This window comes from Girardinichthys multiradiatus, chromosome 8 (genome assembly GCF_021462225.1).
Source record: "Girardinichthys multiradiatus isolate DD_20200921_A chromosome 8, DD_fGirMul_XY1, whole genome shotgun sequence".
Classification (NCBI taxonomy): domain Eukaryota; kingdom Metazoa; phylum Chordata; class Actinopteri; order Cyprinodontiformes; family Goodeidae; genus Girardinichthys; species Girardinichthys multiradiatus.
In genome coordinates, this window is record NC_061801.1 from 4342465 (window position 1) to 4486643 (window position 144179).

Sequence of the window (144179 nt, forward strand, 5' to 3'; positions counted from 1 at the left end):
GGTGAAGAACATCAAACATTGACTCTGTAAAGGAAAACATGATACTTCCTGTTCTCAGGGGGCGGGGCTTCGATTATGTCAGAATGTGATGAGTGAATATTGTTCAGGCGTAGAGGCAGATTAATCCCAGAAAGTTTCATGTGTCTGTGACTTTCCTTGTAGGAGCTATATCAATTTAGTGTTTTATGGCGAGAAGTCATATTTTGAGGCGTGGCCACGCCCACACGCTTTCATGTATCAAAAAGCTTTTGATAACTTTTGATCCCCAATGCCTTAAGAGTATTCTGAGTGATTTTCAAGTCTCAAAGTCAAAAGCTGTAGGAGGAGTTCGCTCAGATATGCGGGCTAGAAACGCCCAAAACAGGGTCAAAAAGGCAACTTCAATCCAAAATGGCCGACTTCCTGTTGGGTTTGGACCAATGCTCCGAGATAGTTTTTTATAGGTCCTGAGAAGTTACAGATGTGTACCAAATTTCAGATTCCTTGGTCAAAGCATGGCTTGGGGCTGATTTTTTGAAATCTTCTAGGGGGCGCTTTGGACGAATTAGGCCACGCCCACCAAATATGTCATCAGATTTCTGTTGGGGACTGGACAAGGTCAAATCACATTGAATGTGGTGCAGATGAGATGATGTATGTGGAAATTAGAGGCAAACGTATGGCTATGGCGTGACGTCTGAGTTTGCTGCACCGCCATGGCCACGCCCTTTTATGAAAACTCACTGTGCTTCAATCGAAGTTAGACCCACTAGTTATCTGTCTTGTGACACAGTTTGAAGTTTATTGGGTCAATAGGGTCAGAGAGGCACCTTTCCAAGTGAAAAAAGTGACTTCCTGTTCTGAGGGGGCGTGGCTTTGATGAAGTCAGCATATGACCCAGTATGATCGTCGGGAACCAGAAGGTCCTCCTTTATGCCAACTTTGGTGTGATTTTGCATTTCTTTGGGAAAGTTATTGCATTTTTTGACTTTGAGCGCAAACGCCAAGTTCGTGTCCCGGCCACGCCCCCTAAACATGGCCAAAAACTCACGATTTTGATAACTTTTAATCCCCCATGCCTTAACTGCATGTTGACAAAATATGAAGCTGATAGCTCAAAATCCCTAGGACAAGTTGGTTAAAGTTCGAGGTGAGTAAAAGTGAAAAACGGCCAAAAATAGGCCTTTGACCCAAAATGGCCGCCTTCCTGTGCGTTTTAGGGCATACCCCCAAGAGACTTTTTTTCTTGGTTTGAGGAGCTCTAGCAGTGTGCCAAATTTCAGATCTCTACAACTTACGGTTTGGGCTATCGCACGTTTGGGAGCGTGGTTAAGTGGTTTGGCAACGCCCACTGACAACGACATTAAGGAAGAAGAATTTTACCCGGGGGACAATTTTGGGTAACATTTGTTGAGTTTTGGTGCATGGCAAAGTCCCCATATTGCCCCGTAAAGACGCAACATAAAAAAGAATAAGAATTCCTACAATTACAATAGGCCCTTGCAGTTTTCCTGCTCGGGCCTCATTATTATCATTATTATAAATAAATCAAACATTAATACTAGATTTCAATTCAATTCAGTTTTATTTATATAGCGCCAATTCACAACACATGTTGTCTCAAGGCACTTCACAACAGTCAGGTACATACATTCCAATTAATCCTAACAATTGAACAGTGCAGTCGGAGTTAGCTTTTTATTCAAATTGGATAAAAAGTTTTTCTATCTAAGGAAACCAGCAGATTGCATCCAGTCAGTGACTTGCAGCATTCCCTCCTCCCAGATGAGCATGTAGAAACAGTGAACAGTCACTGGCGTTGACGTTGCAGCAATCCCTCATACTGAGCATGCATGTAGCGACAGCGGAGAGGAAAAACTCCCTTTTAACAGGAAGAAACCTCCAGCAGAACCAGAACCAGGCTCAGTGTGAGCGGCCATCTGCCACAACCGACTGGGGGTTTGAGAGAACAGAGCAGAGACACAAAAAGAACACAGAAGCACTGACCCAGAAGTACTTTCTATGGGAAGGAAAAGTAAATGTTAATGGATGTAGCTCCTTTAGTCATTTCATCTAGAAAGAAAGAACAGATAAACTCTGAGCCAGTTTTCAAGGTTAGAGTCTGAAAGAGAGCATATAGAGTTAGTTACAGTAAAAGCTCAGTCAATTTCCATGTCTAGGAGAGAGAAAGGGTTAAACACTAAAAGACAGGGCCATGTGGATCATCGGTAGAGGGTGAGCATTAAGTTGTTGCCAGCAGAAGCTAGGACGATTCCCCTCTCCAGAAAGGTGTCACAGGCAGACACAGAGCCAGGGCAGGTGTAGCTTCTAGTAAAAGAAAAGAGAGAACAAGGTTAAAAGCTGAAATAACAGCAAACAATGCAAAATTGGAGAGTAGTGTGAGAATGTAGCGAAGAGGGTGAACGTGGTCGTTAGGTCCTCCAGCAGCCTAAGCCTATAGCAGCATAACTGCACAGATAGTTTCAGTTCAGATTATTTAGTTAAACGACGCTTATTTACAACAATGTTGTCTCAAGGCACCTCACAAAGGGTCCCACTGATGGTCATTGTTATACTAAAAACCACAATGATTGGGATACCTCCCTCTGTCAGACTGATTACAACCATTGGAAAAGAGAAGGGGTCATACAGGTAGCAGAAATGGAGGGTGTGTTTGCACCTCAACCATAACTGAGCCGGTTTAGGCTAAACCTGACTCCCCCTTACTCCAACCAACAGGGAGGGAAGAAGACGGAGGTAAAAAAAATAAGGAAGATAGCTCAGGATAAACTAAGCCACTCTAACTATAAGCTTTATCAAAAAGGAACGTTTTAAGCCTAGCCTTAAAAGTAGACAGGGTGTCTGCCTCACGGACTAAAGCTGGGAGCTGGTTCCACAGGAGAGGAGCCTGATAACTAAAGGATCTGCCTCCCATTCTACTTCTAGAGACTCTAGGAACCACCAGTAAACCTGCAGTCTGAGAACGAAGTGCTCTGTTAGGAACATATGGAACAATCAGATCTCTGATGTATGATGGAGCTAGATCATTAAGGGCTTTATATGTGAGGAGGAGAATTTTAAATTCTATTCTGGATTTAACTGGGAGTCAATGAAGGGAAGCGAAAGTAGGAGAAATTTGATCTCTCTTTTTAATTTTCATCAGCACTCTTGCTGCAGCATTTTGAATCAGGCTTTTAACTGCATTTTGTGGACATCCTGATAGTAACGAATTACTATTAATAGTCCAGCCTTGAAGTAACAAATGCATGGACTAGTTTTTCAGCGTCACTCCTAGATAGGATATTTCTAATTTTGTCAATGTTCCGGTGATGAAAGAAGGAAATCCTAGAAACCTGTTTAATATGGGATTTAAATGACATGTCCTGGTCAAAAATAACACCAAGGTTTTTTACTTTATTATCAGAGGTCAATTTAATGCCATCCAGGTTAAGTGATTGACTAAGCAGTTTCTTTTTTAAAGACTCCGGTCCAAAGACGACAACTTCTGTCTTGTCTGAATTTAGAAGCAGAAAATGTAAAGTCATCCAAGTTTTTATGTCTACAAGACATGCTTGTAGTCTATCTAACTAGTTGGGCTCATCAGGATTTATGGATAAGTAAAGCTGAGTTTCATCAGCGTAACAGTGAAAATTTATCCCATGCTGCCTAATAATTTGACCTATTGGAAGCATATATATATAGTAAAGAGAATTGGCCCAGGTACTGAGCCCTGTGGTACTCCACAATTAACCCTGGAGTTTAAAGATGATTTATCATTTACATGAACAAACTTGAATCTGTCAGACAGATAAGATTTAAACCAGCCAAGCGCTGTTCCCCTGATCCCTACAGCATATTCCAGCCTTTCTAAGAGAATTTTGTGATCGACTGTATCAAATGCAGCACTGAGATCTAACAGAACCAGAACAGACACAAGTTCATTATCTGAGGCCATAAGAATATCATTAGTGACTTTCAGCAGAGCTGTTTCAGTGCTATGATGAGCTCTGAAACCTGACTGAAACTCTTCAAACAGGTCATTGCTGTATAAATGCTCACACATTTGATTAGCAACAATTTTCTCAAGAATTTTAGATAAGAATGGAAGATTGGATATAGGTCTGTAATATTTCAAGTCATCTCGATCAAGCGAAGGTTTCTTAAGTAAAGGTTTAATTACAGCTAACTTAAAAGCCTGTGGTACATATCCATTTACTAAAGATAGATTAATCATATCGAAAATGGGATCGGTAATCAGAAGGAACACTTCCTTAAATAATTTGGTTGGGATTGGGTCTAACATACAAGTTGAAGGTTTAGATGAAGCTAATATTTCTGACCGAATTATATATCTGTTTAACTTCCACAAAATTGGGGAAACCCAGTGGGATTTTGAAAACAATACTGTGCCGGGAGTCAGATGTTCTCTCTGGGTTTAGCGCACCTCAACCACCCAGTCAGCTGATAGCTGGCAAGGCGAGCCGGCTGCTTGGGCAGCTGACGAACACATGGGCGCATTTGTGTAATTGAGCGATATCTTGATAAACTGCTCAGATATTTTAGGTTTACACAACTACATTCTTGTCTAAAAACATTGTAAAAGCTCAGTTGTTTCACGGAAATCGCAATATATCCAATTTTATTCACAGCTTTTTCCTGTCCTCCGTCCTTTGCTACTTCCGTTTGAACAATCTACTTCAACCCGCAATAAATCATGGAATAGGGTGGGACGCGGAGGATACACCGGACCCATCCTTCAAATCTGTGGATAAGAAGGATGCATTTGTTGGAACCTTGGAGATTGGACAGCATTCGTCGCCTCATCCAAGATGTTATCGGTCTAAAAATGCAACCTTCAAAGGATGCAGTCCTGAACTTGGACACAGCAATAGTGAATGGTATCCGTGAATCAGTAAATCTGTGTTTGATTAATCTGTGGCTTCAAGGACCTGGATGTGTGACACAAAAAACTTAATTTTGGAACAGAAATTGAATTTTGAAGTAATCAAAGATAAAGTAATTAAAGTAATCAAACTGAATTTTCAATACAAAGCAAAACAATTTTCAAAGCAAACAAATTCAGTGTAAAAATTATATTCATTTTCATTTAAGTGAAATTCATTTTCAAACCAAAGCATTTAATTTCAAATTACACAAATACTGATTCAGTCAGAGCAATTCAAATTCAGTTTCTGATGGCACAAATTTCTTCCCATAGATAAAGCGTAGATTAATGAAATAGTTTGAGCCTGATCCAAGTATTCGTTCCACCCACAAGAATATTATTGAAGTTGATGCTTTCTCTGGTGTTTTTAAAATCTAACGTGCAACACTTTCCTCCATTTCAGAAACGTTCTTCAGTTAAACATTCAGTTAAACCCCATACAGATGCAGGGTGACTTTAAGAGTCACCCTGCATCAGACAGTTAACATTTAAGCTACGACTAGAATAGAAACAAAATTAGATAAAACCTGGATTCTCACTTCAATTATGAACATTCAATCAATTTTCTTGCCCATTTTTAAAGGTAATTTAGACTCCAAGGTAACTGCAGACCACTCCGTGCTCACTTGCATTTAAACTTCTCAGTTATTCAATCATAAGTCCAGAATTTGTGAGCACTAAGAGGCCCGCACCCAAGGAGTTCCTAAAAATCTGTCATTCTTTTGTGAAGAAATTGTCAAAAATAAAGAAAAAAGGATAAAACATTTGGATAAAATAATGTTAGTGACAAATAAACCCACATGTATGACAGACGGATTCAACATTTAAACAAACACTTAGATGAACACATGGACAGACATTTAGGCGAACATTTAGACAGACATATGCCGATATTTGACATTCATACTTTTCTTTTTACATCATATGTATTTTGCTCCACACATTTGTGTGTTTATTTGTTTCTGTGTGTCTGCTCGTGTATATATGTTGTATGTTTGTGTGCTACGCATGTGTACGTGAGCGTGCATGGGTGCTGTGTGTCACACAGGCACACTTTTTTTGTCATACGCTGGTGGAAAGCAAGAAACGGCGGGTGTGCAGGCATGCACACACACACACACACACACGCACACACACACACACACACACACTTGCAACCAGAAATTCAATACCTTAAGCCTGCAGAGAGCCTTTTTCCTTTTTTTTCTAGCTTTCAGTCAGTTTCTACCAGACACTCCTTCCCTATGTAAAGTATGCTTTCATTCTAATCAAAGTGCATAAGGAGTTTTACGTCTATCCCTTCAAGAGTGCAAAAAAAATGTACGCAGTAATTTTAACTAGTAACACAGCTATATTTGACTCGGGCATAACTCAACATTTAACCCATACCTGTAGGAACCATAAAACAAATCAAAGCAAAACTTCTGGTGCGCACCACAAAAGCTCATTTGTTGTTTTAACACAGCAAATGAAACTTAGAAAGCATTTAAGGTTATCAAAATCAGAACATGCAGTTTTAGTCTCATCAACGTTCATACATCATTCAGAGATTCACCTATTCATCTATCTGCTATATGCTGCAGATCTAGGCCTTTTCATTCATACATCTCATCCACACTTTTTCATCCTTTTCCATGTCCCCCGGGGGTCCACTGACCTGATTAATATTTTGTTGATGGTCTAGCGAGTCAATTTTAAAATTTTTATGTGTGCACACATTTTTAATTATCAGATTATAGACTCCAATCCCTTTAACAGGATCAATTTAATCCTTTAACAGAATCTGCAGAACATCAAACTCCACTCACCACAGAGATCTCAAAAACACTGCAGTTATCTCAGTTTCAGGCTTCAACTCTCCAAGGGGTCATCCTTAAATGCCCCTAGGAAAAAACCTGGGCAAGTTTATTTAACTGAAGTTTCCATTTGCCTTTCAGGCAAATATTACCTCTCAGGCATTTCAACAAGGTTTCAACTCACCTCTACTCAGTCCACCGGCTACTTAATTTCAAGGCCACTACGTGCCTTTTAAAATGTTTTTTTATTTTATTTATCAAAATAGCTATTTTCCTGCAGGGGTGGCTAATTCCACTTGAATTAATAACCAGAGATTAGGGCCTATGGACAGGCATATTTCTAAAGTGTAACAGAAGAGAACCCTTTTGGTTCAATGGGCCCGTTTCAGCAGTTCATGTCCCTCCGCCTGGACCGGCCACTTTTCTCTTCTCCCTCAGCAAAAAGATTTCCCCGTACAGGCCACCAATTATGTGGGAGAAGAAAGTTTAAAAGTGATGAAGAGACAACTGGTTTCCTCTCAAAGCCGACGCGGGGGACCTTTTATTCAGCACATCTCTGAATACATCTTCATACAAAATCCCAAAGAATCCCTAAATCCCTGACATACATACAAAAGTCATATTGTTGTGCATGGGAAACTTTTTGACCAATCAGATGTACACCTTCCATGTAGGTAAATTTTCTGGCACACTGAACTCTAATGTCAAAGCAACCTGGCAGGATTCAAGATTATTAATTCTTCCAAGCTGGACTGTTTCTATCTAGCCTACAAGTTCACTTCTACAATAACAATCCTCACACCAAAAACACGTCCTTATCTAACTTGTTCCCAGACAGGCCTTGCATGCTGCTCATGTTGACTTTTTCCTAATGCCCAAAACAATCTACACAGAATTCATTTTCACATATGGTAAAAACAATAGTAACACTTTTTAATATACCAAAGGAAGCTTTAAGCTTCCACAATACCAAGCAATTTGGGGCTCCACGAAGGGCTTGACCTGAGAAACGTGGAACGTGGGTGAATCCTCATGGAGTTGGGTAATCTCAGTCGTACAGCGACAGGGTTGATGATCTTGGAGATTGGGAAAGGTCCAACAAATCGGGGTGCCAATTTCCGGGATTCTACCCTTAATGGAAAGTCCTTGGCGGAGAGCCAAACTTTCTGCCCCACCTGGTACTTAGGGGCAGGGATCCGTCTGCGGTTGGCCGTTCTTGACTGAACCAGTGACATTCTGATCATCGACCTCCTGGCTTTTCTCCATATTCTTTGGCACCTTAGGGCAGCCGCTTGGTCGGACGGAACATTAGCTTCTCTCTCCTGAACTGAAAACAAGGGTGGCTGGAAACCAAACACAACATGAAAAGGAGACAAACCAGTGGCACTTGATTGCATAGAGTTCATGGCGTATTCAACCCAGGGCAAATTTTGTGATCACTTGGTCGGGTCAGACTCACATAATATACGAAGTTTGGTTTCAGCTTCTTGGTTGGCCCTCTCGGTTTGGCCATCAGACTGAGGATGAAACCCTGAGGAAAGACTAACAGAAATTCCCAACAACGAACAAAACTCCTTCCAGAAACGTGACACAAATTGGGGTCCTCTATCGGAAACAATGTCATTTGGAATTCCATGGAGCCTAAAAACTTCTCGGGTCAATATCTCACCCATCTCCTTAGCAGATGGAAGCTTCTCCAAGGGCACCAGATGAACCATTTTTGAAAATCTGTCAATTATGGTTAGTAGTACAGAGTGATCATTAGAAACCGGTAGACCTGTCACAAAATCCATCGCAATATGTGACCATGGGCGAGGGGGAATTGGCAAAGGGTGCAAGGGTTTGCCATTTTTACTCCCTGGCCTGTAAGATAGGGAGAAATTAAAACGACCAAAAAACAAAGCCCACCTAGCCTGTCTGGGGTTTAGCCGTTTTGCTGATTTCAGGTACTCCAAGTTCTTATGGTCAGTTCACACCATAAACGGCTCCTTAGTCCCCTCCAGCCAATGTCTCCACTCTGTCAACGCCAACTTGACAGCCAATAACTCTCTGTCTCCCACGTCGTAATTCCGCTCAGCCTGTGACAGAGTCCATGAAAAGAAGGCACATGGGTGAACACGATCATCCTCACCTCTTTGGCTTAATACAGCTCCGACCCCAGTGCTTGAGGCATCCACCTCCACAATAAACTGTCTCTCAGGGTCAGGAGACCGTAACACTGGAGCTGACGTGAAGAGTTCCTTTAACCTATTGAAGGTCATCTCTGCATCCTTATTCCACACAAATTTCACCTTAGAAGAGGTAAGAGCATTTAGGGGAGTAGCAACCAGGCTGTAATTTCTAATAAACCTCCTATAGAAGTTTGCGAAGCCCAGAAATCTTTGAAGCTGCTTGCGATCAGTTGGAACAGGCCATTCCAATACGGCCTTAACCTTGGAGGGGTCGACAAGCACTTGATCTGGGGAAATGATGAAGCCCAAAAAGGAAGTGGTAGTTATGTGGAACTCACATTTCTCTGCCTTGACGAACAACTGGTTTTGGAGAAGACGCAGGAGAACAGCTCTGACGTGTTTTCTGTGGGTTTCCAGATCTTGAGAATAAATCAGTATGTCATCAAGATAAACAAATACGAATTGACCCACCATGTCTCTTAGAACGTCATTGACCAATGACTGAAAAACTGCAGGAGCGTTAGTAAGTCCAAATGGCATGACCTTGTATTCATAATGGCCCGTAGGCGTGTTGAAAGCCGTTTTCCACTCATCTCCTTCTCTGATTCGGACCAGATGATATGCATTCCTTAGATCCAGCTGAGAAAATATCTTGGCTCCCTGGATCTGATCAAAAGCTGTGTTCATGAGTGGTAAGGGATATCTATTTTTAACTGTTATCTCATTAAGGCCTCTATAATCAATGCATGGTCTCAATGAACCATCCTTCTTCCCAACAAAAAAGAAACCAGCACCTGCAGGAGAGGAAGAGGGTTGAATGTGCCCTGCCTTTAATGCCTCATCAACATAACTCTGTGCTCTGGACCAGACAATGAATAGGTTCTGCCTTTAGGGGGTGATGTGCCAGGAAGCAAATCAATAGCACAATCATAAGGTCTATGGGGTGGCAGAGCTGTGGCCTTAATTTTATTAAAAACCTCCTTTAAATCATGGTATACTTGCGCTACCTTGGATAAATCCGGATAGGTCTCCTCAACCTCATTCTCCACACTGACCTCCGTAGCAGCAGACAAAAGACAGTCAGCGGAACATGACTCAGACCAACCCAAAACTTCTTTTTTCTTCCAGTCGATGTGAGGGTTGTGTTTCTGCAACCAGGAGGCCCCTAGGACTAATCTTGGTTCTGCCCAATTGCATGGGCTCACAATTATAATTTTCCTCAGTGAGAGGTGACCGACTCCTTCTCTCATACCGGTGTGCAGAAACCTGAGTTAATGATGAGCGACCCCTCTCATGGCGCTGTCTCTGCCAGCCGAATATCAATGCGAGCAGCCAAATCCTCGAGTTGTTTCAGGGAAGAAGGATAATCACGGGTCGCTAGCTCATCCTTGATGTCTTCGCTTAATCCTTTCATGAATGCATCCATTTGTGCTGCCTCATTCCAACGGCTCTCTGCAGCCAACAAATGAAAGTCAATTATATAGATCGAGACAGGTTGATCACCCTGTTTGAGGGACAATAATCCTCTTGCGGCCTCATGACTTGGAATGACCGGGTCAAAAACTCGAATGAGTTCCTTGGAAAAAATTTCATAAAGATCACAAGATGCAGGCCTGTTATGCCATTCAGCAGTTTCCCACTGTTTTGCCTTTCCTGCCAGCAGAGATATAACAAACGCCACCTTGGAACGTTCAGTTGGAAAGGATGACGGCTGAAGCTCAAAATGAATTTCACACTGAGTTAGAAAACCTCGACATTGGTCTGAGTCTCCCCTGAACATCTCAGGCGGAGAGAGGCGTGGCTCCCTTACCTCTGCTGTTGTCCGTGTTACTTGGGCGTGGTTTCTTTGTGACGGTGGCGGCTCAGAGACAAGAACGTAATATGGAAATTATTTCCTCCATGCCGGAACCCAACCAGGAAAGGGTCTCATCAACGTGGGTACGCCACTGTTGTGCTGGCGATGGGTCCATTTTTGGCCAGATTATTCTGCTATGAATCAGAAAAAGGCGGACCCAAGATTCAGCCAGACACAGTACTGAAAGTTTAAAGGGTTTATTCAGCCACAGGAAAACGTCACACAGGTAACACTCCTCACAGCTTCCACGAATCACTGAGGCAGAAAGAGGGATTAGTGACTTGTAGTCTCTCCAGATTTTGCAGGGATCAGAAAAGCCACTAACCTGCTTTTGTCTTGAGTGAAACTTGAAACCCAGCGGGGAAACCTCAGTGGGCGGCAGGCGGTGATCTCCACAGCACAGGTAAGAAGTGACTCCAGGCTGAATAATCTGAGGGCTAGGCTGCCTCAATAATCCAAGGACAGAAACAGGGTCAACGATCGGAACAAGAGGCGTCAGGCAAGGGGCAGGCAGAGGCATAAACCAGATGCAGGAAACAAGGTCGACAACCAAAATCCAAATAGTCCGACAGGGAGCAGGCAGAGGCATAAATCCAAAAGGCAAAGCAAGGTCAAGAACAATGATCAGACAGGAAGGAACGCTGGATATCTACTCACACAATGGCTTTCAAAAATCTGGCACCGTCTGCTTGTCAGAGTCGGTATATATCAAGGAAGACGTAGGTGTATGGCATGCCACAGATTGCACTGCACAGCAGCAGCCACCAGGTGCATCTAATTTGCTGATTGCAGCCAGGGAGACAGGGTAGAGCAGATGTGCCAGAATCATAACAAAACCATATTGCCCCTATTGCGATAACAGAGAACATTTTCTGAATTCCTGTGACAGCTTTAAGAAACTCAGCACTCGTCAGATCATCACTTGGATGAAGGGGGGGAAAGATGTCAGAGATGTGGTCGGAATCACAGAGTGGAGAGTTGTAACCTTAAGTGTCCATATAAAACCTGTAAGGAGCTTCACCTCACTTCACCATGATGCAGTAAGTGAAAATCCAATATAGTCATGATGGTGAGCTCAGCAACCACAAGAGTTTACCTTGATCGCCCAAACCGCTCGCAGTGTGTCATGTTGAAAGTGGTGAAGATGCTCATCCATAATGGGGAGCAATTAATGGAGGCTCATGCAATCCTAGATGATCGATCAGAGCGAACAATCGTTCTATCAGCTGTCATTCTACACCTTGTGATTTTAGGAACACATGAGACCCTCATGCTGCAGATGGTTCATCAGGATATCCAACAGCTGGAAGGACTGACTGTCTCCTTTTGAGGTGTCCTCCCTCTCCAAACCCTTTGAAAGATATCAGATTTCCAATGCTTTCTCTGCTGACAGACTGAGTCTGGCTGAGCACAACTACCCTGTGGCTGCCCTTTAAAGGACTTACAAGCATCTAAAAAGGTTACCACTGCAGCTTATTTAACAGCTACAACCGTTACTCTTGATTGAATCAGACACACCTAATAATTCCTATCCAGGCTATCCGTCAAGGACCAACTGGAGGGTGTAGAATATAAACTATCTATGTGTGTAACTGGAATGTGCAGATAGAGGAGAGAGGAATGAAGCATAGGGAATGAAGATAGAGGGCATAAATTGGTGAAGGACAGGGGGGTGAAGAAGATTTTTTCTTCTTGCTAGAAGAAAATAACCAGAAGCACTCCTTATTTGGACCTAAGGAACTGTTATGCTATACATGAGTGACATGATATATGTATATGTTGAACACACCCTTGAGACTGAATAAAATGAGCTGGAAGCGGAGAGAGGGATCAGAGTTGTTGCTCGCAGGTGTTTGGCTGGGGCATCTTTCTCTCACTCTGCGCAGAGGCAAACATAAGCTGATTGTACTTTGTGTTTATTTCACTCTTTTGAAACCTGTGCCCAAATCAACGGACCCAGGGAAGCAGAGACGGCTTCGACAAGGGCCAGTTGCTGTATGTACCAGACTTGGCTGGTCACTCCAAGGTCCCATGACCCCTCTAAAGACAGCACGTGGGAAGCAGCAGTGCTTGCACCTTACTACGGCTTCGCCTGAGGCAGAGCTCCTTCAAAATGTGCAACGTCTATGGCAGTTTGATACTTTGCCATACTGCTAAAAGGCAGTAACCAGATCAAAACTAGATCAGCAGGCTATCAGTCTATTGTGGTGGAAAATGTGCAAATCAACAACCAGATGGAAAGCAAAAACCGTGTAAGGATGCTGACTGAACCTAGTAAGAATTTCATTATCCACAGCAAAACAAGTGCTTTACAGTCCTCCTCTTAGGTGTTCTACTTTTGGTACTTTGAAAAGAAAATTACATGGGAAAATAAATTTAAATGATGGCTTTGTTAAAAAATACCTTAAGTTGAAATGTTGCAAATACCTGGGTTGTCACATGACCAAGCTTCAAGATGGCTGCATAGTGAATAGCTCTGGAGACAGTGTTCTAACTTTTCTTTTAAAACCCTTGTAAAAGCTGTAAGTAAGAACTCGAAATATAAGGCTCGGATATGTCTAAAGACTCATCTGTGAAACAGTGTGAAATTTTTTCGAGAAGAAGTAAGATAAGTCCCAGGACTACAACATCGACTCCAGTGTGCAGAACTGAAGCTAACATGGCTACAATAGCCGAAGTGCTAGAGGAGCTAAAGCTGCTGCGGTCGGATTTTGGAGCCAAACTGGACAGTATAGATGGAAGACTGACAGGAATCGCGAACGCTGTGGCCGCACTGGAGAGTAAAGTGTCTGAAGTAAAGCAAGACCAGTTAAACCAAGCGGCTCATATGGAAGAGGCCGAGGCCTGCATCGCCGAAGTAGATAGTTCACTCGAAAAAGCAGAAACATCACTAGCTTCGGCTATGAAACGGATCCAGCTACTCAAGGCTAAAGCTAAACCTAGAAAACCGGGGAAGATGAAAGAATCTACATGTGTTTGGCATTCGAGAGAGAGCAGAGGGAAGTCAACCATTGTTCGACTTTATCAATAAAATGTTACCAAAGTGGCTGGAATTAGCACTGGACAAGTCATTCACACTCGAGCGGGTACACCGTGTGTTTTGATTTGCTTCCTAAAGTTCCAAGAGAAAGAAATTGTATACCGAGAGGCGAGGAAAAGAGAAATTACACATGATGGAACCAAGATTACCTTTGCACACGATTTATCAGCGGAGACAGTTCATATGCGACGCGAATTTCATCCAGTAGTGAAACCGTTCATCAATATCAGTGCATTCCGTCGCTTCCAACACAATCCCTGTAGACTTCGGATTCTCCGTGGTGGAAAAATTAATCTCTTCTCATCACCTCAAGAGGCCGAAAAATTCTACAAGTCTTCCAAAGAAAATCATAACAGAAGTCCATGATCAGTGAGTCACAATGAAGGAGAAAATAAATGTACCAATAAACAGGTAAAACTGATAAGACACTCCGTGATTGTTCCTGCTCCAAAAATGCTGAACAGAGAGAAAACATTTACAAGATAAATCTCGAGCTAATACGGAACCGATGTAAACATAACTGATTGTTGTAGTTTACTTTACTTTAATATCTAACAAATTGAATGACTTGATAACATGGAAAGGACAATTCAATTCAATTCAATTCAAAGATACTTTATTGATCCCCGAGGGGAAATTAGAATTCCAGTACAACCCATCCAAACATACATCATGACACAAGACAAGGGGGGGACGGGTCACCGAGTCTTTGCTGCCCACAACACAAGTATCTTGAATATTAGAATTACAAGCTGGAATGTCAGGGGCATAAGGAAATTAACCAAACTGAAGCAAGTACTTAGTCGATGAAAACATTTGAAATCTAAAATTATTTTCCTACAAGAAACTCATTTAACTATGTCAGAAATACATTTCATAACTAAAAGATGGCAAGGTCAGGTGTATCCCTCTTCTTTCACTAGATACGCTAGAGGAGTTATTGTTCTTGTCATAGTTTTTGTTGCTGACTTAACCCACATGCAGAGACTCTCGCAAACAGAGAAAAGTTTTAGTTAATTTTTATTGAAAAACTCAAACAGAGGAACTGGCACCAGAACAAACCAGACCCCGACGTACATGAGGAGGATTGGAATCATGCTTGTTTAAAGGCACAAAAACAAACAATAAACACACGATTTAAACTTCTGCAATATACATGGCTGATGACAACATATATTACACCTGTTAGGCTTCATTACATGTCCAGTAACACTCAAGATACCTGTAAAATATGTTTGTTTGAAAAAGGAACTCTACTCCATTGTCTGCGGGAATGTTCAAAAATTCAGGAATTTTGGAAGATTGTTATCAGACATTTGACTGAACTGTTAAAGATTAAAATCCCCTTAAATGTTAAGAAATTGCAAACTCACTGGGACTGGTAAAACTAACATATCTTGCCAAAGGGAAACAGCAAGATTTTGAGAACTTATGGGAGCCATATAAAAATATAAGGACTGAAGGTGGAACTCAGTGATAGAGGAATTAGTGAACGGACTCTACAATCCAAATCAATGATTCTTCCAATCCTGATTTGGACTGGAAGAAATGTGTATATTTGTATTTTAAATAAGATGCATGCAGGTTTTAAGGTGTGAGTGTGAATAGAAGTGTATTTGTTTAAAATGTACTTTATAAAAGAAAATTAAATTTAAAAACAAATTTTGCAAATACCTTACGCGCTTCACCTGCACTCCAACAAAAAATGCCAGATTATCGAAAGCCATTGAGTGAGTACATGTCCAGCGTTCCTTCCTTATCTGCCTGCCAGATCTTGATCTTATCTTTGCCTCCCGGAGTTTTCTGCTCTGCCTTGCCCCCGTTGGCTTTCTTAATGGATTCAGCTCTCTGGACAACGGCCTTGTTTCTGCCTCCTGAGCACCTCTTCCTGCCTAACCCCCGGGTCTGTTTGACTGAATCTGCCTTCCTGTGCATGACTTAGTTTCTGTACCCTGCACCACGATTCGAGCCTATTCCTCGGATCTTGATGCCTGATCCTGCTCTCCTGGCTTAGACCCAGTTTATGTTCCCTGACCACCGCAGCCTGCCTGTTCACTGGGTGTGTAAATCGGAAAATCTATCTGACGTACTCCGGGTGTTGCCCCACTAACGAACTGAGAAACCGAAATTCAGTTTCCTTCTCCCCTTATGGATTCTGAAGAGGTTAGTGGCTTTATCTCTGAGTTTAGTATTATTCTCAGTTCTCTGCTCAGCCACTAACCTGTCTGTCTGCTCTCGAAGGTTCCTGAGTCTGCCGTTGGAGGTTTCCTGCTTGCCGTCATCCAGAGCTTTTAATAAACCTTTTGAACGAGATCTGTTGTGTCCAGCTGAGATTTCAGGTCTTCAGTACTTTTCATTACAAAACAATAGAAAGGACACCAAAACCAGTCATTTAACCAGGTGTGGTGAACCAAGATGAGTATTATCATTTAGTGGTCTTCCATTTTAAAGCCAATAATCACTTAATTTTAAAGTTCAATAATAGATACATTTAAAAACTAGCAAATATGTTACAAATGCAGTTGTGTTAGGACATGATACTGAAAGCAAGATGCTATGAAACTGAATAGAAATTGAATCTCAATTGGCATAAAAAGATTCAAGATCACAATCTAGATCAGGGATCGGCAACCCTGGGCACTCGTGCCACAGGTGGCACCCGAGGGCTTAACTGATGACACGCAGTTCATCAATGTAAGAAAATGCATTGAGGCAGAGTTAAAAATAATTGAAAGTGTTGTTTCCTGTTGCATTGTTTGAAAGGTCCAAAACGGGTCAAGTCAATTCAACCGAATCACCCAGACCCCAAGTCAGGCACAAACACTCCAACCAATCCCAACCATCAAACAGTGCAGTCAGATCCAGTTATTTATTCACATTGGACAAAAACTTTCTATCTAAGGAAACCCAGGAGATTGCATCGAGTCAGTGACCCGCAACAGTCAGTCCTCGTGGATGAGCATGTAGAGACAGTGGACAGTCACTGGCGTTGACTTTGACTTTGCAGCAATCCCTCATACTGCCTCATACTGAGCATGCATGTAGTGACAGTGGAGAGGAAAAACTCCCTTTTATCAGGAAGAAACTTCCAGAAGAACCAGGCTCGGTGTCAGCGATCATCTGCCACGACCGACTGGGGGTTTGAGAGAACAGAGCAGAGAAGGAAAAAGAACACAGAAGCACTGATCCAGCAGTACTTTCTATGGGAAAGAAAAGTAAATGTTAATGGATGTAGCTCCTTTAGTGGTTTCATCTAGAAAGAAAAAATAGATAAACTCTGAGCCAGTTTTCAAGTTTAGAGTATGAGAGAAAGCATATACAGTGAGTCACAGTTAAAGCTCAGTCAGTAGCTATGTCTAGGAGAAAAATAGGGTTAAACTCTGAAAGACAGGACCAAGTGTATCATCGGTAGAAAGTGAACATTAAGTTGTTGGCAGCACAAGCTTGGAGGATGACCCCTCCAAGAAGGTGTCACAGGTAGATACAGATGTAGCGTCTAGAAAGAGAAAAAAACAGAGAGAGAACAAGGATAAAAGTTTAAAAAACAGCAAATAAGGCAAAATTGGAGAGTAGTACAAGAATGTAGCAGAGAGAGGGAAAGTGGTCATTATGTCCTCCAGCACTCTAAGCCTACAGCAGCATAACTACAGAGCTAGCTCAGGATAACCTAAGCCACTCTAACTATAAGCTTTATCAAAAAGGAAAGTTTTAAGTCTAGCCCTAAAAGTAGACAGGGTGTATACCTCACAGACCAAAACTGGGAGCTGGTTCCACAAGAGAGGAGCCTGATAACTAAAGGATTTGCCTCCCATTGTACTTCTAGAGACTCTAGGAACCACCAGTAAACCTGCGGTCTCAGAACGAAGTGCTCTGTTAGGAACATATGGACCAATCAGATCTCTGATGTATGATGGAGCTAGATCATTAAGGGCTTTATATGTGAGAAGGAGAATTTTAAATTATATTCTGGATTTAACAGGGAGCCAGAATAGAAGCTAAAATAGGAGAAATATTATCTCTTTTTAATTTTCATCAGAACTCTTGGTGCAGAATTTTGAATCAGCTGAAGGCTTTTAACTGCATTTTGAGGACATCCTGATAGTAAGGAATTACAATAGTCCAGCCTTGAAGTAACAAATGCATACACTAGTTTTTCAGCATCACTCCAGGATAGGATATTTCTACTTTTTACTGGAGGTTAATTTAATGCCATCCAGGTTAAGTGAATGACTAAGCAGTTTCTGTTTCAAAGACTCAGGTCCAAAGATGACAGCTTTTGTCTTGTCTGAATTTAGAAGCAGAAAATTTAAAGTTATCCAAGTTTTAATGTTTTCAAGACATGCTTGTAGTCTATCCAACTGGTTGGGCTCATCAGGATTTATGGATAAGCAAAGCTGAGTATCATCAGCGTAACAGTGAAAATGTATCCTGTGCTCCCTGATAATTTCATCTATTGGAAGCATATATATAGTGAAGAGAATTGGCCCAAGCGCTGAACCCTGTGGTACTCCACAATTAACCCTGAAGTTTGAAGATGATTTATCAATTACATGAACAAACTGTAATCTGTCAGACAAATAAGATTTAAACCAGTTTAGTGCTGTCCCCCTAATCCCTACAGCATATTCCAGCCTTTCTAAGAGAATATTGTAATTGACTCTATCAAATGCAGCACTGAGATCTAACAGGACAAGTACAGACATTATCCATTATCTGAGGCTAGAAGAATATCATTAGTGACTTTCAGCAGAGCTGTTTCAGTGCTATGATGAGCTCTGAAACCTGACTGAAACTCTTCAAACAGGTCATTGCTGTATAAATGCTCACACATTTGATTAGCAACTATTTTCTCAATAATTTTAGATAAGAATGGAATACTGGATATAGGTCTGTAATTTTTCAAGTCATCTCGATCAAGCGAAGGTTTCTTAAGTAAAGGTTTAATTACAGCTACCTTAAAAGCCTGTGGTACATATCCATTTACTAAGGATAGGTTAATCATACCTGTACGGTGGTGCAGTTGGTAGCACTGTTGCCTTGCAGCAAGAAGGTCCTGGGTTCAATTCCCAGCCTGGGGTCTTTCTGCATGGAGTTTATATGTTCTCCCCGTGCATGCGTGGGTTCTCACCGGGTACTCCGGCTTCCTCCCACAGTCCAAAGACTTGCCTGTTGGGTTAATTGGTCACTCTAAATTTCCCTTAGGTGTATGAATGAGTGTGTGCATGGTTGTTTGTGTGTTGCCCTGCGATGGACTGGCGACCTGTCCAGGGTGTACCCTGCCTCTTGCCCATTGACTGCTGGAGATAGGCACCAGCTCCCTGTGACCCACTATGGAATAAGCGGTAGAAAATGACTGACTGACTGAGGTTAATCATACCTAAAATGGGGCTGGTAATCAGAGGGACACTTCCTGAAATAATTTGGTTGGGATTGGGTGTAACATACAAGATGAAGCTAATATTTTTGATAACTCTGGAAGCTCCACAGGATCAAAACCAAGTATGTAAATGATTTTATTTTTAATATAATCAATTTTATTTAAAAAGAATCCCATAAAGTCATGACTGCTGAGAGCTAAGGGAATGGATGACTCAACAGAGCTCTGACTCTGTGTAAGTTTAGCAACTGTACTAAAGAGAAACCTAGGATTATTCTTGTTCTCTTCTATTAATGATGAGAAATAAGCTGTTCTATTCTTGGCGAAGTGTCCTTTTTTACAACAGTAGGCTATTTTTCCAGATTAAGTAGGAATTCTCTAGGTGTGTAGAGCGGCATTTTCTCTCCAGTTTTCTAACATTGTGCTTTAAAGTACACAGCTCTGAATTAAACCAGGGAGCCAGCCTCCTTTGAATAATTACCTCCTTTTTCAAGGGGGCTGCATTTCCTAATGCACCACGCAATGATGAAGTAACACTGAACAAGAGTATCAATTTGTGAACGGGAAGAAACAAAATTATTGCTCTCCACTGTGTTTTTCTGTGATAATGAGGAAATTAAAAATGGAACAGATTCTTTAAAGGTTGTTACAGCATTGTCTGATAATGACCTACTATAATGAAATTTTCTTTCAGGTGTGGAGTACTCGGTTAAATTAAAATCAAAGGTTATTAAAAAATGGTCAGACAGGACAGGGTTATGAGGAAATATTATTTATTTACACTCAATGCCATATCTCAGCACAATGTCCAGAGAATGAAGACAAAAGTGGGTAGATTTGTTAATGTTTTGAGCAAAGCCAATTGAGTCTAAGATAGCATTAAAAGCTATATTTAGGCTATCACTTTCAGTGTCAACGTGAATGTTAAAATCCCCCACTATAATAACCTTATCTGATTTAGTGTTAAATACAGATAAAAGGTCTGAAAACTGATCTAAAAATTGAGAATAAGGTCCTGGTGGACAGTACAAAACAACAAACAGAAGTGGTTTTAGAGCTTTGCAATTTGGATGAGGAAAACTAAGGATTAAATATTCAAAAGAGTTGTAGATATTAATTGGTCTGGGACTAATCAATAAATCGGACTGAATGATGGTTGCTACTCCTCCTCCTCGTCCAGTATTTTGAGGCATGTGAAAATTTAAATAATTAGTAGGAGTTGACTCATTTATAGTAACATAATCCTTGTTTCTGTGAGGCAAGATAAATAATTGGATTGTCACAAATCAAGTCATTAACTAGCAAAGTATTTGAAGATAGAGATCTTATGTTCAATAAGCCACATTTAATTGTTTTAACGTTCTTTTTAGCATGAGTTGTGTTAATTTTTATGAGATTTTCGTGATTTCCTCCTTTTAGATTATTTTTAATCTATTCAATTTTGGTCGTGGACAAGACACTGTCTTAATAGGGTAATGGGTGGGTGGGAGTACAAAAGCTGCAGAGTGGAGTGTAAAACTACGACCCTGCTTCCTGGTCTGAACCCTGGGTTGTCAGAGTTTTGGAGAACTAATAAATCTGACCAGATTCCTTGAAAGAAGAGCTGCTCCATCCAAAGTCGGGGGGATGCCGTCTCTCCGGCATCAGACCAGGTTTTCCCCAAAATGTTCGGCAATTATCAATGTAGCCCACATCGTTTTCTGGACCTCACCTAGACAGCCAGCGGTTGAATGACAGCATGCGGCTAAACATGTCGTCACTGGTCAGATCAGGGAGGGGACCAGAGAAAATTATGGTGTCCGACATTGTTTTGGCAAACTTACACACCGAAGCAACAGACATCCAATTGGCATAAACGAATGTGAGTACCGCCAGCGTGAATAATAATCTTACTGTATTTACATTTATCCTTAGCCAGCAGTTTCCGGTAGGATTTGATGTCACCTGTTCTGGCCCCTGGAAAACATTTGACTATGGTCGCTGGTGTCTCTGGTGCCACGTTTCTGACTATGGAGCTGTCAATTACCAGAGTTGGCTTCTCAGCAGGTGTGTTGCTGAGCGGGGAAAATCTGTTAGAAACGCAGATGGGTTGGTGGTGACCTGTAGGCTGGGATTTAAGACTATGCTTTCTACATACCGTCACCCAGCTGGCCTGAGGATGAGGCAAAGAAGCCTAAATCAATTACACGTGCCGTCTCAAGATATGAGAAGAAAATACTCTCAAAGCTTTTACCGAAGTTAATACATCATGGAACTGAAGAGTTATTGTGTTGCACATTATATTGATAAACATGGAAAGCCTTTTACAGATGGATAAATTATTAAGGAGGCTTTTCTCTGTAGCTCAGAGATTTTATTTGATGGACTCCCAAACAAAGCTACACTTAAAGCAAGGATACAAGACATACCTGTATCAGCCAGAACTGTGGAACGACACATCCAGGAAATAGTTGACAATGTCAGAGCCCAACAAACAGCTGGTTAGATAGAAGCCAGGCTGTTCAGTGTAGCTTTGGATAAGAACGTTGATATCAATGATGTGCCACGTTTGGCTCTTATGGTAAAATACTGTGATGTGGCGGTACAAGAGGAACTGTTCTGTGTAATCCTGATGCCTGAAACGAGGTGAGGATATTGCCAAAGTATTTAAGGAGGGTTTTGAAGAGCGGGGAGTTGACATAAAGATTTTTGCTGTGACAACTGACGGTAGGGAAACACAGAGGTGCTGTTACCCTAATTGAGGAACAAGTTGGGCATCCCATCATGAAACTGCACTGTATTTTTATTTATTTTGCGGCCCTAGTGGCCTTTATTTCTTCCAGTATTTTTTTGACAGTAGTCTGACAGGAAATGTGGGCAAAGAGAGGGGAAGACATGCAGCAACTGTTGCCGGGGCCAGGACTCAAACCCGGGACAGCCATTTCAGGGACTAAAGCCTGCGTATAGGGGTCGCGGGCTGAACACCCTACACCAGCGCTGCACCTAAAACCGCACTACCTAATACACCAAGAAAACCTATGTGCCAAGATGGCAAATTCAGAATTTGATGATGTAATGACCGATGACCACAGTGGCAAGCTTAATTAACTTTATAGTTAAGCAATCTGCTTTGAAGCACCGCCAATTCCAATCTCTGCTTGAGTAGATGAACAGCTCATCGAAAGACATACCGCTCCACTGCGCTGTTAGATGGCTTAGCTGTGGAAAGGTTCTGGAACGATTTGCAGATTGTTTTGATGCCGTAAAAACATTCCTGGCAGAAAAGGAGCAAAACCGTCCTAAACTTGAAGTGGGTTTTGAAACTTTTGTCACAGATATGACTGGACATTTCAACAAGCTTATTGTCAAACTTCATGGACCAGGACAAACTGTTTTCGACATGCCGACACGTGGAAAGCTTTCATTCAAAAAGCTCAAGGAGTTCAGGGAGCGGTCCGCTCAGCGCAGTTTCAGAACCATGGAAATACACGGATACACCAAATACAGGAGACAGAATTCACAACAGATTTTCAGGGCTTTTAGGTGTATGGACCAATGTTTTATTTTATGATCAAACCAGAAAGCTTTGGTGACCAGTTTGATTTGTCTCTCTTTAACAGACTGGATACAGAGGAAGTGGAAATGCAGCTGATTGAACTGACTGAAGAGCTAGTTTGCAGAACTACAACATAGCTGGAATACATAGCTGTGCATGATCATGGAGCTTGCATTTTCACCTGAATGACACAACTACCAGACAAGTTGAACTGTCTCAAGAACATTGCACAGGCTTTTTTGACAGTATTTGGCTCTACAAATGTGTGAGCAGATTTTCTCTCACATGCAGTGTGCCCAGCGCCTCCCGTAGTCGTCTGACTGCTGGACCTGTGTCCTCCTTAAAGTTACTAAATGTGATCCCCATATCTGGTGAAAAAAATCTGGTGGAAATTTATGGCTTGAGACAGTTATAGTTGGGCAGAGAAAAGCAGTAATTAATACACTACTGATCAAAATCTTAACACCAGTTAACAAAATGCAAGAATTTGCATTTTGCACAGTTATATCTTAAGAAGGTTCTAAGTAGTGCTTCACAATGCTAAAACAAATGGCAGCAAGACAAAACTTTGAGCAGACAATTTATTGACAACTGCATATAAACTCAAACATGCTTTTTTTCAGCTGATCAAATGTTAAAGCCTTTAAAATCCAATATCAAAACAAAGGTTTGGATTAGTTGGACCGTCATTTATTTTTCAACAGGACAATGACCCCAAACACACCTCCAGGCTGTGTAAGGGCAATTTGACCAAGAAGGAGAGTGATGGGGTGCTGCGCCAGATGACTTGGCCTCCACAGTCACCGGACCTGAACCCAATCGAGATGCTTTGGGGTGAGCTGGACCGCAGAGTAAAGGCAAAAAGGCCAACAAGTGCTAAGCATCTCTGGGAACTCCTTAAAGACTGTTGGAAAACCATTTCAGGTGACTACCTCTTGAAGCTCATCAACAGCAAACTCCCGTTTTTCAAAAGGTTTTTGTGCTAGGATGAGGTGGTTTTTTTGGCCGTATTGAAATGATATATTATACAGGTCCTTCTCAAAAAATTAGCATATTGTGATAAAGTTCATTATTTTCTATAATGTAATGATGAAAATTTAATATTCATATATTTTAGATTCATTGCACACTAACTGAAATATTTCAGGTCTTTTATTGTCTTAATACAGATGATTTCGGCATACAGCTCATGAAAACCCAAAATTCCTATCTCACAAAATTAGCATATTTCATCCAACCAATAAAAGAAAAGTGTTTTTAATACAAAAAACGTCAACCTTCAAATAATCATGTACAGTTATGCACTCAATACTTGGTCGGGAATCCTTTTGCAGAAATGACTGCTTCAATGCGGCGTGGCATGGAGGCAATCAGCCTGTGGCACTGCTGAGGTCTTATGGAGGCCCAGGATGCTTCGATAGCGGCCTTTAGCTCATCCAGAGTGTTGGGTCTTGAGTCTCTCAACGTTCTCTTCACAATATCCCACAGATTCTCTATGGGGTTCAGGTCAGAAGAGTTGGCAGGCCAATTGAGCACAGTGATACCATGGTCAGTAAACCATTTACCAGTGGTTTTGGCACTGTGAGCAGGTACCAGGTCGTGCTGAAAAATTAAATCTTCATCTCCATAAAGCTTTTCAGCAGATGGAAGCATGAAGTGCTCCAAAATCTCCTGATAGCTAGCTGCATTGACCCTGCCCTTGATAAAACACAGTGGACCAACACCAGCAGCTGACACGGCACCCCAGACCATCACTGACTGTGGGTACTTGACACTGGACTTCTGGCATTTTGGCATTTCCTTCTCCCCAGTCTTCCTCCAGACTCTGGGACCTTGATTTCCGAATGACATGCAGAATTTGCTTTCATCCGAAAAAAGTACTTTGGACCACTGAGCAACAGTCCAGTGCTGCTTCTCTGTAGCCCAGGTCAGACGCTTCTGCCGCTGTTTTTGGTTCAAAAGTGGCTTGACCTGGGGAATGCGGCACCTGTAACCCATTTCCTGCACACGCCTGTGCACGGTGGCTCTGGATGTTTCTTCTCCAGACTCAGTCCACTGCTTCCGCAGGTCCCCCAAGGTCTGGAATCGGCCCTTCTCCAAAATCTTCCTCAGGGTCCGGTCACCTCTTCTCGTTGTGCAGCGTTTTCTGCCACACTTTTTCCTTCCCCGACTTCCCACTGAGGTGCCTTGATACAGCACTCTGGGAACAGCCTATTCGTTCAGATATTTCTTTCTGTGTCTTACCCTCTTGCTTGAGGGTGTCAATAGTGGCCTTCTGGACAGCAGTCAGGTCGGCAGTCTTACCCATGATTGGGGTTTTGAGTGATGAACCAGGCTGGGAGTTTTAAAGGCCTCAGGAATCTTTTGCAGGTGTTTAGAGTTAACTCGTTGATTCAGATGATTAGGTTCATAGCTCGTTTAGAGACCCTTTTAATGATATGCTAATTTTGTGAGATAGGAATTTTGGGTTTTCATGAGCTGTACGCCAAAATCATCCGTATTAAGACAATAAAAGACCTGAAATATTTCAGTTAGTGTGCAATGAATCTAAAATATATGAATGTTAAATTTTCATCATGACATTATGGAAAATAATGAACTTTATCACAATATGCTAATTATTTGAGAAGGACCTGTATTTTGCAAGACTGCAATGGAAACACTTTTTTTGCATCACACCAGTCAAAAAAGACAAAGAAGACAATAGGAAATACTTGGAGGATGATGTTATCGCATGAAAAAACATATTCACTTATGATTTTAATTGCATTTCTTATATAATGGAAACACTGCAATTGCAAAATCATGTTTTTTCCACATTGGCAAAATATCAAGAGTTTGGTGCACATTTGTAATGGAAACACAGCTAGTGTCTCTTCCTATGCTACTAAAACACAAAGTTTGAAAATTTCAGTTAAAAGTCTCAGTTATAAACTTTGCAGAAAAATCAATGAAGGCAGCAGAAAGTATCAAGTACTTTTATTAGATCAGTTGCAGTTGTTTGGCATGGCCTCGCTTCACATGACATGTGACTCATTAATGTTTAAGAAAACCTTTTTGAGACAAGCTAAAAATACAAAAACATAATAGAAAAGAAAAATGCAAATCATAAATTACTTGGGTTGTTTCATGACAAACGTCACAACCTCTAACATTACTGAGGGTGTTTTTCAACAGGAGGTATTTAAAATTTTGGGTCATGGTATTTTATTTTTGTAAATAGGTCTGAAAATTAAATAATATTCAATTAATTTCCATGAAACTGAAGCAATAGTGTTGCCTGAAACACCCAGCATGTATTACATGTATGGTATATACAAACTGTAAATGAAGAAACTAAATTAGGAAAACAAAAAAAATAAAACACACAAACACACAAAGTTTTACATTCCAAGTTTATGCTTTATATGACGTTTTGAAAGCCTGGTTATTTCTAGATGTCAGTGCAGAAGCAGTTAGCCGGCACTCCCAGAGATTGGTTTGCACCTTAAAGACTTTATCAATACCACGTGTCCTACCATGCAACAAAAACCTCTGGACACTGTGCAGAGCAATGTGTAGTAATACACTGAATTAACACATTTACTGCACAAACATCTTTACCTGAAAGTACAATAGCTCAAGTGTGTTAACAAGGTTTAATAAAGCTGTCTAGTTCACCTGTATTACTTACTCTTACTTACTCTTTCAAGTAAAAAATGACTGCAGTGGAATACATTTCATTTTGGCACAGAATTTCTTGAAGAAGGACAACTGTGGCCTCATTCCCCCTTATAATGAGGACGCCTCTTCTCCTTAAAAGCTGCCAAACCTTCCAATCGGTCTTTAGTTGGTACCACCTTTAAAACAACACAATCAAATTAGCACTAGAAACTATTCACACTTTTATCTGCGGTTTATCTCAAACCTGTTTTTGCAGTCTTATCTAATTTGTTGTAGATAACTAAGCTGTTAAATACCTGTAAAATGCCTGTATTTGGTTTCATTTGTTTTAAAATCTATATTAGTAATGCTCGTGTCAAATTAAAATCTATTGCCAGTTCTTGTGCCAATAGCTTCATCTACATTAAGTAAAACAGTCCACAGATAGTATCCACAATCCACACAAGTAGCAGGTTAATTTCCCAATGGGATTCTACGGACACACAATGACACATGAAAATGAGACTCCAAGATAAAAATTATTTAGATCATAATTGCACACACAAGAAACAACACATTGACACGTAAACTGACAGCCAGTAACATTTATGTTCCAAACACTAAGAATGTGGGAAAAACATTCTTATTTTGGCATTTTTTTAATATTTTGATTCAAGGGTTAATTTGGATTTGTGAGGGGGTCTGTGAAATTCAGTAGTAAAAAAAGATCATATCATTCCAAACTTGTTGAAAATGTAAATAAAGTGGTGGATGCTAATAGCTAGTCATATGTATTGCATGCTGACTTTTCTAAAGTAAAACAATCTAAAATGAAAACGTTCATTAGGATACGTATCATTAGGATATACACTTCCAGTCAAAGGTTTTAGAACCACTTTTTTGTTTAATGGTTTTGTTTATGTTAATGACTATTTACACTAAGTAGATTTTCACAAAAGGCATCAAAACTGAATGAACACATATGGAATTATGTCACAAACAATAAATTGTAAAAGAAATTTAATTACGTTATACTGGTCCTTCTCAAAATATTAGCATATTGTGATAAAGTTCATTATTTTCCATAATGTGATGATGAAATTTTAACATTCATCTATTTTAGATTCATTGCACACTAACTGAAATATTTCAGGTCTTTTATTGTCTTAATACGGATGATTGTGGCATACAGCTCATGAAAACCCAAAATTCCTATCTCACAAAATTAGCATATCATTAAAAGGGTCTCTAAACGAGCTATGAACCTAATCATCTGAATCAACGAGTTAACTCTAAACACCTGCAAAAGATTCCTGGGACCTTTAAAACTCCCAGCCTGGTTCATCACTCAAAACCCCAATCATGGGTAAGACTGCCGACCTGACTGCTGTCCAGAAGGCCACTATTGACACCCTCAAGCAAGAGGGTAAGACACAGAAAGAAATTTCTGTACGAATAGGCTGTTCCCAGAGTGCTGTATCAAGGCACCTCAGTGGGAAGTCTGTGGGAAGGAAAAAGTGTGGCAGAAAACGGTGCACAACGAGAAGAGGTGACCAGACCCTGAGGAAGATTGTGGATAAGGGCCGATTCCAGACCTTGGGGGACCTGCGGAAGCAATGGACTGAATGTGGAGTAGAAACATCCAGAGCCACCGTGCACAGGCGTGTGCAGGAAATGGGCTACAGGTGCCGCATTCCCCAGACCTGGGCTACAGAGAAGCAGCACTGGACTGTTGCTCAGGGGTCCAAAGTACTTTTTTCGGATGAAAGCAAATTCTGCATGTCATTCGGAAATCAAGGTCCCAGAGTCTGGAGGAAGACTGGGGAGAAGGAAATGCCAAAATGCCAGAAGTCCAGTGTCAAGTACCCACAGTCAGTGATGGTCTGGGGTGCCGTGTCAGCTGCTGGTGTTGGTCCACTGTGTTTTATCAAGGGCAGGGTCAATGCAGGTAGCTATCAGGAGATTTTGGAGCACTTCATGCTTCCATCTGCTGAAAAGCTTTATGGAGATGAAGATTTCATTTTTCAGCACGACCTGGCACCTGCTCACAGTGCCAAAACCACTGGTAAATGGTTTACTGACCATGGTATCACTGTGCTCAATTGGCCTGCCAACTCTCCTGACCTGAACCCCATAGAGAATCTGTGGGATATTGTGAAGAGAACGTTGAGAGACTCAAGACCCAACACTCTGGATGAGCTAAAGGCCGCTATCAAAGCATCCTGGGCCTCCATAAGACCTCAGCAGTACCACAGGCTGATTGCCTCCATGCCACGCCGCATTGAAGCAGTAATTTCTGCCAAAGGATTCCCGACCAAGTATTGAGTGCATAACTGTACATGATTATTTGAAGGTTGACGTTTTTTGTATTAAAAACACTTTTCTTTTATTGGTCAGATGAAATATGCTAATTTTGTGAGATAGGAATTTTGGGTTTTCATGAGCTGTATGCCACAATCATCCGTATTAAGACAATAAAAGACCTGAAATATTTCAGTTAGTGTGCAATGAATCTAAAATATATGAATGTTAAATTTTCATCATGACATTATGGAAAATAATGAACTTCATCACAATATGCTAATATTTTGAGAAGGACCTGTATATTTTAGATTACTTAAAGTAGCCGCCCTTTGCTGTGATGACTGAAATATTAACCTTTGGCCGTCTCTTAATGCACCTCTGGGAAGTTCTTTAAAAACTCTTTGGAAAACCATTTCAGGTGACCACTTCATAAAGCTCATGGAGTTTTGATGCCTTCGGTGAAAATCTACAATGTAAATAGTCATGAAAATAAGGGGACCCATTAAGTGAGAAAGTGTATCTAAAACTTTTGACCTGTAGTGTAGCTCTAAGTCAGCGGATATTAATCTAAAATTTGACAAGAGACGGTCATGCTTCGTGCCGTTTTGTTTGGAGTCTATATAACCATGGCATTTTGCCATGGTTATATGGACACATAAAATCCCCCATCACATTGAGAAAAAAAAGAAAAAAAAAAGTCTGTTTCCAACATTACCGTTCGCCAGTAATAAGGTATCATGAGTTGAAGCAGTCAAACGTGCCAATACATTAGTGGGACAGATTTAATTTCAGTCGGTCATTTTCTACCGCTTCTTCCATAGTGGGTTGCGGGGAAGCTGGTGCCTATCCCCAGCAGTCTATGGACGGGAGGCGGGGTTCACCCTGGACTGGTCGCCAGTCCATCGCAGGGCAACACACAAATAACCATGCACACACTCATTCACACACCTAAGGGCAATGTAGAGAGACCAATTACCAATTAACCTAACAGGCATGTCTTTGGACCGTGGGAGGAAGCTGGAGTCCCCAGTGAGAACCCACGCACACACGGGGAGAACATGCAAACTCCATGCAGAAAGACCCCCAGCCAGGAGCATTTGTATGACAGATTTGTGCTTCACAAATGAATAGCACATTTTTCAAATGAAAATGGTTTCTATTTACAAAAGCAAATTAATTTACAGATGGTTATATACATTATTACAATATGAGTGCAGTCGATAGCTGCGATAAAACATTCAAATCGGCTCCTCGCTGCAAATTGCAATTTGATAGTTGCCTATTCAGCCACAATGTAGGGTAATTTCATCTATCATGGCAACATACAGATAAGGCCATCCAATGACTGGCATGGCACAGCTCAGAGATAACCAGAGATACCCGACCTACCAGCGAGCTTCCTTTCTCAAGTGCGGCTGCAAGGAATCCCAGGGTAGTGAGAACTTAAACTGGCACCGGCAAGGCACGGTTCCCCAAGGTTCCCTATACGCTGGAGCCTGTTCCGTGCAGAGATTCAAAATAATTGCCCTGGGCAATATAAACTGGCTAATAAGCATGCGCCAGCAGGTCAGTATGATCTCTGAAAACCATTCCCTCCGAAACTTTCCGTCGGCGATGTCCTTCAGCAGTGCCAAAGCACTGCCTTTGTTCCACAATGTTGAGCCCCAGCCATGGAATGAAATATGCACTGCACTATACACAATCAAAGAGGCTGGTAGGAAACTATGCATCGTGGATTGCACACACCAACATACTCTTCGCACTTTTAGCACAGCCAGGAAGGAGTCACAGCTGGAATCCCCATGATGTCAAGGAATAAAACTGTTCTACCAGCACCGGCTCAATCTCTACCCAGGCAACTCTCCTAGAGATGCAGATGGAAGAAAACACATGTGAATGTCCAACTTGATGGCAAGCTGGACTAAATCCTCAAACTTGGAACTGGTGTTTGAGTACCAACCGATCAAGGACAACAAAAGTTAAGTAATGATTTGCTGTTCGTGAATTGATTGTTCATAAAAAAAGGGGGTAATTAAGATAATCTTGTCTAATCTTTCTTTCTCAGCTTCTGCAGAAAAGGAATCTAAGTCAATGGTGCCTCAAAAGAGACTCTAATCTGTGTCTCTAATCATGTTGAGTAAAGATTTATCCTTCCTCCCTGCCTGAGAGGAGACGGCCTATGAATCACAGTAGCACATCAATGCCTGGCCAGACTGGGCCGCTTTGGTTACACACCCCAATGCCCCTTTGAATTTCCTGTCCTCCTGTTCTTCAGAACGGTTCCCAATGGAGGTGGTGTTTGGGTAGAGAAAATTAGGATGAAACAATTGTTTTGTTTGTGGTGGTAATATGGCTACCTGGTGAAGGTAAAACTAACCAGTCTCTAATGGTGCGTTCAGACCGAACAAGATTTGAGCGGCAAAAAGGCATCAAACGCCTCAAGTTGGACGCTTGTGCACTTTGAAGTCAGACACTGATATCTAGCATCAAAAACCCTGTAGACAGGCGTCAGAGCAAAGTGTGGATAGACACCTGTTTGGAGGAGCTACCCTGTATACAATGGCAGATGCAATTGAAAGAGTGGCTTGGCTTTATTTGCTGAATAAAGGAAAAGAATGTCATCATCAGGAGCCTCTGTTGTGTCTGGATTCTCCAGATAATTCAGAGGTGTTGAGTTTGGTAAATTTCTCCATTTGCACCAGGAGCTGCGTGCTCTGAAAATATGACACTATGTCACAAAGCTAAGCTTCTCTAATTGGTTGACATGACGCGTCAACCTCCAAAAGTTTGGATTTTGGATTAACCCTAACCCTAGCATGTGCTTCTTTGATGCGCTGTATGCGCATCAGGTGCTTAAAATCTCAAAACGCACACCACCCGACGCGCGAAATCCATTACAATGTGCTGCGCCAGACGCATGAAGCGCGCCACAGGACATCTCGACGTCCCGACACGCACGTCCACAGACTTTGCATGAAAACCAGACACCTCTGACGCTCAAATCACGTTCGGCCTGAATGCACCATAAGCCTTAGGGCTAGTCTATTGTTCTGTGTTGTGTTTTGAAGTTGATACAAACTTTATGTTCAACAAAATGTTTTAAACACTGATGTTCCAGTATTGTGATCTTGCTCCATTTTATCTGAGTCGACCTTAATCTCCTTGAACTAAACTGCTACAAATAGGTTTGAATATTGTTTAAAAAAGTGCTCTTCTACCTTAACATTTTTATTAATGGTTTTCAAAGTAAAATTTATAGGGTTATCATAGGTGGGGGAAGTCCACTTCATGCAGCGGTAGCTTAGCTTGTTGTCAACAAACAGGTCTACAATCCTTCTTTCCACCATAGATCCACAGGGCTGAGTGAACTCTGCCTCACTCACAGCCGTTACAGACTCCAAACACGGCATTCATCTTTAAGCCAAACATAAACTTTTTCACCTTCCATAACGTGAAGAACATAACTGCAATTCATAACTACATTCAGCACGCATGTGTGATGCCATCTTCTAGGAACTGATCGCCCCAGAAGGCAGCAAAGATTTAGGCCAAGCTAAAGTTCACTTTTTGTTTTGTTTGGGGAATAACTGGCATTACACTATTCAGACTATTACACCGAGAAACCACTGCGGAACTGACGCTTAAGGTAGGCTTCCAACTCAATGTGACTGATTTTCTTTCACACACACTTATTGTTACTGCCTTGCTCCATGACCCGGTCAAAAAAAAAAAAAAAGGAAGCAAGCCGAGGGAGTAGCAGTTACGTAACAAAAGTCTATAGCATGCTTAATGAATTTTTTGAGACATGCCAATGACAGAAAAGAACAAACTATCAGTCTTAAGTTTGCGAAACCACTAATTTAGTGGAAGCTTACCGGTCCGCTAACACTTTTCAAAAGGTAGCGAAGATTATATTTCGCACAAAAAACAAAACAAAAACTTAGTTCCACTACTAGCCTTTAGTGGAAATGTGCCCACCACTGAGTTTGAAAATACCATCCAAATCTACAATAAAACAAATATCCCAAACATAACATCCCAAAATATAGTTTGTTACATAATTTTTTATGTGCATTACGTTATGTTGTATGAGGCTGAATGTGGTTCAGTTTCATCCTTCTGGTTTAAACCATAAAAGCTCAAACACATGAAAAAACATCGGGTTCAATGCTGCTTGAGTTGAAAAACATTAGTAAAGTCATATTTCAATGTATTTAGGTGAGTTTTTGTACAACCCCAATTCCAATGAAGTTAGGACGTAGCGTAAAACATAAATAAAAACAGAATACAGTGCTTTACAAATCCAGTCGAACCTGTATTCAATTGAACACACTACATAATGTTCAAACTGATAAACTTAATTGTATGTTTGCAAATATTCACTCACTTTGAATCTAAAGCTTGCAATACGTCCCAAAAAGGATGAGACAAGGGCACATTTACGACTGTGTTACCTCACCTTTTCTTTTAATATCACTCAATAAGTATTTGGGAATTGAGGACACCAATTGTTGAAGCTTTGTAGGTGGAATTCTTACCCATTTTTACTTGATGTACAACTTCAGTTGCTCAACAGTCCGGGGCCTCCGTTTTGTATTTTGTGCTTCAACATGCAGCATTGTGTTTTGTTTGTTTTTTTACGTTTTACACAACATCCCAACTTCATTGAAATTGGGGTTGTACTTTGCAGTGTGATACTGTTTACTGCCAAGGTTTACGTAGATGTTCGCACATTTTCAAAGCAGGTCAAAGGTTTGCGTGTATTTACGCACACTTGCATGCCATGTTCATATCTCTCCTATGTTAGCTTCCGTTCACTGGCTCCCTGTTAAATCCAGAATAGAACTTAAAATTCTCCTCACATAAAAAGCTTAATGATCTAGCTCCATCATATACCAGACATCTGACTTTCGTATATTTCTAACAGAGGACTTCATTCTCAGACTGCTGATTTACTGGTGGATCCTAGAGTACCTAAAAGTAGAATGGGACGCAGATCTTTTAGTTATTAGGCTCCTCTCCTTCGGTACCAACTCCCAGTTTTAGTCGGTGAGGCCTGTCTACTTTTAAGACTAGGCTTAAAATTTTATTTTTTGATAAAGGCTGCTGGAGGACATAATGACCACTTTCATTCTCTCTGCTACATTCTCATACTACTCTCCAATTTTGCATTATTTGCTGTTATTTCAGGTTTTAACCAGTTCTCTTTCTGTTTTTTCTCATCCCAGAAGCTACATCCGGCCTGGCTCTGTGTTTAGCTAAGATACCTTTCTGGAGGGGGACATCGGCCAAGCTGCTCATGCCAACAACTTAATGCTCTTCTTCTACAGATAATACACTTGGCCCTGTCTTTCAGTGTTCAATTCAGTCTCCTAGGCATAGCTACTGGTTGAGCTTTTACTGTGATTAACTGTGTGTGCTCTCTTTCATGTTTTAGACTTGATAACTAGGTTCAGAGTTCATCAGCTTAGCTGTCTTTCTCTACTAGATGAAGCCACTTTTCTTTCCCATAAACAGTCCTACTGGATCATTGCTTCTGTGTTTGTTTTGTGTCTTTGCTGTTCTTTCAAACCCCCAGTCGGTTGTGGCAGATGGCCGCTCACACTGAGCCTGGTTCTGCTGGAGGTTTCTTCCTGTTAAAAGGGAGTTTTCTTCTCCACTGTCGCTACATGCATGCTCAGTATGAGGGATTGCTTCAATGTTAATACAAGCGACTGCCCACTGTCGCTACATGCTCATTTAGAAGGAGTGAATGCTGCAAGTCACTGACTTGATGTAATCTGCTGGGTTTCTGGAAAAACATTTTAACCAGTTTGAATAACAAAGCTGAATCTGACTGCACTGTTTGATAATTAGGATAAAGATATTATTGAGTTATTCCACACCTTTTGTATACTACATAATTCCATGTGTGTTCTTTCAGTTGTGATGCCTTTGGTGAGAATCTACAATATAAATAGTCATAAAAGTGTCTTGAAATATGTATAATTTGATTGAACTGACTTTGTAAAGTGCCTTGAATCGACATGTGATGTGAATTGGCTAAATAAATAAAACTGAATTCAATTCAATGTTCATTCAGATACATCCCAACTTGAGTGTGAAAGATGGCGCCACAATGTTTTTTGTGACTATGCACCATTTATACAAGAGGCCCCAGGTCTTTAACCCCCTACATCCACTATGGGAGGCGGTACATTTGTGCCAGAAACTTTTGGTTATGTGCATTTTATGTTCCAGTGCTCTCCCCTTGTTGTAGTTGCTTGAAAATAATCTCAGCAGACTCCTCATTGGTTGATCCGCCAAACAAGCTGAAGAGAGGATTTATAAGGAGTTCACCTGACTACCTTGTTAGCTTCCACCACTTAGCAGATTTATTTACTATTCCAACAAGCTTAGAGTGATATGACATCTTTACATTATAAGTAAGGAAACTACCAATTGTCCACCCACAGAAACAATACTCACCTGAGCATAGCATGCCTCTTCAATTGCCAAACCTGTAGATAAATCCACCTGAATGAGAATAAAGCATTTGTCAGTGAAATACACAAGAAACCATAAAGTGTTTTGATTTAAATTTTCTCTTGCGTTAGTGATTATATCTGTCATCAAGACATATCATGTAATAATGTATGACACTAACAGTCTGGCAATCCAACAGCACATAGGCCGAGCATACAATCAATCCAGACACACAATGACCTTATGTGACTCCCTTCAAGGAGCAGACTACTAGCCGATAGTCCCCTGGATTTAAATGATCATTATAAAGACATTGTATTCTAGTCTATACTAATTTTAGTGATGGGAGTTCTGGCTCTTTTTAGAGAGCTAGAGATACAAAAATAAGCCAGCTCTTTTGGCTCCTAAGTGGCTCGTCAGATTTTGTTTAATAAACTACTAAAGTACGTGTAAAATAAATTATTAATGACAAATCCTAAATTATATCAAATGTTTATTTATTTATATGGCACACTGTGCCAGGCAACTAAGCTAAAAATTAAGAACGATCTGAAATAAACAAAAGGGATCCGGCTTTGAGAAAACTTAGCTGGAGTCTCGCCTTCCCCCCCTCTCGTGTTTGTGTGCTGTGCTGTTCTTGGAGCCCAAACATTCACAACTGACCCATCACTAACTAATTTATTGTTTCGATTTGCCACCGTTACTAGTAATTTCAAACTATAAAACGCCTAGCGGAGGGTATATCAAAAGATTTTTAATCAAATTTAACTCCTTGTTAAAATTCTTCTCAATAAAAAATTATTACAAGACGTGTTGAATGTGCATTTCCTCTATAGTATGAAGTTTGAAAGGAATGGTTTGCATTGTGTTCAACGTGTCGGAAATGGCCCATCTATGCTACTGGAATTTTCATTCTATAGCAGTGTGAGGCATGTTTGCTCAGTTTCCCTTGATGCTATGTGCACAATAAAGGAATGTACCACATAGATGTTTTACTGCTGAGCTGTTTCATGAGTTAAAATATTCCTATTTTGACAACAATACAAAACATTGTTTAGTCACATTCTTTTATACTTTACTTCTCTTATATTGTGCCCGTTAAGCTACAGACGTTTCGAAGCCCAAAAAACTTACCCTTCACAGATAGATTCAAAAGAAACAAAGCATAAAACTAAAAACAAAATTTAAAAGTCAAAAACGTTAGATGATGAAATCCAAAAAATGATAAAAGTACTTGAGGAAAAGCATATGTCAATAAAAATGTCTTCAGTGAGTCTGCATACTCTAAAAACAAAGGAAGCTCATTCCACAGAGTTGCAACATTCTGGAAAGAGCGATTCCCGTGTATTTTAAACCTGATCCTTTGCTAGTACTAGGAGGGTTAAGGTCTGAGGACATAAGGGCTCAACTTAGGAGTATGCAACTTTAACAATACAGTAAGGTAGGAAGGAGCTTGACCATCTCAAACCATAAACGTTGAAGTCAGGATTTTAAAATGCATTATAAAATGAACAGGTGACCAGTTCTAAGACAATAAAACTGGAGTGGTGCAAGCTCTGCTGATTCCAGTTAAGAGTTTTGGACCAACTGAAGGTAATCATGATTAAAATACTTCTGTGTGATGACAGACTTCTGCTTGGTTGTATCATGGAGGAAAAAAGAGAGAGTTGGAGGGAGAGAAGGAGAGGAAACAAGATAGAGCAGGGCATCCAGCAGGGCGTAGACGCGCAGCTTCTTTCAGTAAATTTAATCAGGTGGGTAAAGGTAAGGTCCAGGAGAGAATAGACATTGAAGAGTTATTAGTTGGGGTTGCAGGCTTCAGCTAAGTGATATCAATGTCTCCTGTTCTAACCTACAACAAGGCACAGCCCCTCAGAGCTATGCTTTGTTGTAGTAGGTTTTGTGTGGATCACTTTTTCCACTGGTAGGTGAAAAACAATGGTCAATGGCCTGTACTTGTATAGCGCTTTATCAAGTCGGTGGACCCTAAACGCATTACACTACAATCAGTCATCCACCCAATCATACTGCCCTGGGTCAGACTGTCAGAAGTGAGGCTGCCACTGAGATCTCTGACCACCATCAGCAGGCAAGGCAGTGAAGTGTCTTGCCCAAAGACATGACAACTGAGGCAGTCGTTGTGTCCCTTGAACAGTGCTTTGATATGTTAAAAGGTTGGGGTATTGTTTTCTGACCTAATCCTGCTTTAAACGTCCCCACAACGTTCTCCCTGACATGCCTGCTGTCTTTCTTGGTCCTTATGATGCGCTTCTGTAATGTTTTCTAACAAACCTCTGAGGCCTTTACAGAACAGCTGCATTTATACTGAGAATAGATTACACACAAATCTCTTAACTAATTAGATGATTTTGTAGGAAATTAGTTGCAATGGATTTTATTTAGGGTAATCAGAGGAAAGAATAGACTGAATAGTTTAAAAAAATCCAATCGAATAGCTTGAGATTTGTGGTTGTAGCTCGCCAAAATGTAAGAACAATTTAAAAGCTGTAATGCTTTTGTAATACACTATTATATGTTATGTAGTCAGAGTACCAGTACCAAAACAAGGCATATGTTGCCTTAAGGCTGGTAAGATTATTTTCTAGAATTCAGAGCACTTATGTTTCAGCTAACTGAATAAATTATTTTTAAATGGAGGACAGTCTATTAGGCCCAGGTCTTGTAATGAATCGTCCTTTTACAGACTATAGGTGGATGAATAACTGAAGATGTTTTTTGGTGTTAATAACACATTGTTAATTTGACCTACATCAGCAAAACACTGATTGAGGCGGTCCTTAACCAATTACTAGAACTCACCTCTATTCCTTGGTTGATTGCTAGTTTTGCCATCCTTACTGCAATTGGACCCTGTAATGCCAGAACTTAGAGACTTACAAAGGTCACAAGTTTTAAAATGACAACTCTTTTATTTAGTCATGCCTGTCATTTTTTTGCACTGAAATGTACTTGGATACAAGGATTAGCTTGTTGCTACCTGAGGGTTGATCTCTCGAGCAAGTTCAAGAGCATGAAGATAGGCAGCATCTCCACTGTCATTCTGCTCTACAGAATGATTGACTAGCCCCAGGCGATATGCCTCTTTTCCATCCACTATCCTAGCAGTAAATATGAGTTCCTTGGCTAGAGACACACCAATAACCCTTGGGAGACGCTGTGTTCCACCTACAAAAGGACAGAAGTAAAATGGAGCCTGAATAAAATTCAACCACAATTGCAAATATCAATTTCTCTTTTCAGATTGACATCTTCAACAACCAAAACAGAGAAGATGGGAATTTAACTAAAAGAAAATAATAATAATACTAAAATAGAGCTGCAACCATAACCTATTTAATTTATGCAAAATACAAAGAAAATCAAGCCTTACCTGCTCCAGGAATAATAGCAAGCTTTGTCTCAACTAGTCCCATTTTTGCACTGCTGGCTAAGGAGATCAAGGAGCAGAAACAAACATGTATTTAGATTTTTGATTTTAATAAAAAATATTTGACACCACAAATGAAATAGTAAAATCATAAAAAATAAAAAAAACAGAAACATGTAGATATATTCTCATAACAATAACACCTTTAATGTGTAATCATTAAAGGTGTTATTCTCCACTTCTTATAAAATTATACAGTACAATCATCAGCACCACTGTCCATCCACCTACCTGTAGCTAAAACGCATGCATGTATACAACCTAGAGGTTCATGTCAAAAATTCAGAAAATCTTGAAAAAGTTCAATAGTTTTTGTCATTTATTTCACAAAGTAAAACTAATTATATAGATTCATCACACACATAGCGAAATAATTCAGCTGTTTGTCTTGCAATTTTAAAGATTGCAGATACAGGTAATGAAAGCCCAATCTTTAGTGTCTCAGAACATTGGAATAGTATTCATGTTTTAACAATAATTCTTATGTAATGGCCATATGGATGGCCTACACAATCATGGGCAAGCCTACTGACTTGATAGATGTCCAGAAGACATCCACAAGGAGGGTGAGCCACAACAAGTCACTGCTAAAGAAGCTGGTTGTTCACAGAGTGGTGTGTGTCTAAGCTTATTCAAAGAGAGATGAGTGGAAGGAAAAGTGTGATAGAAAAACGTCCACCACCAACAGGGATAATCACAGGCTTTAGAGGATTGTCTAATCAAATCCTTCAAGAATATGAGCTTCACAAAGAGTAGACTGAGGCTAGAGTCAGCACACCAAGACAGATCCGACATATGGGCTACAAATGGCACATTCCTCGTGTCAAGCCGCTCCTGAACCTGAAATATTAGAAGCATCTTTCCCTGGCCTAATAAGGAAAATAACGGGACAGTTGTTTAGTGGTCCAAATACCCATTTTCAGATGAAAGTAAAGTTTGGGTCATTTGGAAATCAAGAATGCAGAGTCTGGAGGAAGAATGGAGAGGCACAGAACATGTTGCTTGAAGTCTTGACGTTTTCCACAGTGAGTGATTTGGGGATGTCATGTCATCTGCTGGTGTTGGTCCACTGTGTTTTCTGAAGTCCAGAGTAAACACAGCCATCCACCAGGATATTTTAGAGCACTACATGCTTCGATTTGCTGACAAGCTTTATGGAGATGTTGATTTCATTTTCTAGCAGAACATGGTACAGGCCCACACTGCCAAAAGGTATCAAACTGGTTTAATGACCATGATGTTACTATGCTTGACTGGCCACCAATCTCTGCTGACCTGAACCCCTTAAAGAATCTTTAGACTACTGTCAAGGGGAAGCTGAGAGACACAGACTCAACAATGCAGATGACCTGTAGGTCGCTACTAAAGCAACATGGGCTTCCATTACACTTCAGCAGAACCACAGGCTGATCGCCTCCATGTCAAGCTGCATTGATGCAGTAATTCATGCAAAAGGAGGCCCAACCAAGTATTGAGTGCACACAAATGAATATACTTTTCAGAATACTGACATTTCTCTTTAAAATATCCCTTTTTATTTATCTTAATATTGTAATTTTCCAAGACACTGAATTTTGGGTTTTCATTTATTTCAATCATCATCACTGCAAGAAATAAAGCCTTGAAATATTTCAATATTTTTTTTGTGTAATGAATCTAAATGAGTTTTCCTTTTTGAAATGAGTAACAAAAAATATTTGTTTGGATGGACATATTACTTTTACATGATATTTAAATTTTTTTAGATGTACCTGTATATTTGTAAAACGAAATCATTTTCATCAATGCTGCATTTCATTAATAGTAATGACAAACAGAAAATGTATTTCCTGATAAAACAAACAAACCATGAAAAAAACACATTCTTAAGATGTTATTTGCAGGTTTAAATATGAAATATTGACAGTAAAAAAGCCAAATGAATTATTAAGATTTGTGGTTCAAAAAAGTCGTCAAACATGCTTGTAACAGAGTTTCATGAAAATTATCCTAACATTTCATGAATAACATTTAACTTCATACTGTTTATTAAATTTGGTGATGATCCTTTTTATGGTATTCTTAACATTTTCCTTCAGGTGATATTACACCACAATTGCAATGGCAAAAGCCAAGTGCATTCTTAACCAATTGTTATTTACAAGACACTGACAGAATGTCAAGTAAAATAAGTCTGGAATAAAAATAGAGTTTTCTCCAAAAACATAGGACAAGATGAAGGTGTGTCAATAAGTCTGCTCCTAGTAATAACTGGAAGTCTTACAGGCAATTCTGATGTCACAAGCAAGGGCCATTTCCAAACCTCCTCCTAAAGCAGCCCCATCAATCGCAGCAATAGTTGGAACTGAAAGATTATCTGTAAAAACAAGAAAAAATTATTAAAAAAGAAAGATTTTTTGTACACCCTGCTCAAATTCCATTAGTTTATTTACCACAATACCTCAATATTATTCTTCACTACACCATAAATTGTTCAGTCATGGAAAACTACACCACAGAAACTATACAAGGATGTGTGATGCATCCAAGATGCATTATGATGTAACTGGTTTTAATGCTTACCATAACATTTCTGTCAAGTATAGTTTAAAAATAAAATGATCATTTAACCACATTTAATTACACGTTTTTTTAATTGCTTCTGCATCAGACTTCTGACAGATACTGATCGATTTATGCATATTTGCACTATTGTTAAATGTTCCCATAAAATATATATTGTGGACCATTTTAGGGATATTTCATCCTTACACTTTTCCTTCATCATTAGCCTGTTCCATGTGAAGTCATCTCTGCTGGAGAATATGAATGAATTGTCCTGCAGGTTGTGTACCTCTCCTGTGGTTTTGATCTCCAAGAAAATTGGAAAACTGAGCTTTAAGGACAACCTTAGATAGCCGTAACCCGGGTAAAAGAATCATTCCCTCCCTCTCTAATGCACTATCCATGTACTCCCTCTTGCGTTATCCCCCATTCTTGCAATTGCAGCTTCACACGGTCACGTGACCGCCGCTAACCATAAGAGCAGCAATACTAGCCAATAGCTCAACACAATCGGAGACGCACAAGGAAGCATGGGGAGAGTTGCTGCAGGCGCCCCCTACTGAGAACTTCAAGAATGTCGAGAGGAGTTTTGTGGTTGAATACGTAACGGAATTGGCCAGGTTTCATTCTGATGGCGATTTATGGAAAGACCTACAGCCTGAACGGAAAAATATATGCACACAAGAGTACCAAAAATTGGTACTGTTAAGAACCAATACGGTTTCAGAGGTACAGGGCATCGGTACCGTATCGGTTAAAATGTGAAAAGTACCCATCCCTACTCTGTTATCCCTTTGTGGCTACATCAATGATGGAAGCCTTGGTGCAGCATTAGTGCAAAAGTCTGATCATAAACAAGATGTGGTTCTTGCTTTAGCCTGGCACAAGCTGAACTGTGCACTCCCCCCTATGCCTGCACTGACTAGTGGTCTTCCTTTTAAGTAGCTTATTGTAGCTTTTTTTTTTTAACCATGTCCTGTCTGGCAGAGTAGCTCTCAGAATTGTTTTCTGAGTGCCAAGAAAAAGCCCAACAGATTTACAAGTGGAGCATTAAAGCTAACGCTTTAAAGCTCTGCTTGATATTTATAAAAGAAACTATATTAGAAACAGTTTTTGGATTATTTCAATTGCTACGGACACTGAGACAGAAATGAAAAAAAATAAAATAAGAAGCACGAAAGAGAGAGAGGTTGGGCAAAAAGGAAAACGGGGAGAGGAGAAAAGAATGGAGGAGAGAAAGGATGAAGAGATTACAAGATAACACCCTGCTTGCTTCTACACCTGCAGAAACATACATAACAGCTTTTTTACCGAAAGGTGCATGAATGCAAGATGTATTTACTGGTAGATGGGGCTCAATATAGAACATTTGTGTATCTGTTAACACCTGAATCTAAACACCTGTAGGTCTGAGTGTGAGCGAGTTTGTGTATACAAAATTTCTCCATAGAAATATGCAATAGTAAGTGTGTGGAGCCATAGACCTGCCCCCCCAACCCGGAACAGATACGGAGGAGATCCGAGCCACATGTAAAGGCCCCCCAGAGCACAGGAGAACCATCGCTGGGACTACCGCAACCCCCCCAGAGAAGAGCAGGGGAGAGTCCCAGGGGAACCACCCAGCAGCCACAAGGCAGAAGCACCAGGGAGTTGCTGCGACGGGCAAACAGGCCTCGCCGGCAACCGTCTACGCCCGAGCAGATCCAGCCATGGACCCAGAGACCCGAGGCCCCGGGAAACATTACACCCCAAGCAGAGGCCCCCCCGACATAGCCCAGGGGTCTAGGCCCCGGCAAGCAGTCACCAGGAGTGAGCTGGCACACACCAAAGCACACAGCCCCGAGAACCACAAGTACACCAGCGGGCAGAGACACCAACCACCAGCAGGTAGTGTGGCAGGGAGGAATTAGGCCCCCCATTTGATGGAGGGCCTAAACTGATCCAGGAGAGGGAGCAGTCCAAGACCCAACCGGACACAAAAATCAGGTACACAGTCACAACTGTAGCTACCATATTGTAGCTTTAATTTTAACTGCATTGATAGAGCCTCCTTTGTAAGTTGCTTTGGAAAAAAACATCTGTTAAATGCATAAACATAACAAATTCAGTGGAGAAAACTAAAATCCAGCAATAGAACTGGAGCATCATGCTTTAGTGTGGGCTCTAAAAAAATAGAATATCTGCAAGGATGCACTTTCACATTGTTAATGGACAAATCTTCTGTGATGTTTAAGACCACAAAAAAACAGTAACTGCCTGGGGACGGCTGTGTGTATAATGGGTCGTTTTCCAAAGAGCTCTAGCATAAAATCACCATTTGCTAGTTTTGTATACTACTATTCAAGGTAAGGGGAGAAGTTCCCTTCAAAGGAGGGAACTGCAGAAGCAGCCTTGCAGGTGTGACTGATTAATGTATGGAGCTAAATTGGGGCCATAAAGTTTGTCCGAAAACATTTCTTTTGAAACTGAACAAAAAAAGGTTTTAAAATTGAAAAGTAATTTTGAACCTGAAAAAACAAAGGATTTGAAACTGAGAAATATTTTTGCAAATAGAAAAAATATTTGCAATGAATCTGGAATTTTTTTTTTTATCTGAAAAATATTTTTGAAACTGAAAAGAAATGTTTAAAACTACTTTTCATATTCAAGTTTTTTTTTTCAGTTTCAAGATTTATTTTTCAGTTTTACACTGCTGCTCCCTCAGTGTAGGGGCACATAAACATAGAATATCTATTATGTTTTAAAGCCATTTCTAGTTCCAGCAGTTCCTGAAATATCACCTGAGAATATTTCCTTTAGGCGCCTAAGCTGTCAGTCATCATTCCACACCCCATGTCATCTATGTCCTGCCCCCAAACAGAGGGAGCAGCAGGTTGAAACTGAAAAATAAATCTGAAACTGAGAAAAAAACTTGAATCTGACTAGTTTTAAACATTTCTTTTCAGTTTCAAAAATATTTTTCAGATTTAAAAAAAATGTTCTGATTCGTTTCAAATCTTTTTTTTTTTCATTGTCAAAAATATTTTTCAGTTTCAAATCCTTTGTTTTTTCAGGTTCAAAATTACTTTTCAGTTTTAAAACCTTTGTTTTTTCAAGTACAAAATTACTTTTCAGTTTTAAAACCTTGTTTTGTTCAATAAAAAAAAAAAAATCTTTTCGGACAAACAATTTAGCTCCATACAGAAGCCCTTCCAAGTTTCAAATATATTTTTCAGTTTCAAATCCCTTTTTTTCAGTTTCAGAAATATTTTTCAGTTTCAAATCCTTTTTTTTTCAGTTTCAAAAAAATGTTTTTGGACAAACTTTATGGCCCTCTTTTAGTGTAAACATCAGCATTGTCTAATTTCCCGAGGACAACTACATCTTCTATTGATACCTACCAATTCCCAAGCTGAAAAGAATGTTGTGAGTAAAAGACAGATCGGTTATCAGTTCGGAGTTATTAAATCACACTAAAGACACTAAGTTGTTTGGAAGAATCTGCTGTACCCCAAGTGGGGTTTGAGTTGCCATTTGTTTCTTCTGCTTACATGACAGAATTTTGATGAAGGTGGCGGGAAAAACTGAAGCTTATTCAAAACTAAAATCACTGATCACTGTAAATATTATTAAATATAATTATTATTAGCACACTGAAACTGACTTACTTTAATTTTTGTTTCTGAAAACTTCCAGTTCATCTAGGTTTTTACCACAATTACAGAAAGTCCTTACCCAGCTCTGTGATGAGGGCTCTTGCTTTTGAAACAAATGGTCCCACCTCATTCTGAGCCATCTTTGCCCTCTCTTTCAGATCTGCACCTGTACACAGAAACAAAACGCAGCATCAAGTTTGTGTTCTGGTCTCTTGTTGCAAGATAGACCATAGAACAAATCTCAGCATTTGGCCTGTGTCTCCTGATTATAATGACACAAAATCCATTCAACACTTTAAATCTAAAAATAAGAAGCTGAATGACAGGAATTGTATAAATTATACACTTAAATTTCCCAACTGAGGGGCAATAAAGGATATTTCTGTTCTATTCCATCTAAGTTTTAAACAGCATAGTCCCCAGGAGCATACCTGCACAGAAGATACCAGGAACCAAACTGCATAAAATAACACTGCGCACTTTGTTATTCTTCTTAATATCTTCTACAGCCTCAAACATCTAGAAGAAAAATAAACACCGAATTTATATATTTTTACAATTCACAGCACCTTAAATAAAGAACCTCTTTTTATGAACTAAAAAAAGTGGACAGGAAGGAAAGGAAACCTGTATTCTAAGCAGTAGGTAAGAAGTCTGACAGCCATTCAGGAAATCAGTGTTAAGAGAACTTTTGTCATTTTAAATCCTACTTGCTTCTGTGCTGTGTTTTACTGTGTTTCCCAAGCCTTTTTGATTACTTTTAGTACAAGAATTTGACTAAATTAAAGGAAGCATGTGAGGAATTCATTATCAAGGAAAGACCAAGTAACACAACTTAAAACATTTTCTAAAAACTCCAACAATGATTACCCTCAAATTTCTAAAGTAGCCTTCCAGGACAAACACATTACCTAACCAAAGCAAGAGTGGTACTGCATAAATGATTAACCAGTCAAAATCTGATAAAAATAATTAGAAAATAGAAAGTAATTATTGAATTAGAAGATAATTCTATAATTATTATTATTTTGTTAAAAACAAAGAAAAGGTACAAAAAAAAATACATACCATTTTGACAAGAGTTTTGCTAATGGAATTTTTGGCTTTTGGTCGATTAATCCCAACAACAACAATACCTGAAAGACAGATGTTATATATTTACTCATGGAACACAGTAATATCATTAAGATGAAATATGTGAGACACTTAACAATATGATGTTATAGTAGAAGTAGTGATCATTTAGCAGGCTGATAAACAAAATTACCAGCATTTTACAGAGTTTCATAAAGGATCAAGTTTGTGCTTTGTGTGAGGCCGGCTGGTTGTGTTGTACCACTCCCTGATCTGCGTGGCTTACAGACATCATTAATGGCATCAGTGGGGACCTGAAGGTATCTACGCAAGTTGTGTCTATTCAGCAATGTCTTGTAAAGACTATGTCCAGTTTGGTGAGCATAATACCCCCATCTGCCTCTCAAGCAAACTCAAACAACAACCCCTTTCAAAGTCCTAGTGATAATACTGAGATAAAGGCCAAAGTCATTGAACTGTACTCGTACTTGTCGTCTTCCACTTATCCGGGACTGAGTCGCGGTGGCAGCAGACTTAGCAGAGACACCCAGACGTCCCTCTCCCCAGACACCTCCTCCAGCTCCTCCGGGGGGAGCCTAATGCGTTCCCAGGCCATCCGAGAGACATAGTCCCTCCAGCGTGTCCTGGGCCGTCCCCTGGGCCTCCTCCCAGTGGGACGCGCCTGGAACACCTCTCGAGGAAGGCGTCCAGGAGGCATCCGGTATAGATGCCCGAGCCACCTCAACTGGCTCCTCTCGATGTGGAGGAGCAGCGGCTCTACTCCGAGCCCCTCCCGGATGGCCGAGCTCCTCACCCTATCTCTAAGGGAGTGCCCGGCCACCCTACGGAGGAAGCTCATTTCCGCCGCTTGTATCCGGGATCTCGTTCTTTTGGTCATGACCCAAAGTTCATGGCAATAGGTGAGGGTAGGAACGTAGACCGACCGGTAAAACGCGAGCTTCGCTTTTCGGCTTAGCTCTCTCTTCACCACAACGGACCGCCACAGCACTCCCACTACTGCGGCAGCCGCACCGATCAGTCTGTCAATCTCCCGCTCCATTCTTCTCTCACTCATGAACAAGACCCCGAGATACTTGAACTCCTCCACTTGAGGCAGGAACTCCCCTCCAACCTGAAGAGGACAAGCCACCCTTTTCCAGTCGAGTACCATGGCCTCGGACTTGGAGAAGTTGATCTTCATCCCAGCCGCTTCACACTCGGCTGCGAGCCGCCCCAGCGCATGCTGTAGGTCTTAGCTAGAGGGGGCCAGCAGGACCACGTCATCTGCAAAAAAAAGATACGAAATCCACTGGTCCCCAAACCAGACCCCCTCCGGCCCTTGGCTACGTCTAGAAATCCTGTCCATAAAAGTTATGAACAGGACCGGTGACTAAGGGCAGCCCTGCCCTGTCCGCTTGTACAGGGACCAGATGGCCCCAAATAAAGGGTCCCCGATTCCATACTCCTGGAGCACCCCCCACAGGGCATCACGAGGGACACAGTTGAATGCTTTCTCCAGGTCCACAAAACACATGTTGGACAAACTTCCATGAACCCTCGAGTACCCTGTAGAGGGTATAGAGCTGGTCCAGTGTTCCACGGCCGGGACGAAAACCACACTGCTCCTCCTGAAGCCGAGGTTCGCCTATCGGCCGGACTCTCCTCTCCAATACCCTGGCGTAGGCCTTACCAGGGAGGCTGAGGAGTGTGATCACACCCTCCGATCACCTTTCTTATGGAGGGGGACCACCACCCCAGTCTGCCAGTCCAGAGCCACTGTCCCCGACCGCCACGCAACGTTGAAGAGGCGTGTCAACCATGACAGCCCCACAACATCCAGAGATTTGAGGTCCTCAGAGCGGATCTCATCCACCCCTGAAGCCCTGCTACCGCGGAGCTTTTTAACTACCTTGGTGACTTCAGCCTGGGTGATGAAAGAGTCCAACCCTGAGTCCCCAGCCTGTTTCCACCAGGGAATGTGTGATGGCAGGATTGAGGAAATCCTCGAAGTACTCCTTCTACCGCCCGATAATGTCAAGGTCAGGAGCCTCCCACCCCCACTATAAACAGTGTTGGCGAAGCACTGCTTCCCCCTCCTGAGGCGCCAGACGGTTTGCTAGAATCGCTTTGAGGCCAATCGGTAGTCCTTCTCCATGGCCTCACCGAACTCCTCCCAGGCCCGTGTCCCCAGCCTCTCCCACAGCCCGGGCCGCAGCACGCTTGGCCTCACGGTATCAGTCAGCCGCCTCAGGAGTCCCACAAGCCAGCCACAGCCAATAGACTCCTTCTTCAGCATGACAGCATCCCTTACTGCCGGTGTCCACCACCGGGTTCTGGGATTGCCGCCGCGACAGGCACCGCAAACATTACGGCCACAGCTACGGGCAGCAGCATCGACAATAGATGCGGAGAACATGGTCCACTCGGACTCTATGTCTCCAACATTCCCCGGGATCTGGTCGAAGCTCTCCCGGAGGTGGGAGTTGAATACATCCCTGGCCGAGGGCTCCGCCAGACGTTCCCAGCAGACCCTCACTATGCGCTTGGGCCTGCCAAGTCTGACTGGCTTTCTCCTCCTCCAGCGGATCCAACTCACCACCAGGTGATGATCAGTGGACAGCTCAGCCCCTCTCTTCACCCGAGTGTCCAAAACATGCGGCCGAAGATCTGATGACACGACAACAAAGTCGATCATCGACCTCCTGCCTAGGGTGTCCTGGTGCCAAGTCCACTGACGGACACCCTTATGTTTGAACATGGTGTTCGTTATGGATAATCTGTGACTAGCACAGAAGTCCAATAACAAAACACCACTCGGATTCAGATCGGGGAGGCCATTCCTCCTGATCACGCCTCTCCAGGTGTCACTGTCGTTCCCCACGTGGGCGTTGAAGTCCCCCAGCAGGATAATGGAGTCCCCGGGAGGGGCACTATCCAGCACCCCTGACAGGGACACCAAGAAGGCCGGGTACTCTGCACTGTCACTCGGCCCGTAGGCTGAAATTATAGTCAGAGACCTCTCCCCAACCCGAAGGCGCAGGGATACGACCCTCTCATCCACTGGGGTAAACCCCAACACGAGACGGCTGAGCTGGGGGGCAACAAGCAAACCCACACCAGCCCGCCGCCTCTCCCCATGGGCCACTCCAGAGTAGAACAGAGTCCAACCCCTCTCAAGGAGATGGGTTCCAGAACCCACGCTGTGCGTGGAGGCAAGCCCAACTATTTCTAGTCGATATCTCTCGACCTCCCGCACAAGCTCAGGCTCCTTCCCCCCCAGCGAGGTGACATTCCACGTCCCTAGAGCCAGCCTAAGCATCCGGGGATCGGGCCACTGAGGTCTCCACCTTCGTCCGCCACCCAATCCTCTTTGCACCTATCACTGTTGTTGGCTTTTAAATTGAGGTAAGAAAATCACCATTGCATGCTTCTACTTAAATGCCCTACTTTAATGATACAATATCAATATAGGTTAACTTTTTACGATTTCCATGAATTTCACCCAAAAGCCAAATATCCCTAACTTTTTGTGAGTAGCGTATGTAGCATGTGATTTCCTGATACTTGAAATATTGAATCCTTTCAAATATTGCATCCAAGTATTCCTTTATGATAGTGATATTGCACACACCAAAATTGCGATGGCGATTACAATTCAATATTATATTATTGTCGGTCATGGCAGATGGCTGCTCACACTGAGCCTGGTTCTGCTGGAGGTTTTTTCCTGTTAAAAGGGAGTTTTTCGTCTCCACTGTCACTACATGCATGCTCAGTATGAGGGATTGCTTCAAGGTCAATGCCAGTAAATGTCCACTGTCACTACATGCTCATCCAGGAGGAGTGACTGCTACAAGTCACTGATTCAATGCAATCTCCTGGGTTTCCTTAGATAGAAAACGTTTTTATCCAATTTGAATAAATAACTGAATCTGACTGCACTGTTCAATGGTTAGGATTAATTGGAATGTATGTACCGGACTTGAAATCTATATGATTCGATTTAATTGACTTAGCAACTTTTAAAGTTACCCACCTTTCACAAAATGCAACAGGAAACAACACTCTCCAATTATTTTGACCTCTGCCTTCCTCCCCCCGTTGGATGGAGTAAGGGGGAGTCAGGTTTAGCTTAAACCAGCTCAGTTATGGTTGAGGTGAAAACACACCCTCCATTCCTGCTACCTGTGCGACCCCTTCTCTTTTCCAGTGGTTATAATCAGTCTGACAGAGTGAGGTACCCCAATCCTTGTGGTATTTAGTATAACAATGGCCACCAGTGGGCTCTACATGGACAAACTTTACCAGTTTATTCTTTTACTTAGTAACCCTACACATAGCCCATTCTAAAATGGCCAAACTCTAATACTCAGTAGTTTAATCTAACCTCCCCAACAACTCTACACCATTCCCAACCCTTTGTGAAGTGCCCTGAGACGTGTTGTTAATTGGCAATATATACCGTATTTTCCGCACTATAAGGCGCACCGGATTATAAGGCCTATTTTAGAACTTTTTTAATATATAGGGCGCACCGGATTATAAGGCGCATAGAATAGAAGCTACTGCAAACGTTTGACTGGGGTTGCGTTATGCATCCACTAGATGGAGCTGTGCTAAAGAGAATGTCAACAAAACAGTCAGATAAGTCAGTCAGTCAAACTTTATTAATACACTACAAACCAGCGTTCTGATAACTCCATTCACTCCCATGGTAAGGTCTCCTCTACATAGATTTCTATTGAATAGAGCCAACCGCACGTTAGGAATGCATTGGAGTCTATGAAGTTGAAATCAAACGTTAGTTAAAACGTGAAAGGGAACTTTTCCCTGATTCAGTAAACACGTAAAAGAAACAGTTTGATGCACTAAATCAAACGTTAGTACATTCACAATATAGTAGCGTTAACTGTTGAATTCTCTCGCTGCTGCTCTATTCCCATGTTCGACTGCGTAGCTGACAGCCTTGAGTTTGAACTCAGCATCGTAAGCGTGTCTCTTGAAAGGTGCAATTTTGGGGTCGTTATACACACACAAGTGGTGTTGGACTAGGAGTAAGCACAGTACAGGTGTTTACCGCTATTACTTCGGCAACACAACTGACTACGGTAGCCGTAATGCTGCAAGCGGTGCGGCTTTGTAGTTTACCAGTTGTACTGAAACACTTTGACAGAGCGCCGTGTACAACCAGTATGGATCAACCAATTAACCAATTGATCCATATATAAGGCGCTCCGGATTACAAGGCGCACTGTCATTTTTTGAGAAAATTAATGGTTTTTAAGTGTGCCTTATAGTGCGGAAAATACGGTAAATAAAACTGAATTGAATTGAATATTATGCAGTTCTACAAGAAAGCAAATACAACAAAACATTTCCAAAACAAAAAAATTATTTTCTTTTATTACTGGTCATAATGTTCTGCAATAATCTATTGACAGTTGCCATGGAAGTCTGGTGGTATCAAGTGGAATCTAAATACAGCTCCTGGCCACCACACATAGCTTAGAATGATGTCACCCAGTATCTAATGGCAGCTTGCAGAACCACCCAACCTGAATGCCAAATGAAGGGTAACTAACAAAACCTGGTCAGAAGCTATGAAAGTCATATCTGACCTTAAGAATGTTTTTAGAAGTAAAATCTGTTTGCTTTTCTCTTTTTTGTACTCATCTGTACTATATCTTATGTTTCGGTGCTCAGATAATCAATGAATGACATTATTTGTTTAAATGATGAATTCATATTTGGCCAAACATAATTATTCAATCACAGTCACTTTCAAAGCAAAAGGTTGATATTCTGTCCTGTATTAAAATAAGAACAACCTGAAGTAGCACAACACATGTTCATGGAAGTTGAAGACATTTTCATGTCTAATATTTTCATTCAGAAAATGGTGACAGCTGAGACCAGCTGTCTTTCCTGGCCCTGGGAACCAAAAACAGTTGTCTCTTGTTGGTTTCTTTACCTGCCTAATTTTCAGTTTCAGAACTTTCGCATTTATTTGGGTGTGGGCAATTACAGGTAAGCAAAAGCATAACTGAAAGCTCTGTAACTGCTTTGTAAATAAACTCTGTCTTGACAACATCAGTAGAAGCTGCATGGTCAATGTAAACTTAGCTGTTTTTCAGCTGAACCGCCTTATTTGCTTACTAACAATCAAGGCTGTAAGGTACCCTAATCAGTCTTGGGTTTCCTTGTTTCTTTCCCGCATTTCACTTACCGCTTGTGCTGGCACATATTTGCACAACACCACCCTGAGATGTGCAGAAAAAACAAAAAAACGGGTCTGGTCAATGTTAGTCCAATGATGTGGTCTGAAAATAACCACCTTCTCAAAGTATAAAAAAACCAAGGTGATTATTTTGGACACAAGGTATAAGACACAACACAGTGCTATCCGACGATTTGAGGGTGCAGAGGACAAACAGATCTAGGGTAAGGTAAGGTAAGTTTAATTATATAGCGCTTTTCAGTAAGGTGCATTTACAGTGCTGGTCCAGTCCAGAGATTGACAAAAGTGAGAAAATTAAAACCTTTTAGTTGGTCTGATTGGCTGATTGATTTTGGACCAAACAAAATCAACTGTTGCAGCTGATTGTTAACTTAAATTGTTACACATGTAAAATCCACTTTTTTTTTGCCTTTAAATACATTTTGTTGTGTATTTGGAATCTATGGGAGTGCAGAAAAGTTGAATTTAGTTTAAATTTAGACGTTGCAGAGATACCTCGGTTTGGTTCATATTTTTCAGTCCATTCAGTTATCTCTATCATCTGTTACTTTTTTTTAACTGTAGCGTCACAGCATTTGCTGGGCAACTGCTAAATAAGGTCATGGACTTCCGAATGACTAATTTTGCATACCCGCCATTTTTATTTCAAGCTGTAATTTTGTAGTCCAAGCTCAAGTATGCATACACTGAAAAAGATTACGCTCGGTTTGGTTGTTGGGTGTAATAACCCACACAATTCATTACACCGTCCCTCAGCATCAGAACCTCTTGAAGTGCCTGATTAACACTGACACAGCAAAGCGGTAAGCTGCAAAAAACACTAAAATGACAACAAACTTTATTTTAGACATGAATTTATTCTGTGTTGATATAATGTACTGGCCATTGTTTGATAGCAATAGCATAGTGCCTTCTGCTTATGTTGGTGCTGTGTGCTGCTATTAGCTCATTGAGGATAGAACCACACTGCTTGTTTTGAATAGTATTATTATAATAATAGAATAGAATAGTATTATTCTATTATGTTTCGTTCTCTATTATGTCACAGTATTTTCTGTGGAACTACTAAAGATGGTCATGGACTTCCGGCTAACCAATTCAGCGAATCTGCCATTTTTTTGTTGTTGAGGTATTGATATAACTTGCTGTTGTTCTGATAGCACAGTTTCGTGCTTCCTGCTAATGTTAGCTCTGTGCGCTCGCTTTTAGCTCCTTATTGTGTGTTTTGAATAACAATATTAAACAGTTTTGCAATCAGTTTGGTTGACCTTTTAGCCTTGGAAAACACATGATCCAAATGCATTCAGTAATGTTCTTGATGCTAACTCGTTTCCTTTGTTAGTGTCTTGTTTAAAAGTTGTGTTCAATCAATTTGTAGTAGCATTAACATTTTAAAAAGGTATCTTACATGTATTTTGTGTAAAAATATTGTCAGTAACATTAGTAATGAGATTACAGCCTTTGTTACTACAGTGAATTCCTTAATTCTTTTCTGCTATTGTTTAAGAATTTACATTTTTCATGTAGCCTACTGGGCAGGGTTGTACCAAGTCAGTCCTTGCGAGGTCCTGACGTTTCCCGGCTTTAAACACACCTGATTTAGATGCTTCCAGCTCAGCAAAAACCTGTTAGTCAACCATCGTTGTTGTTTGCTGGATTTGATAGCTTACAGCTACAATAATTGTTTTAGTGTTGTTGTTCTCATATATTAGTGAGCGTAGCATATTGTTGGTGCAATGATTTTGTATATACTTTTTTTTTTAGACATTTGTTGATATTTATCGAGGGCAAGTGAAGTGGAAATAGAATCTTGTATGGCTTGTATGGCTCCGCAGCCTGAAGGGGGGCGGGGTGTGAAGTGCATTTGCATTTAAAGAGGCCGCAGCAAAAATGAGACGGGCAAAAAGAAAGCTTAAAAAATTAGTAAAATGAATGCCTAAGGAGCTACAATAACAACAAATTCAAACCCAAGCATTGCAGTTTCTCTTTGTATATCTTTCCAATAATTTGATAATGTTGGACAATCCAAAAATGTGAGTATAATCTTCAAGTCGACAGCCTCTCCAGCACTTATCTGAGGCGCTACCATGTCTAGATATGACAAGAGGGGTCTAAAATAACCTTACTTTGATTTTCCACAGGAATTCTTCTAGTTTTGGGCAGCTTGATATTTTATGGCCCTCCCGAAACCTCGGTACCCAGTCCTCGTCCTCAATTATCCCATTCATTTCTAGTTTTCATTTCCCCTTGATATCTTTTGTTCCTTCTGAAGCTTCCTCTTGTAATATTTTGTTAATATGAGACGATTTTCTAGTACTTATAGTGACATGAAGAATTACTCCATGTTAGAAGGTGGCTTTTGTAAAATGTTCCAGTCCTTATGTATATCTAAACAGTGCCTCAGTTGTAAATATTTAAATAAATCATGGGATGGGGGATTATATTTTTGTTGGCCTTTTTCAGCCCAGTTGTGTAATCTGGACGCAAGAAGGAACTCAGTGTTATTATTAATTTGCATCAATCTACAAACAGAAGTCAAGTCAAGTTTATTTATATAGCACTTTTCAGCAACAAGGCACTCAAGGTGCTGTACATAAGGAAATACATTACAATGATACAAAAACTCAAACAATAGAGGTTATAAAAAAAAAAAAGAGAATAGAATGATGGATAAGAAAACGAAAGGAGAATTAGACTGAAGCTTCCCTACTGGTTGGCTTCGTTAATCTGCTGCTCAAATTTTGTGGTTTGTTCAAGTTATCAATGATTCAAAGTGGTGGCAACAAAGTTGAGCACCACATTAAACTTGGCCAAACATCTCAAGGACCGACACCCTGGCCTTCATCAGGATTTCCGGCAGGTTAGTAAATTGAAGTTCCCGTTCATAATTGAACTTAATATATTAAACGGTTTTACAGACGTTAGGTGGTCCACATTAATGTTGTTTGTTTTGTGATTAGCTGTGGCTAGCATGCTACTAGGCCATGCTAGCCGCGTTTAGCTTGCTGCATTAATTAATGTTGGTTGTTTTAATCTTCGCCATAAGCCGAGGCTAGCACCTTTAGCTAGCAAACATTACTCAAATGTGTCGTTTTCCCTTAAAGTTGCAGAGTGAAGCAGAGAAAACTCTTGCTGCAACAAGAAGTATGCACAGCCAACTCTTCCACTTCTCTTTGATAAGCAGAGAAAATATGACCCCAAGTCACCAGAATCTGTGAAACTAAAGAGGGCTGTGGCAGAATACATCTGGGAAGATCAGGTTCCTATTTACACAGTGGAAAAACCTGGGTTCCAACAACTTCTAATGCAGCTAAATCCACAGTATGTTCTTCTTTCACAAAACCACTTCATGTATACTGAAATCCCGGAGTTGTACAACACAACAAAACAAACACTCATTCTGCAGCTTCAAGGGAAACCATACTTTGCATGTACAACTGACCTTTGGGTCAGAGCTGCATTCTCTTTCATTGCTGTAACCCTGCAGTTTCTAACTGAGTCCTGGGACATGCAGAGCTGGTATTTGAGCTGTGTTGGGCTGCATTCAGAGCACACAGGGGACAGTTTAAGAGAAGTTTTGAAGATGCAGGAGTCATGGAAGCTGGATATAACCAACATGGCAGCCATCACAACAGATAATGCATCAAATAACAAGAAAGCATTTGAGCAGCATTAACAAAAGTCTGGTTATTGACAGTGTAGCAGGAGCAAAGAAAAACAGTGGCAGCTTTCACCAAGTCACCAAAGATGACCTGACAGCTTAAGAAAAAACAAAAAGACTTAAAGCTGCCTGAACACAGACCGATCCATGATGAGCCAACACGCTGGGACTCAGCTTTTGAAATGGTGCAGCAGCAATCATTCTGTGCAGTTTTGGCAGATGACAGGAAGAAGTGGTACCTCATGCCAAAAGATTCAGACATTACCATTCTTGAAACCGTAAAACAGGTACTTAGCCTAATAAGCTCCTTCACTGATGCTCTTAGTGGGGAACAGCATTCTACTGTGTCCTCTTTCCTACCCTTACCCTGGAAGATATTTTCCACTTTAACAACTGAGGAGGGCAGTGGCAGTGACCTAGAACATCAAAACACCAAAAATCAAAAATAATAAAATCAAAAATAAGAAATGATCTGAAGTACAGATACGAGGGCAGGCACCTCCAGCTGGCATTGAACACACCTTTCTTGATCCCAGATTCAAGGGCAGTTTTACCAAATTTAAAGAAGAGGTGAAGCAACATCTTGTGTATAATGCACAGAGTCTGCTGACTTAGAGAGTCCCAGGTTTACGAACATCACCTTCAACCCAGCCAACACAGCCTTCAGAGATCAAAAACAGATCAGAAGGGACTTTTGTCTAACATTCATGGAGATGATACATCACCAGCAGCATCTTAAGATGATGATCCAGAATGCAGGTTTAGGAATGAGCTGACATTATATGAAACCATGCCTGAGTTGATTGCTGAGAAGGACCCCCTAACATGGTGGAAAACGCATGAGAATGCCTTACCTAATCTTGCTTATCTTGCCAAGAAATACCTGTATATAGCTGCTTCAAGTTGCATGTATTTAGCACATCAGGGCTCATTTGCAACCCAAGAAGGTCAAGACTCACAGAGGAGCACATTGACATGCTTGTCTTTATTTAAAAAAATCTTCAAACAGCTAAGAAAATTCAGGCCAGTGAGACTGACACTTAAACAGTCATTTAAAGAGTAAAGTGCACTTTTTAACTTGTGTGCCTTAATAAGTATGTGCACTTTTCAATTTCAGCCTTTTTAAGTCTAGCTGAGAAAACAGCATTTCAATTGTGTGATGTTAATTTTAACTGGTTGTCTACCTGTATAGTTTAATTCCTCAAAATATTGCTCCAATTGTGGTTTCTTTTGTGTGTTATTACCTTAGACAAAAAATGTTGTCGTAGCTAATTTTGTTCTTGCAGTTTGCATGACCTCAGAAAAGCAGTTCATAGGTCATGCAAACTGCTTTTCTGAGGTCATGCAAACTTGCATGACCTCTTTTTGCACAACCTCAGACAACCTCAGACAGTGTTGTTTGCATATTTTTGCTATTGTTAATTTCAAACGTCTGGATTATTTGCACATTAAAAGAATAATAATTTACATTTATTTGCACACTTATATAACTAGCATCTGTGATTATGTTGAGACAGCATGTTCCATGTTAAGATTAAAATAGGAGTTTTTCATGTTAATAAAAATATTTTTTGCCTTTAATTATTTGTCATTTTTTATCCCCGTGGTATCGAAAATGGTATCAAGTATCAAATATTTTCCAAGGAATTGATATCGAGTTTGACATTTTAGTATTGTGACAACCCTAGTTCTTTTTTTTTTTTTTTACCGTGTCCTGTCCAGCAGAGTAGCGCTCAGAACTGTTGTCCGAGTGCCAAGAAATTGCCCAACAGCTTTACTTTCACAAGCGGAGCATCACAGCTAATGCTTTAAAGCTCTGCTTGATATTTATAAAATAAACTTTATTATAAACGTCTTTGGGAATATTTCAATTGTTACGGACACAGAGACTGAAATGAAAAGAAAGGATGAAGAGAATACAAGATTACACCCTGCTTGCTTGTACACCTGCAGATGTTTTTTTTTTTAACAAAATAGTACACGGTACTTATGAATGTAAAATGTACTTAGTGAGAGGTGCAGCCCAATATAGAACATCTGTGTATCTGTCACCTGAAGCTTCTGGACTTCATATAAGGCACCCCAAGCACTGACTATGATTTCACTTGGATCTATCTGTTTCTGAAGCTTAACACCTGTGAGTATGAGTGTGGACGCGCCTTTGTATACACGGTTTCTCCACAAAAATATGCAATAGCGAGTGTGAGGACCCACAGACCTGTCCCATGGTCCCTGGATGGACACGGAGGAGTTCTGAACCACAGACATCCAAAGGCCCCCCAAAGCACAGGAACCCTAGGAGAACCACCACCGGGACTACCGCAACCCCCCCCCCAGAGAACAGCAGTGGAGAGTCCCAGGGGAACCACCCAGCAGCGACAGTGCAGAAGCCCCAGGGAGCCACAGCGACGAGCCCACAGGCCCCGCCGACAGCCGTCCACGCCCGAGCAGATCCAGCCTTGGACCCAGAGACCCAAGAGCCCAGGACACACCACCCCCCAAGCAGAGGCCCGACAGAGCCCGGGGGGCCAGGCCCCGGCAAGCAGCCACCGGGAGTGAGCCAGCACACACCAAAGCACCCAGCCCCGGACACCGAGAACCACAAGTACACCAGCGGGCAGAGACTCCAACCACCAGCAGGTAGTGTGGCGGGGAGGAAATAGCCCCCCCATAATACGGGGGGGCCTAAGCTGATCCAGGAGAGGGAGCAGTCCAAGCAGTCCAACCTGTCACATAAAAAAAAACAGGCACACACAGTCACAATCACCCACTCCCACCCTCATGCATACACATAAAATCACTCGCACCCAACGTAAAGACAAACAACAATGGACATCATACTCACACTCCCCATGCATACTCTATGCTCCCAGGTGCAGGCGCCGATACCCCCTAGGGGCAACCAGCCCCTGGACCCAGGAGGTGGTCCCCTTCCCTCCTGGGGCAGAGACAGGCAGACACCGCCCAGACCCGGGTGACCCCAGCCCAGCCCCTGCCCCCCCGCCTCGGACCCAGTCCACAACAACACCCGTCCACCTCCGGAGAGGGGGCTATGTACAAAAAAAGGGTCCAAATGGCTCAAACTAGCCCGCCAACCAGAACCGCCCCAGGACGGAGCATTCCCGACCCCCCAATGAGCAGTGATCCCAACCCCATGAGTCTCCCACCCCCAGTGAACCCCAACATGAACCTCCCCACAGGGCCACCCCCAACAAGGACACCAATATCGAACACATGCCCCCGAACCCAAACGCCACGAATCCCCTCCCCCAGAGGGGCACACCCCCACAGGTGAACTCCATAGCCGAGAAGCCGATGAAGCCACACCCACACAGCGCAAGCTCCACACACAGCCCCGCTCTAAGCACCCTTGCCGCACCCCGCTCCAGCCCCCGATGCCCGGCACCAGACAGCAGCCACAACCTGGCAAGCAGGGCAACAAAACACATCCCAGTCCAACACCGAGGCTGCCACCAAACTGTACCTGACCCAAAACGGCAGGCCCACCCAAATGCAAGCTCCAGGCCAGGATAGGTACATGCTTCTTTGTAAAACTCTGTTGGGAATCCATCTGGGCCTGGAGCCTTTATATTGGGCATTCTTTTTAGAGCTTCTTGGATTTCGGCTGAAGTCAGTGGTACATCGAGGGCCATCGCTTGATTATCTGATAGTTTAGGAATTGTTACTTTATCCAGAAATTGATCAATGTCTTTATCTGACGGGTCTATCTGTGGTGAGTATACATCTTTGTAGAAATCTCTGAAAGTGCCGTTTATTCCTTCAGGATCATAAACTGTATTCCCAGTCCAGTCTTTTACAGCAAATATCGTTGTTCTTTATTTATTTTTAGTTGGTTAGCTAAAAAGCTACCTGATTTATTGCCATGTTCAAAGTATTGTACTGAGAATTGGGTTTTTTTGTCGATGATTTCATTTAATTCTAGCTTGGCTTTACGTAGTTTGCCCAACTTTTCCTCTTCCTGGGAAGCGTCTAACAGTTTAATGGTTTCTTCTACAGGTCCTTCTCAAAATATTAGCATATTGTGATAAAGTTTATTATTTTCCATAATGTCATGATGAAAATTTAACATTCATATATTTTAGATTCATTGCTTTGCTTTGCGACCGTTTCCATTACTGTTTTTTCCCTACCGGTACCTAGTTTTTTTGGTCCCTGCTCCTGAGAAAGGACTACATGTGATGTGAACCGACCACTGTTTACTGACTGGCCATGGGAACAGGAGAAATTAGAAGGCTTTCAGTGAGACAGTGCAGGGAAAAGGTAATAAAACTCGAGCAACTACAATAATACTAAGGACCACAATGGTTGGGGTGGGTCAAATCGAAATATATTTTTACTATTTACAAATTATAAATGGGATAAGTGGGATACTGTTTGTTCATTATTTGGATCAGGATACAAATTCTGGCAGGGTGAGTCTGATATGTTTGGTATCCCCGTCCAACTCCACAGTATAAAGAGCTAACAGCTCCAAAATTTCAGGAGTAGTTAGTCATCATGAGAAGTGTTTGTGAACTAAAAATCAGGAATGTGGAATACTGTTTGTCCATTGTTCGGATGGGGATACAAATCATAGCAGGGTCAGCCTGACAAAGTCTGTTTCCACTGTCAAAATAAGGTGAGATCTTTCCATCTAATCCATGCAACATTCATTAACTGCTCGCAGTTAAATCCATAAAAGTTACAATAAATATCCTTATATCTTTATGTGTAATCCATACAACAATTATTAAAATACACAGTTGAAGCAGTAGAGAGTGAAAACAACCATATTCTCATTTTCTGGGACTGAGAGACTGGAGGGGCCTGTGTGGGGCCACATATTATCTGTCTTATCTTTTGCAAGAATATAAACAAGTGTATCCAAAGAAATTATCTATGATGATTTTCCATTCTTTTACAAGTATTAAACGAAAATAGTAATCTTTGATTATCAAGTTAAAAGATGTATGATTGAAATATGGTTAAGAACTGATAATTAAAGTAAAAAAATCAGCTATATATGAAAGAGACAGACTCCTGTCATCTGCAGAAATACTCAGATGATTCTGCAGACGTGGGGTGGATCAGAGATGGACAAGAAGCTGAGTACAGGAAGGTGGTGGACCGCTTTGTGGCATGGTGTAGAAACAATCATCTCCTTTTGAACGTGCCTAAAACAAAGGAGATGATTGTAGATTTTAAGAGAAACAAGAATAAGTCAAAAACTCTTTCTGTCATGGGAGAAGAAGTGGAGGTGGTGGAAGAGTATAAATACCTCGGTGTTCACCTGGACAACAGACTAGAGTGGAGATGCAACTGTGAAGCCATCTACAAGAAGGGACAGAGCAGACTGTACTTCTTGAGGAAGCTTAGGTCCTTTGGTGTTTGCAGCAAGATGCTGCATATCTTCTATAAGTCTGTTGTGGAGAGTGTGATCTCTTCTGCCATCATCTGCTGGGGAAGCAGCATCAGAGGAGGGAATTAAAAAAGCTCAACAAGCTGATAAAGAAGGCTGGCTCTGTTCTGGGGACTCCTCTGGAACCTCTGGAGATCATTGTGGAAAGACTGATTCTTCATAAAATGAAGAACATTATGGAGAACCCTGAGCATCCTCTTCGTGAGACTGTCCTACAACAACAGTGTCTTCAGTCAGAGGCTTCTTCAGATCTGCTGTAAGACGGAGCACTACAGGAGATCCTTCCTGCCCACAGCCATCAGCATCTACAACGGCTCTTTGAAGAAACCCTCATAATGAGCTACAACAACATTTAATTTCCCTTTGGGATTAATAAAGTATTTTTTAATTGAATTGAAAGAGATATAATGTTGATCAGTTGTGATGTATGAATAAAAAGAATGAAGTGATGATTTTATAACTGTGTTTAAAAGTAAATGCAGAAAGCTGAGAATGGAATGTGTAATACTGTGTAAAGTTTAAGACTGAGCAGATTAGGGAGAGAACTGCAGGATGATTAGGGGTGACGAGAGCCAGCTGCATGCTGACAGCGAATCCTTTGAAGGCCAGCGCAAGGAAGGGAGGATGAGTCTACAGCCAGCTGCGTGGCTATTACCGGCATCTCCAAGGCCGAAAAACAGAACCAGAAAGTCACGATGACCATGACTAAGTATTGAGCAATAACTGAGAAGCTGAGCAGAGTAGATTGTGCAATAACTGAGAAGCCTAACAAGGGGCTGACTGGTGAAAGCACGGTACTATAAAGGCAATGCTGAAGGAGGGAACTGCGGTTGTTTCCTCGCAGAAGACCAGCGAACAAGATCGGACGGAGAAAAGAAGCTCAGATGGAAAAGGAACAGAGACACAGCCCAGCTGATCGACTGCATTAAACAGAGGATCAACCCGTTTGCCTTAGAAGGACTGTGCCTCATGATTAAGAATCTGATTTAATCTAAAGTCCTTTTTATCCAGACAACAGAAGTGAACTTGATCGGTGAACAGCCGATTGCTCTAAGTTTCAGGCTTCTGGAAGTCCTGAATCAACTTCATTTATGTCTCCGGGTTTCCTTCAACTCTTCAGCAGCCGGAAACTACTGTCTTCGGAGACATATGACAACAAAGTTTCTGTTTAACCATCGAAGCCTAGGAGCATCAGTGCCTGCCTCTTAAAGGAAGAAAACTGAAGATTAAGCCGTATTCCCTTCAAGAAACCACTCATTACCAGAAGAAACATCTCCATCAGGTGCATGGATGAGCCTCCGTCTTCAAAGCTTCTCCAAACTCACTAGTTCAGCATCAGGGAAAGACAGGTTGAGTTGATTGATTCATTTCTATTATTGAAATTATTATGTGTTGTGGGGCTGCACGGTGGCACAGTTGGTAGCACTGTTGCCTTGCAGCAAAAAGGTCCTGGGTTCGATTCCCTGCCGGGGTCTTTCTGCATGGAGTTTGCATGTTCTCCCCGTGCATGCGTGGGTTCTCACCGGGTACTACGGCTTCCTCCCACAGTCGAAAGACATGCCTGTTAGGTTAATTGGTCAATCTAAATTGCCCTGAGGTGTATGAATGAGTGTGTGCATGGTTGTATGTGTATTGCCCTGCAATGGACTGGCGACCTGTCCAGGGTGTACCCCGCCTCTCGCCCATAGACTGCTGGAGATAAGCACCAGCGGTAGAATAAGCAGTAGAAAATGACTGACTGACTGACTGATTATGTGTTGCCGAATTTAAGCTGTTACTGACTCCTGCAAAAGCTTTACTAATTAAAGAAAGCATAAATAATTCTAGTTAAATCATGGACATTCAATTGTTTGAGTCACCGTATTTTTGGTTTTTCATCGGTGGTAATGGTCATCTCCTCGAGAGGGGCTGGACTCTCTTCTACTCTGGAGTGGCCCGCGGGGAGAGGCGGCGGGCTGGGGTGGGTTTGCTTGTCGCCCCCCAGCTCAGCCGTCTCGTGTTGGGGTTTACCCCAGTGGATGAGAGGGTCGCATCCCTGCGCCTTCGGGTTGGGGAGAGGTCTCTGACTATCATTTCAGCCTACAGGCCGAGTGGTAGTGCGGAGTTCCCGGCCTTCTTGGCGTCCCTGTCGGGGGTGCTGGATAGTGCCCCTCCTGGGGACTCCATTATTCTGCTGGGGGACTTCAACGCCCACGTGGAGAACGGCAGTGACACCTGGAGAGGCATGATCAGGAGGAATGGCCTCCCCGATCTGAATCCGAGCGGTGTTTTGTTATTGGACTTCTGTGCTAGTCACGGATTGTCCATAATGAACACCATGTTCAAGCATAAGGGTGTCCATCAGTGCACTTGGCACCAGGATTCTCTGGGCAGGAGGTCAATGATCGACTTTGTTGTCGTATCATCAGACCTTCGGCTGCATGTTTTGGACACTCGGGTGAAGAGAGGAGCTGAGCTGTCCACTGATCACCACCTGGTGGTGAGTTGGATCCGCTGGGGGAGGAGTAAGCCGGACAGACTTGGCAGGCCCAAGCGCATAGTGAGGGTCTGCTGGGAACGTCTGGCGGACCCCTTGGCCAGGGATGTATTCAACTCTCACCTCCAGGACAGCTTTGACCAGATTCCGAGGGATGTTTGAGACATAGAGTCCGAGTGGACCATGTTCTCCGCATCTATTGTCGATGCTGCTGCCCGTAGCTGCGGCCGTAATGTTTGCGGTGCCTGTCGCGGCGGCAATCCCAGAACCCAGTGGTGGACACTGGCAGTAAGGGATGCTGTCATGCTGTAGAAGGAGTCTATTGGCTGTGGCTGGCTTGTGGGACTCCTGAGGCGGCTGACTGATACCGTGAGGCCAAGCGTGCCGCAGCCCGGGCTGTGGGAGAGGCTGGGGACTCGGGCCTGGGAGGAGTTCGGTGAGGCCATGGAGAAGGACTACCGATTGGCCTCAAAGCGATTCTGGCAAACCGTCTGGCGCCTCAGGAGGGGGAAGAAGTGCTTCACCAACACTGTTTATAGTGGGGGTGGGAGGCTGCTGACCTTGACCTCCAGGAGTATGGAATCGGGGGCCCTTTACTAGGGGCCATCCGATCTCTGCACAAGCGGAGCAGGAGTTTGGTTCGCATTGCCGGCACTAAGTCGGACCTGTTCCCGGTGCATGTTGGACTCAGGCAGGGCTGCCCTTAGTCACCGGTCCTGTTCATAACTTTTATGGACAGAATTTCTAGGCGCAGCCAAGGGCCGGAGGGGCTCTGGTTTGGGGACCAGAGGATTTTGTCTCTTCTTTTTGCAGGTGATGTGGTTCTGCTGGCCCCCTCTAGCCAAGACCTACAGCATGCACTGGGGCGGTTCCCAGCCAAGTGTGGAGCGGCTGGGATGAAGATCAGCTCCTCCAAGTCCGAGGCCATGGTTCTCAACCGGAAAAGGGTGGCTTGTCCTCCTCAAGTTGGAGGGGAGTTCCTGCTTCAAGTGGAGGAGTTTAAGTGAGTGAGGGAAGAATGGAGCGGGAGATCAACAGACGGATCGGTGCGGCTGCCACAGTAATGGGGGCGCTATGCCGGTCCGTTGTGGTGAAGAGAGACCTGAGCCGAAAAGCGAAGCTCTCGATTTACCGGTCGGTCTACGTTCCTACCCTCACCTATGGCCATGAACTTTGGGTCATGACCGAAAGAACGAGATCCCGGATACAAGCGGCGGAAATGAGCTTCCTCCGTCGGGTGGCAGGGCACTCCCTTAGAGATAGGGTGAGGAGCTCGGCCATCCGGGAGGGGCTCGGAGTAGAGCCGCTACTCCTCCACATCGAGAGGAGCCAGTCGAGGTGGCTCGGGCATCTATACCGGATGCCTCCTGGACGCCTTCCTCGGGAGGTGTTCCAGGCACCTCCCACCGGAAGGAGGCCCAGGGGACGCCCCAGGACACGCTGGAGGGACTATGTCTCTCGGCTGGCCTGGGAACGCCTTGGGCTCCCCCCGGAGGAGCTGGAGGAGGTGTCTGGGGAGAGGGACGTCTGGACTCTGCTAAGTCTGCTGCCCCCGCGACCCGGACCCGGATAAAGCGGAAGACGACGAGTACGAGTATGAGTAAAAAGCCTTGTTGCCTGGTTCTAAGATAATTTAGGAGGTTTTTATAGGTTGTGTTGAGGTAAAATAATGCTATCAATGATATCCTTGCGGCCTCAACCTCTCCCAGTCCGGATGTCGTGAGAAAGAACAGATGAAGAGCAGGAAATTAAGATTAACACAAGTTTAATTTGGAAGAAAATAAATCCAATGATTTCTAATGCAAAACTAATACATACAGAATAACACAAAGGAAGAATATTACAATAAGGCCTTACGGAGAGATTGCAGGTTTTCAGCAAAGCATGGCTGTCTTTACCCAGATGTCTCTCTCATCACAGCTGCAAGAACATTTTTATACCATCTAGTTCAAAGCTTACTGACTGTGCCTTCCCCTTTGTAACCTAGCCCATATACAAAGAGCCAGTTTTAATTTTAGGGAATGAGCAGCCGTGAACAAAAGTGACTGTTGACGTGTGAATGACTGTGGTGGGCTACTCAGTCGTCCAGACCTCCAGTTGAAGAAGGGCGAGACTTTTGTATGAAGGCTGTCAGAGGCTAGGCGAGTCATTTCCCAACACCAGCTTAAACAGAACTTTCAGTAAATCTGCTTAGTAAGATCTTTCAGGTTTAGGGAAGTCCGGACCCGTTGGATGGAGAGCTGGATGGAGCAATCCCTTTAGACATAGGGAAGTAGGAGGGAGGGGGTAGCTCATCGGACAACGAAACCACCCAATATAGGGGAAAGCTGTGGGATGACTCTGTGCAGGATAGGGTCAGAATGATTTAAAAAGACAAAGATAAAGAGCAGTAACTAACCATAATCTTGAGGATATGTAAACGTAAGAATGAAGATGTTAGAACAGACACTGTTTTGAAGATTATGGTAATGGCAATGAAGACTTCCAGCCTGAATGACTCTGTTTTCCAAAGAAAAATGTCAAAACACCAGTGGAAACATGCAAAAAGCTGGTTAGCAAATAAAAAGGTTTTCAGGGCTTTAACATCAGTAAAGTTTTTCCATTGATTACACTCAAAACAGTGATTCAAGCCCTTCTTTTAGCCAAAACATTTAATTGGGGCCTGCCATAGCAATGCATGGCAGGCACCTATTATTATTCACCTGGTCAAAACCTATCTCCGTTAATGCAGCCCGAACCGCAGCGCGCACCCCCACAATATATACATCAAAACGTCCGGCTCGGTCCCGGGAGGTGTGCTATTACTTTTATTGGCGTTTCGAGTTACCGTGGCAACGTAATTAACAAAAAACCACCCCCCCCCCCAAATCCCCATAGGAATGAATGGAGTCAGGGGTGGAGGAATCCTCAAAATTCACTGTTTTTGAGGCTCTACTGTATCGCCATACTTTCACCTAGAAACACAGTTTGACTTTCAGTTTATAGAAAAATCCGCCGGCTTTTCGGAAGTGAAAACGGTTTGTTGATAACTGCTCCGGTTTCTCTAAAATTACACTCCAAGCGACACAAAGTTTGCAAGAAAATCACACTCTGGAGATGGCAGTTTAACTAGTGTACAAAGGAGATTTTTTCAGGAAAAAATTATTTTTAACTGGCACTCACGGCCACAGATTTTGCTCTAAAGTCACAATTTTCAGTCAGTTCGTAGGGCCGGGCCTCTGCTTTCACACAATAACTTCAACATTGTTCTAGGTCTCATAGTTTTCTGTCAAAACCCCCTCGATCGCCAAGAGTCAGCAGATTTCTGTAGGCCTTCTCCCATGTATTTTCAATGACAGTTTGACCAGTAATCCATGAGTGACACCATGTCTTTCCATACTCCTATTTTATACTGTAAATGACATAGAGCTATGAAAATCTCCATGATTGGGGACGAGGGATGGCTTTCGCCCATAGTTTAACAATTATTCAAATACCATGTACGGTTTCCGAGATATTAGACTTTGTTCGGGAGCATGTTCAGGCGTTTTTGTCTTTTTTGCCATTTTCCCTCTCTTTTCACCCAGTGTTGTGTCTTTATTATTATATTTTCACTAATAAAGGATGAATATTAATGTTCCCCTGTCCGTGCTGATAAAAACGGTCCAAGAATGACATCGATCGCCCCTACGGTTTCCGAGTTATGGCCAGTAGTTCGGGAGCATGCACCTCCATGTTATAAAGCCTAGACCAGGGGAGACACAGAGTGAGGTGCTGCGTGAGTGAGAAACAGCAGGTGTCAAGTTATACTGACGCTCTTTGCTGATTGGCTGATTCCTTCCTCACTGTTCTATTTATAGCTCTGTGTATCTCCTACTGTATATGTCTGGATGTGATTCTGTCTTTCTTTCTGCCTCTCTGTGTCTCACACACACACACACACACACACACACACACACACACACACACATACACACACACACACCGACACACACATGCATGGATTACTATCTTTCTGAGGACTTTGCATTGACTTTCATTGATTTTCATTCATTTCTATGGCTTAAACATGACCCGACCCCTAACCCTTTGTCCATCTTCATAGGAGGCAACTACATGGCGGACATTTTGTGCATGTACTGCTGTTTCAACACCCAGACAACTGTGATTAACCCTAAAGGGCAATTTCTTTCATCAACCCTCCATGCTTACTAATGATTATTTAAAGCTTATAATAACATACACAATGGTTTTACAATAGCAAGCAGGTTCTATATAACTAATAGAAATAACCCAGACCTGAAAGGACAACCATGCTTGATTTTCAAAATAAGACAAAACCTGCTCTACAAAATAAAAGCCTTTAAACAATAGATGATTGCAGGAGTGGGCTTCACACTACTGTTGGAGCTCCCCCAGTGATGGGAATGGGACTATGCTGGTCCTTTGAAACAGCCTTACTGAAACTTCCAAAATAAAAGCCTCAGTCTTCCAGAGTTACTATGGATTTTGTGAGCTGACAAGAGCATGAAAAATGATTTTTAAATAGCAAGCGGGTTCTATTTAACTAATGGAACTAACCCAGACCTGAAAGTACAACCATGCTGGACTTTCAAAATAAGACAAAACATGCTCTACAAAATAAAAGCCTTTGCATTTTGAACAATAGATCATTTCAGAACTGGGCTTCACACTAATATTGGAGCTCACCCAGTGTTGGCCTTTTAAAATAAGGCTTACTGAAAATTTCAAAATAAAAGCCTCAGTCTTCCAGAGTTACTAGTAATATTTTAAGCTGATAATAGCATAGACAATGAATTTTAATAAAAATAGCAAGCTCCGGTCCCAGAAGCACGCACCAAGAGGCAGGCCCCATCTAAATTTCTTCCGAAATTTTCTAGTTTTGATTTACTTCACCTAAATGTAACCCTTCAGCTTTGCATTAATTATTATTCTTTTTGTAAATCTAAAATGTTTATTATCGAAACAGTCTTTGTTACACGAACACAAAATTTATTTAGTTTTATAACGGTCCCCCCTCTTTGAACATTCCCGCAGAATGTCTATTTGGTGGCGGTAATGCACCATTATAGTTGGTTTACCAACCGCCAAAAAAGATCATAAGACGAAGAAGACTAATGTCTGCATGTTTGTTCATAAGTAAATAAAATTGAGTTGATCAAACAAGTTAATTTGTCATTAGGTTATTCAAATTTTATGAATTGGTTGAACACGAATAACAATAATAATTAATTCAATGCAGGGACAAATCACTCAAAAAAAGAAAACCGGGTGTCTGTTACCTTATATTAAGTCTAACATGTGGCTTCTAGTTAATAATTTCATGTTTTGTGTTTGAACATATTTAAAACATGTAGTTTTAACTTAAAATACAACAATGTAAAATTTACTAGAATAACTCATCTTAAAATGACTTAATTCTATTGGGTTAGGATTGCAAATCATCTCTGCTTACAGCTCCAAAACAGTAGGTGGCAGTAATGTGTGATGTATATTGTAAACAGATTTCTCAATTGCCACTTGAGCTTTTGTAGCTACCTGATCAAAATCCAAGAAGCCAGTCTTAAGAAATGTTCATTGGGGTTATCTTTAAACAAACATCATGTACAGATTATTGGACACTGACGTTTTAGCCTGTATGCTGTATTGTAGCAAGCAGCTGCAGGTAACTGTCCGTCAAGTGATTCGGGAAAAGGATTACGGGTAGAGTTCAAGTTCATTGTTAATCATCTGTTGGCTTGTTTAGCATTATTCTTTTAGTGTGTTAGTCTGTTGTTGTTTCCCATCTTTAAGTGTTCATTATGTGTTAGTTTTTGTTAGACCGTTCCACAGAGAAACCATGAGTGAGGAAGGTAGTTGGCACAAAGACTTGTTGGGTTTGTGTATTTAAAAATAAAACTACTAAAGTTTCCACTTTGCGGTAAATGTCTGTTGAACAGCAGGAGCCAGAATTGAACCTTAGTAATTATGTTAGAGTAACGCAAATACATCATGTTCGCCGAAATAAATACATTGAGGTCACTAAACAAAATTGTTTCTTGCATTTTATTTACGTGAAAATTCTTTCCATAATTTTATTACGTTCTGTGAACAAGTTATTTTTGTTTTGAGTGTAGCCCCACAGAATTACATTGTATTGAGTTCAACCAACCAACATTTTTCACACTTGGTGTATGTGATTATTTCCTTTTAAAGGTATCTGAACAAAATTTGTTTAATTGACTCCATTAAATTACACTGGGCGCGGTGCACTGGTGTCATAGGGGTTGGGTGCACGACCCATGTATAGAGGCTGCAGTATTTGAAGCGGCCATCCAGGGTTCGAGTCCCGGACCTGGAGACCTTTGTCGAATGTCTTTCCTCTCTCTCTCTCCCCTGTTTCCTGTCTGCCTATTGTTGTAAAATTTAAAAATAAAGGCGCAAAAAAAAAAAAAAAAAAAAATGACACTATGCACATATATGTGAAATTGGTTCAGCTAGCAAAAATTTATTGGATGGAAAAACTGCCATCAATTAAATTGAGTTAATCCAATTAGTCATTTATATCAGTGTATTGAAAAGACTGCACATAATTTTCTACATGCTATTCTAATACAATGTAAATAAAAATGTACTTTTCTGGTCTAGTAACAAAAATATGGGTTAGCAGGAAAAATGTGTTTGAAAATAATAAGACAACTGTTCAGTGATGTACTCAGGTGTGTTTTTGTTATCAGCAAACACAAATATGGCGAACTTCTATCTGGAAATGATCGCAGATCAGTTTACATGTTGAGAATGTGGTTTATCAAGCGTTAATGTTTTTATGAATCGAGTGGACTGACGTGATTATCCTCCAATTAGGCAAACGTGTTCAAATCACGTCCAATACCATGTAAAAACAATAAATGCGTCATTTTCTGTTGTAAACCACAAACTGAACGATTAACTATCGACACTCATATTTCACAAATGTAAAACATCACTACTTTCACCTCAAGTTGGTTAGAATTGAGGCGGAAACAACTCGGTCCGCTCTTCCTACAAAATGCGCGCTCCCGACGTAGGGGGTACAAATTCTCTCGTGAATAAGTACCTTGGCACGACACCTGAGCAATACTTACCCGCGTCTTCACCATCCAGATACCGGACCGTCAGGTCATCCTTTGAATCAGAGCTGTACTGTCGTGTCGTAACTGCGGGGCGGCGTTCTCTATGCCGTCGCCAGTAAAGGTACGGGGCAATCACCCTGCGCGCTATGTCCCGATCCACAGGCACTCGGCAGGTTAACCACAGAGCTAAACGCCCAACTGCAGCAGCCATGTTGAAGAACCGCAGCTATCTTACTCCTTCTTCTACTATTTCTTTAGCGCTTGGTAGCGCGACCTACTGGACTAGAGTAACAGTACCAACAAAATCTCTTCAAACTTTTTTTATTTTATTTCTAAATATAATGTATTATATAAATATAATATAAAATATGTTTCTCAACAAATTGTTCAATATATTGTCTACTTTTTTTCTGCTATTTTGCTACATGTATTCTTTCCATACTATATCTGTGACATTTCAGTATTTCCACCATGAAATGATTAACATCCACTACCAACCCTGCTTATCATTTGCTTCATTCCTTCCCATTTTAACCCTTTCATTCAAATTCAATTCAATTCAAAAATTCTTCATTAACCCCAAAGGGAAATTAAATGTTGTTGTAGCTCATATTGTGCAGGTTTCTTCAAAGAGCCGTTGTAGATGCTGATGGCTGTTTGCAGGAAAGATCTCCTGTAGTGGTCTGTCTTACAGCAAATCTGAAGACGCCTCTAACTGAAGACACTCTGTTGTGGTACAGCAGTCTCATGAAGAGGAGGCTCAGGGTTCTCCATAATGTTCATTTTATAAAGAATCCTTCTTTGTACATTGATCTCCAGAGGATTCCCCAGAACAGAGCCAGCCTTCTTTATTAGCTTGTTGAGCTTTTTCAAATCCCTGGCTCTAATGATGCTAACCCAGCATATGATGGCAGAATTCAATTCAATTCAGTTTTATTTAGCGCCAATTCACAACACATGCTGTCTCAAGGCACTTCACAACAGTCAGGTACATACATTCCAATTAATCCTAACCATTGAGCAGTGCAGTCGGAGTTAGCTTTTTATTCAAATTGGATAAAAAGTTTTTCTATCTAAGGAAACCCAGCAGATTGCATCCAGTCAGTGACTTGCAGCATTCCCTCCTTCCGGATGAGCATGTAGAGACAGTGGACAGTCACTGGCGTTGACGTTGCAGCAATCCCTCATACTGAGCATGCATGTAGCGACAGCGGAGAGGAAAAACTCCCTTTTAACAGTGTGAGCGGCCATCTGCCACGACCGACTGGGGGTTTGAGAGAACAGAGCAGAGAAGGAAAATGAACACAGAAGCACTGATCCAGGAGTACTTTCTATGGGAAGGCAAAGTAAATGTTAATGGATGTAGCTCCTTTAGTCATTTCACCTAGAAAGAAAGAACAGATAAACTCTGAGCCAGTTTTCAAGGTAAGAGTCTGAAAGAGAGCACATAGAGTTTGTTACAGTTAAGCTCAGTCAATCGCCATGTCTAGGAGAGAGAAAGGGTTAAACACTAAAAGACAGGGCTATGTGGATCATCGGTAGAGGGTGAGCATTAAGTTGTTGCCAGCAGAAGCTCGGGCGATTCCCCTCTCCAGAAAGGTGTCACAGGTAGACACAGAGCCAGGCCAGGTAAAGCTTCTAGGAAGAGAATAGAGAGAACAAGGTTAAAAGCTGAAATAAGAACAAATAATGCAAAATTGGAGAGTAGTGTGACAATGTAGCGAAGAGGGTGAAAGTGGTCATTATGTCCTCCAGCAGCCTAAGCCTATAGCAGCATAACTACACAGATAGTTTCAGTTCAGATTATTTAGTTAAACGGCGCTTATTTACAACAATGTCGTCTCAAGGAACCCCACAAAGGCTCCCACTGATGGTCATTGTTATACTAAAAACCACAAGGATTGGGATAACTCTCTCTGTCAGACTGATTATAACCATTGGAAAAGAGAAGGGGTCATACAGGTAGCAGAAATGGAGGGTGTGTTTGCACCTCAACCATAACTGAAAAGATCACACTCTCCACAACAGACTTATAGAATACATGCAGCCTCTTGCAAGCACTGAAGGACCTAAGCTTCCTCAAAAAGTATAGTCTGTTCTGTCCCTTCTTGTAGATGGGTTCACAGTTGTATCTCCACTCTAGTCTGCTGTCCAGGTGAACACCGAGGTATTTATACTCCTCCACCCAGTGCTTTAAGTGGGCTGGTATGCAGCGGTACACAGTAACTGCACTTTTAAGTTTCACCCCCCAGCATACCGTTACTTTTTTACAGCACACGGTGTGTACTGGAAATCCTTTCTGACCTCTTTACAGTTTACAGCTTGTAGCCTATTTGTTTTGCCGCACTATGCTTGCGTACATTCAAGTTGATGTAGGTGTATGTCTGTGTCAGAGAGGAGAGGAGAGGAGAGGAGAAGAGGAAAACAGATCATGTTGACCTGGCTTCAATAGGGCTGAAAGAGGACACAAACTGAAGCAGAGTTGGATGACAGCAGGAGCACTCTTGAACTGTCCTCTGGCTCTACACATGAAAAAGGAGGACTTACTTGGCAAGCTAGTGTTAGCGCATGCGCATTCATCTGGGAACCTGATGCTGCACAAACGCCTTTTGCTGTTGATTCTGCCACCAAAAGAGAAGGCAACAAAAACATAAGACAAGATGACCAGTGGCCAGACTGTTGTTCCAAGGATCAAATGCAGTATTTTTGCTCACAGAATAATTGGCTTATTGCCAAAGGCGGAAACCTTGGCTGCAAGGTGTGTCGCAAAGTAGGCTCACTGGGTGCTCAGACAGAGCAACAGCTTAGAATGTCAAGTGAATGGAGTAGATGTTTAATTGCTGAATTTGGTGATGACAAGGCAAAAAAACAAAATTCATTCCAGAAGAAAATCAAAGAGCACAGAGATTCAAGATCCCATAAAAGCAGTGGAGATTGAAAAGATGGCATCAGACAATGAAATTAAAAAAACAAATTCAAGAAATGCACAAGGCTGAATATGACACAACCTGAGTACTTATGACAGCTTACAAAATTGCTAAGCATGGGCGTCCTTTTACTGATATGCCAACTGATGTAAGACTGCAAGAGTTAAATGGAGAAAGTATGGAAAGAGTTTTACACCTGCTGAAATCTTTGACCATGTTTCAACAGACATGAAAAAGAAAATAGTTGAGGACATAGTCAAAAATATGAGTTGGATGGGACCAGAGCAGATGATATCACAAAGGCACTGCTGGGATGTTTTCACAAAAATGGCTTTGATGACCAGTTTATGGGCAACTTCTTAGTAGCCTTTGCATGTGATGGAGCTAATGTTGTGCTGAGCAGAATAGCAGGAGTTGCTACACAGCTGTGCTTAAGATTTTCCAGATTTATGTGGCACTGCTCAAATCATTGCCTATAATTGGCAGTGGCAGATGTCCTGAAGGAGGTCAGTGCACTTAACCACTTCAACTTTTTTTGGACAAGCTGCACAGTCTATATCACGCCTCACCAAAGAACCAGAGATAATTATATCACTGTGCACAGAGCGTTGACCAGCATCTTTTGTCATAGGACATGTCCTCGCTGTTCGCTGGGTAGCTTCAAGTGAAAGTTCTTTCCAGTGCACCTAGAGCTACAAAGTCCTCCATGTGCACTTTTCTTCTGCAGCTAATGGTGTGAGCAGGGATTCAACAGAGAGAGCAAAATTCAAAGGACTCTATGATGTTCTCACCTCTGTATCCTTTGTTTTTTAATCTTGGAGTCACGTATGATGCCCTCACAGAGCTCAGTTATCTGTCAAGAATGCTTCAGAGGTGAGACATGACATTGCCTAAAACAGAGAAGCTGTTGGCCAGACAGATTTGAGTGTTTGAATCCATGGCGTCATCATCAGGGCTGTACACAGAAGCTGTTCTTCAAGCTCAGAAATAAAAGTTTTTCAAAAATGGAGCTCTTCATGAAAATGAGAGAATAGTGAAGATTAATGCAGGGCAGTTTTTTTGCAGCATGGCAGAAAATATAAAAAGTAGGACTCCACCAACCTCCTCCCATGTCAGCACTCAAAGCTCCTTGCATAGACATGAAGACCAGCTGATCAATTATATGATGGTTCTTCAGCCAAACAAATGTTTGGCTGAAGAACCATCATATATATACATATATATACAGAATGGTGAAGCAGAGTTGCTCCATTTGTGTGACAGGCTGAAAGTAGAGAGAAGAGGAAGTATCCAGGGATTTTGGGAATACAAGGAGCTAAGGGGATTCAGGACACTGGTAGGCCTGAAGCCCTTTCTGAAGCTGTGAACACTATTGCTGTGTCTACCAGTGAATGTGAGCGAGCCTTCAGCAACATGAAGGACATTCTTTCTGCTAAAAGGAACTCCCTTGCAATAAGCAGGGTTTCAAACCGGATTTATTCTGAAACGCAACGAGCCACCATTAAAGCAGGTCAATCCACACGGTTACGTGCGATGGCTGGCAAAAGGAAGAAGATCTGCTGATGAGAGGGCTTGTGAAGTACCAAACCAATCAAGCAAAGAAGAAATCAAGACCTGCTGGATCCTTCCTTAAGTAAGCTGATATCTTAATTCTAATGTAGGTCATCATTGTTATCTTATTTTTTAGATGAAGGCTACTGTTTAAGATTAATGATTAATATGTAACATTTTCAACATTATACTGTATGTGCAAAATCTGCTGACATATTTCAATTTTTTAAAGTAATAAACGGGGCACTTATAAATTCCTGATGGTATTACATTTTCCCACATTCATGGCTGACATTTTCTGCTTCTTTTCGCTTTCTCTTTCAGCCTCTGCCATCTCCTATCCATATCTGCCCCTGTTGTGTGATGAAGGTGGAGACAGACAGCTTGTTTTTGTTGCCTTTCAGGAGACTCCACGTTCCAAGTTCAGGCCTGATGACTTTTTGTATTTCACATATTTTCGCATACAGTTTATGTTACCTGATGGACAATTTGTTAAATGTTTGTGTAGAGACCCTGTATATGACTGGTCAGTACACTGAGTTTTTGAAGATATTGACATATATTCAGATAAAAGGTAAGATAATATTACTAAATTGGCATGGGTTGGTTGAGGCCAGGCCTAATACTGAGAAAATATGTATTTTTCTGAAGGAAACTTTTCCAGTAATACGCTTATTGGAAACTTACGTCTAAAAGGGACTTATCACGTCTTTATGTTTTTAACAATCTTTTATATCTTTATTTCAAAATGTTATTTTTCATGTCCACGTTAACACCATGAGGCTTGAAGGTAATAAAAGTGGCTTTATGACACTTTGAATTCAGCTCATGTGGATTTGATTTAGGACTGGCTTAGTTCTTTTGCTCTTTAGATTAATAGATAGATCTCTATAAAAATATTACCCATGTTAGGGTTAGGGTTAACTCTAGGGCTGACATTAATTGGATCTGCAGCCTTATTCCGATTCAGTCTCTCCAGTTGCTGCTGTGAATAGCAATGATAAAGGTTAATAAACCGTAACAGTCCAGAAAAGCAGGATCAGAATGGAACAGAAGGAAAAAAAAAATCAGCAACTGGATCTATAATGATGCAGTGCAAAAACCCCTCCATGTTTCAAGCAACACAGCAGAGGATCTGTTTGCTTTTCTTCTTGTTCTAATAGGAGCAGTAACAGCCAGCCAGTAGCACACGCAATTTCTGAACCTCTTTAGCACCCGATATCCATTGCAATTTTTTTTTTGTGCAAGCAATTTAGCGCCCCCAATTTGGGATCTTTGAAGATCAGGCCCTTGGTTTTTCTGCAATAACCACGATATCACCTGTGGGCGGGTCGAAGTTGTAGACAATAGAAGCAACCAGTGCTGTATAGAGTTATGAGACTCTATTGTAAGAAGACAAATGTACAGTATAAACATTATTTATGTAGTGATTATGAATCTGAGAATATTATTTAATATTTAATATTAATATTTTAATATTTTATCAAATAATATTTCGGTCTGTTAAGGGTTGTCCTGTGGATACCAGCCCAGTAAGGTGATGGTATTAGGACAAAATAGAAAGGTGTGAGCCAAGCTCTGACATTATTTGTCACGGAGTGACATTTTGGACCTTGTCTTATGGTTTCTGTGATGGTTTATTTTGTCTAGATGTTTCTAACATGTTTATTAGTCTGTTTTGCTCCTGCTACCGCCTCCTGGTGTTTTGTTGTTTTCCTCCTCATCGTTATTCCCTTTCTGTGTTTTTATTCTGTTCTGTCTAGCTTAGTTCTTTATGTTTAGTTTCTAGTGTTCCAGTTCTTCTTCCTGTTAGGTCAGCTTGAGTTATTGTTTACTTTTATTCTAGTCCTCTGCTTCATTCTCAGTTTGTTCTTTCAGTGTTTGTTTGTTTGTTTACTTGTAGTCAGGGTTTTTTTATGGTTTCCTTTTGCTTAGGCCTTAGGTTCTTGTTATTCTTCTGTTCCTTCCAGTTCCTCTGTTTCATTTACCTCTTGGTTATTCTAGATTTCTTATGTTTTGGTTTAGTCTATTGTTCTGCTTAGGTCTTTGTTTCTCTTTATTGGTTAATCAGTTCCACCAGTCCCTTCAGCCTCCCTGTCTCCTTGCCACACCTGTTCTGTGTCTCTTTGATTATCTGCCCTTTGTTCTCCTCTCACATCTCCCTGTATATTAGTTTGTCTGTGCTCTTTGTTCCCTGCTGGTTCCTCTGTTTGTTCACACTCTGTTCTGCCTGTTCATTCACGCTCGCAACCCTCGTCCTTGCCATGTTCCTGCAGTGTCAGTAAGTTGTTTTGAATTCAGACTCTGGTCAGTACCTGCAGTGTGTTTTTGTTACGGTTTTGATATTTTGAATGAACTGAAGACTAATTGAAATGCTGTGCCCGAGCTCTTGTTTGCGCTTCTGTCCACACCAAAACCTCATTGTGACATTATTGAACAGCAAAAACTCTGCACACACATGGAATGAATTCACACAATTTCTTAAAATACAAGAATTTATTAACAAAAATAAGTCAACTCAAAGTCAAACATATTTCAATCAACAAACTCTTTATTATGCTAAAACAATCCAACTAAACTACCAAGCAGAATTAAAGAATAACGAAGACTCATGGGCTATGTTCAATATAAACAAGTTGATTAAAGATGATTGAAAACCATGATCGAAAGAGTGATGTAATATTACCATGCAATGTTATTTATGTTGAGAACCAAGGATTATCTTGAAGAATCTGGAAGTGACGTGAAGTTAGTCTTGGAACTAACTTAGACAACCATTCACAATGCAAGATCAGATAAAATATTATTTTAATAACATAATGTTTTAAGAATGATCTGCTGAATAAAACCAATCTTCTGGATGACTAATTCTCAACGGGGTCTCATTAGCTGCCTTTATTTATAAAATAATATTTAAAGAAATATTATTAAGGGAATATTTTGGAAAAGACCAAATCTTTCAGGAGAAATGGGGCTTAATGGTGTTTACTTAGTTATCAGATTTAGTAAAATAATGTTTAGGGACTATTATTTACTAGCTTGAAAACTAACAACCTTTCTGTTAAATATAATTGGGCAGCAAGCACCTTACTTGTTAGCAGTTGAAGCTAACAAAGGAGGCTGATAGCTTAGCACCAGAATCAAACACACACCTTTAAAAATACCATCAACAAAAGGGTTAAAATGCATAAGCGTGTACGCCGCGTTATGGCCGATCTTCTGTGTTTAAAATCACCCTTTAAATAAAGTTTGTCTTAACTTTAAAAACCCACAAACAAAACCAAACTTCATAAAATGAAAAACGTTTAGATCATTTCAATCTAAATCACTTCTATATTATTCTGCCCAAACCTAACCTCTTATGAACGTGTTGAGGAGTTGTCTGGGCGACGATGAAGTTTGAAGAAACGTCCACAGTCATCAAGCAGTTAGCTTCCAGCTAACCACTGCACGTTACCACGGGATGCAGATCCTGTTGTCGTCCTTTCAGACTGGGGAAAAAGTGAAGTGACATTGTATGCCGTCCTTCAGGGGCCAATCCTGCAAGGAGTAAGCCACAGAGATCATCTCCACAATCCAACATACCAACAGCTGTCTAGAAAGGGCCTGACCCTTCTGAGAGCCAGCATAACAAACAAAGAGACAGTCAGTCCGACAAATGGGTGCCGAGGAGCGGACATACGCCTCAAGCGCTCGGACAGGGCAAAGAGGCTCAGAGGGGGCACCAGGATTAAATCGGGAAAGCCGGAGCGGCAGCACACTGCCAGCCACTGCAGGCACCTTAGGAACAAAGGAAGCGTTAGTCCACAACGTAACACCGGAGCCATTCGGATTCCACTAACAACATGGTTCAGACACAGACAGAGCATGCAATTCCCCCACCTGTTTGGCAGAAACCATGGCCAACAGGAAGGTGGTTTTCAGGGAGAGCCACTTGAGGTCCGCCCCCGTAACGGGCTCAAAAGGGGGAGACTGAAGGGCCGCAAGCACCAGCGATAAATCCCACGTAGGGGCCACAGGGCGCCTGGGTCGACACAAGCGCCTGGCACCCTTCAGAAACAGCACGACATCCCCATGCCGGCCAACAGAGCAACCACCAAACCCAACATGCCAACGGGAAATGGCTGCCACATACACCTTCAAGGTGGAAGGGGATCGCCCCAGATCCAGCAACTCCTGAAGGAAGGACAGTAAATGGGAAACAGGACATCGAATAGGGTCCAGTCCCTTACCACGGCACCAGCCAGCAAAGATCGCCCACTTAGCACCATATGCGGCCCGCGTGGACGGTGCCCATGTGCCAGTCATGGTCTGTCCAACCCTGCCCCCATAATGGGAGAAGGCAGAGCCAGCACCTGTAGAGGCCAAAGCCAGAGTTTCAGGCGGCCCGGATCGGAGAATCCAGCTCTCCATCTGAGAGAGGAGGTCTCTCCTGGTGGGAGGTGCATTGGCGAGCTGGAGCAGAGCCTGCGCAGCAAAGGAAACCAGGGCCTCCCCGGCCAAAAGGGGGCTCGAGCTTCTACCAGCAGAAGCTCATGCCTGTCCTGAAAAGCCCTCAGAAGCGTCTGGGGGATCAGGGGAAATGGAGGAAAGGTGTAGAGAAGGGTCCGGGGCCACTCGTGCGCCACAGCCCAGAGGACTGGCACTATCCATCAGGGAAAACCAGAGGGGACAGTGAACCGCATCTCTTGAGGCTAACAGGTCCACAAACCGTGGAGCCCTGCCAGGACGGAAGCTCGGAAGCATGGCCAGAATATAGCCGACGTGCCGAGGAGAAGGACAGGCGGTCATGGAATCAGAATCTAGAACAACGCCTAAGAAAATAGTCACCTCGGAGGGGATCAGGCTGCTCTACTCCAGGTTCACTCTCAAACCCAGCTGACGTATGTGGGCGAGCACCGTCCGGGTGTCTTGGATTGCCTGATCGCGGGTTACCGCACAAATTATCCAGTCATCCAAATAGGGCAGGATCCGCAGTCCCCGTGCAGGGGGGAAAGGGCCGCTGCCACACACCGGGTTTAACACCCGAGGAGAAAGGGAAAGACCAAAGGGAAGAGCCCGGAACTGGAAGGGCCTCCCGTGAAAGGAAAAGCGGAGAAACCGCCAATGATCCGGAGCAATGGAGACATGAAAATAGGCGTCCTTCAGGTTGATAGCTGTGAACCAGTCTCCCGGGGAGATCGCTTGCAGGACCTCCTGGGTGGTCAACATGTGGAAAGGCATAACCTTGAGGAAAGTGTTCAGTGTCCAGTCTTCTAGGGAACTAGAAAATAAACTGAATAAAAAACCCCTGGATCCCGCAGGGGGTCCACTGGAACAATCGCACCCTTGGCCAGCAAGTTGCAGATCTCCTGGTCCAGGGCCTGAGCCTTCATCAGGTCGCAGATGACCGTCATCTTAGCTCGGCTGAGGATAGGAGGCTGGTGGCGAAACTGAAGACGGTAGCCCCGGGACAGAGTGGACAACACCACAGAGTCATGAACAGCCCAATAACTGAGCTGGCCCGGGGAAAAAAACCCGAACGCCGGCTCCAGAACATCACCGGCGGGCCCCCTGGCCCCCAGAGGGCCTGGGGAAATGCTGACCGGGCCCAAACCCTGGACCCCACCATGGTCCCCTTGGGCCCTAGCTGATCTCGGTCTAGGAGCTTTGCTCGTGGAACCCAAGAAAGGGACAGGATGGGGGAGGGAAATCCGGAACGAGCCCCCAGCTGCCCCAGCAGCAACTGGCCGGCGGGGAGGTCTATGGAGACTCGCCAGCTGCTGCCGTGTTCTTGAGGCCTGGGCTGTATGCTCCAAGGCCTCCAGCACGGCGGAACCAAAGAGTTCCCCTGGAACCACAGGAAGAGCCCTCAGCTTTCTCCTGCAAGGCTCGGTTAGGGGCAATTGCGCCAGCCACACCTGGTGCCAAGCATGGACCAGCGTAGAGAGCGTGCGTCCAAGCTCCTGCGTCATCAGGGCAAAGGCCTGCAGAAATGCATTCAACAAGCCCTGAGTCGACTGGTCCAAGGGAACTGACTCCAACGAACAAGAGAGGCCCAACCTTAGATGGGAGAGTGAGTTCCCGATGCGGCCCATCCGGGTCGTAGGCCCTACACAGCAAATTGTCTGTGACACGGCATTGCGGTGTCATGGACAAGGGGCATTAGGCCTCAACGCCTAATAGGGAGGAACGATGAAGGAGGCAATGGCAGACTCGACAGGGGGCATGCAGCCCAACCCAAACTTGGGCGCCTCCTGCATGGTAGCCAGGGCCCTGCCATCCGCTGTCGGTCGGGAAAAGGCCCTTGTGTCCATTCAGCAAGCATGCAGCTCCTGGACGTACTTCGCTGAGAGAGGAACAACAAAGGCAGCCTTGGCATCACGACACCTAAAGAAGGCGCTAGATGGAGCAGGCTGGGCCAGGGGAACGTCCAGCTGCAAACAGCCCAGAGCCGTTTTAATAGCTGCAGACACCGGTTCCCCCACACCTCCTAGAGAGGCACCGGAGCCCGAACCTGAGGTCCGGGAGCCCAATTCCAGAAAGGCCTCTCGAAAGAGGGTGCCTGAGGCCGCAACCGAAATAACATCATCCTAGCAATGCGAGGACCTGCCCTGTTCAGGAGGGGAAGACTCACTGCAGCCACCATCCACCCAGAGAGACTGAAGGAGGGCCTTCACCTGGGCCAGCTCTGTAGAAAGCTGGTCCTCTCTAGTGGACAGTCCCAGGGGCCTGCGCCGGTTGGCTCGAGCAGAGGAAAACGCCACCAGCGAGCCAAATCAAAGCGAGCAGCAAACTACTGCCGAAGAAAGTAAATAGACTCAACACAAGCAGAAAACGCCACCGGCGAGTCAGACAATCAGGAATAGCAACGTATAAAGGAATGAACGGACTCAGCACGAGCAGAATCGCTACCGGCGAGCCAAACAAACTTACCAGAAACCCTGGAAGAAAAGGTAACTTGCGCAGCCTCTGGAGGGCAGAACCATCCGCAGCTCCGACCACAAACGATCACGAGGCTCCCGGCAGCAAGCAGCAAGAGAAACGAGGAACAAACAAACACAAGTCAACACCTGCATTCATCAACCTGCGCGCAAGAAGAAGGAAGGGACTGGGCTCCCGGTGTCATGTGACTATATAGACTCACGTGAGCCACCGGTAGGTCACATGTGACCATGTTGTTATTAATTTCTCGACCTGCGCATGCGCAAGAATGATCATTCAGTGCTTGAAGCACTGCCTCTGGCGGTCAGTAGGGATGAAATAGAAATATGTTTACAAAAACACACTAAACACCCATTGTATAACTAGTTTCTGTTACACTCTCGGACGCTGAAATAAAATGAAAACATACCATTGTTCTTGCACAGAGTCAGTGTCTCATTAGGATTAATTGTAGTTTATGGATGCTCTCTTTTAACATTAAAAGAAACACTGCGCACAGCTCAGCAAGCTCCACTGCCTCTCTACCACGCTGTGTAACTCCGATTGTTGATAACTCATGCTTGGTTCCCAAAACTGGTGGAAATGCGCATTTATGCTCAACAAAACACCAAAGTTCAAAGACACGCGAACTAAACCTTTTCAAAAACGAGAGTTCCTGCGGTGGAGAAATGTTAAATGTGCCCATACGTTTGCACCTTAAACATGTCCACAAGCTTCCCAACATGAAGCGGGCAAGGTACCAGCTGGGTACATGAGTTTCTTATAATGTTTAGTGATAAATACTTTTTAAAATAAGCGTCTTGAATACAGCAAGCTGAAAGGTTAATGCTTTGTGGTTGACTTTAAAAGACTACAGCATGTATTTTCTCACTAATGCCAAAAGGTCTTAGGTGTCGTCCTCAGATCGGTTCCTAATGCACTCTTTCACCTACTGACTCACTCTGCTGCCACAGATTTGCAGATTATCACCCTTGGAGTAAATGGCCTGTTCCCTAATACTGATCACACTGGAGCTCTGGCACCTGAAGTTGTTTTTTATGAGCTGCACCGGTGGTATTGTAAAATTATATTATAAACCCCATGAATTGCTGTTCATGCTTTTGCCTCCTCCCACTCCTGTACAGAATGGATAAGGATTATTTTGTGTTTACAAGTTCATATAGACCAGATGTGAATGTTAATGTGCTTCTATGATTGCTATTACTCCTTCAGAGGTGCTGCTGGGGGACAGTGTAGTTGGGTGAAAAAAAGGAGAAAGAGAGAAGTGTAAGAGCAAGATGTGAGCTGTTGCCTAACAGCGGCAAATGACGGGTGGGGGGGGGGGACTCTGGCTGCCACTCGCATTGGGCAGGGATCTTTCAAGGAGCGTGAGGTTTCACACACACACACATGGTTGCCTGATGATACTGATTTACATAGGTTGGTTATAGAGGTCATAATACACTTAGAAGGTGCCTCCGTAGTTTTACCAGGCACGTATCTCCATACACAGAACCCAGCTTTTAAAAGAATGCCTATGTTTTCTATGATGGTGATGGGTGAAGAAATTTCTTTTGTTGTTGATTCGGGAGCGGCACACTCTGTTTTATCAGCTAAATGTATCAAAGAGCAGCCAAAACTAAGTGGTTGTTATGCTCATTCTGTCTCTGCTTCAGGTGAAACAGTTAGGGAAAGTTTTTCTGTTCCTCTAAAGTGTTCCACTCCGCAGGGAGTACAGTTAAAACATTCTTTTTTGGTGTCTCCTTTGTGTCCTTTAAATTTGACGGGTAGAGATTTGATGTGCAGATTGATTATTGCTATTACTTCAAACCCTGATGGACTGACAGTTCACACTCAGAAGGACTTTGACTATGACTACACTGCAGTACATTGGGCTCCAGATCAACCCTTATATGCATATGAGTGGAAGCTTCCAGTTGGTCCTATACCTCAACATTTTGTCACATTGGCAGTAAATGCTGTGACACCTGACAGTGATATAATGGCTGCAGATGATCTGCATTGTACTTCATATATATCTGATGGACCAGATTTAGACTATGAGGACAGTTGGTACAAAATTACAAATGAGAGAGTGCACCTCTCTGACATGTACTGGACTGATCACACAGCAGCTTTATCTGTGACTTTGACCTCTCAACAGCAGCATTTCTTTCAAGTTTCTGGTTCGGCGGAGCATCTATCATTGGCCAAGTCTGAAAATATGGAATGGAAAGATGTGGGGTTTTTTGTTAGGTGTCCCATATGTGTTTGTGTCTCCTTCTCAAAATGCTTTCAAAAGACATTGTCCCACTGTTGTCTGTAATCGTACAGTGCAGCTTTCACATTTCACATTCACATCTATTTTTAGCTACTGCTTCTTTTGCGGACGCAGATCTTGCAAAGCTGCCTGATTCATGGGCTGCTCACAAATATGATGTTGGTCTTCTTACAGATTGTGAGCCAGTTGTTATTATTCCTAAATCAAACTACAGGCCATGTCAGAAACAATACTTATTAAAAAATGAGGCTTTGGAGTGGATTCTTCCTGTTTTTGATTCCCTCCTTAAAGTTGAGGTAATTGTACCCTGTCCAAATTCACCTGTGAGAACATCGTTGTTCCCTGTAAAAGAAAATTAGGCCCCCTGGGGTACCTGACAAATGGAGATTTGTCATGGACCTTCAGGCTGTCAACCAGTCTGTTGTGGCCCGCGCGCCATCAGTTCCGAACCCTTCTACAATTTTGTCACAAATTCCGCCAGAAGCTAAATATTTTTCAGTGATAGACATGGCAAATGCATTTTTTCTGTCCCTGTACACAAGGACAGTCAGTATTAGTTTGCTTTTGAGTTTAATGGGAAGCCATATTGTTTTACCCGTCTTTGTCAGGGCTACACTGAGAGTCCGACTATTTTTAACACAGCTCTGAAGGACTCTCTGGCTGATGTGACTCTGTCTCCTGGAACTGTCCTTACACAGTATGTTGATGATTTATTATTATCAGCAGGATCCGCGGATCAATGTAGGAATGACACCTTAAAACTTCTTCAACATCTTCATAAAAAGGGTCACAAAGTTTCAAAATCTAAAATGCAGTTTGTGGAAGAAGAAGTGACATTTCTTGGTCATGTTCTCTCACATAAAAGCAGAAAACTGACCCCTCAGCGCATTGTAGCAGTTCTGAAAATCCCAAAACCTGTCACAAAGAAACAAATGATGTTATTTTTGGGTATGACAGGCTATTGCAGAGCTCACATTCTGAATTACTCTGAGTTGGAAGCGCCATTGGCAAGTTTAATATATGGGCAGAGTCTGGCAGCTGCAGACAAAATTCAATGGACAGATGAGGCAGAACTGCCTTTCATTGATTTAAAAACAGCCCTGTATTCTGCGCCAGCATTGGCTTTACCAAACTCTGACAAGCCATTTATTCAAATGGTGGATGAAAAATCTGGTTTCATGTCATCTGTGTTGTTGCAATTCCATGGTGATAAATTGCAACCTGTGGCTTATTATTCCAGTAAGCTTGATGCAGTTGCAGCCGGCTTACCTGGTTGTTTGCGCGCTATTGCTGCAGCTGAGAAAGCAGTGTTAGCGTCACGTGACATTGTTGGATATAATCCACTGACAGTTTTTGTTCCACATTCTGTTTCTATCATCCTCCTGGAAAAAAAGACATCTCATCTATCAGCAGCAAGGTGGTTTAGGTATACCTCAATATCACTGGATATGACTAACATTACAATTAAACGTTGTAACACTTTAAACCCAGCCACACTTCTGCCTACTGAGGAGGATGGTGAGAGTCATGACTGTGCAGCTGTGTTAAATGTTGTTTGTACCCCTCGTCCTGACTTGCAAGACACCCCTTTGTCTAACCCTGATCTTGTTTTGTACATAGATGGGTCTTCCTCCCATTCTGCTGTGGGATTGAATCAAGTAGGGTTTGCAGTGGGCTCCGACTCAACTGTTTTGCGCTCAGGTCCTTTGCCGGCGCACTACTCTGCTCAAACAGCTGAATTAATTGCTCTAACTGAGGCTTGCAAGTTGGCAGAAGGAAAGACTGTGACTATTTACACAGATTAGAGATATTGTTTTGGAGTGGTGCATCATTTTGGGGCATTGTGGAAACATCGCTCCTTTTTGAAATTGGATGGAAAACCTATTTTGAATGCTAGACAAGTGTCTGATCTTTTGGATGCTATTTTGTTACCCGCGCATTTGGCTGTAGTTAAGTGTGCTGCGCACACAGGACAGCCTGATTCTGTTTCAAGGGGTAATGCAGCAGCGGACTCGGCAGCAAAGGCTGCGGCTTTGAGGCCTTTCCCCTCAGATGAAACGTTTCTTTTTCTGACTGATCCGCATGCTGTCACTGTTCCTGAAATGCAATCTTTTGCTACTCCACAGGAAAAAGAAAAACGGCGAAAAGCTGGCTGTATCTTTAACAGCAGTTCTGGCTGGCATTTTTCTGATGGTAGACCATGCCTGCCTAAACATTTTTTTCCCTGGTTTGCTAAATGGACGCACGGATTGGATCATGTGTCCAAAGGGAGAATGCTGGATATGGTTAAAAAATATTGGTATACACATGGGTTTTCAGTGGTAGCTGAAAATTATTGTAAAAGATGTTTGATATGTGCTTCTCACAACCCCTCGAGGGTTCTTGAACAATTACAAGCAGCACATTTGCCTCCACAGTTCCCATTTCAGCATTTGATGATGGATTTAATTGAGTTGACACCTGCTGAAGGGAAGAAATATCGTTTGGTGGTTGTGGCATGTTTTCTAAATATGTTGAAGCGTTTCCAACAAAACATGCAGACAGCAGTGCTGTTGCAAAATCTTTGTGGACAGAGATTCTTCCCCGTTGGGGGGTCCCAGAGGTGATTTCCAGTAATAACGGGACACATTTTGTTAACAAAGCTTTGCAGTAAATTAGTAGGCTTCTAGGTTTCCAGTTAAAGACACATTGTGCTTACCACCCACAATCAGGTGGAGCAGTAGAACAAGAAAATGGAAAAATAAAGAATAAATTGGCTAAATGCTGTGACGAAACAAGGTTGTCCGGGCCAAAAGCTCTCCCTCTGGTTCTTATGTATATGCGGATGAGAAATAGATCCCGAGCTAATTTGAGTCCTTTTGAAATCCTTTTTGGGAGACCTGCAAATACCGAGGGAAGACCGAGCACTAACCTAAGCACACTAACAACTGCTCATTTTGAACATTCCATGTTGGAATATTGTAAGGTTCTGTCATGTTCTCTCTCTCTATCCCATCAGACGGTGAAAGCTGCCTTACCCCCAGTAACTGACAGTCCCCTGCACCAGTTCCAGCCAGGACAGTGGGTGCTGATTAGGGACACCAGGAGACGTCACTGGAGAGACAAACGGTGGAGAGGTCCGTTTCAAATTCTGCTTCTGGTTCTGAATCCCCTGCCTAGAGGGGCTTCCAACCACCGAACCCCTGTACCAGACTGGTAACAGGGCAGCTTGAAGCGCAGAAGCCACTCAGGAGAGGCAGCAGGATTTTTTTTATTTTGTTTATGATTTGTTTTCTCTGAAAAAAAAAAAGGAAAAAAAACTATTCGCTTTCAGTACCAGAAGAAAGGACATTCCACTTCATGGTCACGATGCAGCTGTATGGAAGATGGTCTGTTCTGATGCTGGTGATTGGTATTGCAAGTATTTTTATTACTCCTGTGTTTATTTGGGAAAAGGTACAGCAAAGACAATTTGTGACTAATCTGAATAATTACGCCAATAATACTCATCAGCTGATTTGATGAGAGATTCTTCACTTCTCTGACTACCATAATCATGCTGATAATGTCTGGTGGCAACTGATGCATCAAACTGTGAGGAAGGTTTCACTGTTCTGACCAAGGAGCAGCAGGCTAGAAGAACTATGAGTTTGCAAAATAGAATGGCTTTGGATTACCTGTTAGCTGACAGGGGTGGTGTTTGTCATTTAATTGGGGAACAATGTTGCACTTTTATTCCTGATGTGTCTAACAACATGACAAGTATCCATGATAAATTACAAGAGTTGCTGATGACTCAACAGAAAGAAAATATGGGTTCCTCTTGGAATCCTTGGTTCTGGTTCATTACTGGTGGTTGGACATCCTGGTTAATAAAGATTGGAGTAATTCTTTTATTTTTATTTTTGATTTTGATTTTTCTTTCATGTTGCATTATTCCAATGGTTAAAAGAATGGTAAAGAGACTGATTAATGTTTCCATGCTGACAGTTGATATGAATGTAGACTTAATTTCTGTTTGTAATGACTATGGTGATTCTGCATTTGAGATAACAGACGGTATGGATGAGGATGGATTTTATATTGCCTAAGATGCTATGATGATGTAATAACTCTAAACTGTTTGGGGAGTTAATACTGATGTTCAGCATTCTAGTGGTATAAATAGAGATTTGGAGATTTATTATTTTAAAGTGTTGTTATCCTTCTTATTTCAACCTTTGTTTTGCTAGTAATTTGAGAACATTAGATCTTAGAGAAAAGACCATGGGAATAACACATGTATTTGTTGTATATTATTTTCTTAGTTTTACTTTGAGTATAATCTTGGGTGATGGTTTTGTAGAATTTTCCTTTAGTTATGTGATTATCTTGTGATCAGAAGAAAGGAGTGTTGTGGAAAATTCTTTTAATGCTCTGACCTTCTTTTTACCCCTCTCCCCTATGACCTCTGTGTTTGGTTACTTAGAGTAGATGGGTTCTAAATTCATTATCAGGAGAGTTTATGGTTAACACTCCCTGAAGTGTTGTATCTCAAGGGATGGTAGATGGGTGCCCTCATAAATAACTTTGTTACCTCTGACCCGGGGAGGGGTCTAGGGGCTATATTTCCAAACTCTTTTAAGTTGATAGAACACCCACATACAGGTATAAATACTGTCTGTAAATTCTGTTTGGGGCTCTGCTTCACTGACTAGCTCAGTGACAGGGTCTTCAAACGCTGTATACCTTTGAATAAACTTATAAAGACAAAGTCCGGTCTTTCTCTTGTTAATGAGTTGTCTTCTCTCCCACTTTGATTAGAATATCCACAACAGAGCAGTTTGGCAGAAATGAAACAAGCTGTCATCATCGTCTCCAGTGTTTGATACTAACACAACTCATTGGCAACAAAGATGAGTACCAGGTCTGCCGCCTATCCTGCAATATGCTGGTGAGCCACCTGTTACTTTTGTAACTTGGTGGAAACTTCAATTAAATTCAGTTTCAGTTCAGTTCAATTTAGTTTAATTTATATAGTGCCAATCCAATTCACAACACATGTCATCTCAAGGCACTTCAATCAAATCATACAGATTTTAAGTCAGATACATACATATCATTTAATCCTAACTATCAAACAGTGCAGTCAGATTCAGTTTATTATTCAAATTGGTTATAAAAAAATCAATCTAAGGAAACCCAGCAGATTGCATTGAGTCACTGACTTGCCGCAGTCACTGACTCATTTAATGATAAATGCTACGGGAGATGCATGACCAGACACGAGATAACTCATAGTTTTGCTTCATTGCTCAGGACCTAGATGTTCTACGCTAAATCAATTAGGCTGCTTGCTGAAGCCATGTGGCCACTTTAACCCCTTTTCCACCCAAAGCCACATAATTTAAAGGCCCAAGAATTGTTTTATCCAGGCAATAGGAATTCCAGGAAATGGTTTGTGTTCTGTTCTATTGCTTAGAAGAACGGACCATTTATTTAAATCAGTCTAATGACGTGTGGAGAAGTTGTGAAGAAAATTGCACTACACCTTCAGTCCCGCAAATGGCATTATTCCATTTAAAAGATAATTAGCTGGGCGCGGCGCTAATCGTGTAGGGGTTAAGCACGCGACCATATACAGAGGCTACAGCCCTGGAAGCAGCTGTCCCGAGTTCGAGTCCCGGACCCGGCGACATTTGCCGAATGTCTCCCCCTCTCTTTATCCCTCTTTCCTGTCTACCTACTGTCAAAAAGTTAATAAAGGCCACTAGTGCCGAAAAAATATCTTAAAAAAAAAAAAAAAAGATAATTAGCTAATAAATATTTTTTGTTTCAAGTGAGGGGCTGCACGGTGGCCTGTTGGTAGCACTGTTGCCTTGCAGCAAGAAGGTCTGGGTATTGATTCCCGACTGGGGGTCTTTCTGCATGGAGTTTACATGTTCTCCCTGTGCATGTGTGGGATCTCACCCAGTACTCTGGCTTCCTCTCACAGTCCAAAGACATGCCTGTTAGGTTAATTGGTCTCTCTAAATTGCCCTTAGGTGTATGACTGAGTGTGTGCATGGTTGTTTGTGTGTTGCCCTGCGATGGACTGCCGACCTGTCCAGTGTGTACCCTGCCTCTCACCCATAGACTGCTGGAGAGAGGCACCAGCTTCCCCGCAACCCACTACGGGATAAGCTGTAGAAAATGACTGACTGACTGACTGTTTCAAATGATAATATATGATGAGCAGCTTTAGAGGTAAACAGTTGATTAATTGGGGCCTGCCATAGCAATGCATGGCAGGCACCTATTATTATTCACCTGGTCAAAACCTATCTCCGTTAATGCAGCCCGAACCGCAGCGCGCACCCCCACAATATATACATCAAAACGTCCGGCTCGGTCCCGGGAGGTGTGCTATTACTTTTATTGGCGTTTCGAGTTACCATGGCAACGTAATTAACGAAAACCCCCCCCCCCCCCAAATCCCCATAGGAATGAATGGAGTCAGGGGTGGAGGAATCCTCAAAATTCACTGTTTTTGAGGCTCTACTGTATCGCCATACTTTCACCTAGAAACACAGTTTGACTTTCAGTTTATAGAAAAATCCGCCGGCTTTTCGGAAGTGAAAACGGTTTGTTGATAACTGCTACGGTTTCTCTAAAATTACACTCCAAGCGACACAAAGTTTGCAAGAAAATCACACTCTGGAGATGGCAGTTTAACTAGTGTACAAAGGAGATTTTTTCAGGAAAAAATTATTTTTAACTGGCACTCACGGCCACAGATTTTGCTCTAAAGTCACAATTTTCAGTCAGTTCGTAGGGCCGGGCCTCTGCTTTCACACAATAACTTCAACATTGTTCTAGGTCTCATAGTTTTCTGTCAAAACCCCCTCGATCGCCAAGAGTCAGCAGATTTCTGTAGGCCTTCTCCCATGTATTTTCAATGACAGTTTGACCAGTAATCCATGAGTGACACCATGTCTTTCCATACTCCTATTTTATACTGTAAATGACATAGAGCTATGAAAATCTCCATGATTGGGGACGAGGGATGGCTTTCGCCCATAGTTTAACAATTATTCAAATACCATGTACGGTTTCCGAGATATTAGACTTTGTTCGGGAGCATGTTCAGGCGTTTTTGTCTTTTTTGCCATTTTCCCTCTCTTTTCACCCAGTGTTGTGTCTTTATTATTATATTTTCACTAATAAAGGATGAATATTAATGTTCCCCTGTCCGTGCTGATAAAAACGGTCCAAGAATGACATCGATCGCCCCTACGGTTTCCGAGTTATGGCCAGTAGTTCGGGAGCATGCACCTCCATGTTATAAAGCCTAGACCAGGGGAGACACAGAGTGAGGTGCTGCGTGAGTGAGAAACAGCAGGTGTCAAGTTATACTGACGCTCTTTGCTGATTGGCTGATTCCTTCCTCACTGTTCTATTTATAGCTCTGTGTATCTCCTACTGTATATGTCTGGATGTGATTCTGTCTTTCTTTCTGCCTCTCTGTGTCTCACACACACCCACACACACACACACACACACACACACACATACACACACACACACCGACACACACATGCATGGATTACTATCTTTCTGAGGACTTTGCATTGACTTTCATTGATTTTCATTCATTTCTATGGCTTAAACATGACCCGACCCCTAACCCTTTGTCCATCTTCATAGGAGGCAACTACATGGCGGACATTTTGTGCATGTACTGCTGTTTCAACACCCAGACAACTGTGATTAACCCTAAAGGGCAATTTCTTTCATCAACCCTCCATGCTTACTAATGATTATTTAAAGCTTATAATAACATACACAATGGTTTTACAATAGCAAGCAGGTTCTATATAACTAATAGAAATAACCCAGACCTGAAAGGACAACCATGCTTGATTTTCAAAATAAGACAAAACCTGCTCTACAAAATAAAAGCCTTTAAACAATAGATGATTGCAGGAGTGGGCTTCACACTACTGTTGGAGCTCCCCCAGTGATGGGAATGGGACTATGCTGGTCCTTTGAAACAGCCTTACTGAAACTTCCAAAATAAAAGCCTCAGTCTTCCAGAGTTACTATGGATTTTGTGAGCTGACAAGAGCATGAAAAATGATTTTTAAATAGCAAGCGGGTTCTATTTAACTAATGGAACTAACCCAGACCTGAAAGTACAACCATGCTGGACTTTCAAAATAAGACAAAACATGCTCTACAAAATAAAAGCCTTTGCATTTTGAACAATAGATCATTTCAGAACTGGGCTTCACACTAATATTGGAGCTCACCCAGTGTTGGCCTTTTAAAATAAGGCTTACTGAAAATTTCAAAATAAAAGCCTCAGTCTTCCAGAGTTACTAGTAATATTTTAAGCTGATAATAGCATAGACAATGAATTTTAATAAAAATAGCAAGCTCCGGTCCCAGAAGCACGCACCAAGAGGCAGGCCCCATCTAAATTTCTTCCGAAATTTTCTAGTTCCTTCTATTATTCCTTAAGTTGCTCTGGGTCCATAAGCAGGAAATGTTTAAATCATTACCAACATGTAATGTTTTACCAACCTGCATTAAGCCACACTTTTTGCTTCACCACTGCTCGATTCATTTGTAAACCCTGCTAAACACTGATTAACACGCTTTTTCTTTTGTTATCATCAAGTCTCAAACTCATCAGATAACAAAAAAAAAATGTTTTTTAGTAAAATAATTTATTTATTAGAATAAAAAACAGATAATCAGTCCAGAAGTATGGGGAATTAGTACTTTGTCTAATCATAAGCAAATATTTATATAAAATAGAAGATGCATAGACGCAAAATGGAGTAGAGGATGGAAGGACATCAGGGTGAAGAGGATCACTGGGAGCTTTTGGGAAACAGCATCCATACCTGGAATAGTGGTCTCTTGTCCTGCAGAGTTGTCTGCATAAAACTATGAGAAATAAAGGTTTACATGACAAGACAATCTTAGGGAAATGTGTATTTTTTATTTACATAGAAATTTTAAAGTGCTCTGATCTGTGGTGAAACAGTCTCTAACGTCAATATTAACTTTAAATATGAAAGATTTCAGGCAAAAAATATTACATTTTACATACTGGTACTTGCTGTTATTCACCACATACCTACTGATGTATCCGTGAGGCTGTGGGCAGTGTGATTGTATGTGTACTTTTCCATTTGTCCACAGGGTGGCTCTAGACAGGCGTACTACACAGGTGTTTGACATCTGTCATCAAGGGGAGCTTAAAGAGCACCAACATGGCAGATACGTCTTCAACAACACCCAATTACCCATTTCGGTGAGAGAAAGCACGGTCTACCCTAACTCTCCACACCAACATTGTACCATTCCGGCTCGGCCAGGCCATCAGGTCGAACTCAGGATTCACGGCCACACATTCACATGTCAATCTGTATCCTGTCAGAAGTAGGGTTGGCTTACCAGACCTATAGACAAAAGCGAGCCATAGACGGATATACCCTTGCAGGACCACAGATACAACCTGACTACTAGATAGTCTGCCAGTGGAAGTTGGTGTGGAAGGGGTTGGAACCTGGATTGCCTTACCCATCACCCATTTATCAAACTCTGCTCAAAGGACGAGTGAACAGAGCTGAAGAAGCAGATCAACTGGAATTAGCAGTTTATTCCCGAGGATAACCATGCCAAGGATGCATTCAGACATGATTCCTCTCAGCTATTTAGCTACTTTTAATGCCCAAGACGAAGAGCCTCCCAACGACCCTGACAACACAAGTCCCTCTACTCGACCCAAGCTATGGAAACAGATAAAGATTATGGATAAAGCGTCTTGTTTAAAGACTTTTCTTAGGCTTTTTGTTTTGCTTATCGGTATTATTCTTTTGTTAATTATACTTTACCGAGCTGGAGTGGGACCATGGAACTTAACCCATGTTAAGGTCACTCATGGTTCTTGAAAATATGCCAACCAAAGTTGCTGGAACACAACCTCTCTGAACGTCTTTTTGCCTTGGACAGAATACCCTCCCGTAAAGAACCAGTCTGTGTTCTTTCATTAACCCTAACCCTTTCTCATCGTGCTTCAAGGATATGTAAAACTAATCTTTGGCCATTTCTGGATACGCAGATGGGAAGTGCCGTTGTCTCTGTTTGCGTCCTATCTTATGGGTAAGGTTAACATTAACTGGAAGAGAAGCCTGATGGTAGCACTGGGGCTCTGTGTCGACACCATTGCCTCAGTGCTGGTGATACTGCTGAGCAGACCTCATACCACCCGTCGCACACCTTCTAAGATATTATCTGCAATAATGGAGGTGCTCTTAGCTCTTGGCGTCATCGCATATTTAGGGCAACTAACTCTCTCTTTCAAAAAACAAGGCAAATGGATTTGGCTTGCAAAACTAGCTAGCTTGGTGGCTTGGAGCTTAGGATGGGGAGTACTCTCTCTCCTTTATTGGCTACAACTCACTTCTAATCTTCCCATTATGGTTTTGGCCTATGACCTCTCTTCCTTGACACTGCTGCTTCCCCCAACGCCTCGTCAAGTGACACCCAACTTCCACCTTTTCGCTCCCCTTGGCTGGCCGCCCAGAGATGGAACAGATAAGTAGTCTAGCACTACAGTCTCAATTCTGCTGGCTAGAAACGCATACTTCTATATGTAGTTCAGTCTCTTCATTTAGTCTTCAACCCTGGAAGTGATTATCCAGGGTTAGCATTATGTTCCTGAAATTTCTACTTACAGGCCTCCAATATATCTCTCCAGGACATAGCCTCCTGTTCCAGATGTGGAATTTCAGCCTCAGTGCTCAGATACCTGTGGGTTATGCCTGAGGCACACTGGTGTCACCACTGTCTCTCTATCGCTGTTGACTATGCTACAGTGACTAGTGTTTTCTGCATTGAGGGTCCTGGGGATCTTCCCTATATCTCCATGACCATGAGCCAAACTCTTCAGACACGATACAAGGTGACCTGGACATCGGCATTTGGGGCTGCTGCGCACACCTTTAGAATAAAGACACAGCCATGGGGAATGTATCTCCCCATCATCAGTGACATCTGGGAAGATCCTAAAGATTGATTCTGGTTGCCCACCCTGCATCTACTCGACAGGAGGATTGTTGCTATTGGCACCCATAGCTCCCCTGATTCGCCTCCTCCAGGCACTGACGACAAAGGATGCCAGGTGTCAATCACTACTGCAGAGGGCAGCACTCAAACCTCTGTCACCACCAATACCGTGACCTGTCAAACCTCTGCCGGTGATGACGAAGAGCAACACCAGCCTGCCTCAATGGAGGAGCTAATCTCCCAGACTTCTGCAACAGGTGATGCCATGCGACACGAGAAGGGTCCTCCACAATTGTCTGATGGCTTGATGGCCGAGGTCATGTCGGCAATCCCTCTTCAACACTTCTCCCCCCCTCTGTCCTTACCCCCAATGCTCTCGCCTCTGCATAGCCCTGTTGACACCATCTCACATGGATGGCAGCAACTCCGTGCTGCTGAGGGGTCTACCTCACCACCTGTCCTCCAGAAGGAGTCTGTGGGACTTTGGGCATGCATACAGTCTGATCTCAAGAAGGGGGTGTCAAAATAAGGTGAGATCTTTCTATGTAATCCATACAACATTCATTAAATCCATAAAAATTACAATAAATATCCCTTTGTGTAATCCATGCAACAATTCTTAAAATACACAGTTGAAGCAGTAGAGTGAAACAAGTATATTCTCATATTCTGGGACTGAGAGACTGGAGAGGCCTGTGTGGAGTCACATATTAACTGTCTTATTGTCATGGAGTGACATTTTGGACTTGTTGGTGTATTTTGTAATTTTGATTCTCCTTATGGCTCTTTGTTTATTTCTTAAGTTATTGTTTCTATGTTCCCCTCTAGTTTCTCTGTTTACATAGTTATTCTAGTTCTTTATTTCCTCCTCTGATTTATTCACTTGCTTAGTTTGTGTTTTCTGTTTCAGTCCTTTCACCCATCCTCAGCCTTTGTATTTGTTTCACCTGTTCCTTGTCACACCTGTTCCCTGTTTCTTTGATTACCTGCCTTTTGTTCCCCTCTCTGTGCTCTGTGTATATTAGTTGTTCTGTTTGTTTATTTCCTGGCTGGTTCCTTGTTTCTATGTCGGTGATGTCTATGCTTCGTTTATGCTACGTTTCTATGCTACGTTTCTATGTCTATGCTTTGTTCATGCTTCGTTTATGCTACGCTTTGGATAGCTATGCTTCGTTTGGACTATGCTATGCCTTGCTATGAGTACCTGCAGGTTTGCGCAAGTTTTGATCTAGTCCTTGTTTCATCCCTGCTGTGTGTTTTGTTACCTTTTGGACTTTTATGAATAAACAAGGAAGTAACTATGATGCAGCTACCAAGCTCTTGTCTGCGCTTTGGTCCGACCCACAGTCCTTCCCCGATATTAGGAACCAGCCAAAAAGAGGACCAAGCAGAACCAGAGATGATTACCTTGTTTGAGTATTTGCGACGTGCCGTGGAGAAGAGCGCACGTCAGGATCAGGAGGAGAGAGAGCAGCGGTCACCGTTTTGGGGCACAAGACTGGCTAGGCCTCTTCCGGGTACCGGTCCGCTGCGTCACACACCCTCTCCTCATCCCCGGAGTAAGTCACTAGCTCCAGTCTACTTTTCCTCCTCGTTTTTGGAGCCAGAGTTGCCTGCAGCACATTCTCCCAGTTCGGAGCCTGCCCCATCTCGTCGGAGATGTCGCCGGCGCCGCAAGCAGTCCGCAGCAGCAGCAACGCCTGAGCTCGTCACGTCCACTGCTGCAGCAACAGTAGCGCCTGAGCTCTTCACGTCCGCAGTAGCAGCTGCAGCAGCAGCAGTGCCTGAGCTTGCCATTTCCGCAGCAGCAGTAGCAGCACCTGAGCTCGTCATGCCCTCTGCTGGTCTCCGGTCGTCGGTACGACCTCCTGCTCTGCCATGGGTTCAGGCCGGGTTGCAGGAGATCAAAAAGGAACTTATGAAGTCATGTTGCCTAGAGTGTGTTCCTCACTTGACTATCAATCCTCAGGATCTGGTTGACGTGCACACTATCTTACTAGATAAGTTTCTTGCAGAGGGATGGCTAGACGCTCCAGCTCCACTCTCCGCTAGAGGTCCCTTCGATCCTCTTCTTATGGCCGTTAAGGCAGCCATGCCTCTGGACTCACAGCATGCAGCTAAGCCTACAGAGCCTCAGCCGGCCGCCGCCGGATCTACAGAGCCTCAGCCGGCCGTCGCCGGATCTACAGAGCCTCAGCCGGCCGCCGCCGGATCAACAGAGCCTCAGCCGGCCGTCGCCGGATCTACGGAACCTCAGCCGGTCGTCGCCGGATCTACGGAGCCTCAGCCGGCCGTCGCCGGGTCTACAGAGCCTCGTCTTGACACGGAGGAGCCCGTGGGCGGGCTGCCTCCATTCACACACCATGCTTCGGTGGAGCCCATGGATGGGCTGTCTCCAAGACCTGGTCCTGAGCACCTGCTCAGTTTCCTCTGGGGGGTGTTACTGGAGATACGGACTGACTTTTTGACTTTGTTTGACTCTTTGCCTGACTCTTTGCCTGACTCTTTGCCTGACTCTTTGTCTGACTCTTTGCCTCACTCTTTGCCTGACTCTTTGCCTGACTCTTTGCCTGACTCCGAACCGGACGCCAGGGCCAAGTCTTCAGGGTTTCTGCCTGGGTCCAAGTTGGACGCCAGGGCCAAGTCTTTAGGGTTTCTGCCTGGGTCCAAGTTGGACGCCAGGGCCAAGTCTCTGAGGATCTCGCCACGTCATACACTGCTTGACTCCTCGCTTCGTGGGTTTGCCTGGCATCTCCGCTGTCGGACTCCAAGCAGCCTGCATCCTCGCCGCAGACCTCCGAGGCGCCTGCATCCTCGCCGCAGACCTCCGAGACATTGGCTCCTTCATCGCTGGCTACTTCGTCACTGCCGGCCCCCGGATCATCAACCACTTCGCTGGCTACTTCGTCACTGCCGGCCTCCGGATCATCAACCACTTCGATGGCTACTTCGTCACTGCCGGCCTCCGGATCATCAACCACTTCGATGGCTACTTCGTCACTGCCGGCCTCCGGATCATCAACCACTTCGATGGCTACTTCGTCACTGCCGGCCTCCGGATCATCAACCACTTCGATGGCTACTTCGTCATTGCCGGCCTCCGGATCATCAACCACTTCGCTGGCTACTTCGTCGCAGGCCTCCGGATCATCGGCCTCCTGGATTTTGTTATGCGCCCCTGGAGATTATGGTCTTTGGTTTTGTTGTTTTGTTTATTGGGAGTTATTTTTGTTTTGGACTCTGGCCCTCCTCCCAAGGCCCCCCTCCACCCACCCTGGTTTGTGTTTTGGACTCTTGCCCTCCTTCCGGGGCCCCCTCCGCCCTGGTCGGGTTTTTTTGAACTTTTGTTTTAGTCTCCAAGTGGTCGTCTGGAATCCGACCTTGAGGAGGGGGTTATGTCATGGAGTGACATTTTGGACTTGTTGGTTTATTTTGTAATTTTGATTCTCCTTATGGCTCTTTGTTTATTTCTTAAGTTATTGTTTCTATGTTCCCCTCTAGTTTCTCTGTTTGCTTTAGTTCATAGTTATTCTAGTTCTTTATTTCCTCCTCTGATTTATTCACTTGCTTAGTTTGTGTTTTCTGTTTCAGTCCTTTCACCCATCCTCAGCCTTTGTATTTGTTTCACCTGTTCCTTGTCACACCTGTTCCCTGTTTCTTTGATTACCTGCCTTTTGTTCCCCTCTCTGTGCTCTGTGTATATTAGTTGTTCTGTTTGTTTATTTCCTGGCTGGTTCCTTGTTTCTATGTCGGTGATGTCTATGCTTCGTTTATGCTACGTTTCTATGCTACGTTTCTATGTCTATGCTTTGTTCATGCTTCGTTTATGCTACGCTTTGGATAGCTATGCTTCGTTTGGACTATGCTATGCCTTGCTATGAGTACCTGCAGGTTTGCGCAAGTTTTGATCTAGTCCTTGTTTCATCCCTGCAGTGTGTTTTGTTACCTTTTGGACTTTTATGAATAAACAAGGAAGTAACTATGATGCGGCTACCGAGCTCTTGTCTGCGCTTTGGTCCGACCCACAGTCCTTCCCCGACACTTATCTTTTGCAGAAGTATAAACAACAAGTATAACCAAGGAAATAATGTATGATGATTTTCCATTTTTTATAAGTATTAAATGAAATGAGTCATTTTTGATTATCAAGTTAAACAAATAATAAATGAAATGAGCAATCTTTGATTATCAAGTTAAACAACTAGTAAATGAAATGAGTAATCTTTGATTATCAAGTAAAAGACGTATGATTGAAATATGTTTGAGAACTGATAATTAAAAACAAAAACATTAAGGTTTAAAAATTCTCAATCAGCTATATATGAAAGAGATATAATGTTGATCAGTTGTGATGTATGAATAAAAAGAATGAAGTGATGGTTTTATAACTGTGTTTAAAAGTAAATGCAGAAAGCTGAGAATGGAATGTATAATACTGTATAAAGTTTAAGACTGAGCAGATTAGGGAGAGAACTGTAGGATGATTAGGAGTGAAGAGAGCCGGCTGCGGGCTGACAGCGAACCTTTTGAAGGCCAACAAACAACATGAAGAAGGGAGGAACAGGATAAAGCCAGCTGCATCCTGACAGCGAATCTTTTAAAGACCAACAAGCAACACAAGGAAGGGAGGACGAGATTACAGCCAGCTGCGTGGCTATTACTGGTATCTTCAAGGCCAAAAAACAGCACCAGAAAGTCACGGTGACCATGACTAAGTATTGAGCAATAACATATTGGGCAATAGCACGGAGAAGCCTAACAAAGGGCTGACCTGTAAGAGCATCTGCGCTATAAAAGCAATAGCAAAAAAGGGAATTGCGATTGTTTCCTCGCAGAAGACCAGCGAACAAGATCGGACGGAGAAAGACGCTACAGATGAAGCAGAGGACCAGAGACACAGCCAGCTGATCGACTGCATTAAAAAGAAGATCAACCCGTGTGCCCTGGAAGGACTGTGCCTCGAAATTTAGAATCTGATTTCATCTACAGCCTTTTTATCCAGACAACAGAAGTGAACTTGATCTGTGAACTGATTGCTCTAAGGTTCAGGCTTCTGGAAGTCCTGAATCAACCTCATTTATACCACCGGGGTTTCCTTCAACGTTTCAGCCTCTGGAAGCTACTATCTTCTGAGACATATGACAACAAAGTTCCCGTTTCACCAACAAAACCTGGAGAATCAGTGCCTGTTCACTTAGAGGAAGAAAATTCAAGATTAAGCCGTCTTTCTTTCAAGAAATCGCTCGTTGTTACCAGAAAAAACATCCCCATCGGGTGCATGGATGAGCCTCCATCTTCAAAGCCTCTCCAAACTCACTAGTTTCAGCATCAGGGAAAGACAGGTTGAATTGATTGATTTATTTCTATTATTAAAATTATTACGTGTTGCCGAATTTAAGCTGTTACTGACCCTTGCAAAAGCGTTACTAATTAAAGAAAGCATATAAAATTCTAGATAAATAGTGGACATCCAATTATTTGAGTCACCTTATTGTTGGTTTTTCATTGGTGGTAAAAAGTCTTGTTGCCTGGTTCTAAGAGATTTTAGGAGGTTTTTATAGGTTGCCTTAGCCAAGCTTGTTAAAACAGCGCCCTTGGGGCTCACGCCGAGTCACTAAAATTAACCTAACCCATATACCAAGAGCCAGCTGTGATATTAGGGAATGAGCAGCCGTTGACAGAAGTGACTGTCGAGGAGTGGATGATTGCTGTGGGCTACTTGGTCGTCCTGACCTCCAGTTGAAGAAGGGCGAGACTTCTGGATGCAGGTAGTCAGAGGTTAAGCGTGTCATTTCCCGACATCAGCTTAAACAGAACCTTTAGTAAACCTGCTTACTAAGATCTTTCAGGTTTAGGGAAGTCCGGACCCATTGGATGGAGAGCTGGATTGAGCAATCCCCTTGGATTGAGCAATCCCCCCTCAAAGCACCCAGCCCTGGACACCGAGAACCAGCAATACGCCAGTGGGCAAAGACACCGGCAGGGAGTGTGGCGGGGAGGAGAAAGGCCCCACATTTGATGGGGGACCTAAGCTGATCCAGCAGCAGCCAAGACCCAACATGACACAAAAACATGCGGACATGCGGACACATAAAACACTCACATCCACACACTCAACGTTAAGACACACAACAATGGATGTTGTACACTCATCCACACTTCCCATACATACTCTATACTCCCAGGTCCTGGTACCGATACCCCAGAGGTGCAACCGGACCCAGGAGGTGGAGACAGGCAGACTGCCCCAGCACCAGTCCAGATTCACTGCCTGAACTCAAACGACCCCAGTCCCTGACCCTGACCCCCCGCTCCGAACCCAGCCCCCAACAACCCTCATCCCCATCCAGAGATGAGGCCACAAACAAAAGAGGGGTCCAGCTGGTCCAAACGAGCCAGCTAACCAGAGCCGTCCCAGGACGAAACAGTCCCAACCCCCCACTGAATTTCAATCTCAACCCCATCAGCCTCGCACACCACATAAACCCCAAACAGAACACAGATATCGAACACATGCTGCCATGGAGGTACACCCCCACAGATGAGCTCCACCCCTGAAAAGCCCATGAAGACACATCCACACAGTGCAAGCTCCACACACAGCCCTTCTCCAAGCACCCCTGCCACATTCTGCCCCCCACCACACAGCTCGTGCCAACGGCAAGGCAAGGGCCTTCCACAACGCCACCCCAGCCTCCGCCCACAAACGAAATGTGCAGACACCACCTTGCACCATACTTACAACGAACCCCTTGACACCACACCAAGATGGGACAAACTCACCCGGCAAGCAGTCCCTGGCTGCCGGCGAGCACCCGGGGCCAACGGCCCCCACCATCTACCCACAATCACACCACATCACTTTCATTGCAACGACAGCCCAGGGAAAAACAACAACCAGTCCTACTCCTTTGCGACCACTCAGCTGATACAAATGCCAGCAACCACACATACAAAAAGAGGACACAAACCCCCCACCCCATACGTTGCAAAGGTCCTCTGCCACCCTCCAGCCCCACACCCTCACGCCAGACACGGTAGCCAGTGGAGAAGCACACCGCCAAGCCCGTCAAACCACCCAGCCCTTCCTAGTCTATTGGAGAGAAGCAAAAAAATGTATATAAAAATTTTTAAAATAAAGTAAATATGCGCCAGCCAGGTACCCGTACCTGTGCCCTGGGACAAGCACAACCCGCGAGCACCCTAGTGCAGGTTCAAGACGTGCTCCACCGCTCCATTCCCCTGACTGCAACTGCAGCCAGGCACCAGGCTCGGGGCCAGAGCGGCAGGAGGAAGCATTGGAGGAAGGCCACCACAGCATACCAAAGACCAGGCACCCCACCAACCCTACACCTCAACCCCAGAGGCACACTAGTATGCTGGCCACACACACTCTGGCACGGCATACCCTCGCTGCACCTAGTAGGCTGGCTAGGCTCCTCACCAAAGCATAGCATATCCACAATCACTGCCGGACACTGCCCAGCTGAGACCCCCCTGTCAGTTTGAGCGCAAAAAACTAAAATTTTCTCATTTCCTCTGCAATTTTCAGTAATTACTGACCAATAATGTTACTTCGCTGACTATGCGTTTTGTCAAAGCCTTTATTAGGAGCACAATAAAGAAAGTAGTTCTAATTCCAGTAATTCGAAATGAGTCAAACATGTGGGTGCAGCCGTAACCACGCACCTTCTCTCTTCATTTTTCCCAGCAACCGTCCCAAGCACAATTGTTACACAATTGTTACACCCACCCTCCACCCTTCATAGGAAATGTCCTCATTTCAAAACCACGGAAAACCACCAATACAAAAGAAATAACACAAACAGTGAGGGCACATATAGATAGAAAACATCTGCATACCAAACAAACCAGAAACACAACAAACAAGCAAACTATGCCAAAACATGTCAGCACAACTAACAGATGAAATAATTCTCAAACAACATAGTCCTTTATATGGGAAGGAAGCCGCACGGTCCTTCCTAGACGGGCTCGCACAGGTAAGGGTAACTCAGGCTCTGTAAGAACATTGTCGCTCCCTTGAGAACCAGCCAGTGCCACCAGCAAACCAAAACCAGTCTGAGATGGCAGGGGCAAGGCATACAGTTTCAGTCTCTCATGATGCACCACCTAGGTTCATTCCAGGGTTCGTCAGAGCTGCCTTATCACTGGAGGACAGCACCTGCACCACCTGTTAAGGGCCTTTCCAATGCAATGCCAACTTTGTGCGGCTCTCGGTTGGGTTGTTGAGCCACACCAGAGAACCTGCCTGATAAACCTCTTCATCATAATAGGATTTTTGTCTTTCCATGGCCTCAGAGGCATGAACCCTCTCCACATCCTAGTAACAAAATCAGACATGTGTCAAAGAGGGATTTTGGGTCGGACCAAAGTGCAGACAAGAGCTTGGCAGCCACATCTTAGTTTATTCTCAAAAAGGTCAAAAACGTAACAAAAACACTGCAGGTATGAATCAGAGACAAAATACAAAACTTACAAAACACTGCAGATACCTTGGCAAAACATAGCATAAGCGAAGCATAAACAAAACATAGTCATGGTAGGGAAAGGGGTAGTGACGAACACAAGGAACCAGCAACAAACAGAAACACCAAACCAACTAATATATTGGGGAAAGACAAAGGCAGGTAATCAAGGGAACTGAGAACAGGTGCGACAAGGAGGCAGGGAAGCAGCAGGAACAGGTGAAACAAATACAAAGGCTGAGGAAGAGTGAAAGGACTAAATAAACAACAGAAAACACAAACTAAGCAAGAGAATAAATCAGAGGAGGAAATAAAGAACTAGAATAACTATAAACTAAAGTAAACAGAGAAACTACAGGGGAACATAGAAACAATAACCTAAGAAATAAACAAAGAGTCCATAAGGAGAATCTAAGTTAAAAAAATAAACAAACCAAATGAAAACAATAACTAAAGCAGGACTACAATACATACTAGGAAATGATAGGGGGAGGAAAAGAAACTAATAAACATGAAGCCCAATCCAAAATGGAAACAACTAAACAAAAGTTAGCACAAAGCCACAAGCAAAGTCCAAAATGTCACTCCGTGACAACATGGACCAGGCCCTTTCACCATCCAGCCCTATGGGCCACAAAAGGCATGGCAAGGCAAGGCAAGTTTATTTATATACCACATTTCAGTAGCAAGACAATCAAAATGCTGTACATGAAAAAAAGAAAATGAGACATAATAGGAAAAGTACATTACAATGGCATAAAGGTAATTAATTAAATAATTAATGAACACAAATAATTCAAAGAATAAAAATTAATAATTTAAATGATAAGATGATAATAAAAAAGATAAAAAATGAAAAATTAATAAAAGTATTGTTAAGAAAATGAAAGGAAAGTTGGACTGAAAACTAGACTAATAATATTTAGATAGCACAGTCAAAGGCCACTCTAAACAAATATGTTTTTAATCTCCATATAAAGAACAGGTTTTAGTGCTTTTACAGTTTTCTGGGAGTCTATTCCAGATTAGTGGAGCATAAGAACTAAAAGCTGCTTCTCCATGTTTGGTTCTGAGTCTGGGTATGCAGAGTAGATTTGAGCCAGAAGACCTGAGAGGTCCGGGTGGTTGATACACTGACAACAAGTCTGTAATGTATTTTGGTGTTAAGTCATTCAGTGATTTATAGACTAACAGAAGTATTTTAAAGTCTGTTCTTTGAGACACTGGGAACGAGTGTAAGGAGTTTAGAAATGGGGTGATGTGCTCGACTTTCTTAGTTTTAGTGAGGACGTGGGCAGCAGCATTCTGGATCAACTGCAGCTGTCTGAATGATTTTTTATGCAGACCTGTGAAGACACTGTTGCAGTAATTAATTCTACTAAAGATGAATGCATGAATTATTTTTTTAAGGTCCTGCTGAGACATTAGTCCATTAATCCTGGAGATGTTCTTTAGGTGATGGAAGGCCAAACTTGTTACTGTCATTATGTGCCTCTGAAGGCTCATGTCTGAGTCCATAACTACACCCAGATTTCGAGCCTAATTGGTGGTGTCTGGCTGTATTAATTAAAGCCGTGTGCTAATTTTTGAATGCTCTTCCTTTGATCCAAAAATGATTACTTCAGTTTAGCTTTGATTCATTTGAAGAACATTTTGTCACATCCATGCATTGATTTCTTCCAAGGGCTTGAATGTGTTTATAGTCACCTGTTCGTTCGTTCGTTCGTCGTCTTCCGCTTATCCGGGACCGGGTCGCGGGGGCAGCAGACTCAGCAGAGACGCCCAGACGTGCCTCTCTCCAGACACCTCCTCCAGTTCCTCCAGGGGGAGCCCAAGGCGTTCCCAGGCCAGCCGAGAGACATAGTCCCTCCAGCGTGTCCTGGGCAGTCCCCTGGGCCTCCTCCCGGTGGGACGTGCCTGGAACACCTCCCGAGGAAGGCGTCCAAGAGGCATCCGGTATAGATGCCCGAGCCACCTCAACTGGCTCCTCTCGATGTGGAGCAGCAGCGGCTCTACTCCGAGCCCCTCCCGGATGGCCAAGCTCCTCACCCTATCTCTAAGGGAGTGCCCGGCCACCCTACGGAGGAAGCTCATTTCAGCCGCTTGTATCCGGGATCTCATTCTTTCGGTCAGGAGTTCATGACCATAGGTGAGGGTAGGAACGTAGACCGACCGGTAAATTGAGAGCTTTGCTTTTCGGCTCAGCTCTCTCTTCACCACAACGGACCAGCACAGCCCCCCCATTACTGTGGCAGCCGCACCGATCCGTCTGTCGATCTCCTGCTCCATTCTTCCCTCACTCGTGAAAAAGACCCCGAGATACTTAAACTCCTCCACTTGACGCAGGAACTCCCTTCCAACCTGAAGAGGACAAGCCACCCTTTTCTGGTCGAGTACCATGGCCTCCGCCTTGCAGGAGCTGATCCTCATCCCAGCCGCTTCACACTCTGCTGCGAACCGCCACAGCGCATGCTGTAGGTCTTGGCTAGAGGGGGCCAGCAGGACCACGTCATCTGCAAAAAGAAGAGACGAAATCCACTGGTCCCCAAACCAGACCCCCTCCGGCCCTTGGCTGTGTCTAGAAATCCTGTCCATAAAAGTTATGAACAGGACCGGTTATAAAGGGCAGCCCTGCCGGAGTCCAACATGCACCGGGAACAGGTCCGACTTAGTGCCGGCAATGCGGACCAAACTCCAGCTCCGTTCGTACAGGGACCGGATGGCCCCTAATAAATGGCTCCCGATTCCATACTCCTGGAGCACCCCCCACAGGGCATCACGAGGGACACAGTCGAATGCCTTCTCCAGGTCCACAAAACACATGTGAACCGTTTGGGCAAACTCCCATGAACCCTCAAGCACCCTGTAGAGGGTATAGAGCTGGTCCAGTGTTCCACGGCCGGGACGAAAACCACACTGCTCCTCCTGAAGCCGAGGTTCGACTATCGGTCGGACTCTCCTCTCCAATACCCTGGCGTAGGCCTTACCAGGGAGGCTGAGGAGTGTGATTCCCCTGTAGTTGGAACACACCCTCCGGTCCCCCTTCTTATGGAGGGGGACCACCACCCCAGTCTGCCAGTCCAGAGGCACTGTCCCCGACCGCCACGCAACCATGACAGCCCTACAACATCCAGAGACTTGAGGTACTCAGGGCGGATCTCATCCACTCCCTTGCCACCGCGGAGCTTCTTAACCACCTCGGTGGGTGATGAAAGAGTCCAACCCCGAGTCCCCAGCCTCTGTTTCCACCACGGAATGCGTGATGACAGGATTGAGGAGATCCTCGAAGTACTCCTTCCACCGCCCGATAATGTCCTCAGTCGAGGTCAGCAGTCTCCCACCCCCACTATAAACAGTGTTGGCGAAGCACTGCTTCCCCCTCCTGAGGCGCCAGACAGTTTGCCAGAATCGCTTCGAGGCCAACCGGTAGTCCTCCTCCATGGCCTCACCGAACTCCTCCCAGGCCCGTGTTTTTGCCTCTGCTACAGCCCGGGCCGCAGCACGCTTGGCCTCACGGTACCCGTCAGCCGCCTCAGGAGTCCCACAAGCCAACCACAGCCGATAGGACTCCTTCTTCAGCTTGACAGCATCCCTTACTGCCGGAGTCCACCACCGGGTTCTGGGATTGCCGCCGCGACAGGCACCGCAGACCTTACGGCCGCAGCTATGGGCAGCAGCATCGACAATAGATGCAGAGAACATGGTCCACTCGGACTCTTTGTCTCCAACATCCCCCGGGATCTGGTCGAAGCTCTCCCGGAGGTGGGAGTTGAATACTTCCCTGGCCGAGGGCTCCGCCAGGCGTTCCCAGCAGACCCTCACTATGCGCTTGAGCCTGCCAAGTCTGTCCGGCTTTCTCCTCCTCGGTTCCCCCTGCAGGTGGTGGGCCCACTGGGGGATGGCCTCGCGTCTCTCGTTCGGGCTTGGCCCGGCCGGGTCCCGCGAGGAGCAACCCGGCCACCAGGTGCTCTCCGACGAGTCCCGACCCCAGGCCTGGCTCCAGGGTGTGACCCCGGCTCCGCCGTACCTGGTGACGTCACGTGCCTCGATATTTTGTTCTTCATGAGGGATTCTTGAACCACTCTTTGTCTGACCCATCACCTAGAGCCTGTTTGCCATGGGAGACCCTACCAGGGGCATTTAGGCCCCAGACAACATAGCCTCTAGGATCATTTGAGCCCTCAAACCCCTCCACCATTTTAAGGTGGCGGTTCAAGGAGGGTCACCTGGTGACATTGTAATGTATAGCTGTGTGTCATCTGCATAGTTATGATAACTTATACTGTTGTTAATTATAATCTGAGTTAGGGGGAGCATGTAGATATTAAATAGGAGGGACCCTAAAATGGACCCTTGGGGAATGCCACATGTGATTTTTGTGGTCTCTGATGTAAAGTTACCTACCGACACAAAAAAGTACCTGTCCTTCTTCAAGTAAGATTTAAACCAATCGAGTGCTATTCCAGAAAGGCCGACCCAGTTTTCCAGGCGCTCTAATAAAATGGAGTGATCAACTGTGTTTAATGCTGCACAAAGGTCCAATAATACCGGCGCTGTGGTTCTTCCACAGTCTGCATATACACATGTAATTCAACACCTTGACAAGGGTAGTCTCTGTACTGTTGTGAGCACAAAAGCCTCACTGGAAGACATCAAAGCGGCTGGTCATTGTTAAGAAGTTGTTTAACTGCTGAAACACAGCTTTTTCAATAATCTTACTGATGAAGGGGAGGTTTGAGATAGGCCGGTAGTTCTGCAGTAGCAGCTTGTCCAAGTTGCTCTTTCTCAATAGCGGTTTAATAATTGCTGTTTTTAGTGCCTGGGGAAAAACACCTGACAAAAGGGATGTGTTTGAGTAAAATCGGACTTTCCGACAGGCAAAGCTTTCTTAAGGAAAGCTGTGGGTAAAACATTGAGACAGCGGGAAGAAGAGCTTAGTTGGTGTACAATTCCTTCAAATTTGTTTTGTTTATTTGGTGAAATTGGGAAATGGAGTTCAGTCTAGTTACTGTGTATAAATGTGTGCCCACATTAGCAGGACTCAGACTGCTGTACATGGTATCTAGTAGAGTATAGATCGGGCTCAGTGAATCCAGCTCAATCCCTACCCGGGCCAGGCCCGCGGGCATAAAAGCCTGACCCGAGCTTTAATTATGGGCGCGTGCCCGAAGGAAACCCAGTGTGAATAAATATTTTATTGAAGTTATTACTGCTAGTGGATCCAGTCGGTCCGTGCGGTGCCCACCACCGACTGATAGCGGTGTAACCAAGTGTTCCTTGAGAGTGCAGTGGTGCCCCGCACGAACTGGCTGACTGTAGCAGTCATACCTTAAATAAAAATTATTCATTCCACAGCAAGCACTGGCCCAGGGCAGGTCCTACCCAGACGTGCGTGTCATGCAGGTCAGGGCAGAGCAGACAGATGTGCTATTTGTCCCCGCTCCAGCAGCTGTAGGATTGGATCCATGCTGACTCTGAGCACATCCAAAATGTGATGTGGACGAGAAAAATGGATCAGAATGCTGGCCGGGGCCATGTTCACGTGCGCGCTTCATGCTCTGCCCGTGTCGAATTACCTGCTGTACTTCCTCTCTTTTCACAAAAGAGTAGACAACAACTAAAGTACTAGTCCTCTATTTTATAATAACTTTAACCACATTTTGTATCCACTACAACTAAATAGACTAAGCTTTGAGCCTGATCCGACCCGACTCCCTTGCGTGACATCAAGGCACGACCCAACCCGGCTTAAAGTCTAACTTCAGTATCTAGTGTCTGGGCCACTGGATTGTTTAATCATAGTTCAACCAATTGAAAATTTATTCTGACATTAGGTGGTGTGGAAATATAAATGCCTTATCATTAGTAGCTAAAGCTAAGATATATTTGGGATTTGCTGCTTATAGATTGATTATTATTAGGAGTTTTTAGTTATGCTTTTGAGAGTTAGAAAAATCCTTAAACAGTAGCTTCTAATGTGGTCACACAATGAGTGTTTATTATTCAAGGTTAAAGCTTGCAGGTGTTTTCTGTCTGTATCGTGAGAAGCTGGCAGTGGATTAGGGAGGCATGGTACTCCTCTCACTGAAGATTCCTGAAGACGTGTGGGAAACAATTCTTTAATTAAATGATGAAATGTATCTCTGTTTCTTTGATACTGTTGCTGGGGAGACATCCACAGACAGAATGATTGTGTATGTGTACTGCATAGCAGCGTGGGGTATAAAATGTAATGTGGCGCACCCCCAGTGAGACAGCACACAGACGTTTCCAGGTACCAGTGTAAGTGTGATGTCCCCTCTCTGAATTCAGATTGGTTTTAATAAACTTGTGGAAACGTACAACTGATCTCTGACTGAGGATTGTCCTTTGGGGTGCCAAATATAAAGAGTCGGGGAGAGGTGAGGAGTAATGTAAGAATTAACTGACGGCGAGTAAAGTTTTCCTACCTCAACAGTGGCTTAATAGGCCAATGGATGCTAACATATTATTTTTTTATTTTTTTTATGAATGCCATTTATGTTAATATCAATATAGAATACATAGTTATCCTTGGAAGACTAATATTAAAAATTATGAGAATGCCACCCGTGTCTTTAATCAGAGGCTCTGGGTAGTCACAACAAAGTTTTTGGGTATTTTATATCTGATTTCATACAAAGCATTAAAATTTTTCAGTACTCCACTAGATACCATGTACAGCAGTCTGAGTCTTGCTAATGTGGGCACACATTTATACACCGTAACAAGACTGAACTCCATGGTGTTATTATATAAGTTTTAGGCCTATAAAATTACCCTCCATCATTATCCTGAGGCTATTTAGCCCAGGATGCCATCCTCTTGCTGTGCTGCCCTATTTAATGCCTGAAGTAAATATAACGATGGCAAAATATAAACATTTTGAAACCATTGATATTGAAAAACCAATATTTTTGTAATATCTAAATACATAGATCAGATATGGCGTACTTCAACCGTTATTAATGACGTGGGGAATAGGCAACAACAACACTGACCAACGACAAAGACCAACGACATGAACCAACAGCATGGACCAACAGCAGAGAGCAATAACATTGACCAATCACAGAAGTTACAGACGTGCAAACGACTGCATCAACCAACAACAGGGGGCAAGAGCATCATAAAACAACTGCAAGGTGTACACTAGTTTACTGCAAATGAATTGGTAAGATTGCAGTGAGTAATAACCACAGCAGCAGCAGCTACAGTCATACACATATCTCTGTGCAACATCTGTAGCAAACACACATGCAACATAGACATATGCAACATAGACATATCCATAAAGCAACAACACATGGCAAAAACGTCAAGACAATAGACATCAACTAAAGACACATGGCAACAACATAGACCAACAACATCCTCACATTACATGTACTTATTTTTGACACAAATTGAACTCCATACCCCACCTTTTCTTTGCTGTCTGCTCTCGCAAAGAAAATTGTAGTTCGGAGGCGTCGACTATCAGAATGGGTGCTTCAATAAATTCATGTAACCATGTTTATGTTAAAAACATAACATGGGCATGGCGGTGGTGGTGTAGGGGTTAAGCGCGCAACCATATGCAGAGGCTATAGTCCTCAATGCGGCTGTCCCGGGTTCCACTCCCTGACCTGGTGACCTTTGCCAAATGTCTCTCCCTCTCTTTGCCCTCTTTCCTGTCTACCTACTGTTGGAATAACGAAAAAATAAAGGCCTCTAGTGCTGCAAAAAATATATACAAAAAAAACATAACATCAACATTATGGTCAGTAATGAAGTAATTAATCAAAAATGATTTTCCTGAAATATAATGTTCAATAAAGCCAGTTTATATGACTTAGTGTCCGATATTAACTCTGTGTTTGGTTGTACCTGACAGTTTAAGTTTGATTGTTTATTATTACTGTCTCTTATCCTTTTAGCTTTGTTCTTTCTGTCACATATAAGCACAGAGATTTTACAACTATCTACATCTTGTGCTGATTAGCTGGCTTCGACATGTCCTTTCTCGTTCGATTCAAAATCCTTTAGAAAACATTTATAATAAAAATAGTCCTTGGGAGTCACTGGTATGAAGTAGTTTTAGCCCAATTTTCCCATAATTTTGGTTAAAAGATAAAAAGTGAAGAGTAAAAAAATGCAAGCAAGCAGGGAGTGGGGAAGAAAAGTGTCTGAGCAAACAGAGAGGCGAAAGAACATCAGCAGGGATCCAGGCCACCCGACCAAAGCATAAAAAAAAATAGAGAAAACGTAGTCCTGGCATGTGATGAAATTTGCTTAACAAAACTGTCCCATTCACCCTACTTCGCCAGCTGATCATTCAATGTCCTGTTATAGCCGTCCACCATGCCATCAGATTTGGGGTTGTAAGACGTGGTGCATGTTTTCTTAACATTAAGCAGACAGCAGAGTCTGTATATTTTTGGTCTCAAACTGCTGTCCTGATCACTGGGGAGGACTTCGGGCACTGCATGGACTAGCACATAGTCTGAGAACAGGCAGTGAGCAACAGTGTGTCTAGCCTTCTCCCAGACACGTTCTGCAGCAAAATGAGCAGCAGCTGGACCTCCATGCAACTGCTGGAGAAGGTGTGGCACTAAGGATGATGGAATCACCCCCAGCAGCACCTTAGCACCAGTAGGTTAGTGGGATAATGTCCTACACAGGAGTCCATTGACTACCGAAAGACGATTAAGCTCCACCCACAACTTTCATAGCCCAATAGCCGACCCCCTCATCCGTCCATGGGGCGGTCTCACAAACCCATTCTCTAACCACCCCAGCACAACAGTAATGCCAGGATTGTCACACTGCAAGGACTGCAAACCTGGTCCATCACAACAGAGTGAAAAAACCGAAGGGGAAATTGATTGATTGGCATCTCCTTCCTGACCTGACTCAATAACATTCACAACCTTAGCAGTAGAACGCTCAGGACCAGAAGGACAGCGAGAAAGTGCATCCGCGTTCATATGCCTCGCACCATCCATGTGGACAATAGACCAGTTAATGTGATTAAACTCCAAAAACCACCTTAGACCTAGCAGACAACGGCTATGTGTCACAGTAGTGAAACCTAACAGTCCCACATAGTGCCCACACAACAGCCCACAGGTCACAGTCAAAAGTAAACCAATGTGATTGGGCTTGAGTGAGTGCCCGGCTAGCATATTTTAAAGTGTCACCACATATTTTAAAGTGGCAGTGAACACCTTAAAGGGAACGGAAAAGTCAAGTATCACAACCACAGGTGCAGAGGCCAGGACACTCTTAAAATAGGCAAATGCTGCCTCGCACTAGGCACTCCATTCAAAGGGGAAATTGTTGCTGGCCAGGCAATTAAACAGAGCCGCATGCTGAGAAAGGTTCTGCACAAACTGCTGAAAGTATGAGTAGAGGCTGCCTTACGAGGTGTGGGCCAACTTACTACCTTCTCTGTTTTGGGGATCAGGACAAAGGCCATCCCCAGACACTACATGCCCCAAAAACACAACATGATCCCTCGCAAAATAACATTTCTGAGGATTGAGATTTAGGCCCATCAATTGTATCCGTGACAAAACCTCCAAGTGATAGAGGTGGTCTTCAAATGTGCAGCTGTAGTTTAAAATGTCATCTAGATAAACCAGGCAAATGTCTCAGGGGAGGCCACAGCGGACCAACTTAGAAGATACTTATTCCAGTACCAAAGCTAACCTCGGGTTAAACTCTATTAACTTCATACAGCAGTGGGAAACAAGCATGGCACTAATTGCTTAACAGCCGTGATGTTTATTGCTCTAACATGCAACCTGCAAATTGTCTTATAGATGCCAGTTTCTACCATTTACTTTTTTCAGACTCACTAATGGGGATGGGTACTGAATTCGATACTTTTATAGGTACCGGCCAAATTCTGTCGGGACTACCGATTCACATAAAATCAAACGGTTCCATGTTTCGGTACCTAAACACATCATTGTGACACTGAGGGAGTGCAACAGTGGGCAATTTTCCATGCCGGACATGAATGCGGCATTACACACACAAGGGCGTAATGACATCAGTAGCCGCTTTTCCCACAACAAAGCATGGCTGATAGAAAGCGCTCGAAAGTATGGCTCAACTTTTCAAAATGCGATGCAGATTATGCTCGCTGCATTATTTGTGATGCAATGAGCAATGCCAGCAGCGGGAATACTTCTAATCTGAGGAAGCACCTGCAGCATCTCCCCTACCACTATTCAAGGGGGGCGCCCCGACCCGCCAACCAGACCGCCCGCCCCTCCGCTGACACACTGAGTTACGTGCGGGTGAACAGAAGGTCCTGACAGCGGACAGAAAAACATGGCACTAAATCTCTCCCATTCCTGCGAGCAGCAGCAGGGCTAACTCTCAGTGAAAGAAAGAAAGAAAGAAAGAAAGAAAGAAAGAAAGAAAGAAAGAAACCATGGGCCCAGCCATATTCCTCTGAGTGTGTGTGTGTGTGTGTATGTATATACACACACTGTAAGCACAAGATTTTTGTCAAGGCTGAAAAGACAATTTTCGTCAGCTTCAGATCTACGGGCAACAATTCCTGCAATAAGCACCGTTAGCACGCCTGTATTCGTTAGCGTCTCGTCGTCTACAGCCGGCAAGATGGCAGGGTTTTAATTTGTCCATCACACTGCGTAGTCAGTCAGGGGTTTTAATGTTGAAGAAATGTTTGAAACAACTGAAATGTTATAATACAAACAGCTGGATGTTGTTTTCATATATTCATTAAATATGGAGAAATAAATATGTAAAATTGAAAATGTTTGAGATTTTATTATTACCACATAAACACACACAGAAGTACCGAAAACTGGTACCGTTGAGTACTGGTATCGATTCCCAGGTACCGAGTACGGTACGATATTGGTACAAATGTGAAAGGTACCCATCCCTTCTCACTAATGTCAGTTGTATTTGTTGCGATGAGTGGTGCGCAGAGGTATTTACGTTGCAGAGAGTGATGAAAATAAGTGAGTCTGTGAGTTTCTTCAGCCTCTATCAGGCATATTTATTGAAGAACTTTAACAAAGTTACATGTGAGCCCTTTTGCTTACAGCGCCATCCTCTTCAGCAAAGGTAAAACGTAAAATTATGACATAATGACGTTGCACATGCGCACACCAGGAGTAACATACATAACAACAACAACAGGTGGCAGTATTGAAACATGTTGAGTAAGAGCGTTTACAATAGTAAAGTTTAACACCCCCACTCGCTCATAACTCATTGAGTTATCTTGAAAACATATCCATGCACATTTATGTGCCAAATATCTCCTGGGAAAACCTTTTCAGTTTTAATTTAGTAGCAGGTTTTGTCATTAAATCTGCAAGCATTTGATCAGTAGGACAATATTGCAGCACTACTTGTCCAGTGTTAACTACTTCCCTAATAAAACGTTACTTAATATCAATATGTTTACATCTCTGTAGGTTCACTGGGTTCTTAGCCAGTGCAATAGTGCCTCGGTTGTCTTCATAAACTTTTGTTTGTGAATACTGGTAACTATCTATGCCCTTCAGAAGTTGTTCCAGAAAAAGACATTCTTGTATTGCAGATGCTAATGATATGTACTCTGCCTCGCCGGTAGACAGTGCCACTGTTGGTTGCTTCTTCGTCTTCCAAGAGATCAAAGAACTTTCATCATTTAACCTAGCACAATACCCAGTTATGCTCCTCCTATCAGTTGTATCTGATGCCCAATCAGCATCACAGAAGATTTGTAGTCCGAGGTTTTGTGAGTTAATTGTTTTAAAACTTAACTCTTTTTCTGCTGTACCTTTTAGATATCGGAGAACATGTTTCACTGTATTCCAGTGCTCTACTGTTGGTTCAGTGAGGTGCTGCGCCAGTTTACTGACCACAAAACTTATGTCTCGTTGTGTATGTGGACAAATATATTAAACTCCCCACTGCTTCTCTGTACTTTCTTGGATTTTCCATTCTGTCTGCATTATTTGAATACTCTAGCTTTGGTTCACATGGAGTCTCTCTTGGTTTGCAATCATCCATTCCAAATCTCTTTAATATTTTGGTGACATATTTCTTCTGTGACATTTTAACTTGTTCTTCTGTTTGATCAAAATCTATTCCTAGAAAATGTTTCAGTCTTCCTAGGTCTTTCATTTTGAACTTTTCATTTAGCATCTTCTTAGCTTCCTTCAAAACCTCCTCACTGTTGGATGCAATGATAAGGTCATCCACCCATACCAGTAAGATGATCTTTTCACCATTTTTCTCTCTACTATACAAACATTGGTCACTAGGGTTTTGTTTGTAACCATTTTCACTCAAGTAAACATGCAGTAAATCATTCCAATTTCTGCCTGATTGTTTTAGACCATAGAGAGACTTTTGTAGCTTGCAAACAAGTTTTTCTCCTGTTTTAGACTTTTTCTCAAAACCTTCTGGTTGGTCTATGTAAATTTCGTGGTCGATAGATGCATGCAAATATGCATATTTAACATCTATCTGATGTAATATTAGATCTATCAGTTCCATCAACTTAATTTTTTAGTGCAAAAACCCATTTTCCCCCCACGGTCTTTTTGCCATGTGGTAGCTGGGTGAGTATGAAAGTCTCATTTTCTTTCAGAGACTGTATTTCCTCTCTCATAGCTTCTTTCCATTGCCTTGAATTAGGCGATGCAATAGCTTCCATATAAGTTTGAGGAATATTGCAAACTGCTCTGTAACAAGAGTCTACACTCATTTGTAGTTTATCTACTGCATCCTCAGTCTCAAAATCCTGTAGGTGCTCTGGTTTCTTTGTTTCTTGGTGGGTTCCTTCTAGTTACAGTCTGTTCTGGTGCAACCTCAGAAATATATCTTTTATCAGGTTCATTTTCAACACTTCCATCATCTTTTTCAAGAGTTCTTGTGTACAGATCCTGTTGAACATATTCTATGGTGGGCTCAGTTTGTGACTCTACTTCTCTTGTTGTTTTAGTTGTGAATCTTACCAGTCTATGTTTCTGTATCTTTTCAGTGTTAGGATAATACACTAGATACGCCGGGCTGTTTTTGTCATAACCGATAAAGATACCTTGCTCACTTCTTGAGTCAAACTTGCTCTTCTCCTGCTTGTAAGCATAACACTGTGACCCAAATTTCTGCAACTTGGACACATTTGGTTGTTTTCCTGAGATCATTTCATAAGGTGTCTTATCTGTTCGTCTGTTGTAGCATCTGTTCCTCACATATGCTGCGGCTTGCAGAGCATAGTTCCAAAACTTATCTGGTAACTTACTTTCTATTAACAGACATCTGGACATGTCATTGAGGGTTCTCCAAGCTCTCTCTGCTGTTCCATTCTGGTGTGGTGAATAAGGTGCCGAAGTCTCATGCCTGATCTTATTCTTGGTTAATATAGCTCTATACTCTTTGTTTGTAAACTCGGTACCATTATCTGAGCGGATACACTTCACTTCCCCATAAGGTGCCATGTCTGCCAAATATTTCTCAGTGGCTTGAAGAGTATCAGTCTTGGACTTCAGAAAATAGACCATGATAATGCCAGAATAATCGTCTGTAAATGACTGTGCATATCTGTAACCTTCTATGCTGGGTGTTGACATGGGGCCTGTTAGATCAGTGTAAACTAGTTGTAAAGGTCTGTCAGCCTTTTTGTCTGGCTCTCTGTTTCTAGTCTGGGTGAATTTCCTTTTTGTACACACCTCACATAACTGCCCTGGTTTAGTTTTGCTTCCTTTTATCTCCATACCTTTAACTATCTTTTGAAGCTTTTCTACATCCTCATAATTGCAATGGCCCAAAATCTCATGCCAGGTCTGCAAATCATGGCATACTTTACATTCATCTGTCACAACCTCAATTGTGGGTAAATAGTACAGGTTACCACTTTCATATATGTCAAACCTGAGTCCATCTTTGTCCATCACATGACAGTTCCCCTGCTGGAAGGTGATAGTTGCTCCTCCATTTGCTGCCCTTGCGACTGAGAAAATTTATTGTGGATACGATGGCATGTAGAGTGCTTCTCGCAGCTGTGCTCTTTGCTGTCGTCCCTCGTTGTCTAGAAGGTGGATCACCGCAGTCCCTCTTTGTTGTGCGATCCCGGTGCACCTGGTTCCATCTGCTAGTTCCACAGAGTGGCTCTCCGGGTGGAATGCGCTGTCAAAACTTATAAACTTTGTGATGTCGTTGATGATGTGAGATGTTGCTCCTGCATCTACCATAATGCCTTTCTTCTTTACATTGTCCGCTGGCCTGTGTTCTTTTGCGTGCTTGACCTTGAAGAGTCTGTCTTCTTCTTCCTCTTGTTGTTCGGAGACTTTTCTAGAGCTTTCCAATCCCTCCTTTTTCTTGCACACAGATTCATGGTCTGCAGTAACTGCACCATACCTTCCTGGAACACATTCTTGCCTTGTGTCCTTTTAACCCACATTTGTAACACTTCAGGTTAGAATAATCATCTTTTCTGTTGGCAGTAATGATTTTGCTGATACTTTTGTTCAGCTTCACGTGTCTTCATCACATTATCTTTACCATCTGTTTTCTTTCTTTTTTCTGCTTCTTCATAAACTCTTAATCTTCTTTTAAAGTCTGTGAATGTAACTTCATCTTCATTTTGAGTCACATGTACAGCCAGTGGCAGGCCATTTAGTATCATGGCTATAATTAATCCATCACTTAGGTTCTCTCCTGCATCTTTTAATGCCGTAATGATATTCTCTGCCCTTATCAGGTAGTCAGTTACAGTCTCGTTGTCGGACATTCTTAGGTTTTTCAGAGATGTGTACAAGTTTATTATTCTTGGCTTGCTTTTGCCTGAATAGTGTTCTTTTAGTATCTTCAGAGCTTTTCTGCCATTGTGTCTTATCAGAGACAGGCTTTTATCATCTATTAGCCTTATTAGCTCAGCATAGCAGTCTGCATTTTTCTGATTATCTTGTGCTCGCTGTTCATCACTCGAAGGCTCTTTCAAGATAGTCTCTTTTAGCTTTAGAATGTGCAAATGGCCAAGAAATCTTGTTTCCCACAGGTCATACTTATCTTCCGACCCATCGAAGAAAAGTTGAGGTGACGCCATTAAACCAGCAGCTCTGCTTGCCATCTTGCGAACCTTGTTTCAGTAGTAATACATCGCGTTCAACTCAGTATAAGCACTCACTTATCTCAATGCTAATGAATTTAGCATAGCTTGTAGAAGTCCCGCTCAATCCGTGCGGCTTTCTTCCTCAAAATACAATTCTCTGGTCGCGATCATTGCTCTGCTTCCTGGGCCCATAACCTGTTGCGATGAGTGGTGCGCAGAGGTATTTACGTTGCAGAGAGAGATGAAAATAAGTGAGTCTGTGAGTTTCTTCAGCCTCTATCAGGCATATTTATTGAAGAACTTTAACAAAGTTACATGTGAGCCCTTTTGCTTACAGCGCCATCCTCTTCAGCAAAGGTAAAACGTAAAATTATGACATAATGACGTTGCACATGCGCACACCAGGAGTAACATACATAACAGGTGGCAGTATTGAAACATGTTGAGTAAGAGCATTTACAATAGTAAAGTTTAACAGTATTCCACTCATGTTTGTGCACTGTACACTTGTACACTCTTGTCTTTGTTTTGGAGGACCAGTGGCCTTTATTTCTGTTAATTTTCCAAAGTATGCAGAAAGGAAGTGGGGTAGAGAGAAGGGGAAGACATAGGTCTCCAGGGTCGGGACTTGAACCCAGGACAGCGGTGTCGAGGACTGAGGCCTCCGTATATGGGTCGGGAGCTTTACTGCTAGACCACACACCACGTCCAGACCCTGTACACCCGTAAGATAAAATACTTTTATAATTCCTGAAAGATTAGACATATCAGTAATGATTCATTCTTAGCTAATATTACACCGCTAGTCTAGGAAACACATCAGACATACCCAGACAAAAACCATTTCAGCAGAGGGGTTACATGTCAATGTATGTGTGTATGTGATCATAAATAAGTGTGAATTGTTGTCAGCCCAGCTGTTGCATGAAAATGTGAACCAAAAGACCAAACATTCCAGCCCGTGTTCTGGGCAAGGGTGACTATACCAGTTCATCTGCTAAGTAGATGAGCACTCGCTAAATCCGTCTATAACAACTGTAAATGATATATACGCTTTTGCGCAGATTCTTTACATATCTGTCCTAAAGATGAAACACAACATTTACTGTGTTTTCTACTGTATTTTGGTAACGTTACTTGTTTGCTATTAAAAAGGCTACAGTTTTAATTGTTCGACTAAGTTCAAAATGAACGATGTTGACATACTGTTTGTTCTTTAGTGTCCATACACTTGTTACTTTTGCCTTTAAAAGCCACACAACACAATCAATCTGCTGCTGACTTGATATCTTTACAGAAAAAGGAATTGTCTATCTTGGAAACATTTAATTTTACATATCACTTTTATTTGTTACTTTGCATTTTATCAAACCTACCAACAAAAAAATATATGGTTCAGCAAACAAAACATTTATTGTAAACAAAATGTCACCATTACAATGAAACATAAGCCTGCGGGGAAGATTAAAGTTATCATCATCAGTAGGATATTTTCTAACTAATAAGCCTAATATTACTGAAAACAAAATGTGGTTTGTTCTGGCAGTTCATTGCCTCTTACAGGAACTGTAAAAATACATTAGAAGGATTGTGGAAACTCCAAAATTTTTAACTAACCAACACAATTAAACAAAAGAGATCAATTTTTGAGGTGTTTTGGGGCTTGAAGTCATTTCTGCTTACTGTTAGAAACCAGTGATAATGTTCAAGTCTTACAGTAACTTTCACAAATGTTTTAGTTTAGGTAATTTTGTCATACTTCTTTTGACAAGAAAACCTGGAACAGTCAATGAGAATGTGCTGCTGAAGTCTCTAATTGTCTAATTCACAACAGCCAAGTCATCACTGGAAACTGGCTAAAAGTTTTAAAGTTATGGCAAGGCAAGTCTTGGCAAGCCTGTTCCCATCCACGGTAAACGATTGGGGCAACAGCACAGGCATAGGTGAGCACCTAACATGTGGGCTTGTTTTGCAGCTTTAAAGACAAAGGAAAACAATTACAAATGGTTACTGGAGTGTAAAGACAACAAGAGACAGCAGAAGTAAACAATTTTAAAATTAACACACAAAAAAAAAAAACGCAACTAAAAATGGTCACATAATGATCAATATTTTAATGATCATAAAAATTGTGTGATTTTTTTGAAGGGAGATCCTGTGAAGTTATCTGTAATAGTTCTTCGTAGTAGAAAGTTGTCAAATTACTATGAGCCTTTTAGAAATTCGATAAATCTTTGGAGTGGTAAAAGCTAACAGCTAATCAGACGTAGGCCCCCTGTTTTACCTGATGCAATGGAAATCAGCTCAAATTGAAAATGTTTATAGATCATACAACAGATATTAATGGTCTACACTTTCATAAAAGCTCATCATTATACAATGGCCATGTTTCTATGTGAAGTTATGTTGGATGAACCAAGTCTGTATCACTCAACCAGACTCGCGATATGCGGATCTGCTCTAGTTCTGTTCACAACTACGTACATTTTTTTGATGTGCACCAGCTGACTAGATGGATGGTATGATCATGTGCTTTTATGACTAAATTATCCCCGCAGATGCACGATAAGCCAATTAGCAAAATAAGCTGATGAGGGGGATTGAAACAGCGTAGCTTGTTAGCTCAAATCACCCGCAAGGATGTACTTAATTTTTGAACAAGCTCATAGTGTCATAAGATCTTTCTATTAACAGGTAAAGGAACTAGTATTGAAAATACCTTCACATCATCTTAGATGAAACAGGTGTCTATGGGAGGAAAAAAATATTCCGGATTAGAATTTTGTTTTCTTCTTTTACAATTTGTGGTTAATGTACACACAACCTTGTTTATTTGCCAAAATGCATAACAACCAGAAATACAGAAAAGGCTATATGCTCTTGCTTTATTTAATAAAACTATTATACTGTACTCAACAATGTGTAGGGAAGTTTCTTTAAAAACAAAACAATAACTCTACACTGTATATGTGTACAATACAATGATCAAGCCATAACAATATCTGTAGTCTATATTTGAGCAGCTGTTAATTATTTTTTAAATTAATACTATTGTTTTCAACCTGGCAGTAATACTAACAGGCTAAAGTCATACATTTCTAGCAGTATCTATCAAATTGATTTCCATAATGTTTATGTTAAAAAAATGAGAATAAGACCTGACATATAATTTAACTTTGAGTTTGAAAGTAAAGCATTGTATTAAATAAACTTTTCAAACTTTACAGTTATTGACTATTCTTAGCATACTTCAATTAACTGTTTCTTCCAAAAAAAATCAATTACAAGTCTGGAAAACTGTTTTTCCAGACTGTTTTTAAAAAATGTATCCAAACTAAATATTAACATAGTGCCACAGGTAAAAGACTGGAAATACAAATATAACAAGATCATATGAACATTCCTTTCATTTATCATGAAATAAACATCAACATATTTTTGATAAAACACTCATCTCTATTAGTGATGTGTTTGGTTCACTTTTGTCTTAGAATCTTGCTCTGTTGTGGTTAGTCTTGTCTTAGAGGCAACTTTTAGTGACAGGTTACGAAACACTTGTAGATAAAATTCCTCAGCCAGAGTTTGAATACAAAGGGCTTAGGATTTGCTCACTATTTGGGCAACCACTCTGTAGAAACACTGCTTTCAGACCTGTGGCTCCAGCCTTGCATTTTGGAAACCTGTACAGACAAAGGACAATGGGAAGGCTGCATGTATTCTGAGGATGTCAGGGGGGTCTGGAAATCCTCTCCTTCTGAAACGCTGACAGGAGAATAAGCCTTTCCAGAAGACTCATATTCAGGGTCAATCGGCTCCACTTTAATTTGGTTGGTTCTTGATTTGATTCGCAGTTTATGGGGCAATGCTGACGAATTAAAATCTGGCACTTTGTGAGTAGAAACAATGACACCTCTTTGGTCAGCTACAGAAGGCATCAGTCCCTTTGGGACTTGCTGCTCATCTTCACCATCTGATGCTTTGCTTCCAGCATTTTCATCCGAGTTCCTGGGTGAGTTACTGGATGACCTGGCAGTGTGCATGAATGTGTCTGCCTGAAAGCAGACATCAGACAAGTAGCTAACCTTGCAATTGTTGTAGTGCTCATATGGAGTACTATTTTCCTGCCAGGGATAATTTTCTACTGGTTCTTGCTTAAAATCTGCTGTCCTGCAGAGAGTAAAGCTCACTTGATTTGCAGCCCATGTTTCAGGTGTGAGAGGTGAGTGTTTGATAACTGATGTACAGCTGTTGCGTAGCTTTACATGCTCAAGATCTCCTTTGATTAAACTCTGGGCAGCACTGGGAGATATAAACTTCTCATGGGAGTTTACGGTTGGAGGGCTGTATAGCATCTGGACTTCTTGGGTATATGCTGATGAGCTAACTAAGCCAAACTTCATTTTTAGTGACAGCAGTTCTGCCTTCAGGGATGCATTTTCCTCTCCAAGAGCCATCAGCTTGTTCTCAAGCACCATGTCATTGATGCGTCGCTTCTCTCTTGAGCGCTTGGCAGCTTCATTGTTTTTGCGTCGTTTCTCCCAGTACAGAGTGTCTTTCTTTTCCTCTGGTATGAACTCACGTTTCCTGCGACATGTAGATTTAGTGTTGAAAGACACTGCTGAACTTTTGTGAGCTAATAAATTTTTGTTACATCTGTGTAAAGCCACAGCAAGTACCAGGGCATTATCTCCACTGTATGACTCACTGGAGTCGTTGTCTTCCTTTACTGATTGGATATTCATAATGTTGAAGACAGTAAGAATATTCAAAAGCCATTAACTGTTAGCCATAAGGATGTTCTGGGACAGCAGTAACTTCCACACCGAATCAGTCCACTTGAATAGAAGAACTCTGTAAACAGACAATAAGAAAAAGGCTCTTTACCAATATGAAGTAGAACAAGTTCAGAAATGATCAGGATTTGTGTAGTTAATATATTTCTGTGATGGGAGCGGTTTCTTCATTTGTTAAGAATAAGGATCAACATCTTTAACAATTTAAAATGTTTTACTTTTTCTGTTTCATTTCTTCAGTTTCACTATCCGGACATTCTTCTGGATGAAATAGGCAGAAAGAACTAAAAGCTGTCCAGGCAATTCCATACATGTTGCGTTGCTTGCAGGCATCAAGCTGATGTTGTATTCAAGTTGTGCATGCCTACCTGCTTTCTGTTTGTAATATGCTCAAGTAGCTGCACTGACGTAACTTTAATTATTGAAATTACATACCACCGGGTTCTCTGATGGCCATTGCACCATGTGAATGGTTGTAACTGTAATAACTGTGTAAATAATTGCATAAAACCTAATCTGATTAATTTTGCTTACATAATTTACAAGACTTCGGTCATTAAACACGTAACTTCAAATCAGCAGGTTATATAGTAAACGTTTCTTTGGCATATTTTTTACCACACATTATGGTAGAATGTTAATATCATCTCAACTTTAGCTGGAAGAATGTATCCATTCTTGAATGCATATGGATCATTGCAGGTAACAGACATATCTAGGAACTTGTTGCCAGCAAAAAAACAAATTTTTTTTTTTTTTTTCTGTATAATTAGCCCGTTATGTCCAATGGCCTTGAAAACCCCTTTTCAAATGCAGGTCTCTGGCTACTGTCATACTTTGGATTTAATAATCCTACAGAAAAGTACTCAAGTACTAAATAATGTTCTTTTGGTTCGTAAAATCTCCCTTATAAAAATATCAAAGTAATAGCGATATGGGACTCCAGCTTTGAGACAGAAATGGATTTTCTATCCCATCTGACGAATGAAACCACACAACAGTGACAACATTCAAAGGTGACGATGTTGGAATCATTATGTCTTGGAACCAAGCAAAACCTTAGTTCATACATTTCCGTTCTGAGCTGAGACTGTAGAACAGAAAAAAACTAAGAGGCGCAGAAAAGGGGCTATAGTTTTCCTTTTTGCCTTGTCATTTATTTCCGCTTCAGGAACTGTGCCCTGCAAATTGTAAATTATTATTGTTATTATAATAAACAGATGAGACTCCTCCTTCATCTTGATGTGATCCAGAAATGTACCAGTAGTATTTGTAAACTGTCACATGTATTCGGCTTTTAATCAGAACGTAGTGATCTGATTTAATTAAGCATTAAATGGTATACTACCGGTCAAAAGTTTGAGAAACACTTTCTCACTTAATGGGTCTCTTTACTTTCATGATTATTTACATTGTAGATTCTCACCAAAGGCAACAAAACTGAATGAACACACATGGAATTATGTAGTAAACAAAAACAGTGTAATAACTCTAAAAAAATTTTATATTTTAGATTCCTCAAAATAGCAACCCTTTCCTTTGATTACTGCTTTGCACCCTTAACATTCTCTCAATGAGCTTCATGACGTGGTCACCTGAAATGGTTTTTGAAAGTCTTGAAAGAACTTCCCAGAGGTGCAATGAGAGACGGCCAGAGGTTAATATTTCAGTCATCACAGCAAAGTTGGTCTACTTTAAGTAATCTAAATTTTCTTTTGCTACATAATTCCATATGTGTTCATTCACAGTTTTGATACCTTCAGTGAGAATCTACGTACAATGTAGATAGTCATAAACATAAACCATTAAATGAGAAAGGAGTTCTAAAACCTTTGACTGGAAGTGTATATGATGTACACCAAATATACTCCTCTGCAAATTGATTAGCTGTTATGTATGTTTTGTGGACCAAAGAGGCAACTCTTTGATCACTAGTGATCCTGACGGCAAGGAGTTTTTTTATACAAAAAAACTGCCCTATTAGACATGCACTTAGGGTCCCACTCCTTGCTATGCCTCTGATACACCTCGGGAGGCAGACACAGAATGCTAATGACTAAGATGAAAGGGTAAGACTGAATTGTGGAGTGATGAGTGTAACCTAGTGATTATACAAAGTAAACCTTGTAGCAGAACGGTTGTGGGTGAAAGAAGAGCAACTTTATCATCCTCCAGTGTGGTCTAATATGACAAATACACTGAACAGGAGAAGCAGATGCAGATAACATGTTGAGGATGGCATACAATTCAATTCAATTCAAAAATACTTTATTAATCCCAAAGGGAAATTAAATGTTACAAAATGTTGCTTGTATTTAAATCACCGAGTCAACAGAATTCTGTAAAATATTATTGAAAATAAAAAAAGTTTCCCACACACATTTAATACAGAGTAGCAGTTATACATCTCGCTCCTGGTGCCCACTAGCCTTCACATTTAGATTTGTCTCACCTCAAGCACACCTGTTTCAAATGACTGCATTGCCTCCTCTTCATGCCATGAAGAGCTGCAGAAACCTGGTAGTAATGCATTCATTTAAGTCAGGTGTGTGGCAGCAGAAAACCACCTAAAACATGCAGGACAGTGGGTCCTGAGGACCAGGCTTAAGAACCACTGCCCTAACCCTTAAGATGTAACTGAAGATGCACTGATTTGTGAGCTGAAGAAGAGCCAATATTCACTGCCCTAGATTATCCACTTTTAAAAGTTGAACGTGCATCAACATCAGAAAGCTTCAGTCCTGTAAAGGTGTATGATACTAAATAAAGAAAAATAAAAAATCCATTGCTTTCAACAGCAAAACCTGTGGAACTACAGACATTACAGTGCATTCAAAAGCACAACCTTTTTCAAATAAAAAAATGTAAAAAAGAATAGTTCTGTTCATTTTCTTTCACTTAAACACAAGTGACTACTTTTATGTTGTTTTTTTTTAATGATACATAATCCTTGTTAATACACAGACTTAATGTTAAGTGTCCAATAGGAAATAATAATAACTGGGGGAATAATAAATTGCATTTAACTAAAAAAAATAGTTTTCACTCATGAAATTGGTGACATGTGAAGGTGAATTTAGAACAAACATCCCCACCCTTAAAATACAACAGTTTAAACATTTATGAGCTCTGTATCACTGGTAAATTTCAGATCAGATGTAAAGCAATAAGAAAATGTGACAAATCTCTCACGACAAAGTATTCACTGAGATTATTCTTTGTGGGTTTACATTTTAGCACATTTTGTGACAAAATAGACATATGTGGCAAGTGGACTATAACCATAACTTTTATCAAGTTCAATAAAATGCAGTGATGTTACTCAAACTGTGGCCCAGTCACAATCAGTGCACGTTCTCGTTTGTTGTTAAGACTTGCCTAATGCCAGAGCAACATTTAGCATCCTATATTTCCCATGTTTTCCCTCCTCATCCACCAAGAAAGAGGACATCTGCGGAGCTCAGTTGCGTAATGCGACGTTAAACACTAGCCCTTTGTGTTTAAAGGACATTAATATTTAACTTGGAATAATCGTGTTAAGAAACATAGCAAAACTGCCCCAAATTCATTCATCGTGTCGGCGATATTACACAATAACCCACGCCTTTAGCTTCAGCCAGGGATTTCTTGCTGTAGTCATTATGCGGTATTTCCTCAGTGGCAAGAACCATAAAAACCTACGGCGGTTCTGTTCCCAGAGCACCGGCGTATTGATTAATCACTAAAAACGAGCCACTCGCAGCTACTAACTAAACAGGGAATTAACTCGGGTGTTTAACATCATAGCCGCTTTCTCACACGCCCTTAAATTAAACACCGCTAAAAATCATTCAAGTAGGATAACAGGACTTGCAACCCACTCACTCCTAATGATATATCGAAATTCTTTTGCCTCTGTCACACCAAATTCTACAACACACCAACGTACCTACCCGAACGACAACCGGTTCTCAGCCTACGGTCCTGCATAATGTCTACGCTATTTATGAATCCATTACAACCTAATGTATGAAAAAAGACACGAATTGATGCAATTCCCGACAAAGTAGGCGTTCCATCTAGCTATCATGTGCTTATCAGGAAAGTGAAACGTAGGCTGTGCTGTTGTAACTCTTTTGAGCACGTAACCGAACGTGTCTTGAGGCTTTAAATCAACATCGAACAGTAAGAAGTACCTTTTCCACCTCCCAGTTGAAGGGTTTGACCTCAGTGTCTTCCACAAGCTTTGACATATGCCCGAACCTCCCCATTGGCTTACGGTCTTGATGAGATTCCTACAAATGACTCTCTTGCTTGCTTCCTTGTTTTTATCCTTAATGTGGCTAGTGACTCAGAGATCTGTGTTAGTAGGTCAGTTACGAAGCGTATTTTCCAGCGTGGCCTTCATGACAGCTATCTTAGCCAATCAGAATATACAATTTTCCAAAGCTCGCCAAGGAACAGGAAGTTTTTTTTTTTTTTTTTTTTTTCTTTATTGTTATTCGCATTTACAAACAATATGGCACGAGAAACGAGAACATGATGCACAGAAAACAAACAAGCAATGAATATATAATACAACACTAATAATAGGAAATCAGATTAGAGTGAATTTGGCAGTTAGCAGTAGTGTTAGCAATAGTTTTTTTTTTTTTATAGAAAGCGACTTATTGGGTTTCAGTTATACAGAGTTTCTCTATTTAATTAGAGGTCAGTTCAAAAATAATAATGCCAAATTTATTATATTAAAGTATAGCCATTAGTGTAGGTCTTACCAACAGTTTAGAGAGGGATGGATATACATTCTTTTGTAACAAATTACAGCAGAGAGGTACAGTATGCGTTGTTGAATTGCGTTAACAATACTTTCATATCAGTTGTCTGTATTATATTTACACAACACGGAATTATCCTTTTTATGATCCAGTAAATGCAGAAACGACCAGATACCTTTATCAAAGCATTTCTTAATAAACACAGATTTATTTCTAAACATAATATACCTGCAGGTCTACAGTGATGTAGACCCTCTCGGTGTCATGAGAGCTAAAGTTATGGCAGAAGATAATTTCTAGTATAATGTTTGTTGATGAAAAGCTGTTAAGTTTTAAAGGAAGCTTGGTCAGCACAAAATCTCATTTTAGGAGCCGACTTATGCCCCCTAATTTTTTAAAAATCTGATTTGTAATATGCAACCAAAAACTATTCATTGTCTTAGAAAATCCCTCAACCAAATAATTTTTATTGTACTTTTAATGGAAAGAATATCAATGCTACTGAGTCCTTCTTCTTCATAGCCTTTTAACAAGGTTACTTTTTTAAATAAAATGATTAATCTTTCCAAATATAGTTGTAGTTGGTGTAAATAAAAGTTTTATTTGCTTTGTTTGACATGGACAGAGAATAAACTAGGTGTATGAATGCTGGGATAAACTTCAATTTAGTAATCAGAACAGATACGTCTCTTTGACACTACATAGATATGATTTACGTTATTCTAATTATCCAATATATTATGTTTTTATAAGATATCCTTTTGTTTTTACATATGCGTCAAAAGAAAACAATAAAAGAAAACAATAAAATTCCTGATTTGTCAGAAATGTTATTGATTACTAATTTAGAGGAGCTGAGAATAGGTAGAAGTTCCAATTTTTTTACATTTAATTTCACACCTGAGGCCTGAGGAAAAAATACACATTGTCATCTGCTAAGTGATGACTGACATTATCTTTGTCTAATACTGTTAATGTATAAAAATCTGTGGTTTTAATGAGAATAATGAGAAGTTCATTTGCAAAGATGTTGAGAAGAAGAGATATGGGACATCCTTGTTTAATACTTGTGTCAATTAAACATTTTGGAGTTGTGCCATGCAGTAGAGAGATTGTGCTTGTTGTGGTTTTGTAAGACATTTTATTATTGTTATTTTTTTTAACCTGTCTGGCAGAGTAGCACTCAGAATTGTTGCCTGAGTGCCAAGAAAAAGCCCAACAGATTTACTTTCACAAGTGGAGCATTACAGCTAACGCTTTAAAGTTCTGCTTGATATTTCTAAAAGAAAAACTGCTTTGGGATTATTTTAATTGTTATGGAGATGGAAACGAAAAGGAAAAAAATAAGAAGCACGAAGGAGAGGGAGGTGGGGCAAAAAGGAAAAAGGGACAGAAAAAGAATGGAGGACAGAAAGGATGGAAAGAATACAAGATAACACCCTGCTTGCTTCTACACCTGCAGAAACATTCATATTAACAGCTTTTTTACCAAAAAGTGCATGATACTTATGAATGCCAGATATACTTAGTTGTAAATGCGGCTTCATATTGAACATTTGTGTATCTATTAATTCCTGAATCTAAATACCTGTGGGTCTGAGGTTTTTCCTTAAAAATATGCAATAGCGAGTGTGAGGAGCCGCAGACCTGCCCCCCTGGACCAGGGACAGATACTGAGGAGATCCAAGTCATAGACATCCAAAGGCCCCCCAGAGCACAGGAACCCCAGGAGAACCATCCCCCCAGAGAAGAGCAGGAAAGAGTCCCAGGGGAACCACTCAGCAGCCATAGTGCAGAAGCCCCATAGTGCAGAAGCCCCAGGGAGCTGCAGCGACTAGCCCACAGGCCCTGCTGGCAGCCGTCTACGCCCAAGCAGATCCAGCCATGGACCCAGAGACCCGGGATCCCGGGACATATCACTCCCCAAGCAGAGGCCTGACAGAGCCCAGCGGTCCAGGCCCCGGCAAGCAGCCACCGGGAGTGAGCCAGCACACACCAAAGCACCCAGCCCTGGACACCGAGAACCACAAGTACATCAGCGAGCAGAGACACCAACCACCGGCAGGTAGTGTGGCAGGGAGGAAATAGGCCCCCCATTTGATGGGGAGCCTAAACTGATCCAGGAGAGGGAGCAGTCCAAGACCCAACCTGACACAAAAAACACACACACACACACACACACAGTCACAATCACACATTCCCACCATCATGTGCACAAATAAAAATACTCACACCCACGCACCCAACGTAAAGACAAACAACAATGGACATTGTACACTCATTCACGCTCCCCATACATACTCTATACTCCCAGGTCCAGATGGTGATGTCCCATAGGGGCAACTAGACCCCAGACTCAAGAGTCTTACCTCCCTTACCTCCGGGGGGTGGAGACAGGCAGACCACCCCAGCACCTGAACCTGGGCTGGGCTAGCCTGGGCTGGTGTCTAAACCTGAGCGACCCCGGCCCGGACCTGGACCCCCAACGGCCCCAATCCTCATCCGGACAGGGGGCCTTGTACAAAAGAGGGGTATACATGGTCCAAACTAGCCTGCCAACCAGAGTACCGCGCCACAGGACAAACTTACCCGGCAAGAGGTCCCTGGCCAGCAGCAAGCACCTGGGGCTGGCATCCCCCACCATGCCCCCCGCAACCACACAACATCACCTCCACTGCAATGATAGCCCAGGGAGAAACGTTATCCAGCTCAGCTCTACCATCGCCGCTCAGCTAATCCAAATGGCGGTGACCCCACATCCTAGAAGAGGACACAACCCTCCACCCCACACGCTGCAGCCCCTCCACACCACCCTCCAGCCCACGCTGCCCCGAACCCCCACCCCACCCCCACCCCCGGACATGGCAGCCAGCAGAGCAGCACACCGCTAAGCCTGCCCAATCATCTGGCCAGCGCCAGCAGACCCAGCCTGCCAGTTTATGAGAAGGAAACATGCACTAGCCGGGTAACTCCAGGCCAAGCACAACCCACCATCCGCCTCAGTGCAGGCACAAGACATGCCCACTGCCCCACCCACCCGACCGGCAACCGCAGCCCGGCATCTGGCCAGGGGCCAGAGCCACAGAAGGAAGCATTGGAGGAAGGCCACCACAGCACGCCAAGGAGTAAGACATTTTAACTGTGCTCATAAACCTTTCTCTAAAGCCTAATAATTCTAGATCACGAAACAAATGTGTGTTCAATTGTGCTGAATGCTTTGAAAAAGTCTAAAACCAGAATAAAGTTTTTATCTTCAGTTAAATCTATAATCTAATAATCTATAATACAGTAAGTCAAGAACAAGATGTATATTATAATTTGAGTGACTCTTAATAAAATAGAAGATTGTGTATCTGATATTTTTGTGATGCTGTTTTTAACCTGTTAGCAAAAAGAATTTGTAATGATTATTTGGGAGGGTTATAGGTCTGAGATTATAAACTATAAATGCATTTTGCCTTGTTTAAACGTATAAATAAATAATGCTTAAAGAAGTTACTTGTTAAACCATCTGATCCTGGGGATATGTCCAAGGATAAGGATTTCATGCCCTTCTCCATTTCATTTATACCGATATCTGCATTGCAGATATTTTGAAATGCATCATCAACCATCGGAATCCAATGCTTAATGTGTTCTAAAACGATGCTTTCATTTGAGTAAGATGAGGTGTATAAATTGCTGAAGAGCTGGACAATTTCCATAAAGATTTGTTTGGGATTTGTACAGAATTGATAATTGATTAGCAAAGAATTTATAGGGATTTTCCTATGTCTTTTATAAGCTATGGCAGTAAGCTGAGCACTTTTCATCTTCCCCAATCCACTTAGTTCTGGATATGCATAGTTGTAATACATACACCCTTACGTTTGGCAATATAAATCTTGTCTAAGGACGTCTACTGAAGAACAAACCTTGGCTGTTCTTGTCTAACAAAGGTTTATTACATATATCAAGTTCCTTTCTCTAATTTTCCCTGTTTTACAATATCCTGTACAGAATGGGAACTATTTACAGTACTGTGCAAAAGTTTTAGGCAGGTGTGAAAGAATGCTGTAAACAAAGAATGCTTTCAAAAATGAAAGTGTTAATGGATTTTCATCAATTAATAAAATGCAGTGAATGAATAAAAGAGAAATCTAAATCAAATTAATATTTGCTGTGACCATCTTTTGCCTTTAAAACAGTATCAATTCTTCTAGAAACACTTGCACACAGCTTTTGAAGGAACTCGGCTGGTCGGTTGTTTCAAACATCTTAGAGAACTAATCACAGATCTTCTGTGGAGGTAGGCTTTCTCACATTCTTCTGTCTCTTCATGTAATCCCAGACACACTCCATGATGTTGAAATCAGGGCTCTGTGGGGCCATACCATCACTTCCAGTAAGTCTTGTTCTTCTTTACGCTGAAGATAGTTCTTAATGACTTTGGCTGTATGTTTGGGTACACTCACTTAGCATTTTGTAAATTGATAAAAATTAACAATCATTTATATTTCTGAAAGCATTCTTTTTTTACAGCATTTTTCACACCTGCCTAAAACGTTTGCACAGTACTGTATATAACTATGTTCTATATTGTAAATATTCCCACTTGTTCCCCAAATTATGTCAGAACAGTTTTATTAATAATTATCTGATTGTGGAAATTGTTTCTTGACAGATTAGCGAATTATTTAAGATATTTGAATTTAATTTCCAGTAACTGTTGCTTTAAGGTTTGATAGTAAACCTAATCATGGTGGTCTGTCAGAGAGGTGGCTTAAATCACAGAGTGAAATATCTATATTAGGCCCTTTTTCAGGCACCAACCAATAATCAGATTTAGAGTTAACTAACCCATCAGGTTTAAACCCAGTGAAAGTTTGAGCAGCTGGATTTTCAACAGTGTGCCTTTTTGTCAGAAAGTGTTTCAAAAATTAAACATTACCGGATTCCAATATTGATTCCAATATGTTGAAGATCTATCAAACCAGTAATCCTTACCATAGGAACGATAAAAGATACGTTTTATTGCAAGGGCACAATTCATATCTCTGTTTTGTTTAACGTTGTTGTTGCCATGAATGTTTTATCAAAATCACACATTAAAAAAGCCAATGAGTTATGCTGTCTTTAATAGGGGCACGAAGTTCCCCAGTGAAATGGCAACCTCTTCTGATCTATTTGAACCACAACTAAATATTGTTTTTTCACCCCACTGGTTCAATCACTTTTTTCTAAAGTGTTCTTTGTGGCAGTAGAGGCAGAGTGGAGAGAAGACATACAGGGGACAATGAAACTGAAACACCTGGTTTTAGACCACAATAATTTATTAGTATGCTGTAGGGCCGCCTTTTGCGGCCAATACAGCGTCAGTTCGTCTTGGGAATGACATATACAAGTCCTGCACAGTGGTCAGAGGGATTTTAAGCCATTCTTCTTGAAGGATAGTGGCCAGGTCACTACGTGATACTGGTGGAGAAAAACGTTTCCTGACTCGCTCCTCCAAAACACCCCAAAGTGGCTCAATAATATTTAGATGTGGTGACTGTGCAGGCCATGGGAGATGTTTAACTTCACTTTCATGTTCATCAAACCAATCTTTCAACAGTCTTGCTGTGTGTATTGGTGCCTTGTCATCCTGATACACGGCACCGCCTTCAGGATACAATGTTTGAACCACTCGATGCACATGGTCCTCAAGAATGGTTCGGTAGTCCTTGGCTCTTGACGCGCCCATCTAGCACAAGTATTGGGCCAAGGGAATGCCATGATATGGCAGCCCAAACCATCACTGATCCACCCCCATACTTCACTCTGGGCGTGCAACAGTCTGGGTGGTATGCTTCTTTGGGGCTTCTCCACACCGTAACTCTCCCGGATGTGGAGAAAACAGTAAAGGTGGACTCATCAGAGAACAATACATGTTTCACATTGTCCACAGCCCAAGATTTGCGCCCCTTGCACCATTGAAACTGACATCAGGCATTGGCATGAGTGACCAAAGGTTTGGCTATAGCAGCCCGGCCGTGTATATTGATCCTGTGGAGCTCCTGACTGACAGTTCTGGTGGAAACAGGAGAGTTGAGGTGCACATTTAATTCTGCCGTGATTTGGGCAGCCGTGGTTTTATGTTTTTTGGATACAATCCGGGTTAGCACCCGAACATCCCTTTCAGACAGCTTCTTCTTGCGTCCACAGTTAATCCTGTTGGATGTGGTTCGTCCTTCTTGGTGGTATGTTGACATTACCCTGGATACCATGGCTCTTGATACATCACAAAGACTTGCTGTCTTGGTCACAGATGTGCCAGCAAGACATGTACCAACAATTTGTCCTCTTTTGAACTCTGGTATGTCACCCATAATGTTGTGTGCATTTCAATATTTTGAGCAAAACTGTGCTCTTACCCTGCTAATTGAACCTTCACACTCTGCTCTTACTGGTGCAATGTGCAATCAATGAAGACTGGCTACCAAGCTGGTCCAATTTAGCCATGAAACCTCCCACACTAAAATGACAGGTGTTTCAGTTTCATTGTCCAACCCCTGTAGGTCATAGGACTTGAACCCAGGACAGCTGCATCGAGGATTGAAACTTTCATGAATTTGCCATGCGCTCCACCGCTGCACCATGCTCAGACTCTTCATGAGCTGCCAGCTTCTTGAAAAAGATGCATTTTGTTTCCATTTTTACAAAAGTGAAAGCTAGGTTTTCTTTTAATAGGTTCTTTAGAACCTATTAAAATACAATCAGGAAAAGCGAATATTAAATGAGATTACGTTTTGAAATAAAACAACACTGCAGTACCTCTACAATAAATACTTGGTAAAATTAGGATATCGTAACCACAAGACAGTAACTCTTGAAAATGCAATAATCTTACATGAGGTTATAATAGAGCCAAGAATCCTTGAACCTTAAAAGTCTGCAAAGTATATCTCTTGGAGGTTTACAGGTACTTGGAAGTCATGCTCTAAACTAGTTTGAAGTGACTCTCTTGCGTCGTGTAACAAACATGACCTCTGGATTATGCCAACTTCCCTTCCATCCGCGCTTGATTCATCTGTAGCTGTCAGCTGCTCAAGCATCATTGTCAGCTTTACAGAAATTCTGTTGAAATCAAATGCGCAGTCCCTTGAAGACTGTGGATTATTTGGTGAATTTCTAAGAATTCATCTCAGTGACGTTAATTACATGATGACCGGATATATTGCATTTATTTTCATTGGGATATATTTTAAACATTTTGTTTGATTATTTGAGGTATTTCTTTCTTCATCATTTGTATTTTGCGTTCATAGTCTTAAATTTCTGCTCAATTAGCGAACAACAATTAGGCGATATTTGCAACTATTAGTAAGTTTTCACATAGTTGGACATCATGCTAAAGTTAGAAGCAAGGTCCACTGAAGAATAATTGTGATCATTGCTATTAGAAGAATGGCTCCGAACGCAGTCTACACTAACTGCACAAGATGCATTCTTGGAAACTAAGTTCCAACTTTAGTTTGCACTTCAACACTTTCCAAAAATTTATTTAACATTAGATGGGTCAAATACTTCCAATTTCTAGAAAAAATAAGTGTGGTTAAGTGATAAATTCCAGGACAGTTGCACTTAGAAGATGTATTGCCTGGTCTGCCATCTTCCCAGATGGCAGGAAGTTGGAACTGCATTTAAAATTAATGCCATCATATGTGTTACCTGTTTTTCTCTTCTACCTGGGGTTTGATTTTGTTAATTTGACAAAAACGAAGCCTGTCCTTTTGAAATCAATGGTGGTAGTATTGTTACAGAAAGCCTCTTGAAGCACTGATGCTTTGTAAACATGTCAACATGGTCCATTTTTGGTCCATTTTTGGAGGCTTTGAATATGTAGTGGTGCCCCCTTGTGGTCAATATGTTCAGCCAGCAAATTTGTAATAAATGTGTGGTCATCTCATTTTCTTCAAGACCATACGACGTTTAAATCGTTTCTTGTCCCGTCCTAAGAAGACAGTCAACATTAATTGCAATTCCCTAAGGGTCCATTTTAGGGCCCCTCTTATCTACATGGTCCCCCTAACTCAGATTATAATAAACAAAAATATAAGTTATCATAACTCTGCAGATGACACACAGCTATACATTACAATTTCACCAGGTGACTATGAACCCATTCAAACGCTTGGTAAATGCTTAGAAGAAATCAATGCATGGATGTGCCAAAATCTTCTTCAGTTGAATCAAAACAAAACAAAAAGTAATACATTTTTTGGACCAAAGGAAGAGCATTTAAAAGTTAGCACACAGCTTCAGTTAAAACAGCTAGAAACCTAGAAATCGAAATCTAGGTGTAGTGATGGAGTCAGACCTGAACCTTCAGAGGCACATAAAGATAGTAACAAGGACCTTGAAAAACCAATTCATGCGTTCATCTTTGGTAGAATTGATTACTGGAACAGTGTCTTCACAGGTCTGCCTAAAAAGTCAATTAGACAGCTGCAGTTGATCCAGAATGCTGCTGTCCACGTCCTCATAAAACTAAGAAAGTGGTCTTCACCCCAGTTCTAACATCCTTAAACTGGCTCCCCCTATCTCCCCCAAGAATAGATTTTAAAATACTTCTGTTAGTCTATAAATCACTTGAATGGCTTAGCACCAAAATAGATTACAGACTTGTTGTCAGTGTATCAACCACCAAGACCTCTCAGGTCTTCTGGCTCAAATCTACTCTGCATACCCAGAACCCCAACCAAACAGCTTTTAGTTCTTATGCTCCACTAATCTGGAGTAAACTCCCAGAAAACTATAAAAGCGCTAAAACCCTAAGTTAAGATGTCCACAAAATGCAGTTAAAAGCCTTCAGCTGATTCAAAATGCTGCAGCAAGAGTCCTGATGAAAATTAAAAAAAGAGAGATAATATTTCTCCTACTTTAGCTTCCCTTCATTGGCTCCCTGTTAAATCCAGAATAGAATTTAAAATTCTCCTCCTCACATATAAAGCCCTTAATGATCTTGCTCCATCATACATCAGAGATCTGATTGTTCCATACGTTCCTAACAGAGCACTTCGTTCTCAGACTGCAGGTTTACTGGTGGTTCCTAGAGTGTCTAGAAGTAGAATGGGAGGCAGATCCTTTACTTATCAGGCTCCTCTCCTGTGGAACCGCTGCCAGTTTTAGTCCATGAGGCAGACACCCTGTCTACTTTTAAGGTTAGGCTTAAAACTTTCCTTTTTAATAAAGCTTATAGTTAGAGTGGCTTAGGTTATCCAGAGCGATCTCTGTAGTTATGCTGCTATAGGATTAGGCTGCTGGAGGACATAATGACGACTTTCACCCTCTTCGCTACATTCTCACACTACTCTCCAATTTTGCATTATTTGCTGTTATTTCAGCTTCTAACTTTATGCTCTCTCTCTTTTCTCTTCCTAGAAGCTACACCTGGCCTGACTCTGGAGGGGGGCATCGTCCAAGCTTCTGCTGGCAACAACTTAATGCTCACCCTCTACCGATGATCCACATGGCCTGGCCCTGTCTTTCAGTGTTTAACCCTTTCTACGACTAAAGGAGCTACATCCATTAACATTTACTTTTCCTTCCCATAGAAAGTACTCCTAGATCAGTGCTTCTGTGTTCTTTTTGTGTCTCTGCTCTGTTCTCTCAAATCCTCAGTCGGTCGTGGCAGATGGCCGCTCACACTGAGCCTGGTTCTGCTGGAGGTTTCTTCTTGTTAAAAGGGAGTTTTTCCTCTCCACTGTCGCATGCTCAGTATGAGGGATTGCTGAAAAGTCAAAACCAGTGACTGTCCACCGTCACTACATACTCATCCAGGAAGAGTGACTGCTACAAGTCTCAGACTCGATGCAATCTGCTGGGTTTCCTTAGATAGAAAAACTTTTTATCCAATTTGAATAAATACTGAATCTGATGTTTTCCAGACGTTTGGCTGAATGTGTATTCCCGGAAAAGTAGAGAAAGCAATGTGATGGATGCCAGAAGTATTACTTAAATGAATGATTTCAATTGGTCAAGAGGGCCCAAATACACACTAATGCTTTGTATCTGTATAAAAACCGCCCCCTAAAGACTGAAAGGGAGGGAGACTTCTGGAATTTTTGATGAAGATTCTGTGCGCTTTTTGAAGAATAAAGTTCCCTCTTGTGAGTATTGTTTGATGAGAGAATTCTCTGAGTTCTGTGTTTTATTAACTTAGCTCAGTGATCAGACCGCCCGCTCCTAAAGTACCATGAGACTTTTTTGTAAGTCCTGAGAAGTTACATATGTGTATCGAATTTCATTATCATTGGTCAAATCATGGCTTGGGGCTTATTTTGTAAAACCTAGGGGGCGCTGTGGAGGAATTTGGTGACGCCCACCAAATATTTCACCGGAAAATAGAACAAAGTGTATGGCCATGGTATGACGTCTCATTTCATCACTCCGCCACGGCGGAAATATATTGCTGAAAGTATGTATGCCATACTGTACTTGTATGCCCCGTACTTATAAAAAAAAAAGAGAGCAGCAGTCTCGAGCTACATCACGTTTTCTTCCTGTCTAAGCTTAACCTATACAAGACATAAGTATTTTACATGGTGTCAGAAGTGGGATGACGGAAAATGCCCAGCTAAAGGCTCTAGATGTTTGTGCTGTCAAAAACCAAATCACTGGGTATCACTGCTTTAGTTTGCCGCAGTCAATCGGTAAGTGATGTCAGTGTGGAGTCAACCTACAGAGCAAGGGCATTCTGAACATAAACCTGACAAAAGAGGTTGCTTCGGTAGCAACACTAGCGGTTGATATGTGGTTAATGGACATTTATATCCCGTCTCACAAAGTATAGTTTATAATGGATACAGGTGCAAAATGTAATATTCTGACTCTAAAGTGCTATCGGTCTGTAAACCACATGGGGGAACTATAGCGCTTCAAAAGAGTGCTGAGGACCTACTCAAACCACAGGATAAAGCCAGTTGCAGCAGTTGACCTTCCACTAAAATACAAAGAGTATAAAAGCTCAGCAGAGTTTGAAATAGTGGACATTGCACAGGAGAATGTGTTCAGTGGCACAACAGCCTTCGGCCTTATTGTTAGGCTGGACTCTCTACAAGACTGCAGAACGGTAAACAATGTGAGCATAGTTAAGGAACCTGCTGGTCTGGAAAACTTCCCAAAACTGACATACGCTACGGGAACATTACCAGGTGTAGCGCCCCCTAGCATCCTTAACTTTAATAGGTGGCTGCTAGCCTGATTTCTTTGAATGTAATGGTATCTCTGCCCTCAGTATTCTAGATATTTAACCCTCCCACCACAAAGTGTACACATACAAATGGGAAGAAGCCCTAAAGCTCAATTTAAAGACTTTACCTTCCTTCCCCGTGAAGGTTTACCTCCACTCCTGTGCAAACACTAACAACCAATAACAGTTACTGTTACTCCGAAATGACAACACAGGCATGGCTTCCTCGAGACGTGCGCTTTGTCCTGTTTATTTGACGCGGTGAAAACTATAGAAATAAAATATAAAGACTTTAGAAAAAACGTGCTTTACCAAAAAATTACCTCGTCTGCCACTTCAGAGATCCTAGGTAAATATTTTCAGTCTTGTGCACTCTAACCATATAAATAATTCAAACACCATAGATAATACATTTACAAAATATTTCAACACAATAATTACAAAATACCTTTTACAGCAAGCAAGCTGACCAGGCTGCTGCAGATCACTCAGAACAAGGCTTCCTTGTGCTTCCTGCTTGCGTAGGAGGCTCGAAGCCTCTCATGCTCACACACAAGTCTAGCAACAAGAGCGACGACAAAAAATAGTTTTGTGACATAATAAATGTATCTTATACATAAGACAAAACATTTTCATGTGAGCCACAACAAGATTAAACCAAAATATTTTAACCTCTGAAAACAAATATTTTCTTCAATGCACAAATCATTTCAGTGACACTTACAGTTACCCTTAGCAGTCAGAGCTAGGTTAAAGATAAAGTCAGTGTGTGTACCGCAACAAATTAACTACAAGCTTCAATAACGAATACAACAGTTTAATTTTCGTGCTCGTGCTTGTCGTTTTCCGCTTTATCCGGGACTCAGATATGACAGCAGACTCAGCAGAGACGCCCAGACGTCCCTCTCCCCAGACACCTCCTCCAGCTCCTGCGGGGGGAGCCGAGAGACATAGTACCACCAGTTGTGTCCTGGGACGTCCCCTGGGCCTTCTCCCAGTTGGACCTGCTTGGAACACCTCCCGAGGAAGGCGTCAAGGATGCATCCGGTTTAGATGCTCGAGCCACCTCAACTGGCTCCTCTCGATGTGGAGGAACAGTGGCTTTACTTTGAGCCCCTCCCGGATGGCCGAGCTCCTCACCCTATCTCTAAGGGAGTGCCCGGCCACCCTACAGAGGAAGCTCATTTCAGCCGCTTGCATCCGGGATCTCGTTCTTTCGGTCATGACCCAAAGTTCATGGCCATAGGTTAGGCCTTTGGCTGCATCTAGAAATCCTGTCCATAAAAGTTATGAACAGGACCGGTGACAAAGGGCAGTCCTGCCAGAGTCCAACATGCACCGGGAACAGGTCCGACTTAGTGCCGGCAATTCGGACCAAACTCCTGCTCCGCTTGTACAGAGACCGGATGGCCCCTAATAAAGGGCCCCCGATTCCATACTCCTGGAGCACCCCCACAGGGCACCACGAGGCACACAGTCGAATGTTGTCTCCAGGTCCACAAAACACATATGGACCGATTGGGCAAACTCCCATGAACCCTCGAGTACCCTGTAGAGGGTATAGAGCTGGTCCAGTGTTCCACAGCCAGGACGAAAACCACACTGCTCCTCCTGAAGCCGAGGTTCGACTATCAGCCGGACTCTCCTCTCCAATAGCCTTGCGTAGGCTTTACCAGGGAGGCTGAGGAGTGTGATCCCCTTGTAGTTGGAACACCCTTTGGTCACCCTTCTTATGAAGGGGGACCAGCACCCCAGTCTACCAGTCCAGAGGCACTGTCCCCGATCACCACGCAATGTTGAAGAGGTGTGTCAACCATGACAGCCCAACCATGACTTGGGGTACTCAGGGTGGATCTCATCCATCCTGAAGCCCTGCCACCGCGGAGCTTTTTAACCACCTCGGTGACTTCAGCCTGAGTGATGAGAGTCTAACCCCGAGTCCCCAGCCTCTGTTTCCACCAGGGAATGCATTATGGCAGGATTGAGGAGATCCTTGAAGTACTCCTTCCATTGCCCGATAATGTCCCCAGTCAAGGCCAGCGGCCTCCCACCCCCACTGTAAACAGTGTTGGCGAAGCCCTGCTTCCCCCTCCTGAGACGCTGGACGGTTTGCCAGAATTGCTTTGAGGCCAACTGGTAGTCCTTCTCCTTGGCCTCACTGAACTCCTCCCAGGTCCGGGTTTTTGCCTCTGCCACAGCCCGGGCCACGGGACCCTTGGCCTCACGGTACCCGTCGGCCACCTCAGGAGTCCCACAAGCCAACCACAGTTGATAAGCACTCCTTCTTCAGCTTGATAGCGTCCCTTACTGCCGGTGTCCACCACCAGGTTTGGGGATTGCTGCCGCAACAGGAACCGCAGACCTTACCGCTGCAGCTATGGGCAGCAGCATTGACAATAGATGCGGAGAACATGGTCCACTCGGATTCTATGCCTCCAACATCCCCCGGAATCTGGTCAAAGCTCTCCCAGAGGTGGGAGGTGAATACATCCCTGGTCGAGGGCTCAGACAGACGTTCCCAGCAAACCCTCACTATGCGCTTGGGCCTGCCAAGTCTGTCCGGCTTTCTCGTCTTTCAGCGGATCCAACTCACCACCAGTTGGGGATCAATGGACAGCTCAGCCCTCTCTTCACCCGAGTGTCCAAAACATGCGGCTGAAGGTCTGACGATACAACAACAAAGTCAATCATCGACCTCCTAGGGTCGACACCAGGGTGTCCTGGTGCCAAGTGCACTGATGGACACCCTTATGCTTGAACATGGTGTTCATTATGGACAATCTGTGACTAGCACAGAAGTCCAATAATGAAACACCATTCGGACTCAGATTGAGGAGCCCATTCCTCCCGATCACGCCTCTCCAAGTGTCACTGTCATTTCCCTCATGAAGTCCCCCAGCAGAATAATGGAGTCCCCAGGAGGGGCACCTTCTGTCCCCAACCCGAAGGCGCAGGGATGCGACCCTCTCATCCACTGGGGTAAACCCCAACACAAGACGGATGAGCTGGGGAGCAGTTTAATTCTTGATTAAGGAAACTTAAACTTGGCATTTAATAATGATTCAGGTCAGTTCGTTGCAGGCCTGAGTGTAATGCACGTGCGTTTTCCTCTTACCCGTGAAACATCCCTTGTAAAGAATGTCGTAATCACTTGACAGTGTCCGGATAAAGTCGTCCTCACCGTTGCCACTCCGGTTCCGTCATCTTCCTCGAGCCCCGATGATCCACACCACGTTCTTCACTCCTTGCATTGGCAAGTCGCCAACACTCCAAAAATGTTCCGGTAGCAATTAGCCACTGAGCTAGCAGCGAAACCAGCTTCTTCTCTGCCGAGTTTGTCACTCACCCAGCTCCAAAGTTCCGTCAGGTTCGTGGAAGTGTTCTGTCCGCACACTTCCCCCTCGCGAAGACATACGTCGGCGGTTCAGACGGGTTTCAATTTCCCCGCCGGCAAATCACTCCTCTAGGCCTGCAGCAATCACCTCACTCTCCTGCTTCCATCACCATGTCCCTCCAATCTCTTTCTTCCGGTTTTCTTCTTCGCTCCCTCCGACAAAACTTGAATTTCAATACATAAACTACTCATATGTGGGAACCAAACACCTCTCCAAACTAAAGCAGTTCCCACTTAACCACAGATTAGTTACATCTTGCGTAAACAAATGATAAACGAGCAGACATGAAATTCCAAACATAATATACAGGTCCTTCTCAAAATATTAGCATATTGTGATAAAGTTCATTATTTTCCATAATGTAATGATGAAAATTTAACATTGATATATATTAGATTAATTGCACACTAACTGAAATATTTCAGGTCTTTTATTGTCTTAATACGGATGATTTTGGCATACAGCTCATGAAAACCCAAAATTCCTATCTCACAAAATTAGCATATTTCATCCAACCAATAAAAGAAAAGTGTTTTTAATACAAAAAAGGTCAACCTTCAAATAATCATGTACAGTTATGCACTCAATACTTGGTCGGGAATCCTTTGGCAGAAATGACTGCTTCACTGCGGCGTGGCATGGAGGGTATCAGCCTGTGGCACTGCTGAGGTCTTATGGAGGCCCAGGATGCTTCGATAGCTGCCTTTAGCTCATCCAGAGTGTTGGGTCTTGAGTCTCAACGTTCTCTTCACAATATCCCACAGATTCTCTATGGGGTTCAGGTCAGGAAAGTTGGCAGGCCAATTGAGCACAGTGATACCATGGTCAGTAAACCATTTACCAGTGGTTTTGGCACTGTGAGCAGGTGCCAGGTCGTGCTGAAAAATTAAATCTTCATCTCCATAAAGCTTTTCAGCAGATGGAAGCATGAAGTGCTCCAAAATCTCCTGATAGCTAGCTGCATTGACCCTGCCCTTGATAAAACACAGTGGACCAACACCAGTAGCAGACCATCACTGACTGTGGGTACTTGACACTGGACTTCTGGCATTTTGGCATTTCCTTCTCC

The 144179-nt window shown here is 42.5% G+C and overlaps 2 protein-coding genes and 1 long non-coding RNA gene across 6 annotated transcripts; 1 reads left to right on the plus strand and 2 right to left on the minus strand.

Annotated features, from left to right (window-relative positions):
• Positions 1-25660: 25660 nt before the first annotated feature.
• On the minus strand, positions 25661-70944 carry auh (AU RNA binding protein/enoyl-CoA hydratase). 2 transcript variants are annotated; one of them, XM_047373278.1, is made up of 10 exons: positions 70708-70943; positions 45805-45872; positions 45168-45255; positions 44816-44902; positions 40821-40913; positions 38501-38557; positions 38108-38295; positions 37930-37980; positions 35113-35160; positions 25661-26537 (listed from the first exon to the last, which is right to left on the minus strand). In XM_047373278.1, exons 1-10 carry the CDS (start codon positions 70904-70906, stop codon positions 26460-26462), a joined length of 957 nt encoding a protein of 318 aa, XP_047229234.1. In that variant the 5' UTR covers positions 70907-70943; the 3' UTR covers positions 25661-26459. The 2 variants fall into 2 exon arrangements, with proteins under 2 accessions (XP_047229234.1, XP_047229235.1); XM_047373279.1 differs by lacking the exons at positions 45168-45255; positions 45805-45872 and having other exon boundaries at positions 70708-70944.
• Positions 70945-75116: 4172 nt separating this feature from the next.
• On the plus strand, positions 75117-87623 carry LOC124872270. The gene is made up of 3 exons (XR_007039237.1): positions 75117-75255; positions 75498-75594; positions 87356-87623. It is a non-coding gene; the product is annotated as an uncharacterized LOC124872270 (long non-coding RNA).
• A 32657-nt stretch (positions 87624-120280) lies between these two features.
• nfil3 (nuclear factor, interleukin 3 regulated) lies at positions 120281-129724 on the minus strand. Of its 3 annotated transcripts, none has more exons than XM_047373461.1 (2): positions 127925-129724; positions 120281-123807 (listed from the first exon to the last, which is right to left on the minus strand). In XM_047373461.1, the coding sequence occupies exon 2, from the start codon at positions 123696-123698 to the stop codon at positions 122568-122570; it is 1131 nt and encodes a 376-aa protein (XP_047229417.1). In that variant the 5' UTR covers positions 123699-123807; positions 127925-129724; the 3' UTR covers positions 120281-122567. The 3 variants fall into 3 exon arrangements, with proteins under 3 accessions (XP_047229417.1, XP_047229418.1, XP_047229419.1); XM_047373462.1 differs by lacking the exon at positions 127925-129724 and adding an exon at positions 127682-127865; XM_047373463.1 differs by lacking the exon at positions 127925-129724 and adding an exon at positions 127678-127865.
• Between the last annotated feature and the right edge of the window lie 14455 nt (positions 129725-144179).

Bases quoted from the DNA above. Each gene is read 5' to 3' on its own strand.
- nfil3 (XM_047373461.1), bottom strand. From the start codon at position 123,698: ATGAATATCCAATCAGTAAAGGAAGACAACGACTCCAGTGAGTCATAC.
- auh (XM_047373278.1), bottom strand. From the start codon at position 70,906: ATGGCTGCTGCAGTTGGGCGTTTAGCTCTGTGGTTAACCTGCCGAGTG. The intron at 45,256-45,804 runs GTATGTATTTTT...TTTTTCTTCTAG, and splicing joins GCAAAACTCTTGTCAAAATG to ATGTTTGAGGCTGTAGAAGA. The intron at 38,558-40,820 runs GTAAGACTTCCA...TGATCTCCTTAG, and splicing joins TTGTGACATCAGAATTGCCT to CCAGCAGTGCAAAAATGGGA.